This window comes from Phyllobates terribilis, unplaced genomic scaffold, assembly GCF_046119375.1.
Source record: "Phyllobates terribilis strain yellow unplaced genomic scaffold, ASM4611937v1 Scaffold_11__3_contigs__length_659146591, whole genome shotgun sequence".
Lineage (NCBI taxonomy): Eukaryota > Metazoa > Chordata > Amphibia > Anura > Dendrobatidae > Phyllobates > Phyllobates terribilis.
The window spans coordinates 544576074-544713615 of NW_027362771.1; the positions used below are offsets into that span (position 1 = coordinate 544576074).

Consider the following 137542-nt stretch of genomic DNA (forward strand, 5'->3'; position numbering starts at 1 on the left):
CATCAGGAGCACTAGGGGTCAAATACCAGCTCGCTGGAGAATCTAAATGCCAAGTATATATCTGCCTGTATATTGCAAATGTTTAATGTTTGTTGCCTGGTTACTAATTATGTTTTTCTAGTTACCCGACAGGGTTCATGGACTAACAGGTTATGGACAATGAATAGCCAAACTGTATCTTGTACATAGTTGCACTTCCTAAGGTGCCCTCTTTTGAAGATGACCACAGAACACAAAACCCGTGGAGGTGGCTGAAGACGTGGTCCAACTCCGGATCCTCAACACCCTGTAGCCACCCCAGGGCCTACGTGGAGGGTTTAGGACGGGTCCCTCAAAGTGCATCATGGGAGACAAGGACACCTGGTTACGGGAGCGCCGTGACCTAAAAAGACTAAACGTCTTGTATATATGTTACTGTATTGTTATTGCCTGTTGTGTTTTTGCAAAATGTGTTTAGTCCCGGAGTACTAAATTTCACTAGGGGGGAATGTGGCACCCCAGGTCTGGTCGCCACAGTGGCAGCAATGTCATGTCTGAGAGCAGGTGGGAGGTTCCCTGGTTGGGGACAATTAGCATGCAGCACCTCCTGCCTCAGTCCAGGGAGGGGAGAAACCTGCCCTTTATAAACTGGATCTGGGGTGGGGTTAGGGAGTCTAGTTCCAGAGACAGGGACAGGTCAGCAGCAGGCTGAGGAGTCCTTGTAGGCAGAGGAGGAACACGAGGCCAGGAGGGGAGCTAGAAGAGCTCATCCTGACTAGAGACTTGAAAAGCTGGACACTGGAGTCCGAGGCTGTGAAGGTTATAAGCCCAGCAGCAGAAAACCACCACACAGGGGACTTCAAGTCCTCTGGCCCAAGGAAGCCCGGAGGCTCAGCCACACGAGAGGGACCACTACTGCCCTGGAGGGGTGAGAAGCACGGAAGGCCCGAGTCACCAGTCATACAGGTGAGAACAACACAGTACACTCAGAGACGTGGGCTACCACTACACTTCAGCGGGATAGCTAAGAAAGAGTGAAGTCAGCACGGTAGGCCTACAAACTCCCCCTGACCAGCTGGATTTCCCAGTTGCTCTCAGACTGACCAGGCCTCCATTGTTAACCTGTATTCCGGACAGGTCCTTTAATACCACCAACAGTAAAGACCCTGAATTGCATGACAGACTTCGTGTGGTTACGGGGAGTTATACTATCCTCTGCTGCACCCACAACACCAGCCTCAGCGGTCTGCCCTGCAGCGGCGGTTCACTCTGACCGCAATCCACGGGTGGCGTAGTCAGACATTCAGCATATAGGCTGCCACTTGGTTTGACCACCCTGAGCCACGGGACCGGGTCCCCGCCACACAAGGACTACAATCCCCAGCATCCACAAAGGGTCCGGTTCCGAGTATCCCCACACTCACACGGCCCAGGGGGCGCGTCATGTGCAGCCTCAAAGAAGCAGGAAGCCACAGCAGGAAACGGAGACACCACTGTGCGGCCAGGGCGGTGAGTATGTCGGCGTCCCTGCCGGGAGGAGGTTGAGGGACATACAGGAATGCTAGCATCAGCATTACAGTTTTCCTGCCCTGACTATGACTACACTTCTGTACCTCATATTTGTGCCATATACAAAGTCATCAGTGGTTGATATTGGAGGCTGCCCTGGGGACACAACCTAGGAGACCCCAATCCGGAGCAGGTGCTGCTGTGGGTTCACTTCCGGTCCCAAGAATAGAACAGAACAAAGCTTTAAAAAAATCTATCTTTACATCTTGGTGAGCAGTGGGTGACACACAGATATAATGAACGTAACAGAAGATCTAATCTCCGCACATAACCACTTACACTGTCCACTCCACAGGGAATTCCCTACAAATGAGTTTCTTTCTCAGACAGATGGAGAAGTTGAGCATATGAACAAGGTCTGTGGATGATTCTGCACATTTTATAGGGGGTTTTTACATTCTTGGCTCTTTTCACTTTCTATTCTTTCCCCAAAAGTTTTGATAGTTTGGAAATTGTTTCCTGTGCTGGGAAACGCATCATTTATCAAACACTGGGACTCCAGTCCTGGCTCCCGACAACCTCTCAGAGATGATGTACAGTACTGCGGCAAATAGAAAATGCTCCTAAGTAATCATCTTATAAACAGCAAAGTTACCAAGTGGTGGACACCTAATAAATCACAAGTATAGGACTCTGCGCGGTGGGAAGCCACGTGTGCACCAGGCTGCAGGGAATGTACTAAACAGATGGAGTGGAAGTTTGTCAATGTCTGTTGTAGTCAATATTTGTATTAGCCAAGATTGGAACATCTTTTCTTAGATGTCTTCTTCGTGATGCAAATGAGGGTGCTTCAGTGCACCCTTGGATTGGCCTATGCCTTGGTGCACCATTATACCCCCTAGTTGCATAATAAAGCAGATACCTTATAGTGATTGACATGTCTCCAAATCTGAGAGCGAATGTGTCTCCTGTCTGCGCCTGCACACTAACACTGGGTGAACCCGGCGGCACTCATACAATGTGTCTGTGGACGCGCTTTGACATCTGGTCGCTGCCTGTTGTGGTGTAAGAAAGTCCTTGCTGAAAGCTGGAAGAACCAAGAAGATAATGTAGACAATTCTCATTTTGAAGTGGAGGCTGAAGTTTATTCAGAGGTAGGAGACAGAACAGTTCACAGAATGCAGGCAGGCGAAGTATGCTGACACGCGCAGGTGTACATATAAGCAAAGCTACGTTGGGATATCTGGCCTTGATCTGGCGATGGTCTGGCCTTGGTCTGGCCTTGGTCTGGTTATGGTCTGGCCTTGGTCTGGTGATGGTCTGGCCTTGGTCTGGTGATGGTTTGGGCTTGGTCTGGAGATGGTCTGGCCTTGGTCTGTTAATGGTCCGGTGATGGTCTGGCCTTGGTCTGGTGATGGTCTGGCCTTGGTCTGGCCTTGGTCTGATGATGGTCTGGCCTTGGCCTGTTGATTTTCTGGCATTGGTCTGGCGATGGTCTGGCCTTGGTCTGGTGATGGTCTGTCCTAGGTCTGGTGATGGTTTGGCCTTGGTCTGGTGATGATCTGGTGATGGTCTGGCCTTGATCTGGTGATTTTCTGGCCTTAGTCTGGTGATGGTTTGGCCTTGGTCTGGTGATGGTCTGGCCTTGGTCTGGTGATGGTTTGGGCTTGGTCTGGTGATAGTCTGGCCTTGGTCAGGTCTTGGTCTGATGGTGGTCTGGCCTTGGCCTAGTGATGATCTGGCCTTGGCCTGGTGATGGTCTAGCCTTGGTCTGGTGATGGTCTGGCCTTGGTCTGGTGATGGTCTGACCTTGGTCTGGTGATGGTCTGGTGATTTTCTGGCCTTAGTCTGGTGATGGTCTGGTGATGGTCTGGCCTTGGTCTGGTGATTTTCTGGCCTTAGTCTGGTGATGGTCTGGCCTTGGTCTGGTGATGGTCTGGTGATGGTTTGGCGATAGTGTGGTGATGAATAGTATCAGACGCTTTTTATACAGACAAAAGGAAACTACAGACTGCGGAAAAGGTTGTATACATGATAACCTCATACTGCGGAAGAAAACGTGCAATTAAGAACAAAGCATACGACGACACAATATGACAACATTAATGAACATTTCCCCAAACTACATTACAAACCCATGAATCTCCATGTTCCTCTTAGCTAATGTTGTTACTCATATCCCTGCTTTTATCCAACTCACATACACGGACAGCTCCTGATTCTGGTTTCACTACCATATAACACCACTTATTAACGATCACAGTACCCTGCACCTGTTCCAATTAGTCTCTCTAGACTCCATCCATGCTTACTAATGGCACTGAGGTCATTTTATACATCCATTCTGGGGAGAGCCTCAGCTCTTTTAGCAAAGTTAGTTGACTAGAGATTGACCAAGATGGCTGCTGGCCACAACATGGCTGTTCAGCATATTAGGACTTATCGTTCTCTTACAGTGGTCGACTCTTGCTGCACCCAAAAGAGTAGCAAGCGGCGGCCACAGACAGGCAGGAGCCAGAAGTCAGAGCTCCCCTGCAGCCACATTGACACTACGAGGGCGCCACAAGATCATCCAGTGTTCGTGCGCAGGTGCAGACAGGAGATGCAGTGTTCGCTCTCGGACTTGGATTATTATCTGTTGATTTGTTGTTTCCTGAAATGTCCTGGCCAAATAAGATACATCATAAATGTCTGGACAAACCCTCAGGACCACTAGTGATCACAAGAATGAAGGTCTTACTCGCTCACTACAGAACCCTCCAGTGCTTGCAGTGATGCAATAAAATGTCCTATTCTCTAAAAAGTGAAGTGCTGTTAGTGATCGCTGTGAACGATGGAAAGAGATAGAGATGCAGGACAAAAATTTAATTTTCATACCCTGAAGTAAAGCCCCCATCCAAGTTTCGTTATAGGGCCCTATAGTTTCACCCCTGGCTTCCTTCATCTGTAAAGTCTGAAAGCATACCTCCGGACCATCCTGAAACAAGAGGGGCTATCCCAAACATGGGGAGCTATCCCGGGAGGTCAGGGTTATGTGCCAAGTTCAATTGAATTAGTGTCTACTGGATACAGATATAGCTGAACATAGTGGTGGAGCAGGGAACTGTCAACCCCCCTCCTCCACCATTCTGTCTAGGTAAAGTGTAATGCACACGCCCGGGCTGAGCGGCGTGTGAGTGTGATTCCACTGGACCGTGCCGGAGAGTGAATGCCTGGAGGGGCGTAACTAGGTATTCACCCGATCCGACCAGGGTCGCACGACGGCATACGACGCCAGTGCACCAAGGAGGAACCGAGCAGAGGGACCAGGTGCTACTCCAGGACAGACCCCGGACACGGCTGTTGACCCACACAGGGGAATACAGGAACAGACAGGTTAGGCTGGCACACAGACTGGTGGGTATAGGCAGGCACGACTGGTATGCAGGCAGGCGGGTATGCAGGCAGGCGGGTACAGGCAAGCACGGCTAGAGTGCAGACAGGGAGGCACTAGCAGGTAGGATCAGCAGAGTAAGACCGCCCAGAGAGGTGAGTGAGAGCAGGGCAAGACGAGACCGCCCAGAGCAGTGAGCGTGAGTAGAGCAGGACGAGGCCGCCTGGAGCGGTGAGCGAGAGTAGAGCAGGACGAGGCCGCCTGGAGCGATGAGCGAGAGTAGAACAGGACGAGGCCGCCTGGAGCGGTGAGCGAGAGTAGAGCAGGACGAGGCCGCCTGGAGCGGTGAGCAAGAGTAGAGCAGGACGAGGCCGCCTGGAGCGGTGAGCAAGAGTAGAGCAGGACGAGGCCGCCTGGAGCGGTGAGCAAGAGTAGAGCAGGATGAGGCCGCCTGGAGCGGTGAGCAAGAGTAGTCAGAGCAGAGCGAGACTGCCGGAGCAGTGAGCAAAGGGTCAGAGCAGAGCGAGACTGCCGGAGCAGTGAGCAACGGGTCAGAGCGGAGCGAGACAGCCGGAACAGTGAGCAAAGGGTCAGAGCGGAGCGAGACTGCCGGAGCAGTGAGCAAAGGGTCAGAGCGGAGCGAGACTGCCGGAGCAGTGAGCAAAGGGTCAGAGCGGAGCGAGACTGCCGGAGCAGTGAGCAAAGGGTAGAGCAGGCTAGAACCGCCGGAGCGGTGAGCAAGGCAGAGCAGGCTAGAACCGCCGGAGCGGTGAGCAAGGCAGAGCAGGCTAGAACCGCCAGAGCGGTGAGCAAGGCAGAGCAGGCTAGAACCGCCGGAGCGGTGAGCAAGGCAGAGCAGGGGGGACAGGGCTCTGTACACACGGAACAGGCAGGAAGGGAAAGGCAGAACTAGATACCCACAGGGTACTTACAGCGAAGTAGCGAGTGGACCACTAACTCACAAACGGAAGTACAGTGACAACGAGCAGGAGTTAGGTACGAGTTCAGACTCTGCAGAAAAAGGAAAGGTACGGACATAGAGAAACACAGGAAACAGGCTAGAAGAGAATACAGACAAGAACAGACACAGTAGCAAGATACAGGAGCAGGTCTAGGTATGCGGTCCCTAGAAGGCGGGAGGAACAGGCTAGGAGCGTGTTCAGACAGGACAGACAAGATACAGGAGCGGGTCTAGGTATACGGCCCCTAGAAGGCGGAACGAACAGGCAAGGAGCGTGTTCAGACAGGCCTGGAAATACAGCCTCCAGGAAGGGCAGGCAAGCAAACACAGAAGGGGACCTGGCACATTCAGAGTGAAAGAGCACACTGAATAAAACACAATGCTCAGGCAGGGATTCATTGGAGCAGCTGGGTTAAATACCAGATGACAGACAGCAATAGGCTGAGGACGCACAAGGGGTGTGTCCGCAGCAGGTACAAGAAACAGGAAGTGATCGGGCGCCGCCCTTAAGCAGCAGAAACAGAGGCAAGCAGACAGCATGGAGGGAAGCCAGGCTAGCAGACTGGACTGGAGATCAAGTGCGCGCTCTTGCACAGTGGGAGATGGACCACTATGCAAGGACGCCGCCAGGTATGTTACATAAAGACTGAAGAACCTGTAATTACCTTCACGTTATATGACATTCTCAGGTCACATCAATGGGCGAAATAGACCAGCAGGGATGTAACTGGACACACAAGCGAGCAGGATGCTTGTGTACGAGTAATTACAGGGTGGTCATCATACTGTGGGAGTGTGGGGACATTGGAGGTGCATCGTACTGTGTGGGGGGCACTGTGGGCCATCATACTGTGTGGAAGGGACTATGGGGGCATCATACTGTGTGGGGGAATCATACTATGTAAGGGGGGCAATATGGGGGCATCATGCTATGTGGTTGGCACTGTGGGAGTGTCATACTGTGATTGGGGGCAATTTCACAGGATCATACTGTGTGTGGGGGTTGTGGTAACATCATACTGTGTTGGGGGCACTGTGGGGGCATCATACTGTGTGAGTTGGTCAATGTGGGGGCATCATACTGCGTGTAGGGGAATTTAGGGCATTGTACTGTGTGTGGGGCACCATACTGTGCATGGGGGGCATTACAGGGGCCATTAAAGGGGAACACTAGTGAGGGAGAACATATAAAGGACTGGGCGAGGCTAGGAAAATGGCTTAGCATAAAATAAAGATTGCTTCTGCGTTCTATAGGCGCTGCCGTATGTTTTCCCCTTTCCTATTTTTCAAAGTTGGGAGGTATACTAAAAGCAATACCTAAACTTAAGGTCTACATTGTCTCTGTGGTGCATTAATACAATAATTAAAAACACACTTGAACTCAATTCCACCCAACTTTACAGAAAGCGCTTCTTGCAAAAACCACATGGACATCGCTTTAAAAATGTTACTTTTAATGGGGTGTATGAGGCTCAACTGCAATACCAGACACAACCTACAGACAGGAGTGGCAGTGTTTCTAGGGGGGGAATAAAAAGGAATTGCATAAATAATAATTCCCTAATGTTATTATTGAAGGAGAAATGTAATAATAAACTGCAAGGATGAGGGATTTCATATTCTGCGTTCTCAGGATCGGTGGGGGTCCCAGCGATGAGATAGAGGATACCTTTCAAACTTGAGAATACCCCTTTAACAACGTTTTACTATATCTCATCTCAGAACTGTATTTTGCATTCTGGATGGATTTAATATTTAGATCAGTAAATCTATAAAACCACTCTGACATTTTTAAGACTTTAGTAATTAGTGATTTACAGGGAAGTTAATTCTGCGCAGAATGACTCATCTGAAAGTTCTGTCGGAGGGGGAAATCCAGTCATGTAATCTTAAGATGTCTAGAAATCAATGAATTTACAGAAAATTCCTATAATAGAACATCTGGAATTATTTCTTTTTTCTTTTTCAGGAAAAATAGAATTGACGGCCTATGCATTTTCACCAATTTTCCCCAGGATCTATCTTTAATTTTTAGTTGTCTCTGAGCTAGTGGATGGAGGCTAGCTGCTATTATAGCTCCAATACACAGCTTACAGATAGAGATTCCTGCATCTATGTATCACATCTTCAGAAGCAGCAGCAGCATGGAGGATATTATAGAGCATTACTGAGCAGTGTAGCTGTGAATCTAGCTTTGGGGTGAGATAAACACTTACTAGAAATCTACAACACCACAAGTCTGTATATCTCTCTGCATCTCCCTCCTCATAGACTTCAATAAGCAGCTGTAATCAGATACCTCAGTGAGCTGGCAGACCAAGATAGAGTTTAGCTGTTTTTCAGAGTGAATGATGACTTTAGGCGGCAATGAGGAAGAAAAGAAGTGGCTCATAAATGGAGACAGAAGCAAATATTTGTGATAAGATATATTACAAAGTTTCTTATATTCATTTGTACTATTGATTGATGCAACGTTTACAGTACCAGCCCCAGGAGTACATTTGGCTGTAAGATGTGCCTGGATAAATATTGCGGGGTCTCTGAGCAGTCCTATTGTGCTGCTGATTGGTGGGGGGTCCTGGTCTATTTTTTTTCCAAACAGCAGAAGGTTCTGAACAAGCCATTGACCTTCTCAGAGTAGGGGCAGACTTGGCCATAATGGACTCTACAAATTGTCCTTGGGTTTGGGGATAGTGAAGAGCATCACTGGTTTGGGGCGCTGCCATTCTTTTCCTCTGTAATGTCATAATTTGGTTCCATACTCCAGGGTCCATATACTAACCATTTCTCTAGCAATCAGATGGATAGATGTATAGAACAAGGCCTGTGACTTGTAGTGCAACCAATATGTGTAGCAGAGCCATTGATGCAATTATAGATTACAATGGTGGGAATTAAAACTAAAAAATTGGCCTTCGCTGCCTTGTTTTTCCCTTGTCAGAATCTTCCTGATATTGAATCTTAAAGTAAATCTGTCAGCAGGTTTAAATCTGAGAGCAGCATAATCTAATTCCAGGGAGGTGACATTTATTAGGCTGTGTGCTGTATTTTCAATACAATCAGTGTTTTATCAGCAGAAGATTATCACTGCAGGACTAAGTTTCAGTGGAAGCTAGTCCAGCTAATCTGTGTAACCCCGCCCCCACCATTGATTAACAACTTTCTGACAATGTACACATGAAGCAGCCAATCAGAGATGTGGGCGGGGTTATACAGAGCTCACCATTCTGAGCTCTGCTAGATCTGCAGCAGAGAACACAGGGATTATATCAAAACTGGACCAAGCAGTCCAATAAGTGATATATTGCTGGAATCAGAGTCTCTGCCCCTACACCATGCTGTTCTCAGATTCCAAAGGAAAAACCTTCTGACAGATTCCCTTTAAAGATTGGCACATGTGGTGCAATGTATGCTTACATGCTGCCAACAACACTGCTGCTAGGTTACAGTACTGTGCAAAAGTTTAGGCAGTTGTGGAAAAAATGCTTGAAAATAAGAATGCTTTCAAAAATAGAGGCGTTAATAGTTTATTTTTATCAATTAACAAAACGCAAAGTGAATAAAAAAAAACAAGAGAAATCTAAATCACATCAATATTTGCTGTGACCGCCCTATGCCTTCAAAACAGCATCAATTCTTGTTGTACAAAGTCAGGGATTCTGTATGATTATAGTCAGGTGTATTAGTAACCAATTATACCAAACAGGTGATAATGATCATTATTTTCACATGTGAAGCAGCTGTGTAGGAGGCTTAAAACTGGGTGAAGCACGGTGGATGGTCCGGGCAAGTTTAAGGCTGCAGTAGAGCAAATGGAGTTTGGTCAGGAATAATGTAGATACAATATGAAGGGGTTAAAAGAAGTAACATTCCTTCTTCAACCAAAATCTGCTTTCTTGACAGTAAAAATTCTGCGTTTTTTATTGTTGTGAATTATGTTTGATTTGTCTACTGTACATGTTTAATAAAGTTATTTTTCTTTGCAAAAAATGCAGCAAAAATGCAGCAAATTGGCTGGGCTTTTTGCAGCATTTTTTCACTGTCCCTTTTCTATAAAAAAACTCTGATAGAACTGATCGTGGAGGATGAAGTACCACAGTGTTGTACAGCATTTGTAACCAGAGATTGACACCTAATGTCTAAACTGAACCCAGCGGAACCAAAGGATAGAAGAAGTGTTTCGGGAAGGACGGGTCTGAAGAAAGCACCGGGTCAGGTGACACCTGTGGCGTAGTTACCCGATATAAAAAGCCAGAGTGACAAGGCGGGAATTCAGTTGGCGCCAACAAGTGAAATCAGCGGGATGTCTGCGCAAAGGAATGCCGCAGCTGAGTTACCGGGATGCGCTTGGAGAACGAGACAGATGGGATATCATGAGCCAGTTAGTGAGATCCAGACTACGCCAGTCAAGGCCTGGGATCCAAAGTACTCCGGTCAAGAACAGAGGCCCATCAAGGCCTGATAGTCGGCCGTCGCAGGTCAAGCACCGAAGACCAAGTGTGGGCTGCCATCCAGAAGTGGACGTCTGCTGTGGTGATCAAGTGAACCGAGCCGTTACTTCCAACGCTGACATATGGTACAGGGTTTGGTCTGAGGCTGTGCAGAGGATGGGACGGGGGCCGGCCCGGCTGAGGAGGGCCCATAGAGCATTATTTGACTTTGTCAGGAGGACTTGTGGCCTACCAGGAGATACCGGTGATCCACTTTAGCGCCTATAATCTAAGTGTAAATGTGCTGAAGGCTACAGCCCCACTATCAGTATTTGGTCAGTATTTTTTCTCAGCAGTGGGATCCAAAACCAGGTGAGGAACTGTGGCGCCCCTGAGGGTTCAGTCGCCAAAGAGGTACTGCACCTCACCCAGAGGTGTGGTATCTCCTTCTCTCAGGTAAGGAGGGAGTGCTGCCCGGAACCCCAACACCTGCATCCAACACTACACTACTCCAGGCCGGCTGGAAGAGCAAGATGCACTGTGTTTCCTGCTGAGCCTTGTCCCTGGCTGGAGTGGGGGGAACCCAAAGGTAGGGGGAACCAGTAGTGGGTGTGGGTGGAGGAAGTAGATTAGGGTAGCACCATAGTAGGAGGTATATAAAGGGAAACCATCTTAGGGTGGCAGGTCAGTCAGATCAGAAGAGAGTGTTAGTCAGTCAGGAAGCAGAGTCTCTTTAGGAGCTCTGCTCCATAGTAGGGCCCAGTGCTAGAGGCCCAGGAGGGAAGCAGAGGAGAAAGGCTCCGTTCTATTGAAGGGATCCCAGGGGGTACGGCGAGTGCAGGACGGCACCCGTACGCCCCGAATCTGTCAGAAGACAGAGGGATCAGGCCGCAAGAAGGGGACCGGCCCCTGGACCAGCCGTGTTACTCCAGGTCTCGGCTGGAAAAAACGGAGGCTTCTGACTTTTATAGTGCAGTTGCCACAGCCTCATCCTAGTCACCGTGAGGGTCAAGTAGGTCCGGGAACTCCAGGTTGCCCAGAGGGACTTCAGAGCACCCGAGCGGGACTGTGAGTGGGGAAGCGCAGGGCAGGAGGGAGAAGACCCAGCGTGAAGTCGGTCTAGTGAGGAACATAAGAAAGCGGGGTTCCGTCAGGTGCTCCTAACCTACCTGAAGAAGAGCTGAACCCCCGGTCTGGTGAACGCAGCGCGACGTGGGAGGCTGGCACCCGCGCAGTGTATCAGTGGAAGTACATGAGAACTGTGAGTAAAGACTCGGATGACTGCACTGCATTGCCTCCGTCCATTATTTCAGCTGCGCCATCTTTCCCTCTGCACTACAACGCCCAGCACAACCTGCAGCATCATCTGCACTGCCCTGGAGCTAGCTCTTCCTGTGGAGAGCCACACCATCCCTGCTGCAGTAACATCAGCTCCAGAGGACTGCTCCGCAGCGGCGGCTCCCTTTAGCCGCACTCCACAGGTGGCGTCACAAACTCTATAAAAACTCTATAAATCTCCTATAAATAAAAGAACCCCCCCCCTTTTTATTGACCGCCCTGGGCAATGGACCGGGCTAGCCACCGTGATATCCCCCACCAGCATCCATAGGCCCAGCTGCCGATTACCCCACAGCCCTGGGGGCGCGTCAGAACAATCAGAGAAAAGGTATAATAGAAACAAGTCACCAATTCTGCATTTATCACCCACTCCTGGTTTTGGCTCCCACTCCTGAGAAAAAATACTGACCGAATACTGATAGTGGGGCTGTGGCCTTAAAGTGTATTTATTGTCATTTGTATTACTTAATATCCTGTATTTGAATAACTGACTCCTTGCAAATTTAACCCCTTCATTTCTGTGTTAAGAGAATAAATAGTTTAGTTGGTTACTTGTCCTTGTCTGCGTGTTGAATCCTTGTAACCTGTTCACACTGGCATGATGCAGATTTAGTAAACGCTGCAGTTTTTCAATTCAGTCAGGGAAAAAAAAACAAGTGGAAATATATTAGCTTTTGCTGGTGCTGCAAAAATATTTTTTTTTTACTTGCATAACAAAAAACACTGCAAAAATGCTACACGTGAACATTTGACGCGCCCCCTGGGCCGTGGGGTACTCGGTGCCGGGCCGGTCGTTGCTAGGGGAGATGTCACAGTGGCAGTGACCCGGTCCATGACCCGGGGCGGTCAATAAAAGGGGTTTTAAAGAAAAGGGAATTATAGTTTTTATAGATAATGTTCGTGACGCCACCTGTGGTATGCGGCTATATGGAGCCGCCGCTGCGGAGCAGGTCCTCTGGAGCTGATGTTAATGCAGCAGAGTTGGTTTAGCTCTCCACAGGTAGAGCTAAGCTCCAGGGCAGAGTAGTGATGGTGAATGATGAAGTAGATGTTGCTGTAACAGTGGTTGTGCAGTGTAGTGCAGGGGATGATGGCGCAGCAATAATTCACAGAGGCAGTGGGGTGCAGTCTTCAGGGTTTTATTCACGATTATCACGTTGCTCCTGGTTACAACTGCAGATTATAACCACCCACGTCGTCCGGTGTTTACTCAGGGAGGGGTTCAGCAATCCCTCAGGTAATTCCAGAGCACTTAGCGGGACCCCTTTCTGTGTGTCCCTCCTGGTCGTCTTCCTGCGCTGGCTCTCACCCTCCTGCCCTGCACCTCACAATCAGTGTCCCAAACCGGTAACCTCAGATCTTGGCGGGCAACCTGGAGTTCCCTGGATCTTGTGTGGCTACTTTTTTGGCAATTAACTGCGGCTGTGGCAACTACACCCTGGAAATGTAGAAGCTTCCGGTTTCTAGTTAAATATTGCAATTCTCACTAGTTAGGGGCCGGTCCCCTTTGCGGCCTGATCCTTCCACTCCCGGTAGATTCGGGCGTACGGGTAGCCTCCAGCACTCCCCGTACCCCTAGGATCCACTCTTTCCTTCTGGAGCCTTTCTCCCTCCTGAGCAGAACTCCTGCAGAGCTCCTGCTCCTTTAACTCTCCTCCTCTGACTGAACTCTCAGACTGTTCTCTCCGACTGACAAGATGGCTTCTCTTTTTATATCCTCCTTCTCAAGTGCTCCCCTGATCTGCTTCCTCCACCCACACCCACTACATGGTTCCCCCTCTCTTGGTTCCCCCCACTCCAGCCAGGGACAGGGCTCAGCAGCGAAGCAATGCATCTTGCCCCAGCTGCTGGTCTGGAGTGGTGTAGTGTTGGATGCAGGTGTTTGGGTCCCGGGCAGTACTCCATTTCTACCTGAGAGTGAGATACCACACCTCTGGGTGAGATGCAGTAACCTCTGTGGCGACTGAACCTGCAGGGGCGCCACACATTCAGCAGCTTTATTTTGCTTTTTTCGTACAGAAGTAAAGGTGATTGAAGTTATTATACTCCGAATGTTTAATGCAATAAATGATAATCCCAAATGAGGATCTGAACCCAATCACTGAAAAAATATTTAGGAGAAATTTTATTTTTGCATTCAGTATTGGAGTTTAATATAATTTTGTTGTGTGCATAATGCTGAAATAATGTGAGATGCAGGCTGTGCCTGTGAATCACGACTCCAGGGAAATCAAGACTTATAGACCACAGATATATCAGATACATTAGTCATGTGTGACTTCTCCCTGGAAAATCTGCACCCCATCTCGTCATTCGATGGACCAGCTCTGCATGGCACGAACCAATTTAACCATTTGACCAGGTTTAAGTATAAAGTAAATCCCATTTTTAACAGCACAGAGGTTATGACCTGACCCCGGGGGTATTCCGTATGTTTTCTGAGAAATCCAGTAAAATACACCCAAAAACAGAGGATATACACTACATATTGGTGTTCCGGTGTAACAGGCCAAATTAACTCCTGTCCAGATTAAACCCGGTGGACTCGGGGTATACTATGGTCAGATTACAACGCAAGACTGCAGTGCCTGACACTACCATTTGTAACATACCTGGTGGCGTCCTTGCATAGTGGTCCATCTCCCACTGCGCAAGAGCTCGCACTTGATCTCCAGTCCAGACTATCACTCTGGCTTCCCTCCATGCTGTCTGCTTGCCTCTGTTTCTGCTGCTTAAGGGCGGCGCCCGATCACTTCCTGCTTTTTGTACCTGCTGCAGGCACACCCCTTGTGCGTCCTCAGCCTATTGCTGTCTGTCACCTGGCATTTAACCCAGCTCCTCCCTGGAATCCCTGCCTGAGCATTGTGTTCTGTCAGTTGGCTTCTGTCACTGATATGCCAGGTTCTGTCTATGTTTCCTGCCTTGCTGTATCAGTTCCCATGTCTGAACTGTGTCCTGTCTGAACTATCTTCTAGCCTGTTGTCTTCTGCCTTTCCTGGAGGCTGTATTTCCAGGCCAGTGTGAACATGCTCCTAGCCTGTTCTTTCCGCCTTCTAGGGGCCGCATACCTAGACCCGTTCCTGTATCTTGCCTGTTCCTGTCTGAACACGCTCCTAGCCTGTTCGTTCCGCCTTCTAGGGGCCGCATACCTAGACCCGCTCCTGTATCTTGCTGCTGTGTCTGTTATTGTCTGAATACTCTCCTAGCCTGTTTCCTGTTTTTCTCTATGTCCGTACCTTCCCTTTTTCTGCAGAGTCTGAACTCGTACCTAACTCCTGCTCGTTGTCACTGTACTTCCGTTTGTGAGTTTGTGGTCCACTCGCTACTTCACTGCAAGTACCCTGTGGGTATCTGGTTCTGCCTTTCCCTTCCTGTCTGTTCCGTGTGTACAGAGCCCTGTCCCCCCTGCTCTGCCTTGCTCACCGCTCCGGTGGTTCTAGCCTGCTCTGCCTTGCTCACCGCTCCGGTGGTTCTAGCCTGCTCTGCCTTGCTCACCGCTCCGGCGGTTCTAGCCTGCTCTGCCTTGCTCACCGCTCCGGCGGTTCTAGCCTGCTCTGCCTTGCTCACCGCTCCGGCGATTCTAGCCTGCTCTGCCTTGCTCACCGCTCCGGCGGTTCTAGCCTGCTCTGCCTTGCTCACCGCTCCGGCGGTTCTAGCCTGCTCTGCCTTGCTCACCGCTCCGGCGGTTCTAGCCTGCTCTGCCTTGCTCACCGCTCCGGCGGTTCTAGCCCGCTCTGACCCTTTGCTCACTGCTCCGGCAGTCTTGCTCCGCTCTGACCCTTTGCTCACTGCTTCGGCAGTCTCGCTCTGCTCTGACCCTTTGCTCACTGCTCTGGCAGTCTCGCTCTGCTCTGACCCTTCGCTCACTGCTCCGGCAGTCTCGCTCTGCTCTGACCCTTTGCTCACTGCTCCGGCAGTCTCGCTCTGCTCTGACCCTTTGCTCCCTGCTCCAGGTGGCCTTGTCCTGCTCTACTCTCGCTCACCGCTACTGGCGGTCTCGTCTTGCTCTGCTTTTGCTCGCCGCTCCAGGCGGTCTCACTCTGCTGTGTTTGTCCACTGCATCTGCGGTTCTGTTCCTGAGTCCCAGTCTGAACTGGGTCCTATCCACTCTGTGCTCCAACCTGTCATACCAGCCAGTACCTCCCTGCCTGCATACCAGTCGTGCTCGCCAGCATCCTCCCGTCTGTATTCCAGCCGTGTCTGCCTATACCCACCAGTCTGTGTGCCAGCCTAACCTGCCTGTTCCAGTATTCCCCTGTGTGGGTCAACAGCCGTGTCCGGGGTCTGACCTGGAGTAGCACCTGGTCCCTCTGCCCGGTTCCTCCCTGGTGCATTGGCGTCGTATGCCGTCGTGCGATCTTGGATCGGGCAGATACTTAGTTACGCCCCTCTAGGCACTCTCCGGTTCATGGCACAGTGGAATCACTACATACACACGCACACGCCACTCAGCCCGGGCGTGTGCATTACACCATTATTGTGCGATAAAGGGTATTTTTCCACTTTTAGACTCTGTGTCCTTAAAGGGGTTGTCCAGCAATGGTCTACAAGTCTGCAGTCATTCTATGTGACTTCAGCCTTGTGAATCCTCACATCGCACACACTGTATGCTGTAAGGATTCTCCAGTACCGGCACCGGGAGCAGGCAAGAACGTGACTACATGACTGCAATTATGTAATATGTATACATGCGGTCACGTGCCGGCTAGACATGTGCGAGGCCAGATACAGTCTAGTCTGGATGTGGCTGGAAGGAGGCAAATCACATATTTTGGGTGACATGGCTGCCTGCACATGACGCGGGCACCGAGGAATCCTCACTGAGCGCCCTGTGTGGATTCAGAAGTCAACAGTCACATAGATTGACTACAGATTTGTACCCCAAGGCCGGACAACCTCTTTAAAGGGAATCTGTCACCACTTTGAAATTATCAGACCTCTACTATGGCCATACAGGGTATAGAAAAGTAAATCTATACATACCTGTATGGCCCATAGTAGAGGTCTGAATGCAGAGAAATGTAGTTTTATCTTCTTGGTTTTTCACAGGCTTGGCGTCCCCCGGATGCCAAGCTATCCCCGCCCATCTGCTTATCATTCCACCAAATCCCCGCCTATGTCCACGTTTACCATATTTCCCCCCCTCCCCGCATGTCACAGGTCCCTGTGACGTGCACTTTTTTCCCTCAACTCCCGGCGCATGCGCAAATCGCAGCTCACAGGGTGCGCGCTTTGTTTCTTCCTGGGCCCGTTTGGCTGAGCACAGTGCCTTTATTGCGCAGCATCTGAGAAATAACATGACAGGCATGGGGGCCCCCGACTTTCTTGGCAACCTATTAGCGCCACACGATTGCCTAGCGGGAGGGTTGACAGGCACCTAAACAAACGCCCAGGCCGGATGAGTAATATTGCCAGCATCTTCTTTGCATGGAGCGGGATTAGCTCCTGAGCCTGCTCCATTAAGTAGTAGTACATCATGGAGTGTTAAGGAGTTAAAGAGGATTTTGGAGCTGATCCGCTCCAAAACACTTCCCCAAAATACTCTGCGTGAACACAGCTTAGGGTTCCCAGATACACTAAGATATGGATTTTGTATGGTACTTGCGCAAACATTTGATTTTATTCTTATTTTTTGGGGGGGCTGCTTGGATGTACGACCTCAACATTCATTCTACATTCCATAGTGCAAATCTGACAGTAATACGACCCATGTGTATACAGCGTGCACGCCCTTGTTCTCCGCAACCTCCTCCAGAAAACAGCAGCACACCCATGTGTGGGAGACACGGAGGAATTAGAAGAGCTGATCAGGACAAAACATGAATCCAACAAAAAGTGGTGTTTTTTTTTCATTTCTCTGAGGTTTGGGCCGACCCCTGAATGTCATAGTCAAGTATCTAACTTCTTTTTTTTTTAATGTGCTGTTGATCATTGGTGGCGATCAGCTGAAAAAAAGAGCAAATGCACAATTATGAGCTGATGATGTTTTTGGCAGCACATCTCCCCAAAAATCTGCAAATTGTATAGCGACAGCATGATTTTATTAGCAATCGTTCTTCCCATTAAAAGAACTTTTAATCAATCGCCGATTAATTTGTGTCATGAATTGGCGCCATTAATGGGCATATATGCCCGTGTAAATGTGCTAGTGACTTCTGCAATTCTCATACTTCCTATTGGTGAGATTATCCTACTCCGAGCTACTGAGGACCTTCCTGTAGACCATACATGTCAAACTCTGGCCCGTGGGCCAAATCTAGCCCACAGGATGGTTATATTTGGCCCCCGACACAAGAACCACCAGCCCCTATATGGGCCCATTATACTGTATGGAGGACTATGTGGGGCACATTATACTGTATGGAGGACTATGTGGGGCCCATTATACTGTATGGAGAACTGTGTGGGACCATTATACTGTATGGAGAACTATGTGGTGCCATTATACTGTATGGAGGACTATGTGGGGCCATTATACTGTATGGAGGACTATATGGGGCCATTATACTGTATGGAGGACTATGTGGGGCACATTATACTGTATGGAGGACTATGTGGGGCCCATTATTCTGTATGGAGGACTATGTGGGGCCATTATACTGTATGGAAGACTATGTGAGGCCATTATACTGTATGGAGGACTATGTGGGGCCATTATACTGTATGGAGGACTATGTGGGGACCCATTATACTGTATGGACGACTGTGTGGGGCCATTATACTGCATGGAGGACTATGTGGGGCCATTATACTGTATGGAGGACTGTGTGGGCCCATTATACTGTATGGAGGACTGTGTGGGCCCATTATACTGTATGGAGGACTATGTGGGCCCATTATTCTGTATGGAGGACTATGTGGGGACCCATTATACTGTATGGACGATTATGTGGGGCCATTATACTGTATGGAGGACTATGTGGGGCCATTATACTGTATGGAGGACTGTGTGGGCCCATTATACTGTATGGAGGACTATGTGGGGCCCATTATCCTGTATGCACGACTTTGTGGGGCCCATTATTCTGTATGGAGGACTATGTGGGGCCCATTATTCTGTATGGAACACTATGTGGGGCCCATTATTCTGTACAGAGGACTATATGGGGCCCATTATACTGTATACTGTTCAGGTTTTTCATTTTGGCCCTCTCTGTGTTTAAGTTTGACATCCCTGCTGTAGACTGTACAACAATACCAAGGATTAAGATGGGTCCGTGTAGATGTGTAGTTAAAGACCATAAAAATTTCCCCTAAAAAGGAACCTCGGTATGCTACAAAAAATAAGCTACATCGGTATGCTATAGAGAACACAAACATCATCTTGGTAAATCAGCTCCATTAAAGGGGTTGTATTATGGTTGGTGGCATGGAGAATAATGGCCAAATATGGGGCTCCCTGGTAAAAAAGGAGCTGGTAGAGGGCAAAGAGCGTGGTGCCTACCTAATGCCAAGTGCTCTTTGTCACTCTACACATGATTGCAGACTTGGGAATGCTCACAGTGCACACTGTCAAGATTCTCCGGCCGGAGTGGGCAGGTGTATGGCCAAAAGTATGTATTTGCATACATGTGGTCACATTCCAACTAGACTTGTGCAACCTCATTCAATACAAGTGAAATGACCGCGGCCAAATACGTCTAGTCGGAATATGGCTGTAAGTGCAAATCTCATACTTGTGGTCACATGACCACCCACTCTCGGCGCTGACACCGCACACTGTGAGGATTCACAAGTCTGCAGTCTTATAGAGTGACTGTAGACTTGTACCCCAAGGCCGGACAACCCCTTTAAATAAAATATTTTCCAACAATAATGCACAGAAGTCATCCCCCATTGCTTCTGGTCAGTCTTTTCTTTAGGCCATATTCACGCGTTCAGTATTTGGTCAGTATTTTACCTCAGTATTTGTAAGCCAAAACCAGGAATGCAAATGATAAATCGGGGCCTTAAAATGATATTTTAGCTGAAAGAAATGCAAATTGTGTTTCAGTTTTCACAACTTTAAAGATCTCTGCTTGCTATCAATGAATACTGATGTAAAATACTGACCAAATACTGAACGTGTGAACGTGGCCAAAGGATAAGTCATTGATTGGTGGGGTCTGACTGCTGGGACCTGCACCGATCTGCAGAATGTGAAACTTTTATCCCCATTAGTAGGGAACGGCATGAAAAACACAGATAGAACTCGTACGAGAAAAACTGATGTCTGAATGAGTGCTTTGTTCGTGACTCGCCCTCCCTGAGCGATGGGGTACCCGGAGCCGGGCCAATGCAGGGTGGCAGAGTGGGATGTCGTCGTGGCCGTGACCCGGTCCGTGCCCAGGGCTGTCACATGAAAAATAATGGGCTTGTTGATGAGTGGTTATTCGACTAAGCCACCTGTGGTTTCTGGTGAAGGCCACCAGGGCTGCGACAGTCCTCTGAGGCTGATATTCTGGCAGCTTGGTTGGAACTACTCCCCACAGGCGGAGTAGGCCTCAGGGCAGTGTCAGATGGACTGAGTGGAGGGTTGGTGGGTGCAGTGCCGCGCGGGAATAACCAAGCGGAGACGGTAAATGAAGTCATCCAGGTTTTACTCACTTTAGTGAAGTAGCCACTGCAAAGCTTCTCTCTGCCTCCCGCGGCGCGCTGCGGCCACCAGGAAGGGAGTTCAGCACTTCCCAGGTAAATCAGGAGCACCTGTCAAGACCCCGTCGGTGTGTTCCTCTCCTTCTCTCTCTCTCTTTCTCCTCCCGCTTGTGTCCCTCCCTGGGATCCACTAAGCCGCCGGGCTTTTCCAACAGTGACGTGAAGTACTCAGTCAGATATCGGGGGCCGGTCATCCCTCTTGCAGCAGGAATCCCTCTGGCTTGGCCAGAGTGAGGAATACAGGTGGCGACTCCGCTCTGTCCGTATCCCCCTGGGATCCTTTTGCCTGTGGAGCCTATGTCCTCTGCTCCCCTCCAAGGCCTTCTTAGAACGGGACCCTGACCGGGCAGAGACGGTGGTTAACTCTGACCCGCTCCTCGTCTCAAGGCCTGAGAACGAGGACCGTGAATCCTCAGCCAGCTACAGACTCTTGCTGGACCCTGACAGAAGACCACAACCAAAGGACCTTCAACTTAAGATGGCCGAAGATTATATATGTTGTATAATTGCTTCCTGTAAGTATATCCTCCACCCTCACCCACTACATGGTTCCCCCTATCTTTGGTTCCCCCCATCTCCTCTATCCCGGAACGGGGCAGCACCCTGGTGCATTTAGGCCCCCTGCAGGACAGGAGTGGTGTAGTGTTGAGTGTGAAGTGGGGTCCTGGGTGATGCTCCATCCTTACCTGGAAGAGGAGATACCACACCTCTATCTGAGGTGCAGTACCCCTGTGGCGACTGAACCCTCAGGGGCGCCACATTCCCCCCTGGTGAAACACAGCACGTCCGAGGGCTGTAATAGAGCAAAGTGTTGGTACAGACATTCAGAATTTTAAATGCTTTTTGTAAACAATAAAACAATCTTCCCTTTATGGGAGGTTTTGACACTTTTAACATTGCAAGATATATAGTATAAATATATAAAACATTAAAGAGACATTATGTATGTAGAAAATACTGTAGGAAAGTGCAGTTCAGCAGCATGAGGGATCTGTCCAAAACCCTTAACGTAGGCCCTGGGGTGGCTGCAGGGCATGGAGATCCTGAGTTGGACCTCCAGTAGGGCCACACCAGAAAGGTTTTACTTCTGAGGTCAGAGGTAGTAGTAGAAGTGGTTTTTGCATAAAACCAATAGGGGGCACCTAAATAGGTGCAAACTATTTACAAAGTGAGTCTGTCCCCTACTCAGCGTCCGCAGGGACAAATGTCTATTTCAAGAGATCCGGGTGCAAAAGAAAAACATGAAAACAAAAGTTTAAACAACAAGGAGGTGCATCCTCCGGGGCTGCTTAAAAGTGGTATCCCCACCCGGGGAAAGGCTCATTCTTGCCAACAGAGCCTGACCGGTCCCCTGTAGGTAGGTGCGTGGGGGCATCCTCTCTGAATACCCTGTGGACATCCAGGGCATACCACCCACGCTCCCCGTGGTGGCGGGTGTAAGATACTAAATCACCCGGGTAGAGGTTCCGGCTTGGGTGGCACTGCTCCAGCCGTGGCTCGACGTCCCGCCGGTTGACAAAGACGTCCCGCATGAACTGTGGGCTCCGAATGAAGCCCCATCCTGCCTCCTGGTGGAAGCGCACAATAAGGCCTTCTTCCCGGGGGCTTGGACGGGTGGCCTCCGCCTGGCGGGCCTGTGTTTTCGCAGCCTTGGTGCACACCTCCAGGCGCTCGCAGCGGATCCTCCTCCCTCGCCGCTCCTTGTCGAGCTGGAGGAGCTCCTTTCTGCAGAACTCCTCCCGCCTCTGCGCTTTGGACCGGGTCTCCTGGGGGAAGCCCATCAGGTCGCCCCCCTGGTTGTCCCAGGCATACTCTTCTGCCGCCGAGCAGGTGTGGGGAGCGGCAATAGCGGGGGCTGCTGCGGGCCCTCTACTGGTGCGGACCAGTCCGGGTTGGGGCAGGTGGACACCCAGGTTAGTGCAGGCATTTCCGGATCGGGGGTCGGGAAGCAAAGCAGGCCTCCGGGTGTGGCGGTGGCTTGGGCCTTGGCCTCCGGAGCCAAGAGCTGCTCCCATACGATGGCACCCGGGGATAGGGGTGCCGGCAAGAGGTCTCGGAGGGCTTCGGTGCGTCTCGCGCCCGGGATAGGGGTTTCAGCCTTACCCGCACTTGGGCTGCACAGGGCCTCCTGGGCTTCCTCCGCCTGGGCTGGGGCCGCAATCGTCAGGCGCGACGAGCTCTGGCGGCGGGCCTTGATTCTCCGCAGCACGTCCTCTCTCCACTCGGCAGCGGCCAATCGTTGGGCCTCTTCGACCCTCCGGGTAAGGTCCTGCGTTTCACCGCGGAGGAACTCGGCCTCCTCCGCGGTCAGGTGGATTCCCTCCATATTGAGGGAGGTAGCAGCTGGTGGGCCAGCGACGGAGGGCATCTCCCTTGCTGCGCCCATCTCTGCTGCAGGGTGCGGTTTGTTTCTCCTCCCCTTTTCGGGGCGGCCCCAGGGCGGCTGGCTGACGGGCACTCCTTGGGACGTCCCATCCGTCTTGACGGACACTACTATGCGGACAGTCTCTGCTGGAGGGGGCGGTCGGCACTTTTGGCGCCATTGGGGAGCCAGGCCCACGATGGGAGGTCTTAGGTTGCTGTTGTTTTTGCACATAATGACGTTCATTCTTCTTGGGCGGGCGCCACATTGAGTGTGTAACGATAGTCTTTTGTGAAAGGCGCGCAGTACCCGGCGGCAATGGGGATTATCTTCTTCCGTTGCTGCGGGCACGCAACCCTGCCGACTATGCCAAGTTTGTGACTCGCCCTCCCTGAGCGATGGGGTACCCGGAGCCGGGCCAATGCAGGGTGGCAGAGTGGGATGCCGTCGTGGCCGTGACCCGGTCCGTGGCCAGGGCTGTCACATGAAAAATAATGGGCTTGTTGATGAGTGGTTATTCGACTACGCCACCTGCGGTTTCTGGTGAAGGCCACCAGGGCTGCGACAGTCCTTTGAGGCTGATATTCTGGCAGCTTGGTTGGAACTACTCCCCACAGGCGGAGTAGGCCTCAGGGCAGTGTCAGATGGACTGAGTGGAGGGATGGTGGGTGCAGTGCCGCGCAGGAATAACCAAGCGGAGACGGTAAATGAAGTCATCCAGGTTTTACTCACTTTAGTGAAGTAGCCGCTGCAAAGCTTCTCTCTGTCTCCCGCGGTGCACTTCGGCCACCAGGAAGGGGGTTCAGCACTTCCCAGGTAAATCAGGAGCACCTGTCAAGACCCGTCGGTGTGTTCCTCTCCTTCTCTCTCTCTTTCTCCTTCTCCTCCCGCTTGTGTCCCTCCCTGGGATCCACTAAGCCGCCGGGCTTTTCCAACAGTGACGTGAAGTACACAGTCAGATATCGGGGGCCGGTCACCACTCTTGCAGCAGGAATCCCTCTGGCTTGGCCAGAGTGAGGAATACAGGTGGAGACTCCGCTCCGTCCGTATCCCCCTGGGATCCGTTTGCCTGTGGAGCCTATCTCCTCTGCTCCCCTCCAAGGCCTTCTTAGAATGGGACCCTGACCGGGCAGAGACGGTGGTTAACTCTGACCCGCTCCTCGTCTCAAGGCCTGAGAACGAGGACTGTGAATCTTCAGCCAGCTGCAGACTCTTGCTGGACCCTGACAGAAGACCACAACCAAAGGACCTTGAACTTTATATGGCTGAAGATTATATATGTTGCTATAAGTGCTTCCTGTAAGTGTGTCCTCCACCCTCACCCACTACATGGTTCCCCCTATCTTTGGTTCCCCCCATCTCTTCTATCCCGGAACGGGGCAGCACCCTGGTGCATTTAGGCCCCCTGCAGGACAGGAGTGGTGTAGTGTTGAGTGTGAAGTGGGGTCCTGGGTGATGCTCCATCCTTACCTGGAAGAGGAGATACCACACCTCTATCTGAGGTGCAGTACCCCTGTGGCGACTGAACCCTCAGGGGCGCCACATTCACGCGTTGCGTTTTTGCTGTGTTTTTTTTCTGCAACCAAACCTGCTCTCTTGGCAGTAAAGAAGCTGCTTACAAAAAGCAGGTTTTGCTGCGTTTGTGTTGCTTTTTTGTTATGTTTTTTGCTGCATTTTCGCTGCATTTTTGCCAGGGTACATTTGTCTCTTGTGCATGCTGATAGTTTGATGCATACAAAAAAAACATGATGCAACTTCCTCAGGTTTTTGCATTAAAAACGCAGCAAAACCTGATACCTGCGTTTTTTGCGGTATTTTTGCACTTAGGCTATGTTCACACATCTTGTTTTTTTCAGCGTTTTTTTGATGCGTTTTTTATGCACATTTTCAGCTGCGTTTTGCAGTTCCAGCAAAGTCTATGAGATTTCAGAAATCTCATGCACACATCGTGGTTTTTTTTTTATCAGGATTTTGTGCTTTGCATGTTTTTTTGCAAAATAGAGCATGTCACTTCTTTCAGCGTTTTTTCACCCATTGGAAGTAATGGGTGGTGAAAAAAAACCACTGAAAAGGTGTCAGGTTTTTCAGAATTTTTTGTGCCAAAACCAGAATGAGATTTTTTTTCATTGAACTTTATGTACATGAATAAAAGTAAAAAAAAAGCTGAAAAAACGCACCAAAAAACAAGCAAAAAAGGAAGAAAAATCCTGGCAAGAGATCAGGTTTTGCTGCAGGAAAAAAAACGCAACAAAAACACAATGTGTGTGAACATAGCCTTTCGCATTGCTTTCTATGGGTGAAAAAAAAACGCTGAAAGAAGTGACATGCTGCAGTTTTCTAAAACATAGCAGTTTTCCAACTCAGTCAGGAAAAAAACAGTGTGCGCATGAGATTTCTGAAATCTCATAGCTTTTGCTGGTACTGTAAAATGCAGCAGAAAATTTGCATAAAAAAAGTAGCAAAAACGCAACGTGGATGATCGATTACTCATCTGTATTGTCATCCGTATGACGTCTGTTTTTATACATCAGCAAAGAATAAAATTGACAAGACTAAATACAGTTAATAATTCCAATTTTCCCGTAAAATTCGGATGTTATGGGGTTGACTTTTTTTGCCGTAGACGTGAATAGGCGCGTCTCTTATAGAGAAGACTGGTGCACGATGCGATTTTTTTTTCAGCCATCTGACCCACCCTGTTGAATTACATTGGTCGGTGTTAGGTCACTTTTTTCCACTCGGACCGAAAATACGGTGGTGTGAACGCAGCCTTATCCTGATAGTGAGTAGACGTAGATTGTCGACGTTTTTTTGCACGTTCCCCAATTAGCAGGTGTACGATTGACCGTTAAGAGAAAAACTTTTTGCAAGTCTCAAAAGTTTCCGAAACTTGTGCGGTGACAGCGAGCGACGTGAGCCACGGAGTGTTAATGTGTTGTGGGCATTTGTCTTCTCCTCCAGCTTCCTGCTTCACTTCACCATAACCCGGCCCACACTTGTGAGTGTGTCTTTTGTGTGTGGACGGGGTGTGCAGCGTGAGGCGTGCCTGTCACACTGATTGTCAGGGGAAGACTCAGTGATTAGGAAGGAGACAAACAAACACACAAGGAGGGGAAGTGGCACAGAGATGATTCTGAGGAGTAGGACTCTGAGGACTTGACTCTTCACTTGCTCTAGGAATATATTGTCAGGAGGCTGAAGACTTTCCGAGACACTTGAGGCTTCACGTCAAGGATTCTGGACTTAGATAAAGCTGAAATTCCAGATCTTCTGCCTTATGTTATCCGAACGACTTGGAAGACGCAAGTAAGACAATCGGAGAAGCTCCACCAGATGGGATCCGCTGCCCGAAAAATGGGAAAATCTAAGCACAATCAAGACGAGTGTTAAAGGTAGGTCATGATGGGATCTTCATGAGATCATACAGTCACGAGGCTAGATTATCAATCTGGCCGGAATCCCGGCTTCTCTGCGGTATATAATATAGACCCGTAAGGTCACGTGAATTACACTATTAGGGTATATATAATCTGTGAGTGGAATCACCGAACGGTAGGGTTTTTGGAAAGGATCCCAGTTGTTGGGATCGCGATGATATCCAGATTTGGAAACCTCGAAATAAAAAAGGTCACTTACACAGAATCCTCTCCAAATTTGACCAGTCATGTCATAAAGGCTGCAAAAAAAACGTAGCCAAAAAATGCTGTAAGAATCTCTTTTGAAAAAGAAACGCAGCTAAAAAAAAAAAAAAAAAAAGCAGTGATTCCTGAAGTGGATTAGTCTTGAAAAACTTGTAGGATATTGCCGCGTCCAAAAAATATCTGTGTAAACATGTCCTTAGGGTCTAGCGACCACCTGGCGGTGTAGTGTCAGACCAAGACGTGCTCATATGAAGAAAGTAACTAGTAGCCACGTGGGTGTAGGTCAGCGGTCTCCAATGTGTCGCTCTGGTACCAAACTACAACCCCCCCCCCCACCTGGCATCATGTCCACAGCGTCGTCTAATAAATGCCACAGGGATCAGGACAGGAGCACAGTTAGTCACAGTTAGGGTCACTATAATGTATATATATCTAGGGGCGGACATGCTATTGGTGAAGAAAAAAAGATAATTCTAGAAGCGCATCAAAAAATACCATTGGTGTAGTCACACAGGGGCCAAGTGGCAAGGTGGCCCACTGCCAAACAGGTACAAATGCCTTGAAGGACTAAGGCCCCATATATTGTCCTTGTACAGGGACCCTGTTCTGTGTGTGTCCGCCAGTGTCTCTAGCTAATATCCGTCATCTGTCTAACTGTCATCTATCTGTTATCTATCATCTATGTATTATTTATCTATTATCTATCATCTATCTATTATCTATCTATTATCTATCTAGCTATCATCTATGTATCATCTACTGTATCTATTATCTAATATCTATCTATCCAATATCTATCATCTATCTATCTAATATCTATCTATTATCTATCTATCTATCTATCTATCATCTATCTATCTATTATCTATCTATCTATTTAATATCTATGTATGATCTATATATCATCTATTATCTATCTATCTATCATCGATCTATCATTTATATATTATCTATCTATTATCTATCATCTATCTATCCAATATCTATCTACTATCTATCATCTATCTATTATCTATCATCTATTATCTATCTAGTATCTATCTATTTAATATCTATCTATTATCTATCATCTATCTATCTATTATCTATCATCTATCTATCTATTATCTATCATCTATCTATTATCTATCTATCATCTATCTATCTATGTTTCTATGGCATGTGGGTTATATCTGTCAGTGATCACCATATTGTCAGTGCTCTCCTGACTATCGATTATTGCGCGGAGTGAGGGATTATCTCTTTGCTGCAGATTACTGCAGGTTACCAGCGCCCAGTAATACAGGATTATTATGGACATTAGATTAGGAGGGTCGCACAGCGCTTTCCATCTACTGTCCAATGGTTCCCTGTCTGTGTATTATTACATCGGACCATATAGTGCTGCGGGTGCGTTTAATGTCTTGTGGGGTCCTGACTGTACGTTATTACAGATAATATCGCATTACAGTTGTTTATTAAATCCATTGATCACCTGATTGTAGATTATCAGATGAGATGATAATATGGTGGGATAATATATAATATCCAGTGGAAACATGGTGGCGAAGTATGAATGAACTTGTGCCATGTGGTCATCTGGCGGTATATTATCAGATGAAGTCCTTGTCATGGGTTTGCATTAAAAATAAGTGTTGGTTGTCCACTTTTGGGGACATTTTCTTCTAAGTGTAAATGCATGTATTTATGGATATGAATAACTGTTTTTTTTTTATAGCGTCTGTGTTGCACTGTCCATTACCTGCTGTAGAATGAGTTAATTGAGAATCTGTCAGTGAGCTTGGTCTGACTGGAGAGTTTGTAACTCTTATCTGTTTTTTTTTCAAGTTTCTGATAGATTTATGACCATGTAACATGGTGCGGGGTGGTAGCCGCGGTCGAGGTACTTGTCTTTCCCTCCCCGGCACACTACATGAAGATTGGGGTCCTGGCTGGGTGTGTGGGCTTTGTATATAATGAGCTCATTTATTGATAGCTCATTATACCTAATCATACTCTATCAGCGATGGGTACATTTTCAGTTATCAAGCTTTTCTGTAGGGCAGTTTTGGATGAGCAAAATATATAATGATAAAGCCGCTGCCTAGAAACTATTCATCCATGTGTATTAAAGGTCCTGAGCTCAGTTATCGATTTATTTTTTTTTTATATAATTTTACAATTCGCTTTACTGGTGTTTTGGCAATAGGTGCATTTTCTATTATGAAGCCTTTTATAGTACATGTTTTAATGAGCAGAATAAATAATAATAATAAGACCCAACTCAGGCACCATTCATCCATGTGTATTACAGGTACTGAGCTCAGTAATTTGATAGCTCATTATACCTAGTTTTAGAATTGGCTTTACTGATATTTCGGCCATGCATTGATTTTCCCAGATGGAGACTTCTATAGGACTGGATGTTGAAATAGCGCTCTCTATTAAAGTATTTCAGATATTTGCCCACTCACCCATCAATATTCACAGATTTGCTCATCTTTACCTATCATATAACACACAAAAGGACTATACTATTTCTTTATTAATACAGCTTTGAATGAGGATAATAAATAATAATGATAAACCCAGCCCAGTCATCATTCATCCATGTGTATTAAAGGTATTGTGCTCAGTTCATAGCTCATTATACAGTCATGGCCAAAAGTTTTGAGAATGACACCAAAATTATATTTCACATGATCTGCTGACCTCTGGTTTTTATTAGTGTTTGTCTGATGTTTATATCACATACAGAAATATAATTGCAATCATATTATGAGTACCAATAGGTTATATTGACAGTTATTATGAGTTAATGCAGCAAGTCAATATTTGCAGTGTTGCCCCTTCTTCTTCAAGACCTCTGTAATTCTCCCTGGCATGCTCTCAATCAACTTTTGGACCAAATCCTGACTGATAGCAGTCCATTCTTGCATAATCAATGCTTGCATTTTGCCAGAATTTGTTGGTTTTTGTTTGTCCACCCGTCTCTTGATGATTGACCACAAGTTCTCAATGGGATTAAGATCTGGGGAGTTTCCAGGCCATGGACCCAAAATCTCTATGTTTTGTTCCATGAGCCATTTAGTTATCACCTTTGCTTCATGGCAAGGTGCTCCATCATGCTGGAAAAGGCATTGTTGGGCGCCAAACTGCTCTTGGACGGTTGGGAGAAGTTGCTCTTGGAGGACATTCTGGTACCATTCTTTATTCATGGCTGTGTTTTTAGGCAAGACTGTGAGTGAGCCGATTCCCTTGTGTGGGGTTGCTTCTCAGCCATGAATGGTTTCAGGATGCTTTACAGTTGGCATGAGACAAGACTGGTGGTAGCGCTCACCTCTTCTCCGAATAAGCTGTTTTCCAGATGTCCCAAGCAATCGAAAAGGGGATTCATCAGAGAAAATGACTTTGCCCCAGTCCTCAGCAGTCCACTCCCTGTACCTTTTGCAGAATATCAGTCGGTCCCTGATGTTTTTTCTGGAGAGAAGTGGCTTCTTTGCTGCCCTCCTTGAAACCAGCCCTTGCTCAAAGAGTCTCCGCCTCACAGTGCGTGCAGAAGCACTCACACCAGCCTGCTGCCATTCCTGAGCAAGCTCGGCACTGCTGGTAGTCCGATCCCGCAGCTGAAACAGTTTTAAGATACGGTCCTGGCGCTTGCTGGTCTTTCTTGAGCGCCCTGGAGCCTTTTTGACAACAATGGAAGCTCTCTCCTTGAAGTTCTTGATGATGCGATAGATTGTTGACTGAGGTGCAATCTTTGTAGCTGCGATACTCTTCCCTGTTAGGCCATTTTTGTGCAGTGCAATGATGGCTGCACGTGTTTCTTTAGAGATAACCATGGTTAACTGAAGAGAAACAATGATACCAAGAACCAGCCTCCTTTTAAAGTGTCCAGTGATGTCATTCTTACTTAATCATGACTGATTGATCGCCAGCCCTGTCCTCATCAACACCCACACCTGTGTTAATGGATCAATCACTAAAACGATGCTAGCTGCTCCTTTTAAGGCAGGACTGCAATGATGTTGAAATGTGTTTTGGGGGTTAAAGTTCATTTTCTGGGCAAATATTGACTTTGCAAGTACAGTAATTGCTGTTAAGCTGATCACTCTTTGACATTCAGGAGTATATGCAAATTGCCATTACAAAAAATGAAGCAGTAAAGTTTGGAAAAATTACTATTTGTCTCATTCTCAATACTTATGGCCATGAAACTTATTGCAATTATACATGTTTTGTTATACACAGGTTTATTTCCTCTGTGCGTATTGGAATAACACAGAAAAATATAGAAGTTGTAGTATATCAACACAAGGCAAGTGAAAGGTTGGAACGATGGAAGTCAGTTGTCCTGACACTGGGAATGTGGTGACCAATCTTCTTTGAACACTGTTAAAGCCTTAATTACCAGAGATCTGATATAAAAGGCTCCATTATTGCATGTGATCAGACTATCTATGTATTATTAATAAATGTATTGTTATCCTCATTGATGAAATGTATTGTTTTTTTGACGCAGGGTGATGTATGCATGCATTAGGAATGCCTTATGTGGATCGAAAGAACAGAACCTGTGGGTTTCTGGACATTGAAGATGCAGAAAGTGGGAGATTTCTCCGAAGATATTTTATCCTGGATACACAGGCCAATCACCTCATCTGGTATATGGACAATCCTCAGGTGAGCAATACAAAAGAACTACTCTGAACACACAAAACCTAAAGGGAGTATGTCAAGTCTCTGTCTGAGTGCAGCCTAGAATAGAAAGGGAGGCGCTAAGTTCAGGGATATATTACTTTCTATGATTTTAGTGTTTTCATTAAAAAAGCAGTTTAACTGCTGAGAGAAAGCTTGTGAGTCCCACTTCCCTCCCTCCACATAGAGAAAGCCTGTGAGTCCTGTTTCCCTCCCTCCACATAGAGAATGCCTGTGAGTCCTACTTTCCTCTCCACACTTAAAGCAAGTGAGCCCTGCTTCTCTCTCCTCACATAAATAAAGCATGTGAGTTCTGCTTCCCTCCCTCCATATAAAGAAAGCTTTGGAGTCCTGCTTCCCTCCCTCCACATAGGAAAAGTCTGAGAGTCCTGATTTCTCCTCCCACACATAAAGAAAGCCTGTGAGCCCTGCTTCCCTCCCCACACATAGAGAAAGCCTGTGAGCCCTGCTTTCCTCCCTCCCTCCAAATAGAGAAAGCTTGGGAGTCCTGCTTTCCTCTCCTACACCTAAAGTAGGCATGTGAGTCCTGCTTTTCTCCCTCCACATAGGAAAAGTCTGAGAGTCCTGATTTCTCCTCCCACGCACAAAGAAAACCTGTGAATCCTGCTTCCCTTCCCCCACATACAGAAAGCCTGTGAGTCCTGCTTCCCTCCCCACACATAAAGAAAGCCTGTGAGTCCTGCTTCTCTCCTAACACATAGAGAAAACCTGTGAGTCCTGCTTCCTCCCTCCACATAGAAAAATTCTGGAGTCCTGCTTTCCCCTCGTACACCTACAGAAAGCATGTGAGTCCTGCTTCCCTCCCTCCACATAGGAAAAGTCTGAGAGTCCTGATTTCTCCTCCCACACATAAAGAAAGCCTGTGAGCCCTGCTTCCCTCCCCACACATAGAGAAAGCCTGTGAGCCCTGCTTTCCTCCCTCCCTCCAAATAGAGAAAGCTTGGGAGTCCTGCTTTCCTCTCCTACACCTAAAGTAGGCATGTGAGTCCTGCTTTTCTCCCTCCACATAGGAAAAGTCTGAGAGTCCTGATTTCTCCTCCCACGCACAAAGAAAACCTGTGAATCCTGCTTCCCTTCCCCCACATACAGAAAGCCTGTGAGTCCTGCTTCCCTCCCCACACATAAAGAAAGCCTGTGAGTCCTGCTTCTCTCCTAACACATAGAGAAAACCTGTGAGTCCTGCTTCCTCCCTCCACATAGAAAAATTCTGGAGTCCTGCTTTCCCCTCGTACACCTACAGAAAGCATGTGAGTCCTGCTTTCCCCTCGTACACCTACAGAAAGCATGTGAGTCCTGCTTTCCCCTCGTATGCATACAGAAAGCATGTGAGTCCTGCTTTCCCCTCGTACCCATACAGAAAGCATGTGAGTCCTGCTTTTCCTTGTACTCATACAGAAAGCATGTGAGTCCTGCTTTCCCCTCGTACACATACAGAAAGCATGTGAGTCCTGCTTTCCCTCGTATACCTACAGAAAGCATGGGAGTCCTGCTTTCCCCTCGTACGCATACAGAAAGCATGGGAGTCCTGCTTTCCCCTCGTACCCTTACAGAAAGCATGTGAGTCCTGCTTTTCCTCGTACTCATACAGAAAGCATGTGAGTCCTGCTTTCCCCTCGTACACATACAGAAAGCATGTGAGTCCTGCTTTCCCCTCGTTCACATACAGAAAGCATGTGTGTCCTGCTTCCCTTTCTACTCACAGTGAGTGGGCAGTATGTGGAGGTGATTTACTGAGAGAATTTCCCGGCTTTCCTGAGAACTCTGTTTCCACAATGACATACATCCCCTTGCAGGTAGTTATTCTAGAACATCTTTTCTTAGAATTCTGCATTGTACTGTTCCTCTGTTATTCCTCCTGGAAATCTATATGCAAGTTGACAACAGGGTATTACTAATCCTCTTGTGATTAGGGTATGTCCCTACACCGTCTGGCAACATCCAGTTGTTAATGTCTTCCAATAGGAATAACAGAGGGAATAACATAATACAAAGTTCCTGGTAAAACAAATTCTCCAGAATTGATGTTTTATGAGGAATAGAAGTATTTATTAAAAGAGATATGTCATGTTGTAGCATAACACAGGGATGCTCTCTTTAAAGGGGTTATAAAATATAGGGTAGGTGGTAACTTACTGATAGGTGGGTGTCCCATCACTGGGACCCACACCAATCAGCATAACCGGGAATTTTTATCCCTGTTACAAAATAGAGTGGCTGGAGTGGATGCTCCATTCATTTTCTATTGGGATGCCTGAAAAAGCCAAGTGCATAGGGAATCATTGGAGGGTGGTCAAGCATGCCTACCGCCTCTCCATTTTAACATGTATACATTTTTCCCATTCTGCTGATCAGTGTGGGGCCCCAGCGGTCGGACCCCCACCAAGTTATCACCATCCACACTTATTTTCACTGGACAACCCCGTTAAGTCCCTGTGTTTTGTCTGGAGTGCTTCTTTAAATGCTCTGTGTATTGGTCACTGGCAAATCTGACTTACTATGCAGCTATAAAAAAAAACAGAACAAAAAAGTCTTAATTATGGTACATTTATCCTTAAAGGGGTTTTCCCACTAACAAAGTTTATTTTAAAGTTGATTTTAATCAATAGATCTTGGAATAATAATAATTTCCACAATTTGATGTGTTTAAATAAAATGTTCCTGTGCTGAGATAATCTTATAAATGTGCCCCTGCTGTGTACTGTGTAATGGCTGAGTCTGACCGTGCAGGAACATGGTCTGATCATACCACATCTCCTGGGCAGGGGAGGAAGCAAAAGAGTATACAGACATTACAGCAGGGGATCATAGCTGATTCTTTTTGTGAGTTAAAGCATTTCACTGCCTGTTTTTTTTAAAAATGTTTAACCTCAAAGAAAGATTTTTTTTTGCGATCCTGTAAACTCTTTTGCTTCCTCCCCTGCCCAGGAGATGTGGTATGATCAGACCATGTTCCTGTAAGTCAGACACAGCCATTACACAGTACACAGCAGGGGCACATTTATAACATTATCTCAGCACAGGAACATTTTATTTAAACACATCCAATTATGGAAATTATTATTATTCCAAGATCTATTGATTAAAATCAATTTTAAAAATATCTTAGTTAGTGGGGAAAACCCCTTTAAGGATAAATGTACCATAGCTAAGACTTTTTTGCTCTGTTTGATCTATGGATTAAAATTAACTTTTGTTCCTGGGAAAACCCCTTTAAGAACCCTAATATCCCTTGGTCATGAAGGACAGCGATCATTCCCCCAGACTTAAAGAGTATCTAAACTGTCCTGTTTCACCTGCCATGTTCATGCACTTAGAGCAGCTGTTTGGCAAATATCCACATTTCTGTGTGAGCGTCTCTTCTCCCCTTTCCTAATGTGACATGCAGAAGTAGTGCTGTTGCTTTAAAAGCATTAAGCAACTATTAGAAGTAACACAAGCAAAGGAGACAGGAAGTGTTGTGCTCCAGAGGCATCCAGCAATTAGAGGGGTTAACACAGTCACAGGAGAAGGGGAGTGTTTTAGCAGAGCCTCAGGGGGATTGTGGGGGAAGTTGTTTACTGTCTGGCTGGAGCCAAAGAGAAAGGTGGCTTATGATCTGTATCTCACAGAAGGCAAGGGAACAGAATTCAGGTCAGGAGGGAAGCTAAACAAAGGTCAGTTAGACTCCCTGAGCTAACAGTGTGGAGTATTATCGGCCAGGGAGATAAGGACTGGAAGGAATCCTGTCATAGAGATCATCTGCCTCATCACACCCCCCTCCCCCTCCATCTCCATGCAGGATAAAGAATGCTGTGTACTATCGAGTCCTTGTGAAGGAAAAGCCTGTGGTTGTGTATGCATTAAAACTGTGCTGTACTGTGCTACCAGATAATGGACTGTGTACTGCTGTGCTGCAAAGGAGACTGTACTGTTATTACTGGAGCCTGTTGCTCAAAAAGACATTTGCATTGCACTGGCCGTGCCTCATTAAATGTTACTGTTCTACCGTTTATTAAGACTCTTGTCAGATGTGTCTGGTCAGCAACTGAATCTATTGTGTGCCTGAGAGAAGCTGCAGCCTATGGTCGCCCTGAGTAACGGTTCCCCCAGGATTCCAATGAATTCATGTAACCGGTCTCGCCCCTATCTGAACTTAGGCGGCGTGCGTGTAACACTAAGCTCAGACAGGGACAGCGTTTCTAAATGGTGTCTGATCATAGGGGAGGGGAGCAGAGATGATCACACTGGAGAATGATCATTTTCTAGAACTACGGATCAAAACAGCAACTCTAAGTAACAGATGTGGGCAAGATGAAAATCAGAACTAAAGCCAGATAAAAAGGGGAGAAGTTGACTCAATCTTTGCATTGTGTGTCCGTGTGTGCCACACTAAGCATGGAGAACAGAAAGAGGAGAAGAGAACTGTCTGAGGACTTGAGAACCAAAATTGTAGAAAAATATCAAGAATCTCAAGGTTACAAGTTCATTTCCAGAGATCTTGATGTTCGTTTGTCCATGATACGCAACATAATCAAGAAGTTTACAACCCATAGCACTGTAGCTAATCTGCCTGGACGTGGACGGCAGAGACAAATTTATGAAATGTTGCAATACTGGGTAGTCTGGACGGTGGATAAGCAGCCCCAATCACGTTCCAAAGAAATTCAAGCTGTCCTGCAGGCTCAGGGTGCATCAGTGTCAGCGCAAACTATCTGTTGACATTTGAATGAAATGAAACGCTATGACTGGAGAGCCAGGAGGACCCCACTGCTGACACAGAGACATCAAAAAGTTAGACTGCACTTTACGAAAATGTACATGAGTAAGCCAAAATCCTTCTTGTGTATAGATAAGACGAGGATAGAGCTTTTTGGTAAAGCACATCATTCTACTCTTTACCGAAAACGGAATGAGGCTCCAAAGAAAATAACACAATACCTACAGTTAAATATGATGGAGGTTCAAAGATGTTTTGGGGTTGTTCTGCTGCCTCTTATTGATAGATAGATATGTGATAGGTTAGATAATAGATAGATATGAGATAGCTACATAGATTTGAAGAACATGATAGATAGATAGATGGACAGATGTTAATTATTTTATTGTCTTCTCCATTTCAGAACCTGCCTCGAGGAGCAGGAGCGGTGGGATCATTAAAACTGACATATATATCAAAAGTAAGTACCCCCTTACAATTAGGTAACCGCATTGTAATATAAGTACGCGGAGGGGCTCTCGAGGCTCAGGTCTATTCATTTCTTTAAAGTAGTGGTAAGAAATACTCATCTGAACCCCCTTGGCCACTACACGGTGCTGAGTGAGCTCATAGTTCAGGGGGCATTGGGGGGCCAATTGATTTCCCTTTAGGAGAGTCCGGGGACAGACACTCTACAAAGATGTTGCATGAAATTATAAAACCATCTGTTTTCTTCCCAAAACAGCGCCATCCTTCTTAAGTTGGCCGTCTCTGGTATTGCAGCAGAGCCCCATTCACTTAATTCTTGCGATACCAAACAAGACCTACAGACAGGAGTGGCGCTAGGTGCAATGAAACAGTTTTTCAAACTCAATTTAACCCTTTTTTATATAACGGTTAGCTGTAGAGCATGGCTGCTGCTTTCAATCACTTTCTTCTTTTTTTCTGTTGAGCCATGCGGCTGGGTTTCCTGTCTTTGTCTCAGGATATTTTTAGTGCATTAGTTCTTCACTTATTTTTGTCTTTCTTTCAACCACAAGAATGTGAAAGGTTATGACCAGTTCAGACGTCAGTGACCATTGTCTGGAACAAAAAATGCTAAAAACTTCAAGATTATTTTTTTTTAACAAAATGGAATTTTTAGATTTTGTGTACGAGAAAGTCAAATTTTAAAGAAACCTTAAAGTAAAATTTGGGTTGAGGTTTATAACTTTCAGATGCCACTGTGGAGTTGGGGGAGATGCTTTACTACATGCACCAAATATTTGCACCCTATAGGGCTCACTTTAATCCTTAGTAATGTCAAAGTGACCTCAGTGGGTAAAAGAATGGCAACTATTCCTCACACACTAATCCTCTTCACACACTATCTGTACAGTTTCTTCAATGATTTATAGATTTTGTTTCCTATCTTTATAGCTAAACTGTGAGCTGTGATGTCCTCTCACTATCCAGATTCACCATAATACAGCTGCTGCATTCTCTGCCTTGGCTCTTAGAGTGGCTCTGATCGTCCTTCCTGATTGGCTGTGTTATATCATGTGATGCAATAACTGCAAGGTCTTATAATCCTGGTGCTTGATGATTGCCCTTATCTGCCTGATTTGTACCCAGTATATAATGGCTTTGTTTGTGGGATCCTCTTGGTCACTATTGGGTTTTGTGGACTTTTTGGGTGGGTGTTTTTCTTTGGGTGGTGTTTCTCTGAAGCTTGGCACGATGTGGGATTTTCTACACTCTAAACTGCGGCAAAAACTTCAGCTGCCTGTGGAGGAGGGTTTAGGGCATTTGTTGGTGGTTTTGGGGTATTTCATGTAAATTAAATGGGTTCTCCGGGTTTTGGGGGGTTGTCTCATCAATATTATTTATCACCTATCTACAGGAAAGTGCTAAATTCATGATTGTGCTGGTCTGACTGCTGGAACCCTTACCAATTCTGAGTATGTGGGTCCTGTGTGAATGGAGCAGTATTGCGCATGCTTCAGCACTACTCCATTCACTTCTATGGGCCTATGAGAGCAGTATTGTGCATACATGACGACTTCTCCATTCACTTCTATGGGCCTATAAGAGCAGTATTGTGCATACATGACCACTACTCCATTCACTTCTAGGGGCCTATAAGAGCAGTATTGTGCATACATGACCACTACTCCATTCACTTCTAGGGGCCTATAAGGGCAGTATTGTGCATACATGACCAATACGCCATTCATTTCTATGGGCCTATAAGAGCAGTATTGTGCATACATGATCACTACGCCATTCATTTCTATGAGCCTATAAGAGCAGTATTGTGCATACATGACCACTACTCCATTTACTTCTATGGGCCTATAAGAGCAGTATTGTGCATACATGACCGCTACTCCATTCACTTCTATGAACCTATAAAAGCAGTATTGTGCATACATGACCACTACTCCATTCACTTCTATGAGCCTATAAGAGCAGTATTGTGCATACATGACCGCTACTCCATTCACTTCTATGAGCCTATAAGAGCAGTATTGTGCATACATGACCGCTACTCCATTCACTTTTATGGGCCTATGAGCAGTATTGCCCATGCGTGACTATTACTCTTTTCAATTCTATGGGCTTATGACTGTAGTGTTGCGCATACATGACCACTACTCTATTCACTTCTATGGGCGTATGAGTGGAGTATTGGGCATGCGTGGCTACTACTCCATTCACTTCTATGGGCCTATGAGAATAGTATTGCGCATGTGTCAGCACTACTCCATTCACCTCTATGACTGCAGTATTGTGCATACATGACCACTACTCCATTCACTTCTATTGGCCTATGAGAGAAGTATTGCCCATGCGTGACTATTACTCTATTCAATGCTATGGGCCTATGAGAACAGTATTGCCCATGCGTCAGCACTACTCCATTCACTTCTATGGGCCTATAAGTGCACTATTGCGCATGCATAATCACCACACCTACCTTAGTTGAGGGTTTCAATAATTCTCAACACGGAAATGACACTACTGCCCCTTGTGGCCAAAGACTGCATACCAAATAGAAGATTTTCCAGCCGACTCTTGTTTAAATTATTTCAAAAAACTTTTATTCCATATAATAAAAATTGGCACTCATAATAAATCCAAGTATTATGTAGTTTCCTACGCGTTTCAGGCAGAAAAATAAGTCCTTGATTTTCTCTGTTCTCTTCCACTGATTATTTATTATAACCAATGATGTTGAGATGTTGATTAGCTACCCTTAGGATAGGACATCAGTATTGGATCAGTGGGTATCTACCATCAGCGGATTGGCAATCAGCGCCATGCATTGTGTAGTGGCCATGAGTGGTACTGCAAGCGCCTTCTTATTCGATGTATGGCGGATAGCTTGGAGGACCCTTTACAGGCACAATACAATATATGAAGTTTTACCACTTCTGATGACCCCTTCAATCAGTTCATCACCGAGGATGTTAGGAATCAGACCCCATAATCTGAAATTGATGATTTATCCTGAGGATACTGCACACACCTAGTGCTCCCATCAGGATATAACATTGAAAAAAAAAGTAAAAATAAAGAAGTTCTTTTATCCCAAATTGCAGGGGGTCCAAGGATCCCAAGATTGCTTCAGCCCTGTCGCGAATAAAGTGGAGGTGTGTCATGATTCCTCCGCTCAGTGTGTCTTGGACGTAGTGACTGACAGCTCAGTTGTCCAATCTAGTGCAGGGATGTGCTGAGCTGTCAGTATTTCGATTCACAGCTCAGCCGTCCAATCTGAGACTGGGAGGTGCTGAGCTTCCTTCAGGTGTTCCCTGTTCCAAGTGATTACCTTTCTACTTAGCAAAGCTGTCAGTCCCAGATTTCTGCCAAAGGTAGCATTTTTGCTCGGTGGTGCTGTTTGCCTTGTATTCCTGTGCTCTGTTTGTTGATCTATTGCTGTCTGACCTTGGACCTCGTTCTGACCATCCATTTGCCTAGCCTCTTTGCTCTGATCCTCTATCTTTCTGGTATTCTGACCTCGGACCGTGACCTGACTATGCCTTTGTCTTTCCCCTTTAGTTTACTATGTGCTCTCTTGGTATCTGAATGTTTGAATACTATGCCTTACGGCTGCCTCCATTCATTGTCTATGAGACTGCCAGAAATAGTCGAGCGCTGTACTCGGCATTCCTATAGACAATGAATGGAGTGGAGGCCGTACATATGCACCTACACTCCATTCCTGATGGGCTTGATGTTCTCTGGGTGTCCCAGTGTTTGGACCACCAGCAATCAGTGAATTATTCAGATTCCTGTTGGATAGGAAATAACTTGATTTTTTTGGGAATATCCCTTTAATTCCAATTACAAGTCTCCTACTTCAGTCCTATTAGAAGCAATGGCATTAATCAATCAATCAATAAATTAATCATACATTTTTTTAATCAAATGTTTTTGACAAGTGAATAGGACGACAGACATTAGAGCGTTATACACACGTGCAGTCCAGAGAAGGGATCAGGTCATTCCAGGCCATTCCTACCAAGCCAAAGGACACATATGTCTGTCAGATGCTATCAACATGGAGGTCTGGAGAAGATTTCAAAGTCTCGAGGGTTTCTATGGATTTACTCAAAATAACCAGATTCCAGCTTCTAGTTTTTAATATTTTTTACAGTGCAAATTAGAAAATAAATCAACCAACCTGGAACTTCTCCACTTTATCATGTGAAAAAGAGACAAAAGAGGCAAATAGCCCAAGAAACCCACCATGTAACTGCCTCAATATCACAGACCTGGGCACTTAAAGCTGGAGCTCAGGGCTTGTGCTGGTTACACAAGAGCCAGGGCCCACTGCGCCTGTGGGGCCCTCTAGGACCTCTGTGCACTGCATGTATGGAGCATGCTCAGGCGCTGTGTTGTACAGCCAGCATCCCAGTCCAACTGCAGCAAGCGGAGCAAGCTCCAATCACTGCTGTTTAATCCCTAAGATGCTGCTGTCAATTGTGACTTACTGAAGGCCCCAATGTCTGCCGTCTTTGTAAACCTATGAACAGTGTCGGAATGGGGTGGCAAGGGCCCACCAGTAACATTGACTTGAGGGGCCCACCAGTAACATTGACTTGAGGGGTCCACCAGTAACATTGACTTGAGGGGCCCACCAGTAACATTGACTTGAGGGGCCCACCAGTAACATTGACTTGAGGGGCCCACTGTTCAGCTTCATGCAAATATTACATTACCCTCTTTCACAAATTTACTTCTGCTTCTATATAAAATATACTAGGTAGTTTGTTGAATGAATGATAAGATCCTGCTTTTGTCTATATATAGTGAATTAATGTATTGGCCAACTATTGCTCATGTTGGGGGTAAGTGACTTACTCTTGCATAGGGGGGCCCACCGGAGGATTCTCCTGTTCTCTAGTGGGCCAGTCCGAGACTGCCTATGAAGTCCAGCCAGTCACAGTGTATTATACAATCTATTGCAGTTTCTAGTCTCCCAGATGTGACTAATAAAAAATTCTAAGAAAGCAATGAAATATAGAAAAAAAAAATAAATTACATGAAAAAAAAATCTACATATTTGTCATCGTATTTTATATAACTAATAAAATATTATAATATTTATCCCATATAGTAAATGGAAAAATGTCTGTTTTTGACCCTCCGATCTCCCTTCCCCCCCCCAAAAAAAGAAAAAAAAAATCAAAAAGCCATATGGACCCCAAAATGGTATAAAACAACCCTCAAGTTCAAACTGCAAAAAACAAAGTTACATAACTCCAGCGAAAATAAAAAAAAAAGTTATATGTCATTGAAGGTGGAAAGAAAAAAGTTGAAAGTGAAGAGGGGCCCACTGGGTCTCTGTCACCCAAGGGCCTACTTAATCCTGAGTTATTCAGGGCACTGTTCGGTGGTACAATCTAGGCCCTGTGTAGAGCTGTAAAGTCTAGTCTGCCTGTGTGGGCACAGAGCTATGTGGGTGCATTATAGCCATATTATCTGGGAGTATGTTAAAGGGCTTTTCCTATTATTTCCTATTATTTAAAATCCCCCCCCCCCCACATCCACCGGAGATAGCCGACCATAGCGCATGACTACGTCCAGTAGTCCCATAGCAAAAGACCAGAGCAGTGGTGAGCATGCTCGGCCACCTTTCAGTTCGGATGGGGAATCTCAGACCCTCTTTTTGGTTGGACCACCACTGTTCTACAACTTATCTCCTATGCTTTAGATTGCTGATAACTTGAAATGTTGGGAATTAGCCTCCAGTTGTGTTATCTGTATGGCGGCATTATTTCAGATCTGTATCGTGACGTGATTTCAGCATTGTATGGCTGTATTATTTTTAGCACCAGTGTCTTGTGACACTTGTACAACTTCTTCTGAATCTTTACTGATAGACATAGGATACATTATCTTTATAATGGTTGTATCAGGCATGTATGGTGCAAAAACATGGTAACTGTAATGCAATATTATATGGCGGTTGTATTACTTGGATACCATATGCTATATTTTTTTTTTTTACTTTTTTAGTATCGATAGTAGTCAGGTCCCTCAGTAATAATCCAAATGACCCAACTCTGGACATAACTATTTAGGATGTCCATGTGGGATGTACAGGAGACCCCTCAGGTCTTCATATTGACGTCAACCGAGTCAGCAGAGTTGTGTTGATGTTGGAGATAAGACTCCAATCCTTCCAGCACAGATCATCACAGCAACCACTGGTTTCCTACTTAATGGGAAAGCTGAAAGAATTGAAGAAGTATCTGAAATATCTGATGTGGTTTTAACTATCTTTTGAGCTTCGTAATCAGAGGGTTTCATTCTGAACTCATCTTTTATCTGCAATTCTTATATCACTCATGTAGCAGAGTTGAGTTATTAATTTGGCGATATCATGATGTGCTATTTGTGGTTTTGCATAGGACTGCATGTAAAGTTTCTGTATATGTAATGTCATGATGACTGGGTGCCCAGGTGTAACCAGAGAGTGGGAAATATATGGCGGTTTTATGTGTGGACTCTGTGTAGTATTAGTTAAAGTATATATTCTGTAATTCGCTATTATTTATGGGGTCATCCCCATCACAGCAAGCTATCCTCTATCTGAAGGACATAGCATAACTTGCTGATGGCAATTCTTTCCATCGTGACTGCCAACGATCCCAAGATCGGGGCTCTGAATAAGGGGCATGGTCGACATCCGCTCTATTCATTATCTATTGCCTTCAGTGAAAGCGAGCACAGCACCTCCGCTATTTCACCCAGTCCCCTAAAAAATAAATGGAGTGGAGGTCAATCAATCAGCTCTATACAATGCCTCATTATTTAGGCATTGTATAGTGGTATTATTTGTGCACTGAATGGTAGCATTGTTTGGGAAATATATGGCAGTGTTATGTAGGCAGTATATGGTAGAATTATGCAAAGAATATGATCCAATTATTTAGGCATTAGTTATTTGGGCACTGAATGGTAATTATTTTGCAGTGTATGGCAGTATTTAATTACGGTATATATTTGTTTAAAAAGTGCATGTGTACCTGTGTTTATACTGTATATACAGTACATTGCACATACTTACAAGGGTCTTTTTTGCTTGTTGCCAGAGTCCCATTTTCATACTATGTAACTTCATTGAGATGGCTGTATATTAAATGTACAGTATATGGAGAGAAGTATTGGACATATGTCTTTATCATTTAATTCAATCATTTAATTCAGTCCCATTGCCGGATGTGGCCCCTCACCCCCGTTGTATAACATCCGGCCCCTGATCCCCCAGTGTATAACATCTGACCCCTCACCCCTGGTGTATAACATCCGGCCCCTTACCCCCGGTGTATAACATCCGGCCCCTGGTGTATAACATCCGGCCCCTCACCCCCGGTGTATAACATCCAGCCCCTCAACCCCTGATGTATAACATCCGGTCCCCCACTCCTGGAGTAAAACATCCAGCACCCCCTCCCCCCAGTGAATAACATCCGGCCCCTGGCCTTCCCCCAGGTGTATAACATCCGGCCCCTCACCCCGGGTGTATAACATCCGGCCCCTCACCCCGGGTGTATAACATCCGGCCCCTCGACCCCCGGTGTATAACTTCCAGCCCCTTGTCCCCCCCGGTGTATAACATCCAGCCACTCACCCTCTGATATATAACATTCGATCCCTCACTCTCGGAATATAACATCTGGCTCCCTGGTGTATTACATCCGGTCTCTCGCCCCCGGTGTATAACCTCCGGCCCCTCACCATGCCATCTGCATCTACTAACATGTGACAGAACGGCTTGTGTTAAAGAGTTAACTGATACCAGCGCGGTCATGTAATAGGAGCCACTGGTGTAATAAGTCAGTTCGTGACATTTCTTTCTCCTAAATCTTCCCCCATCACCTGTGAGTGATATAACTGAGAAGTGGAAGGAACCGCAGCAACTCAGCCACGAAGTGGAGACCCCGTAACGTTACAGAGCGGAGGCCCGAGTGCTGAGGAGCAGATGGCAGAAAAGTCACCAACACTCTGCTGACTCCATAACTGCAAAGTCCATACCTCCTCTGTTATTAACATCAGCACAAGCAATGCGCCCCCATCAGGAGCTTCATAGCTGAGCAGCTGCATACAGCCTTACATCACCAAGCACAGTGCCAAGTGATGGATGGAGTGGTCTAAAGCCGCCACCACTGGACTCTGTGTTCTGTGCAGTGTCGGATCACACTTCTCTATCTGGTGTCTGATGGACGAGTCTTGGTTTGGTGAATGCCAATTGAACGTTACCCACCTGACTGCATTGTGCCAACTTTGGTAGAGGAGGGCTAATGCTATGGGAAGAGAGGTTTCAGGGATCGGCTGAGGCCCTTTTGTTCCAGTGAAGAAAAGTCATAATTCTTCAGCACAAATATTTTGGACTTTCGGGTAACAGTTTGGGGAAGGCCCTTTTCTGTTCCTCATGACTGTGCTTAGTCAAGAAGGTCCATGCAGACATGATTGGAGGAATTTGGTGGAAGAACCTGACCGGCCGCACAGATCCCGGACCTCAGCCTCATCCAACACCTTTGGGATGACCTAGATTGGAGATTATGAGCCTGGCATCACCTCAACATCAGCGTCTGACCTCACAAATGCTCCTCTGGATGAAGGGGCAAAAATTCCCACAGACAACGACTCCATGTTAATGTTTATGGAGTATAGGAGGTCATAAAGCCCCCGTAGGTGTAATATGTAGGTGGCACATAGTTTTGTCCATATAGTGTATGAATAAAGGGTTTTCAAGAGTCTTTGAGAGCTGACTAAAATGCCTGAGGGTGAAACACCCGCGAGTCACATCCATGTGGTGGACATTCAGTGTCTGAGGCTTCTACATCAGCAAAAGAAAATCATCTGCGCCGGGAAGAAAAAGGGGAAGCGGCCATGAGGAAGTGAGAGTTTATGAGCCAGCACGTCGGTGTTGGGCAATAAGGCTGAGGCCTGTCTCAACTTGTATGACTGACTACTGAGATAACGATTAGTGCAGCCGGCACACAACAAGGCCTGGATTATAAGGGTTGTGTCACCATGATGATGGGCATGTGGACATAATAGAGGGTCTGCTGCACGGTACCCCTCTTGGAGCCAGAGAGCCGCCAGCAGACATCATTCTGGTAGACCACTCATATCTACTATCATGGTCGGCCAATTATATGAATGGCCTCCTATAAAACGACACTTTCTGGCAGTGAAGCCTCGCGTACGGCTGTGCAGGGGCTGTGACTTGTGTATGGTCTCCGATAACAAACTGTATATGATATTTATTATATCAGCCTTTATGGGGTCCACAACTGAAATAACCCTTATGATTATTTCTTTTTCTTCAGGTCAGCATAGCTGCTGCAAAACAGAAGTCAAAGCTGACGCATTGCTTTGGTAAGGAAATCTGCCATTTCTATATGTCAGTAACCCATTGCTTCCTGTGACATTGCTTATATCGGAAATACAGCCGTCCTAATGCTGCCCTCATCATCCTCACTGGGCTTCCTATACTGCTCTGCTATGGAGAAATGACGTCAGGAGGACACCATGGGTGGCACGCCATATTATCAGACATATGGACGGCCCCCCAATTACAGAATACAGCCAACGTGCCCTCAACTCACGCACCTGAATCATCACCACTGCACGACTGCTGCTCCCTACAAAACACATCCGAGTGACAGTGCCCCCAGAACATGAAAAGCGACAGTGCCCCCAGAATATGAAAGGCGACAGTGCCCCCAGAATATGAAAAACGACAGTGCCCCCAGAATATGAAAAGCGACAGTGCCCCCAGAATATGAAAAGCGACAGTGCCCCCAGAATATGAAAAGCGACAGTGCCCCCAGAATATGAAAAACGACAGTGCCCCCAGAATATGAAAAGCGACAGTGCCCTCAGAATATGAAAAGCGACAGTGCCCCCAGAATATGAAAAGCGACAGTGCCCTCAGAATATGAAAAGCGACAGTGCCCCCAGAATATGAAAAGCGACAGTGCCCTCAGAATATGAAAAGCGACAGTGCCCCCAGAATATGAAAAGCGACAGTGCCCTCAGAATATGAAAAGCGACAGTGCCCCCAGAATATGAAAAGCGACAGTGCCCTCAGAATATGAAAAGCGACAGTGCCCCCAGAATATGAAAAGCGACAGTGCCCCCAGAATATGAAAAGCGACAGTGCCCCCAGAATATGAAAAGCGACAGTGCCCCCAGAATATGAAAAGCGACAGTGCCCTCAGAATATGAAAAGCGACAGTGCCCCCAGAATATGAAAAGCGACAGTGCCCCCAGAATATGAAAAGCGACACTGCCCCCAGAATATGAAAAGCGACACTGCCCCCAGAATATGTAAAAGGACAGTGCCCCCAGAATAGGAAAATTCACAGTATCCCCACTATATGAAAAGCCACAGTGCCCCCGAATATGAAAAATTACAGTGCCTCCAGAATATGAAAGTCACAGTTCCCTCTCAATCTGAAAAGCTACCGTGCCCCCAAAAAATAAAAGAGCCACAGAGTTCCCACAATTTGAAGTCACAGTACCCCACAATATGAGAAGCCACAGTGACCCCATAATATGAAAAGCTACTGTGCCCGACAATATGATAAGTCACAGTGCCCACACAATATGAAAAGCCATTTTGTCACTAAAAACTCTGCCTTCCTGTTTTGGAATCTATCTATCCATCCATCTATCTATCTATCTATCTATCTCATATCTATCTGATATCTGTCTATCTATGTCGAAAAAAATAGTAACAGCAGTTCTGGGAAATAATGGGTGAAGTATTTTCAGACTCCTGGTCCATGGACACATTGTTTGTTCGTGGCCGCCGCATCGGCGAACCTCTTCTTATTAGACAGTCCAGCGTCACACCACAACAGCGATGTTGCTCCAGGCCTACTAATCAGAAGAGCAGTCAGGAAAGCCGACAAGTAGGAGGAACTGAACCAGGATCCTGCACATCTTTTTGCTGAGCTTTACTGTCTGTCTATCTATTGTAATATTTGCACCATTTTTACTAAAATTCCTTTATATTTCCACCAGTTATCAATGCGTTATCTCAAAGATATTTTTTTCAAGCCAGTGACCAAAAGGATCTTCAGGGATGGGTTGATGCCTTAAACGCAGCAAGTAAAATCACAGTAAGTAACAGTAGCGACTTCTTAATGACTTGTACTGTATGTCTACCTGGTGCCAGTCTGCAGCAGTAAAGCTGCATCAAATATGTGTTTGTGAATTTATGTTTGGAAAATTGATGCTATACTATGGCATTTCTGAGGACTAGATTATTATTGTATCTCATTATCTATTATCTATTTTGCGAATCTCTGAGATAATTTGCTAAACTGCATTCCAGGGTGTAATTAAAGCAAGATGCCTCATGATAAGCATTTTCTTTTCAGTATAGAAATTTCTACATCTGTAGCTCTTATTATTTCATTGTGTCGGCATTGTGTGTGGCCAATCTTTAATGTTAAAGGGAATGTGTTATCAGAAAATGACCTATTCTTTAAATCAGACATTTATGTTACATGTATTTTTTAAAGAATAAATAAAATGGAAATGGTGTTTTTTTAATACATATCACAATCTTTATTAAAAACAAAATTAGTAATCTTTCAATTTTCATGCTGGGCATAATTAGGCTCAATTTTGACTTTTCAAATAGGGTTTTCAGCAGGCTCATTATCATAAGAGGTAGGATTAGAATGACAGGTAACACCTGCATACACTGCTGATAGCACAGGATCCACCATTCGCAATAGGCAGTATCACAGCTAATCCCGTGTGCTGACCTTTGCACACGCTCATTAGGTGCTTTAATACAAAAGATAAGGTCGGGTTCTGACCATGGCAGCTAATGTACATGTGTTGTTTCCTGAAACAACAGGATGTTAGACTCTAAAGAAGCCCCAGTGGGCAGTGTGAAAATTACAAAAATTGTAATTTTTAATACAGATTGTGATATGGAAAAAATATGTTGCCAATTTTTTAAAACATGCATTTACTGCACAGGCGGTAAGCACCGCCCTACTCACTGCGGTCACGGCTCTGCTCCTCCTAGTCTCGGGTCATCTCGCTGAGCTGCCTCTTGCAGCATTTCCAGCTCTGCTGCCTCCTACTGCTGCTAGTGAGTCGCCACCTGGCTATAGGGAGGCGTGGCAAGACTTTGCAGGAACTTAACTACTTGTGACCTGCAGAGTTTGGTTTCCCTAGCCAATGCCTAGGCAGCAGGGGGTTTATCAGGGAGCTCCTCCCACCACTCCTTGCCTGAACGTAGGTTCCTAATTGCTTGTCTCTAGTTCCTGTTTGTGCATATTTGTTCTGTCCCTCCTGTTATTGACCCGGCTCCTTTACAGTTTATCCTGATTTCATAGAATCATAGAATCATAGAATGGTAGAGTTGGAAGGGACCTCCTGGGTCATCTGGTCCAACCCCCTGCTCAAAGCAGGATTCACTAGATCATCTCAGACAGATGTCTGTCCAGCCTCTGTTTGAAGACGTCCATTGAAGGGGAACTCACCACCTCTCGTGGCAGCCTGTTCCACTCATTAATCACCCTAACTGTCAAAAAGTTTTTTCTAATATCTAATCTGTGTCTCCTCCCATTTCTCCGCTCCTGACCTTGGCTTCGTATACTGAACCTGTGCTGCCTGCCCCGACCTCGGATTGTCTGACTACGTCTTTGCCTTTGTCCCTCTGTGTCTCGTACCTGCGCCTCTGACCCTCTGGTCAGCTGCTGCAGACCCGGGGACTGGCCTGGAGTGGTACCTGGTGACTGCCTGCAGCCAAGACTATCCTCACCATCAGAGGCTCTAGTGAATACCAGGTAGTCACTTAGTTATGCCCCTCTAGGGTAAACCTGGCCCGTGGCCTAGTGGGTCCACGTCCACCAGTAAACAGTTCTCAAGAACTGAAACTGGTCATAGCTGGACTCATGGGTTTTAGACAAAGTAAAGTCTTGGGAAAAATTAAAAGTGGGGCAAAAGCGGATATCAGACTGCTAAACAATTCTATACAAGTCATTCAGCGCTCGTGTACCGGCCTCTTCACGCAAACTGACGAAGAATGATGGGGGCAGAATGATAGCTAGCGCCATAGTTCTGTCCCCATACATATTATGGCCTACTTACACCAGGCAATGTGCTGCCAACATTCAGCATTTTTATTCCCATATAAATGACCCAATTACCTAATGAATGGGCGTTTTTGCTCGTTTATTTTGTGATTGCCTAGTGCTGCCAGCATTTTTAAATGTAGGTGAAACACACACTGTATGTTATACAGACGCACACACTGTATGATACACACAGTATAATACATACACACTATATGATACACACACTGTATGTTATACATACACATACTGTATGATACACAAACTTACTGTATGATACACACACACACTGTATGATACACACACTGTATGTTATACATACACATACTGTATGATACACACACTCACTGTATGATACACACACTGTATGTTATACATACACATACTGTATGATACACACACTCACTGTATGATACACACACTGTATGTTATACATACACATACTGTATGATACACACACTGTATGTTATACATACACATACTGTATGATACACAAACTTACAGTATGATACACACACACACTGTATGATACACACACTGTATGTTATACATACACATACTGTATGATACACACACTCACTGTATGATACACACACTGTATGTTATACATACACATACTGTTTGATACACAAACTTACTGTATGATACACACACACACTGTATGATACACACACTGTTATACATACACATACTGTATGATACACACACTCACTGTATGATACAAACACTGTTATACATACACATACTGTATGATACAAACACTGTATGTTATACATACACATACTGTATGATACCCACACTCACTGTGTTATACATGCACATACTGTATGATACACACACTCACTGTATGATACACACACACTGTATGTTATACATACACATACTGTATGATACACACACTCACTGTATGATACACACACTGTGTGTTATACATGCACATACTGTATGATACACACACTCACTGTATGATACACACACTCTGTATGTTATACATGCACATAATGTATGATACACACTCACTGTATGATACACACACTGTATGTTATACATACACATACTGTATGATACACACACTCACTGTATGATACACACACTCTATGTTATACATACACATACTGTATGATACACACACACACTGTATATTATACATACACATAATGTATGATACACACACTCACTGTATGATACTCACACTGTATGTTATACATACACATACTGTATGATACACACACTCACTGTATGATACACACACATTGTATGTTATACATACACATACTGTATGATACACACACTCACTGTATGATACACACACACTGTATGTTATACATACACATACTGTATGATACACACACACACTGTATATTATACATACACATAATGTATGATACACACACTCACTGTATGATACTCACACTGTATGTTATACATACACATACTGTATGATACACACACACTGTATGATACTCACTGTATGATACACACACACTGTATGATACACACACACACTGTATGTTATACATACACATAACACATACTGATAGGGAATGTAGATTGTGAGCCCCAATGGGGACAGTGATGATAATGTCTGTAAATTGTCTGAATTGTGGAATATGTTAGAGCTATATAAATAAAAAGATTATTATTATTATTATAATGTATGATACCCTGTATGTTATAAACACACATATACTGTTTGTTACACATATACACATTCTATGCTACACACACACACACTGTATGTTATACATCCGCGCAATCTATGCAACACACGCACACTGTATGATACACTCACTGTATCATTACACACACTCACTGTATGATACACTCACTGTATCATTACACACACTCACTGTATAATACACACACACAGACACTGTATATGATAGGGGTCCCATACACAATTCTGTGCTACACACACACACTGTAAGTTACACTATTTATACATACACACAGTCTATGCAACACACACATGCACACTGATACAGACACACACTATGTGTTAGGGATCCCATACACAATAGATAGCTGTCGGCTGAACAGTGCTTCTGGTGGCAGCTATCTCTTCTGACTGCCCCATACACAGGAGCATTCGCTCTGCCAATCACCTGAGTTCTCTAAGAGAAAGCCACTGCCAGACTCCTCTGGCGGCAGCTTATTTCACCAAGATAAAAAGGAACGGCAGTCCGTAATTGGATATGCCAGATACTTATCTCCTCTGAGATGATCTGTTGCGGGAGAATGAAGAGTAATAAGTAATAGGACTGGGCAAACAAAGATGCGCATACGACTACAACTCCGTTAAGTTAGGTGTCAATCATCATTAAAGGGGTTGTCCAGCCTTAAATGGGTATTCCAATCTCCAAGATCCTATCTCAATATATAGTAGGTACAATAATAATATTAGAAATACCTCCAATTAGAAATGTAGTATAGTTCTACCGATTAGTAGTAGCTTAGGTATCCATGGTTACGACCACTAACAACTAACTAACTGTCATTATATGAGTGGTTGTTACCATTGATACCTAAGCTACTGCAATGTTCTGCACATGGGGTAAGCGACATTATTAATCAGAACTATACTACATTTATAATTGGAGGCATTTCCTAATATTATTATTATTATACCTACTACATATTGGGATAGGATTTTGGTGATCGGAATACCCCTTTAGGCCACAAGTGTTCAGTCACTCTATGGGACTGCAGACTTTAGAATTCCCGAAATGTGAGGATTCTTCCATGTTGGCTCCAGGAACAGGCGGTTATGTGATCACAAGTATGCAATATGCATACTCCCGGCCACAGTCTGCCTAATGGGAGCAGACTCCCTCTATACAAGTGTATTGAGCGAAGCCGGAAACAGTCTAGTAGGAATGTGGCCGGAAAGATGCATACACTGTGTGCAGAATTATTAGGCAAGTTGTATTTTAGAGGATTATTTTTATTATTAATCAACAACTATGTTCTCAATCAACCCAAAAGACTCAAGCTTAATATTTTTGGAAGTTGGAGTGTTTTTTTTTTTGATTTGGCTATCTTAGGAGGATATCTGTTTGTGCAGGTAACTATAACTGTGCAGAATTATTAGGCAACTTAATAAAAACCAAATATAATCCCATCTCACTTGTTTATTTTCACCAGGTAAACCAATATCCGTGCACAAAATTTAGAAATAAACATTTCTGACATGCAACAACAAAAACCCAAAAAATTAGTGATCAGTATAGCCACCTTTCTTTATGATGACACTCAACAGTAGTGTTGAGCCACCCCCGTAGTGTTTGAGTTCGGTTCGGTTCGTCGAACACCCGTGTGTTCGCCGAACTGTTCGTCGAACTGTTCGTCGAACACCGTTAAAACCAATGGCAGGCAAACAAAAACACATAGAAACACATAGAAAACACCTTCAAAGGTGTCCAAAAGCTGACAAACTGCTCAGAAGACATAACTAACACATGGAAAAGTGACAAGTACATATAGTCATGCGAAAAGAAAAGAGGTGGAGGAGTAAAAGGAGGGGGAGACACAGATATAGGCATGTCATGCCCTTCTAAAATCCAAAAAGTGAGAAGCCGACACGTTCAGTCCGCTCCTGCCCGTGCCACCTCCGTGTCGCCGGGTTTGTGCCAGAGCCGCGGTGAACCCTGACGGCCAGCCCCCCTCTCCCAATACTGGTGCCTGTCCGCTGGTGGGTCGAGAGAGCCCCCCTGTGGTGGAGGCAGCTCTAAGCTTTTTAATTTAAATTGTCCCTCTAATTTGAATGAATACACTTTAAATCCATTTACAAGGATCTATTGGAGGGCAAGTCTCATGCCAGCAGCCGCGTAATTCCAGCTCCAGTAGCGTCCACTAAAGCTGCTGCAGTTAAAAAGCTTTTATAAGGATCGAGCTCGGCTGTCCACCGCAAGGCATCCTACTGCCAGTCCCAGCCCCTATACCTTGTGGTGCCTCCTGATGCTCTTCACTGAGTATCCCGTGGTCCCGAAGCATTTCATTTGAAAAAATTAAGTGTCCAAGCTACAGGTGGTGTAGCTTGCTTAACAGCCGGGATAATCCGCTGACTAGCAGACACTGCTACTAGGCACAAAGTATTTCCTGGGCTAGATGCAGTTAAAAATTTGTAATTAGATACTCTTGTTGGATGCTGAGAAAGCATTCCATAGAGTCTCCTGGCACGCCATATATGATTCTCTTAAAAAGCTTGGGGTAGGGGTCTAGGGGACCCTTTTATAGCCAAAATCACGGCCCTGTATCACAATACGTCACCTAGGCTGAAGATAAATGGAACTGTAGCACCCTGAGGGCTCGGTTGCTACAGAGGTATTGCACCTCACCCAGAGGTGTGATATCTCACTCTCAGGTAAGGATGGAGTGTGGATCAGGACCCGATACCTGCATGCATTACACCACATTGCCGTGGGGCAGGGCGACCAATATGCCTCTGAGATGGGCACGACAGTCCCTGTCCCTGGCTGGAGTGGGGGGAGGGAACACTGAGGAAGGGGAACCCTGTAGTGCAGGAGCAGGGAGGAAGCAGTTCCTGGGTGCATTGAGAAGGGAGTATAAAAGGTGGGCACCATCTTAGTTCAGTGCAGAGAAGTCTGAGCAGAAGTGGCAGGGAGCAGGGGCTCTGCATGAGCTCTGCTCCGAAGGCGGGCCTAGTAACAGAGGCCCAGGCCTGGAAGAGGGAGAAGGAAGGAAGAGGAGCGGAGAAGGCTCCAGGATCGAGGAATGAAGGGATCCCAGGGGTGCGGACGGGCGAGTCGCCACCGCACGCCCGAATCCACCTGCGTGGAGGGGTCAGGCCAAAGGGGGAGACCGGTCCCCGAAACTAGTGGAGGCAGGAAATGACCCTCAGCTAGAAACCGGAGGCTGTGACATTTTATGTGGCGCAGCCCCTCGCTACACCCGCTAGGAAGGCACCACATAGGGTCAGGGAAACTGGCGCCAAGTTTACCAAGAGGAGGCCCGAGGCAGCCGGACAGAAGGGTTGGTAAGAAAGGCCAGACAAAGGACACACAAAGGGGGTCCTGTGAAGCGCTCCAAAGTTATCTGGGAGTTGTCTGAGCCCCTCACCTGGTGAGCACAGTACGACGTGGGCAGCCGTTACCTGCAGACGTGGTCTGGATAATAAGAACTGTGATCTTATCACATTGTCCGCTAAAAGAAGTAGACATTTTAGTTTGGCTGGAAGATGGTCTTTCTTCTGCAGATGTTACTGTTGCTTTAACACCTACCCCACGGACACAACCTTTTTTCCCCTTCCCAACACGCCTATTCCCCTTTCCACCAGCAGCAGGCCTTTTTCCACTCATTTTGGTGGTTAACTAATTCACAACTCCGGAGTTGTTTGCACAAAATAACAATGGATGGGAACCGAGCAGAGCTGAGTGGCCAAACTGTGGTATTAGGCCAAAACTATTGGCTGGGTTAGATGCAGAAAAAAATTATATTCAATTTGCAACCTGATGCAGGTCAGTATAGATGGACTAATAGAGAAAGTCCCACACACTGCTAGAAGGCCAAATATTTTTTCAGAGCTAGATGCAGATATAAATTATTTTTAATTTGCAACCTGATGGAGGTCAGTATAGATGAACTAATAGAACAAGTCCCACACACAGCTAGAAGGCCAAATATTTTTTCAGAGGTAGATGCAGATAAAAATTATTTTTAATTTGCAGCCTGATGGAGGTCAGTATAGATGGACTAATAGAGAAAGTCCCACACACTGCTAGAAGGCCAAATATTTTTTCAGAGCTAGATGCAGACAAAAAATTATTTTGAATTTGCAACCTGATGGAGGTCAGTATAGATGGACTAATAGAGAAAGTCCCACACACTGCTAGAAGGCCAAATATTTTTTCAGAGCTAGATGCAGACAAAAAATTATTTTTAATTTGCAACCTGATGGAGGTCAGTATAGATGGACTAATAGAGAAAGTCCCACATACTGCTAGAAGGCCAAATATTTTTTCAGAGCTAGATGCAGATAAAAATTATTTTTAATTTGCAACCTGATGGAGGTCAGTATAGATGGACTAATAGAACAAGTCCCACACACTGCTAGAAGGCCAAATATTTTTTCAGAGGTAGATGCAGAAAAAAATTATATTCAGTTTGCAACCTGATGGAGGTCTGTATAGATGGATTAATAGAACAAGTCCTACACACAGCTAGAAGTCCAATATTTTTTCAGAGGTAGATGCAGAAAAAAAATATATTCAGTTTGCAACCTGATGGAGGTCAGTATAGATGGACTAATAGAGAAAGTCCCACACACTGCTAGAAGGCCCAATATTTTTTCAGAGCTAGATGCAGACAAAAAATATATTCAGTTTGCAACCTGATGGAGGTCAGTATAGATGGACTAATAGAGAAAGTCCCACACACTGCTAGAAGGCCAAATATTTTTTCAGAGCTAGATGCAGACAAAAAATTATTTTTAATTTGCAACCTGATGGAGGTCAGTATAGATGGACTAATAGAGAAAGTCCCACACACTGCTAGAAGGCCAAATATTTTTTCAGAGCTAGATGCAGATATAAATTATTTTTAATTTGCAACCTGATGGAGGTCAGTATAGATGGACTAATAGAGAAAGTCCCACACACTGCTAGAAGCCCAAATATTTTTTTCAGAGCTAGATGCAGAAAAAAAATATATTCAGTTTGCAACCTGATGGAGGTCAGTATAGATGGACTAATAGAGAAAGTCCCACACACAGCTAGAAGGCCAAACATTTTTTCAGAGCTAGATGCAGACAAAAAATTATTTTTAATTTGCAACCTGATGGAGGTCAGTATAGATGGACTAATAGAGAAAGTCCCACACACTGCTAGAAGGCCAAATATTTTTTCAGAGGTAGATGCAGAAAAAAATTATATTCAGTTTGCAACCTGATGGAGGTCTGTATAGATGGATTAATAGAACAAGTCCCACACACAGCTAGAAGCCCAAATATTTTTTCAGAGGTAGATGCAGAAAAAAATTATATTCAGTTTGCAACCTGATGGAGGTCAGTATAGATGGACTAATAGAACAAGTCCCACACACAGCTAGAAGCCCAATATTTTTTCAGAGGTAGATGCAGAAAAAAAATATATTCAGTTTGCAAACTGATGGAGGTCAGTATAGATGGACTAATAGAACAAGTCCCACACACTGCTAGAAGGCCAAATATTTTTTCAGAGGTAGATGCAGAAAAAAATTATATTCAGTTTGCAACCTGATGGAGGTCTGTATAGATGGATTAATAGAACAAGTCCCACACACAGCTAGAAGCCCAAATATTTTTTCAGAGGTAGATGCAGAAAAAAATTATATTCAGTTTGCAACCTGATGGAGGTCAGTATAGATGGACTAATAGAGAAAGTCCCACACACTGCTAGAAGGCCAAATATTGTTTCAGAGCTAGATGCAGATATAAATTATTTTTAATTTGCAACCTGATGGAGGTCAGTATAGATCAGGGGTGGGCAATTAATTTTCCCGAGGGGCCACATGAGAGACTGTGACTGTTGGGGAGGGCCGAACCAATAGGCTGAAATTAATTCTGCTCAATATTAATATTAACATATTAATTCTAATTATTATTATTAATGATTACATAAATATGAATTGTGTAACTTAATATTGAGCAGAATTAAGTGTGCTGACATCCCCCTATATACAGCTTGAGCCCCCACACAGCCTCTCTATATACAGCATGAGCCCTACACAGCCCCCCATGTCCATTATGAGTCCCACACAGCCCCACAAGGCCAGCATGAGCCCCACACAGCCCCCCCATGTTCAGCATGAGCCCCACACAGCCCTCCCATGTCCAGCATGTGCACCACCCACCCCCCCCATGTCCAGTATGAGAGCTCGAGAGCCTCCTAATGTCCAGCATGACAGCCCTTCCAAGTGTCCAGCATGACAGCCCCCCATGTTCAGCATGAGCCCCACACAGCCAACCCGTGTCCTGCATGATCCCCACACAGCCCCACTGTGTCCAGCATGAGCCCCACACAGCCCCCCCATGTCCAGCATGAGCCCCACACAGCCCCCCCGTGGCCAGCATGAGCCCCACACAGCCCCCCCGTGGCCAGCATGAGCCCCACACAGCCCCCTCATGTCCAGCATGAGCCTCACACAGCCCCCTCATGTCCAGTATGAGAGCCCAAGAGCCTCCCCAGTGTCCAGCATGACAGCCCTCCCCAGTGTCCAGCATGACAGCCCTCCCCAGTGTCCAGCATGACAGCCCTCCCCAGTGTCCAGCATGACAGCCCTCCCCAGTGTCCAGCATGACAGCCCTCCCCAGTGTCCAGCATGACAGCCCTCCCCAGTGTCCAGCATGACAGCCCTCCCTAGTTTCCAGCATTAAAGCCTCCCAGTGCCCAGCATTAAAGCCCCCCAGTTTCCAGTATGAGAGCACCCCTGTGTCCAGCATGACAGCCCTCCTTATTGTCCAGCATGAGAGCCCCCCAGTGTCTCCAGCATGACAGCCCTCCCCAGTGTCCAGCCTGACAGCCCTCCCCTGTGTCCAGCATGACAGCCCCCCCTGTGTCCAGCATGACAGCCCCCCCTGTGTCCAGCATGACAGCCCCTCCTGTGTCCAGCATGAGAGCCCCTCTGTGTCCAGCATGAGAGCCCCCCCCTGTGTCCAGCATGAGAGCCCCCCTGTGTTCAGCCTGAGAGTACCCCCCCTGTGTCCAGCATTAAAGCCCCCCCTTCGTCCAGCCTGAGAGTGCCCCCCCTGTGTCCATCATTAAAGCCCCCCCTATGTCCAGCATATACTTACCTCACTCCCTGTTCCCCTGGCGCTTCTGTCTGAGAAGCACTGACTCTCCGCAGTGCACAGGCTGACGCCATCGCGTCAGCTGTTTCTAATGCTGATTGATGGAAGAGCGAGGTAGCGGCCCCTCCTCCACCAATGCATTCACAGCGGATTGAGACCGCGGATTGAGACAGCGGTGACGGCGAGTGGGCGGGCAGTGACGGCGGGCAGTGACGGCATGTGTGTGAGCTGGGAAGGGCATAGTGCGGCCCGTGGGCCACTGTTATCAGCCCCTTGGCAGTCTTGGTCCACGGGCCGGACTGGAACAGCCAGAGGGCCGAATGTGGCCCGCGGGCCGCACTTTGCCCAAGTCTGGTATAGATGGACTAATAGAGAAAGTCCCACACACTGCTAGAAGGCCAAATATTTTTTCAGAGCTAGATGCAGATATAAATTATTTTTAATTTGCAACCTGATGGAGGTCAGTATAGATGGACTAATAGAGAAAGTCCCACACACTGCTAGAAGGCCAAATATTTTTTTCAGAGCTAGATGCAGAAAAAAAATATATTCAGTTTGCAACCTGATGGAGGTCAGTATAGATGGACTAATAGAGAAAGTCCCACACACTGCTAGAAGGCCAAATATTTTTTCAGAGCTAGATGCAGACAAAAAATTATTTTTAATTTGCAACCTGATGGAGGTCAGTATAGATGGACTAATAGAGAAAGTCCCACACACTGCTAGAAGGCCAAATATTTTTTCAGAGGTAGATGCAGAAAAAAATTATATTCAGTTTGCAACCTGATGGAGGTCTGTATAGATGGATTAATAGAACAAGACCCACACACCGCTAGAAGCCCAATATTTTTTCAGAGGTAGATGCAGAAAAAAAATATATTCAGTTTGCAACCTGATGGAGGTCAGTATAGATGGACTAATAGAGAAAGTCCCACACACTGCTAGAAGGCCAAATATTTTTTCAGAGGTAGATGCAGAAAAAAATTATATTCAGTTTGCAACCTGATGGAGGTCTGTATAGATGGATTAATAGAACAAGTCCCACACACAGCTAGAAGCCCAATATTTTTTCAGAGGTAGATGCAGAAAAAAAATATATTCAGTTTGCAACCTGATGGAGGTCAGTATAGATGGACTAATAGAGAAAGTCCCACACACTGCTAGAAGGCCAAATATTTTTTCAGAGCTAGATGCAGACAAAAAATTATTTTGAATTTGCAGCGTGATGGAGGTCAGTATAGATGGACTAATAGAACAAGTCCCACACACTGCTAGAAGCCCAATATTTTTTCAGAGCTAGATGCAGAAAAAAATTATATTCAGTTTGCAACCTGATGGAGGTCAGTATAGATGGACTAATAGAATGATGCTATGCCCAAAAGATTTTACTTCACTAGGTGCAGTAAAAAAATTGGTATTCTATACACAGGTGGTATATCTTGCAACACAGATAGGCTACTCCACTGACTAACACACTCTGCAATAGGCCAAAAAGGATTAGCTGTGCTAGATTCAGCCAAATGCTGTGAAAAAAACTTGCACAGCACTGGCACAGACCTGCCTGGCAAAAACTGATAGGAACTGATGTAACCTAGTCCTGAAAAGGACTCCAATTACAATTAGTCTTTACTCCCACAATCTATCTATTTAAGAGCACAGACCTGCCTGATAAAAGTCGTAGGAAATGCTGTAACCTAGTCCTTAAAAGGACTGCAATCACAACTATTCCCTACTCCAAAGCTATCTGTAGATTTGTGCGAAAATTGGCTTGAAATTAACAAGGTATAGCGCACACAGCAACAGCGGTGCCGTCTAACACGCAGCTGCAGCAGTGAGAAAATGGTGGCGACGGGGAAAATGGCTTGGTCTTATAGGGCAAGGACATGTGACATACACTGCCAATGACACATGCCCTTGCTTGTGTGAAAAAAAGCACTTCGCTCCGTGTGTGCGCTGCTGATAGGCTGACAGATTGCACCTCCCCACTGTAAATGCGGGAAAGAGAAAAAAAAATGGAGATCTTCATTATTCCTGCAGAGATCCATCCCCTGCCCCTCCCCCCACCCCGCTGTACACTCAAACTGCGTATTAACATTAATTTTCATCATTACTGAGAAAAAATTCAGTTATGATTTTGGTGCACGAACAGTTATCGAACATAACCTCGAACAGCCGAATTTTTCTCAAATCGTTTGTGTTCGCCGAACGGCTCGAACACCGCCCAAAACAGCTCGAATTTGAGATTGGCGAACAGTTCGAGTTGAACAACGCTCATCTCTACTCAACAGCCTTCCATCCATAGATTCTGTCAGTTGCTTGATCTGTTTTCAATCAACATTGCGTGCAGCAGCCACCACAGCCTCCCAGACACTGTTCCGAGAGGTGTACTGTTTTCCCTCCCTGTAGATCTCACATTTTATGATGGACCACAGGTTCTCTATGGAGTTCTGATCAGGTGAACAAGGGGGCCATGTCATTATTTTTTCTTCTTTTAGACCTTTACTGGCCAGCCACGCTGTGGAGTAGTTGGATGCATGTGATGGAGCATTGTCCTGCATGAAAATCATGTTTTTCTTGAGCAATACCGACTTCTTCCTGTACCACTGTTTGAAGAAGTTGTCTTCCAGAAACTGGCAGTAGGTCTGGGAGTTGAGCTTCACTCCATTCTCAACCCAAAAAGGTCCCACAAGTTCATCTTTGATGATACCAGCCCATACCAGTAGCCCACCTCCATCTTGCTGACGTCTGAGTCGGAGTGGAGCTCTCTGCCCTTTATTGATCCAGCCTCTGGCCCATCCATCTGGCCCATCACGAGTCACTCTCATTTCATCAGTCCATAAAACCTTTGAAAAATCAGTCTTAAGATATTTCTTGGCCCATTCTTGACGTTTTATCTTATGGTTCTTGTTCAAAGGTGGTCGTTTTTCAGCCTTCCTTACCTTGGCCATGTCCCTGAGTATTGCACACCTTGTGCTTTTTGATACTCCAGTAACGTTGCAGCTCTGAAATATGGCAAAACTGGTGGCGAATGGCATCTTGGCAGCGTCATGCTTGATTTTCCTCAATTCATAGGCAGTTATTTTGCTCCTTTTTTGGCCAACACGCTTCTTGCGACCCTGTTGGCTATTTGCCATGAAACGCTTGATTGTTCAGTGATCACGCTTCAAAAGTTTGGAAATTTCAAGACTGCTGCATCCCTCTGCAAGACAGCTCACAATTTTGGACTTTTCAGACCCTGTCAAATCTCTCTTCTGACCCATTTTGCCAAAATAAAGGAAGTTGCCTAATAATTAAGCACACCTTATATAGGGTGTTGATGTCATTAGTCAACACCCCTCCTCATTACAGAGATGCACATCACCAGATTTACTTAATTGGTAGTTGGTTCTCAAGCCTATGCAGCTTAGAGTAGGACAACATGTATAAAAAGTATCATGTGATCAAAATACTAATTTGCCTAATAATTCTGCACGCGGTGTATTGCATACTTGCAATCACATGACCACCGACTCCTGGCATCAGCACCAGAGAATCCTCACAGTGTGCATTGTGCGCATGATGTGAGGATTCACAAGTTTGCAGTCATATTGAGTGTCTGAGTGTCTGCAGACTTGTAGTTTAAGACTGGACAACCCCTTTACCCCCAATTGCTTTTAGAAACCCCTCCAAAATAAGAGTTAGGAATTAGTCAGCCTTAGTCCAGTGCCTCACAGTTGTATTGAGCCAAACCCAGGACACCATACAGTTGTATTTATACTTGGCAAACTTAAAGACTTTATTTTAATTTTTATTTCATAAATGAATAGTACACAAGAAAATAAGCAACTGTATAATATATATACAATCAGAGAAATCCACTTTCTTCTCCTCCTGGACTGATATTTCTCTCTCAATTCATGAGTAAAATCTGTATTCGGTAAAGATAGTTTCCCATTAATGAGATAAGAGATGACAGTTGGTGCTTTTAAAATTCTATGGATGAGGAGGAGCTAGAGGAACACAGACATTCCGCTGCAAGTTCTACTGAAACGGTTCTCTAGAGAACTTTATAAGCTCCAACTGCCATTCCCTATCTCAGTAATGGGAAAGTTTGTACTCACTGGAGACAAAATTTGCCCATGAATTAAAAATTTGAGAATAAATGATCAGTCCAGGAGGAAAAAGAAACAGATTTTCTAATAAAATATATTACAAAGTTTCTTATTTTCACATGTACTATTGATATATGAAAAAAATAAAGTAAAATAAAACGACGGTTACGCTTGTCTGGGGGGAATACTTTGTGCGCCACAAAATATGTTTTCACTCTATCGCACCCTTTTTAGACCACACCACTTCCACTTCATCCACAGGAGAAACCTTCCCGGAAACACTGCATTCTAATATGTCATGGGAGGATTTCAGTGGGCCGAGGAGATTTGCCAACTCTTCAGGGAGTCCAGATGTACTTTTTTTTTTCCCGAGACCCTCCCAGACATTCCAGAGCAATTGACTTATATGATTATGACGCGCCCCCTGGGCCGTGGGGTACTCGGTGCCGGGTCGGTTGTTGTTAGGGGAGATGTCACAGTGGCGGTGACCCGGTGCGTGACCCAGGGCGGTCAATAAAAAGGGGAATAATTACAGGGGAATTAAAGTTCTTTTTATATAGAGTTCGTGACGCCACCTGTGGTATGCGGCTATATGGAACCGCCGCTGCGGAGCAGGTCCTCTGGAGCTGGTGTGAATGCAGCAGAGTTGGTTTAGCTCTCCACAGGTAGAGCCTAACTCCAGGGCAGTGTAGGTGTTAAAGATGTTGCGGGGTAGCAGTTGTAGTGCAGGGGGTGATGGCGCAGCAATAATTTCGCAGAGACAGTGGGGTGCAGTCTTCAGGGTTTACTCACAGTTGTTAAGTTCCTCAGGTTGCACTTTCCGGATTACGACCTCCCACGTCGTGCTGCATTCATCAGGCAGGGTTTCAGCAAACTCCCAGGTGTTTCAAGAGTGCCTGACAGGACCCCGTTCTATATGCCCTTCTCAGCCGTCTTCCTGCGCTGACTCTCACCCAGGAGTTCCCTGGATCCTATGTGGTTACCTTTTTGGCGGCTTGAGTGCGGATGTGGCAACTGCACCCTGAAAGTACAGAAGCCTCCGGTTCCTAGTTGAACTTTGTAATTCTCACTAGTTAGGGGCTGGTTCCCTCTGCAGCTCAATCCCTCCACCGCCTGGCAGATTCGGGCGTACGGGTGGCCTCCAGCAATGCCCGTACCCCTGGGATCCCTTCTTCGTTCCTGGAGCCTTTCTCCTGCTCCTCTGTCTCTCTCTTCAGTCTTGGGACTCTCTGGCTAGGCCCTCCTCCTGAGCAGAGCTCCTACAGAGCTCCTGCTCCTAACTCTTCCTCTCACTGAAGACCCCTTCTAGATTGTTCCACCCTCTTTTTATATCACTTCTTACTGAGCTCCCCTGATTTACTTCCTCCACCCACACCCACTACATGGTTCCACCTACTTTGGTTCCCCCCCTACTCCAGCCAGGGACAGGGCTCAGCAGGAGAGCGACGCATCTTGTCCCTCCTGCTGGTCTGGAGTAGTGTAGTGTTGGATGCAGGTGTTAGGGTCCCGGGCAGTACTCCATCCTTACCTGAGAGTGAGATACCACACCTCTGGGTGAGATGCTGTACCTCTGTGGCGACTGAACCCGCAGGGGCGCCACTATTACATAGCACCCGAGTTCATATCAGTGGTGTAACCTTGTCATGGTGTTTCCATGTGGGATCACAATTGTTCATTTAGATGGGACAATATTGGCCCCTTAACGAGCACTGATCAACTGTATACAAGGCAATCGGCACTCGTTTACTGCTCGATACTCATTTACTGGAGACTGGAGAATTTGGGAACAGAGTTACCCATTAATACGATCGTTCGGTCCCTATACAGTATCATGGTATCGACAGCAAATGTCCATGTGGATGTTCTGCCGAGAATGATGATTTGTATGCCAATTGCCTCTTCAGAGCGGAAGAGGACTAGAACCATATAGCGCCACCTGTTGGAAGCAGCAATCCTACAAGTCACTATCGACCCTTTAACGAGCCTCGCAACATGACTTAGGATAAAAGCCAAATAAGAATCTCAATTTGCAGACACTGTTTCGGGGCATTGCCCTTCATCAGTGCAAAGTATGAGATCTGATTTGGCTAGGTGAGAGGCTCTGGACTGAGGTCTAACGGGTAATATTTGACATACCAGCCCTGGCATGCCAATGTAAGGAGGCTTATTCGCCATGCAGTGCTCCTCTGGGAAATTAAATATGCAAATTGCCTCTTCAGTGAGGAAGAGGACTAGAACGCTATAGCGCCACCTGTTGGAAGCAGCAATCCTACAAGTCACTATCGACCCTTTAATGAGTCTTGCCATATGACTTAGGATAAAAGCCAAATCAGAATCTCAATTTGCAGACAGTGTTTCAGGGTATTGCCCCTCGTCAGTGCAAAGCATGAGATCTGATTTGGCTGTGTCGGCATAAACGAGCCGATCACGGGATCTTTGCCATGTTTTGGAACTAGTGTTCTTGCAATGCTTCTTTGTCGATTATCAGCTCATCAAAATGGACCCTATACCATATATACATATTTTTGCCTCACGCTATAAGACAGGGCACACTACTAACCAGGTATAGAAAGGTATCTTAGTAAGGTCAAGTCCTGCACATGACAAGACAAGAAATGTCATAGGAAGGGGGAAAAGTTTTGAAGACTAGTTTATATATATCGGATGGATTGAAGTTCCCAGCAGCACAGAGAATTTCAGGAAATCCCCTTGTTGATCACGTAGGAGGTAATAACCAAAACAAATTTGGATTCTGTCCAAAATGTCAAGAAATGTGAGAGAATTCCAGACTGATGTGTCCAGTAGAAGAATCACAGTTCATCAGCAGCACAGAGAATTTCAGGAAATCCCCTTACTGATCATGCGGGAGGCAGAGACCAGTCCACTCATGTGATTCCGGTTCAGAGGACAGTCCTTCATGTGACAGGGACAGTCGTGATGTGCTGAGGAAACACAGAAAAGTGGAAGCAGCGGCGTGGAGGGAAAGCTTCACATTTACAACTATTTACCCTTGTGTGTAATGTCCCACGAGCCGGTACACTCCGAATTATCAAGGAGGACTCCGCTCATAAAGCCAGGCTAGAAGTGATGTTTAACGAGAGCACAGGATTACTACATGTCACATATATTACCATAAACACGTAACGATGTGCCCTGAACCTGTGCGGGGTGCCGACGGACCCAGGAGAGGACCAACCACACATTTCCTCAAAAATCTGATTAATAAGGCCAAGAGGCAGAAAAACATTCTGCCTGACTGCCCCATGTAATAATATATAAGTATAGGTGCCAAAGGTTTTTTCACACATTATGTCCTATATAATAAGCCGTGCTTACTGAGAGTGAGCCCCTAGCTCAAAGGACTCGGAGCTGAGCGGCCATTGTGCTGACTGCAGCAGCCGCACCGTGCTATCCCCTCACTTATATCCAGTATTAATCGGATTTTTCTAATAGTATATTTAAAGGGTTATTCCCATCTTCAAGATCCTCTACCAATATGTAGTAGGTGTATGTAATAATAATAATATTAGCAAATACCTCCAATTAGAAATGTCACATGTCACTTACCCCATGTGCAGGGCATTGCAGTAACTTAGGTATCCATGGTTACGACCATTCATATAGTGACAGTTAGTTGTTAGTGGTCGTAACCATGGATACCTAAGCTACTGCAATGCCCTTTACATGGGGTAAGTGACATGTGACATTTCTAATTGGAGGTATTTGCTAATATTATTATTATTATTATTACACCTACTACATATTGGGATAAGATGTGGGAGATGAGAAGACCCCTTTAATTGGAAAATCACTCAGGAGAGGAGGGAAATCTACAGGCTGTATTTCTAAAAGGCCCATTTTACACAGGACAATCATCTGCAAAAGTGTCCATAAAAACCCTCATGGCTGATGAACGAACAACTGGCCATTAAAGAGTCACCATCGTTTTAATTTGTATTTAATAAACCATAAATTTTGTAATATATCTTATCAGAGAAATCTGCTTCTTTCTCCTCCTGGACTGATCATTCACTTTCAATTCAAGGGCAAAATCTGAGTCAGTGAAGACCGACTTTCCCATTAGTGAGATAGGAGATGGCAGTTGGTGCTTTTAAAATTCTATGGAGAGGAGGGGGAGGAGCTAGAAGCTAACAAGACATTCCGCAGCAAGTTCTCCATAGAACTTTATGAGCACCAACTGTCATCTCCTATCTCAGTAATGGGAAAATCTATATTCACTGAAACACATTTTACCCAAGAATTTTAAGAATGAAGGATTAGTCCAGGAGGAGAAAGAAGCAGTTTTCTCTGCTAAGATATATTATAAAATTTCTTATTGTCACCTGTACCATCGATTTATGAAAAAAAAAAAATGAAGACAACAGTCACTCTATAAATCATCGTTGTCTACAGCACATCTTCCTTTGTAAACATGGCCGACATCATGCATGTTGAAAGAGGGCAGTAATGCAGTTTATTGAAAATGGACCCTTGGCTTTCTGGCATTAAAGTGGTATTCCCATCTCCAAGATCCTATCCCAATATGTAGTAGGTGTAGTAATAATAATATTAGCAAATACCTCCAATTAGAAATGTGGTATAGTTCTTCTATTTCTATTATATCCACCACTGATATAATCACAGTAAGGCTGAGTTCACACGATGCGTTTTTCATGCGTTTCCGCGGCGTTTTTGCAGTTGCGTAAACGCCGCGGAAACGCATGAAAAACGCATGGTAGAAGGGCAGCAATGTTCCCCAATGGAAATCCGCATGTGCTGTGCCCATGATGCGGATTTTTCCGCAAAAATCCGCAGCATGTCAATTAATTTTGCGGAAACGCTGCTCTTTTGCCGCCATTGACTTGCATTAGACCGCATGGAATCCGCATCACTGTATATGTTGATGCGCTTTTCATGCGGTCTAATGTGCGGATGGTACCCGGGTGTGGATGAGAGGACTCTCATCCAGACCCAGGTACCATTAAAAAAAAAAGAATAAAATAAAAAATATATATATTCTCACCTTCTGACGGCCCGTGCTGCGTCCTGCCGGCTTCCCGCGCACTTCGCGGTTGAATGAAGGACCTTCGCTGACGTCAGAGTCATGTGACGGGTCACGTGACGCTGACGTCGGAAGGTCCTAAAGTCTTCACTGCCGGCAGCCGGGACCGATGAAGCAGGACACCGGGGGCCATCAGATGGTAACGTATAGATTTATTTTTTATTTTTTGACATCACACACTATATAAATCCATGCCGGTTGCATGGATTTATATAGTGTGAAGTTGACAAGCACTTTCCAAGTGATGCTAAAATCGCTTGGGAAGCGCTTGTCAACCCGCATGCGGAAATGAAAGTGAAGACCGCTTCATTTCCGCATGTCCCTGGCAGGAAACCGCATGTACAATCCGCATGCGTTTTTTCCTGCCAGAGAGATGCAGAAACGCTCAGGAAAAAATCCTGAGCATTTCTGCATCGTGTGCACATACCCTTAGTTGGCTAGTTGCTAGTGGTCGGTAACAATGGATACCTAAGGTCCTGCAATGCCTGCACATGAGGAAAGAGACATGGCGAATCAGAAAAACTATACTACATTTCTACCATTACCATTCTAGAAGCCCCTCAGCGGACCCTGTTGTGATGACCTTGGGGCTGTGCTTCTATGGCGGCAGCCTGGCTCTCACCTCTATGGGGCATTGAGGCCGATACTGTTATGGAGGCATTGTATCCATCTCTGTTAATAGGACAAGAGCCTAATTTAGACCTCAGCCCCATCTGTGGCAGGGTCTTCATCTGCTCTGTGCCAAGTACAACCCCGGCGCCTTTGGTCTCAGAGGTGACTGATATCTCGGCACCCACTATGCTGCTGGCTGCGGCTTGCTGTGTACCTGTTATGTGACACCATGTCTGTGTGGTCTGTTCTCTGCGTACGCCTGACCCACTTTGTCATACTAGTCTCAGAAACTAAACTAAAACTAAATTGTGTGGCTAAGTGCAGTAGACTTATTCTTATTTTAAGTCCGTGTTTCACTGACCAGTTTGCTGTATGTGACAAGATAGTGTCACGCAAGGTGAGGGAAAGACTTAGTGCAGCACAAAGGAAAGAGGGACAGGGAGCCCAGACTCTAGGGAAAGGGGGGAGTGGAGACCTCCTAGGCTGATCTAACATCACCCTGTCTCCACTAACGTCCCTACATTGGCTCTTCACCAATTGCCGCACGCGAACCTCGCCCTGTCTTTCCCTGGCGTTTGGCCCTGGCTAGGGAAGGGAGGGGGATGAGCGCTAGTTGATCCCCACTGACCACTACAGACAACAAGGGGGAACAAACAGGAGAAGATAGCTTAGCTTTTATTTGACTTCAAAGAGATGAACACCTGTCCTCATAGCTCCAAAGAGGATGAAGTAATGCACTTTCTCCAAGCCTTCAGACAGGGTAATGTGAGTATCGCCGGCACCTCCCTCTAGCAGACAGCAGGTATTTATACACCCAGGCCAGGGTGTTAATTAGCCAGAGTAAGGTAGCCGCTGGGTCATAGAGAGACAGCCTCTAAGAAGGTGTCTGCAATGTCAAACATAGAGCTCTCCTGCAACCAACCCAACTGCAGGGTTACTGTCTGTCACTTCTGACACACCCGTGACAGATAGCCCCTACAGCTGGGATGTCAAATACACAGAGGGCCAAAATGAAAAACTTGTACAAAGTCACGGGCCAACAAGTATACAGTATAATCGGCCCCACAAAGTCCTTCATACAGAATAATGGGCCCCACATAGTCCTGCATACAATATAATGGGCCCCACATAGCCCTCCATACTGAATAATGGGCCCCACATAGCCCTCCATACTGAATAATGGGCCCACATAGTCCTCCATACAGTATAATGGGCTCCATATAGTCCTCCATACAGAATAATGGACCCCACATAGTCCTCCATACAGAATAATGGGCCCACATAGTCCCCCATGCAGAATAATGGCCCCACATAGTCCTCCATACAGAATAATGGGCACCACATAGTCCTCCATACAGTATAATGGGCACCACATAGTCCTCCATACAGTATAATGGGCCCCACATAGTCCTCCATACAGTATAATGGGCACCACATAGTCCTCCATACAGAATAATGGGTCCACATAGTCCTCCATACAGAATAATGGGCACCACATAGTCCTCCATACAGTATAATGGGCACCACATAGTCCTCCATACAGAATAGTGGCCCACATAGTCCATACAGAATAATGGCCCCACATAGTCCTCCATATAGAATAATGGCCCCAAATTGTCCTCCATACAGAATAATGGGCTCCACATAGTCCTCCATACAGAATAATGGCCCACATAGTCCTCCATACAGAATAATGGCCCCACATAGTCCTCCATACAGAATAATAGGCCCCACATAGTCCTCCATACAGAATAATGGCCCCACATAGTCCTCCATACAGAATAATGGGCACCACATAGTCCTCCATACAGTATAATGGGCACCACATAGTCCTCCATACAGTATAATGGGCCCCACATAGTCCTCCATACAGTATAATGGGCACCACATAGTCCTCCATACAGAATAATGGGTCCCACATAGTCCTCCATACAGTATAATGGCCCCACATAGTCCTCCATACAGAATAATGGGTCCCACATAGTCCTCCATACAGTATAATGGCCCCACATAGTCCTCCATACAGTATAATGGCCCCACATAGTCCTCCATACAGTATAATGGGCCCCACATAGTCCTCCATACAGTATAATGGGCACCACATAGTCCTCCATACAGAATAATGGGTCCCACATAGTCCTCCATACAGAATAATGGGTCCCACATAGTCCTCCATACAGTATAATGGCCCCACATAGTCCTCCATACGGAATAATGGGCACCACATAGTGCTCCATACAGTATAATGGCCCCACATAGGGGTATTGGTTCTGGTGTCGCAAGCCAAATAAAGCCACCCTGCGGGCCAGATTTGGTCCACGGGCCAGAGTTTGACATGTATGTCCTGCAGCATAGGACAAGTGGGCACATAGGCTCCCGGTCACCCGACAGAGGCCAAAAGAGTGTCTTTTTGAGCTTGGTCAGGCAGTATGTGTCCAGGATGCTGACTTTTGCTATTCCATTCCAAAGAAACTCCATGAAAAAAGGTATTCTGAGCGGTATAGGGATTTTGGACATGGGATCCTCTATACTTGATGGATGGCTACGAGGAAGACGGATTCTGATCCCTGTGTGTTTTGTAAGCGGCCGCACACTGACAGATGAATGTTCTTCTCGCGGTGTAGCATTATTATACATTAGTTTATATGGATTATTAGACGCCTAATGAGCCTCCATTATCCTGATATCACTAAATCCTCATCTGCATTGTGCTCGGGTGTCAGGTGTTTGGGAGCGGCACTGACTCCCTAAGCTTCTCTAGGAGGTGGATTGTCCTGCCCGTGACATGTACGTACCTGTGCGCTGCTTACAGTGTATATATCTTACAATCCATAACACTTCATACGGAATTGCTATAATGGAAAGGATTCTGCCATCACATTGGGAATATCCTCAAACAGCCGAGTGCGGGGTAACAGGGCAGTGCCAACAAGCCACGCCGCCTTGGTCACAATATTTAGATAAAACGGCTAGGACAGCTAACAAAACAGGTTTATGGTGAAAAATTATTTTGATTATTAATTAAAGGGGATATGTCACTTGCCATAAATATGTAATTTCCTTACCTGGTGTAAATGCCGCTGTTCTCCTGAATCCGGCGTTGTTCTTCTTTTATTCCTGCGCCTCTCCGTTCCTGAGATATGGCCTCCTTTTCCCTGTGTATAAATGTTGTCTTGTTGGCCAAGGGGGCATGGTCCTCAAGAAGAGAAGTTGAGGACCAAGCCCACTTGGCTAAAATTACTAGATTTATATACTGGAGAAAGAAGGTCATATCTCAGGAGCGGAGAGGCGCAGGAGTAAAAGAAAAACAACGCCGGATTCAGGAGAACAGCGGCATTTACATCACCTAAAAACGAACATATTTATGGCAAGTGACATATCTTCTTTAATATGGAAAAAAAATGGTTGCCATTGAGCATTTTAAGCCCTGATTTTTAGGCTCTTGCCCTACCAAATGATGTAGCTACAGGGGGCTCAGAACTTGAAGCCATTTCGAGGAAATCAGAGGGTCCAAAGGTCCCTTTGTCACCATGGAGTAGGTCCACACACCAACAATTGTGCAATTTTTGTTATGGATTTATTTGGGAAAATGCAGAATTCATCCTATTCACCACATACGATGATGTTCATTGTGAAATTCAACGGCATAAATGGACAAACTACAGATTGAAAATCCACATCAATTAAGGTTTTATTCACACATGATAAATACGGACTGTAGTGCGATACTCCACTTGTTATCCGTTTGCATTCCATGAAAACTATGTTTTCCATCCATGTGGACACCAAAAAAAAAATCTGGTGGAGGTTAGCAACTAGACCTTGAAAAATAGACAGAACATGGATGTCACCCATATGATATTTCACTCATTGTTCTGTGGGTGTTGTTAATTACGAAAATAAGGTTTAAGCCAGATTTATGAGTTACCATTGCAAATTTGCCCAATGGGTGGAAATCATGGACGCATATTGGAGAACATTGTTAATTATTTTGTTTCATGGAAGCCTTACAAAGCCTCATCAAATATGCAAAATTGAGATTGCCTACAGCCAGAAGGACCATCAGTGGAAAAATAGTTTTGGAAGACATTTAAAACCATAATATTCATGACCTATATCCTGTCCACCCTGTCCTGACCTCTCAGCCCTCTGACCTTGTATACAACATCCACACATATCGCTATCACCACCAAAGTATAATCCCGGGAGTAGGACCAGTGTGTTGTTCCCTCGTGAAGACCTCTTGATGGCGTTGCCAACATGGTCTCCAGCCCAATCTCCAGTTATCATTAAGTACAAGTCAAAAGTGGGACTCATCGCTGAAGAGGATGGTCCTCAATTCCAGCATGCATTGCTCCATTTCAGCCTCTAGTCTCGATTTGGAGGCAAGATGGGCAACGCCATGAAGAAGCCTTCACGAGGGAACGTCACACCGATCCTACTCGCAGAATTATGGTGTGGGGTGGAATAATATATAGTAGCCAGACCCCTCTAGTCTTTATTCCTGGTTTAGTAACGCTCGGTGTAACACTGATTTAATCGTGGAACCAGTGGTACGGCCATTTTTCTCAAGTTTCCAATGAGCCATTTTTCAACAGCAGCTTGAAGTACTGTGAGCAACCGGCATGGCCAGAGTCCCTGGACTTGTCTCCCTCATCGAGTATATCTGGGACATTATTAGTCGGCAATATAAAGAATCTGCCAGCAGCGGATCTTGATGATTTGTTCAAGTGAATTCAGTGGGGCAAAACATTCCTCAGACATCCAATAATAACCTCATTGATAGAAGACAAGTGATTTCCAGAATGCCATGACTTTTCCTTCTTGGTGTTGCAATTTCAATGCTGAGGAGTGTACACATATAATTATATTATTGAATTACTCATTACGGGAAATTACTTTCTATTTTTCAATCAGAATAACCATACAACCCAAATAAAAAGAAAAAATACATTCAGTTTCTATATGATGCACCAAATCTTGACTGGTTAAGACACCTGGCAGCCCAAAAAAATGTTTGAGGGTAACGGTTTTATGATGGAGATGGAGGTCGCATTGCTCCATTGAGCACCATTTCCTCTAACACCACCCATAACCGTATCGCCATGTCTGCTCTGCCCACCCCAGCTGCTGTTTTTGTCATGTTCATGCTCTGCTTCAGTGAACGCCAAAAATAAATGGTCAGACATCAGTGACTAATGTTATTTACTGCGGTTACTATGAATATATTATAATATCCTACTAATAGAGGAATAAGGCCGCATAATGTAAGCAATTATATATTTTCTACCTAAAATTTAAAAAGTTATCAATGAATATAATTTTTTGGGGTGAAATTTCATATCTGTTACCAGATGATATTACACAAAATCTAAATCTGTCATTATATACTACGTATACCCCATGAATCCAATATACTGATGAGTGGACGGTCTCGATTATAGCTTTGTACCAGGGCCTTATTTCTGCTCCCACAGGTACTGTTACTACAAAAATCTGAGGGTTGATGAGTTGTCTTGTATCACGCAGGATGAAGCGTTCTTTAGGTATTGTAGGGGACACCACTACATATAGTACCGAGCAAAGACATTATAGGAATTGATGGCCGCAGTTATAACTTTTGTGTTTGACGTCAGGGACTTTGAGGCTTATCTGTAGTCCCACAGTATGATGCCTCGCAATGCAGAATGACGGCTCAATGATGCCCCCCCCAGAGTATAATTCTTCCTAATAGTGCAGTATGACATCCCAGTGATACTCCCCACACAGTATGATGCCTCCCAATGCTGTACGACGGCCCAATAATGCCCATGACGCGCCCCCTGGGCCGTGGGGTACTCAGCAGCCGGGCCTCTAGTTGCTGGGGGGTATCACGGTAGCTGGCCCGGTCCGGGACCCAGGGTGGTCAGTAAAAGGGGGAATAGTTTATAGGGGATTTGGGAAAGTTCGTGACGCCACCTGTGGAATGCGGCTAAGGGGAGTCGCCGCTGCGGAGCAGTCCTCTGGAGCTGGTGATACGGCAGCAGGGATGGCGTGGCTCTCAACAGGTAGAGCTAGCTCCAGGGCAGCGTGGGGTGTAATGGATGGTGGTGCAAGGAAGAGACGGCAGGACGGTCCCGGAGGAAAGACGAACACTCACACAGGGGTAAGCTTCAGTACCTTTACTGGTGATGCTGCAGGCACGGTCCAGGGTACTCCGGGCGAAGGGCGCACTTTTGGACTCTCCCCAGTGAGCGGGTATAGGGCCTCCTGATCCGTGGCTTTTCTCTCTGAGCTTCTGACCTGCCTGGAGCTAGGCCTAGCTTGTTTACTGTCTCTCTTTGCACCTGCTGACCTGGTGGTTAGGGCCTTCGCTTTGGAGATCACTCTCCCTGGACGCTGGGACCTCCATGACTCCTAGCCCTGGTACTGCAATCAGCATTTGGTGATCCTGGGACCTGTAGTCCTCCAGGGGTTCTGGTGGTTCCTACTGGGTGTAAAGAGTCCCTGTAGGCGTGGACCCGGTGTCCGGTATATATCTCAAGGTGAGCCTGGTATGCTCCTCTGCCCCCTCGCTACTTCTTCCTTCTCCTCTTGCCTGGCCACACTCAGGGCCCTCACTAGGCCTTCACACGTGCTGTAGGCCTTGGCTCGCCTAAGCACTGAAGCCAGCTTGCTGCCTCTTCACTGCTCTCTGAGCGTCAGCACGCTCTCTGCTCAACTCTGAGCTCTGTCAGACTCCAACTCAAACTGAACACTGACACTAGACTGAGCTGCCTGGCTCCACCCTCCCTATATATATCCCTAACGGGCTCCCTCTGCTGGTCTGAGGTGGTAGGGTGGAGGTGTGTGAATGTGTGAGGGCCTCTTGTGGAGAAGTCCATCCATGCACCCTTCTGGGATCTGTGGCACCAGTGCGCAGCAGGGCGCCACACCCCCCACACAGTATGATGCCTCCCAATACAATACAATGGCCCAATAATGCCCCTTCACATTGTATGATGCCCCCCAAAACAATACGATGACCCAATAATGCCCCTTCACACAGTATGATGCCTCCCCATGGAGTATGACAACTCGATGATGCCCTACACAGCATGATGCTTCCCTATGCAGTATGACGATCTATTGATGCCCTCCACACAGTATGATGCCTCACTATGGAGTATCATGGCTCAGTGATGCCCACCACACAGTATAATGCCTCCCAAAGACTGCCACAATGCCACCCAATACAGTATGAGGCCGCTATTGTGAATGTATTGTGATGCCCCCACAGTTCCCCCCAATAAAGTATACCACCTGAGTGCCCTTAATAGATTATGATGCCCCCACAGTGCACCCAACACACTCTGTGACTGCCACAGCCCCCTCAATACCATATGGTGCCCCAAATATATTATGATGCCCCAACAGTGCCCTCAATACACTATGTGGCAGCCACAGAGCCTCCAATATCATATGGTGCCCCAAATACAGTATGATGCCCCCAAAGTTCCCCCAATACAGTATGTAGCTGTCACAGAGACCCCATTATCATATTGTTACTCCAATACAGAACTATGCCGCCACAGTGCCTCCAATACAGTACTATGCCCCCACAGTGCTCCCCAATACAGTACTATGCTCCCACAATGCCCCCAATACAGTACTATGCCCCCACAATGCCCCCAATACAGTACTATGCCCCCACAATGCCCCCAATACAGTACTATGCCCCCACAGTGCTCCCCAATGACTCATACACATTAGATTATTGCCAATTTTGATAAGACTGGCCCCTGCTCTAAAGTGCACAGATGGTGAACTGACTATTACCCAATGGCATTTGTTTCGGAAAGAAAGATGGGGCTGTTGGATTTGAGCATGCCCGATCCTACTGTTCTCAGTGGAGATGAGCTGCGTCCAGAGGCTTTTGCCAGCGGCTTCCTCTCTTTTCCCCATTTAGATAAACACACTAGGCCAACTGAGATATTAGAAGTAATGTCAGCAGTATTCTACATACTGAAATCTCTGATATAAAGTCTCCTGTCAGCCTCACGTACAGTACACCTGGCAAAATTGTACGAGGGGAAGCAAAGGGGATAAAATGGGGGCTTTGATCTGAATGAATAGAGAATCAGACAAGCTGCAGGGCATGTGGTCTCCTCCGCACTACACTTGTAGAGCTAATGATACTATGAGAAATGGGCCGCGCTCCAGGATTGTGTAACTGCCGCTGCCTGGTCGTGATTAACACTTCTTTTGTTTAAATGGCGGTGAAGAAGCACGCTGGTGTGCCAAAGGCAAAGTCACTCCTAGGTCTCCAACAATGCCAGCAGGTATAGGAACTTTTCACCCCAGGGTCTTTCTCTGGCTGCTGTTTTGCACACAATGCAACAAGTCACGCAGGGTCGGACTGGGTTGGCAAAGGCCCACCAGTAACATTTATTCTTGGGGCCCACTGTTCAGCTACATGCAAAAATAACCTGACCCTAGAACACTAATTTATTTTTGCTTCTATATAATATTAATTTGGCTAGCTTGTTTAATGAATGAACACAGATTATACCTTTTTCTACAAATTGTGAATCAAGTGTAACAGCACTACTCATTAGCATGACTTCACGGGGGCGGCCTACCGGAGGATTCTCCGCTTCTCCTGTGGGCCAGTCCGAGCCTGTACAAGTGAGTCCTATAGAATCTGATAAGACAAGGCCTGTCTTGTCCACATGAAGGACTCTTCTGAACTGGACAGAACCTGGTGATGTTGCCCCTTTGGCTAGGGCAGATTTTATAATAATAAAAAAATAAAACGTAGGGGTCACATACTTCCCATTTTAGATTTTTTTTTCAGAATTTCAGCTCCTATAATACCGCTATACAAATAATGTCAAGATAATACCGACATATACAGTCCACATAAAATTATCCATAATAACACGCAGGATTGTACTTTATAAAACAATATAGCACTGGATAGTTTTAGTTTTCTCCTGTGATTCCTTTACTTAGGGGCAACCTAGAAAAAGACATCTTGCACAATTAGGGTATGTGCACACAGCATCATTTGGGACAAGGCGTCTTTTTCAAGTGGATTCCACCTTCAACACTGCGTATTTTTCAGTCAGATTCCATGTGGAACAAAGCTTTTTGTCTGACAGATTCCGCATGGAACACAGCCCTTTTTTTTCAGACTAATTCTGCCTTGAACACGGCATCTTTTTCAGCCGGATTCTGCCTGGAACACGGCGTCTTTTTCAGCCGGATTCTGCCTGGAACACGGCGTCTTTTCCTGGCGTATTCTACCTGGAACATGGCGTCTTTTCCCGGCGGATTCTGCCTGGAACATGGCGTCTTTTCCCGGCGGATTCTGCCTGGAACATAGCGTCTTTTCCTGGCGGATTCTGCCTGGAACATGGCGTCTTTTCCCGGCGGATTCTGCCTGGAACACGACGTCTTTTCCCGGCGGATTCTGCCTGGAACACGACGTCTTTTCCTGGTGGATTCTGCCTGGAACATGGCGTCTTTTCCCGGCGGATTCTGCCTGGAACACGACGTCTTTTCCTGGTGGATTCTGCCTGGAACATGACGTCTTTTCCCGGTGGATTCTGCCTGGAACATGGCGTCTTTTCCTGGTGGATTCTGCCTGGAACATGACGTCTTTTCCCGGTGGATTCTGCCTGGAACATGGCGTCTTTTCCTGGTGGATTCTGCCTGGAACACGGCGTCTTTTCCCGGTGGATTCTGCCTGGAACATGGCGTCTTTTCCTGGCGGAGTTTGCCTGGAACACGGCGTCTTTTCCCGGCGGATTCTGCCTGGAACATGGCGTCTTACCCCGGCGGATTCTGCCTGGAACACGACGTCTTTTCCCGGTGGATTCTGCCTGGAACACGGCATCTTTTTCAGCCGGATTCTGCCTGGAACACGGCATCTTTTTCAGGCGGATTCTGCCTGGAACACGACGTCTTTTCCCGGTGGATTCTGCCTGGAACACGGCATCTTTTTCAGCCGGATTCTGCCTGGAACACGGCATCTTTTTCAGGCGGATTCTGCCTGGAACACGGCATCTTTTTCAGGCGGATTCTGCCTGGAACACGGCATCTTTTTCAGGCGGATTCTGCCTGGAACACGGCATCTTTTTCAGCCGGATTCTGCCTGGAACACGGCGTCTTTTCCCGGTGGATTCTGCCTGGAACACGGCATCTTTTTCAGCCGGATTCTGCCTGGAACACGGCATCTTTTTCAGGCGGATTCTGCCTGGAACACGACGTCTTTTCCCGGCGGATTCTGCCTGGAACACGGAGTCATTTTCAGGCGGATTCTGCCTGGAACACGGCATCTTTTTCAGGCGGATTCTGCCTGGAACACGACGTCTTTTCCCGGCCAATTCTGCGTGGAACACTGAGTCATTTTCAGGCGGATTCTGCCTGGAACACGGCATCTTTTTCAGGTGGATTCTGCCTTGAACCCGTCTGAATAAGCTAAAAGTTAAAAAGAATGAACATATGCACATCAATGTCAGAACGACTCTCTGTGCACACGTTCCATCTTTTGGAGCTTCTTAAACCACTTCAGGCTTCGAAAGCCGAGAGGCGGCTAAAATAAGTGACCTGACCTTTCTTCAGGCGGCTTTCGCTTAGTAGCTGCCACTATTTTCCATAAGAAATTAATTTAAAAAAAGACACCGTAAAAAATTCAAAAAAACAATAAAGAAGTCACTTCAGGAAAAACATCGCCGGCGTTTTCCAGAAGCATCTTCTGCTTCCAAAACTATGGTGGTACTCCACCGTCTGCACGTACAGTTTTCCTTCCTCTGAAGCTGGCCCACCCCCCAGACCCCATACTCAGATATCACCCAAGCTTCCTATAAAATGTTTATGTAGCCAAGGTTTTGATGAGAAGGTACAACCTGTCCGGGCACATATTGGGCGGCCGACCTGGTAGTCAACGTACAATTGATTTATTTTTCGTCCGTCTCATCTAAGTTGTTGTTCTACAGGTACCCAGACCAGAATCGGCACAGACATCTGAATTAGGATCCACTGGATCTGGATCCCAGGAGAAAAAGACACAAACCGCATACGAGACCAAGATCGTTGGCGGAGTAGTGGTGCAGACTCCCATTAGCCAGGTGAATTTTTATTCCTTTAATCTGGAATCTACTTTCCTGAAAAGTTTGATCCTCCTTTCCTGAGTTCCTCAGGGTCCACCTAGGGTTGGACTGGCCCACCAGAGAACCGGAGAATCCTCCGGTGGGCCTTGGCTTCTCCTTCAGGAGAGTACATGGTGCAAACCTTGCAGCTGCTATTGGGCTCTTGAGTGGGGGAGAAAGGTGGGCCCTCAGAATCACATCCTCTGGTGGGCCCAATGTTCTTCAGTCTGACACTGGGTCCACCCCATAGGGAGCTGCTCCTTCCACTAGCTCTCTGGGGGTCCTGAGGACTCAAGGACCCTTGCTTCTCACAATGGCGTTTTTTTTCTGTTATTGGCCTGTATTCACATTGCTATTCTTTGTTCTTTTAGAATGGAAGCGAATGCCACGAGGTTATCCACCATGAAGTGTCCTCCCACCCCTCGCTCCGCCGCAGTCATAGCCTCATACCCCAGCTGGCTTACAAGCCTCCATCTTCCATTTGTGTTTTGAAGAGTGGATTTTGTGTCAAGCAAGGACATATGGTAACGACATCTGATGCCATCGATATATATGTGGCAGCTCATACTGTACAGCTTGTCTCACACTTACACTATGTGGGCCTACAGCACTGTCTGGGCACTATATTGCACTGCTATTTTTTATACTATATACAGCTTTGTAATAGTGTTATGTATGCACTATATGGCAGTATTATGTAGGCACCAGATAAACAAATGTGTGCATTGTTTTGTAGGCAGTGTATAACACAATATTGTAATAACTTTGAGAGCACTGTGCAATATTACTATTCAGCACTGTATGGCAGCATTACGAAACTGAAACTTAAGGACTGTATGGTATTATTACTTTATTTTGGTCCTGGACACTCTGCTACTGTTTGCATTGTATGACAGATTAATTGAAGCACTTTACAATACTGCCATTTAGCGCTGTATGACAGCATTATGTTAGCACTGTAAAGCAGTATAATATGGTGCTCTTTAGCTCAGTATTGTGATATTATTTTGGCACTATGGGGTAGAATAAAATGGTACTATTTAGCTCTGTATTGTGGCATTATTTTTTAAACCGTATGGCAGTATAATATGGTGCTATTTTGAAAACGTAAGATGGTAAAATGTTCTACTTAGCTCTGTATAGTGATATTATTAGGGCAATTTAAGGGGATATAATATGCTACTATGTAGCACTATGTTTTTATTATTTTGGCACTATAAGGTAGTATAATATGGTAATTTTTAAGTCAAAATGGTGGTAACCTTTTGGCACTTTGAGGCGACATAATGTACTGTGTATGCCTTTATAATTTTGCCACTATAACGCAATATAACAAGGTACTATTTAGCTTTGTATGGTGGTATTATTTTGGCACTGTGAAGCATTACAATATTATACTATTTAGCTGTGTGTGGCAGTATTATTTTGGCACTGTGAAGCAGTATAATATTATACTATTTAGCTGTGTATGGTGGTATTATTTTGGCACTGTGAAGCATTACAATATTATACTATTTAGCTGTGTGTGGCGGTATTATTTTGGCACTGTGAAGCATTACAATATTATACTATTTAGCTGTGTGTGGTGGTATTATTTTGGCACTGTGAAGCATTACAATATTATACTATTTAGCTGTGTGTGGCGGTATTATTTTGGCACTGTGAAGCAGTATAATGTTACACTATTTAGCTGTGTGTGGTTGGTATTATTTTGGCACTATGAAGCATTACAATATTATACTATTTAGCTGTGTGTGGCAGTATTATTTTGGCACTGTGAAGCAGTGTAATATTATAATATTTAGCGGTGTATGGTGGTATTGGCACTGTGAAGCAGTATAATATTATACTATTTAGCTGTGTGTGGCGGTATTATTTTGGCACTGTGAAGCAGTATAATATTATACTATTTAGCTGTGTATGGTGGTATTATTTTGACACTGTGAAGCATTATAATATTATACTATTTAGCTGTGTGTGGCAGTATTATTTTGACACTGTGAAGCATTATAATATTATACTATTTAGCTGTGTATGGTGGTATTATTTTGGCACTGTGAAGCATTATTATATTATATACTATTTAGCTGTGTGTGGCAGTATTATTTTGGCACTGTGAAGCAGTATAATATTATACTATTTAGCTGTGTATGGCGGTATTATTTTGGCACTGTGAAGCAGTATAATATTATACTATTTAGCTGTGTGTGGCAGTATTATTTTGGCACTGTGAAGCAGTATAATATTATACTAATTAGCTGTGTATGGTGGTATTATTTTGGCACTGTGAAGCATTATAATATTATACTATTTAGCTGTGTATGGCAGTATTATTTTGGCACTGTGAAGCAGTATAATATACTATTTAGCTGTGTGTGGTGGTATTATTTTGGCACTGTTAAGCATTATAATATTATACTATTTAACTGTGTATGGTGGTATTATTTTGGCACTGTGAAGCATTATAATATTATACTATTTAGCTGTGTATGGCAGTATTATTTTGGCACTGTGAAGCAGTATAATATACTATTTAGCTGTGTGTGGTGGTATTATTTTGGCACTGTGAAGCATTATAATATTATACTATTTAGCTGTGTATGGTGGTATTATTTTGGCACTGTGAAGCATTACTATATTATATACTATTTAGCTGTGTGTGGCAGTATTATTTTGGCACTGTGAAGCAGTATAATATTATACTATTTAGCTGTGTATGGCGGTATTATTTTGGCACTGTGAAGCATTATAATATTATACTATTTAGCTGTGTATGGTGGTATTATTTTGGCACTGTGAAGCATTATAATATTATACTATTTAGCTGTGTATGGCAGTATTATTTTGGCACTGTGAAGCAGTATAATATTATACTATTTAGCTGTGTGTGGTGGCATTGGCACTGTGAAGCAGTATAATATTATACTATTTAGCTGTGTATGGTGGTATTATTTTGGCACTGTGAAGCATTATAATATTATACTATTTAGCTGTGTATGGCGGTATTATTTTGGCACTGTGAAGCAGTTTAATATTATACTATTTAGCTGTGTGTGGTGGTATTGGCACTGTGAAGCAGTATAATATTATACTATTTAGCTGTGTATGGTGGTATTATTTTGGCACTGTGAAGCATTATAATATTATACTATTTAGCTGTGTATGGCGGTATTATTTTGGCACTATGAAGCATTACAATATTATACTATTTAGCTGTGTGTGGCAGTATTATTTTGGCACTGTGAAGCAGTGTAATATTATACTATTTAGCGGTGTATGGTGGTATTGGCACTGTGAAGCAGTATAATATTATACTATTTAGCTGTGTGTGGCGGTATTATTTTGGCACTGTGAAGCAGTATAATATTATACTATTTAGCTGTGTATGGTGGTATTATTTTGACACTGTGAAGCATTATAATATTATACTATTTAGCTGTGTGTGGCAGTATTATTTTGACACTGTGAAGCATTATAATATTATACTATTTAGCTGTGTATGGTGGTATTATTTTGGCACTGTGAAGCATTATTATATTATATACTATTTAGCTGTGTGTGGCAGTATTATTTTGGCACTGTGAAGCAGTATAATATTATACTATTTAGCTGTGTATGGCGGTATTATTTTGGCACTGTGAAGCATTATAATATTATACTATTTAGCTGTGTGTGGCAGTATTATTTTGGCACTGTGAAGCAGTATAATATTATACTATTTAGCTGTGTATGGTGGTATTATTTTGGCACTGTGAAGCATTATAATATTATACTATTTAGCTGTGTATGGCAGTATTATTTTGGCACTGTGAAGCAGTATAATATACTATTTAGCTGTGTGTGGTGGTATTATTTTGGCACTGTGAAGCAGTATAATATTATACTATTTAGCTGTGTGTGGCAGTATTATTTTGGCACTGTGAAGCAGTATAATATTATACTATTTAGCTGTGTATGGTGGTATTATTTTGGCACTGTGAAGCATTATAATATTATACTATTTAGCTGTGTATGGCAGTATTATTTTGACACTGTGAAGCATTATAATATTATACTATTTAGCTGTGTATGGTGGTATTATTTTGGCACTGTGAAGCATTATTATATTATATACTATTTAGCTGTGTGTGGCAGTATTATTTTGGCACTGTGAAGCAGTATAATATTATACTATTTAGCTGTGTATGGCGGTATTATTTTGGCACTGTGAAGCAGTATAATATTATACTATTTAGCTGTGTGTGGCAGTATTATTTTGGCACTGTGAAGCAGTATAATATTATACTATTTAGCTGTGTATGGTGGTATTATTTTTGGCACTGTGAAGCATTATAATATTATACTATTTAGCTGTGTATGGCAGTATTATTTTGGCACTGTGAAGCAGTATAATATACTATTTAGCTGTGTGTGGTGGTATTATTTTGGCACTGTTAAGCATTATAATATTATACTATTTAACTGTGTATGGTGGTATTATTTTGGCACTGTGAAGCATTATAATATTATACTATTTAGCTGTGTATGGCAGTATTATTTTGGCACTGTGAAGCAGTATAATATACTATTTAGCTGTGTGTGGTGGTATTATTTTGGCACTGTGAAGCATTATAATATTATACTATTTAGCTGTGTATGGTGGTATTATTTTGGCACTGTGAAGCATTACTATATTATATACTATTTAGCTGTGTGTGGCAGTATTATTTTGGCACTGTGAAGCAGTATAATATTATACTATTTAGCTGTGTATGGCGGTATTATTTTGGCACTGTGAAGCATTATAATATTATACTATTTAGCTGTGTATGGTGGTATTATTTTGGCACTGTGAAGCATTATAATATTATACTATTTAGCTGTGTATGGCAGTATTATTTTGGCACTGTGAAGCAGTATAATATTATACTATTTAGCTGTGTGTGGTGGCATTGGCACTGTGAAGCAGTATAATATTATACTATTTAGCTGTGTATGGTGGTATTATTTTGGCACTGTGAAGCATTATAATATTATACTATTTAGCTGTGTATGGCGGTATTATTTTGGCACTGTGAAGCAGTTTAATATTATACTATTTAGCTGTGTGTGGTGGTATTGGCACTGTGAAGCAGTATAATATTATACTATTTAGCTGTGTATGGTGGTATTATTTTGGCACTGTGAAGCATTATAATATTATACTATTTAGCTGTGTATGGCGGTATTATTTTGGCACTATGAAGCATTACAATATTATACTATTTAGCTGTGTGTGGCAGTATTATTTTGGCACTGTGAAGCAGTGTAATATTATACTATTTAGCGGTGTATGGTGGTATTGGCACTGTGAAGCAGTATAATATTATACTATTTAGCTGTGTGTGGCGGTATTATTTTGGCACTGTGAAGCAGTATAATATTATACTATTTAGCTGTGTATGGTGGTATTATTTTGACACTGTGAAGCATTATAATATTATACTATTTAGCTGTGTGTGGCAGTATTATTTTGACACTGTGAAGCATTATAATATTATACTATTTAGCTGTGTATGGTGGTATTATTTTGGCACTGTGAAGCATTATTATATTATATACTATTTAGCTGTGTGTGGCAGTATTATTTTGGCACTGTGAAGCAGTATAATATTATACTATTTAGCTGTGTATGGCGGTATTATTTTGGCACTGTGAAGCATTATAATATTATACTATTTAGCTGTGTGTGGCAGTATTATTTTGGCACTGTGAAGCAGTATAATATTATACTATTTAGCTGTGTATGGTGGTATTATTTTGGCACTGTGAAGCATTATAATATTATACTATTTAGCTGTGTATGGCAGTATTATTTTGGCACTGTGAAGCAGTATAATATACTATTTAGCTGTGTGTGGTGGTATTATTTTGGCACTGTGAAGCATTATAATATTATACTATTTAACTGTGTATGGTGGTATTATTTTGGCACTGTGAAGCATTATAATATTATACTATTTAGCTGTGTATGGCAGTATTATTTTGGCACTGTGAAGCAGTATAATATACTATTTAGCTGTGTGTGGTGGTATTATTTTGGCACTGTGAAGCATTATAATATTATACTATTTAGCTGTGTATGGTGGTATTATTTTGGCACTGTGAAGCATTACTATATTATATACTATTTAGCTGTGTGTGGCAGTATTATTTTGGCACTGTGAAGCAGTATAATATTATACTATTTAGCTGTGTATGGCGGTATTATTTTGGCACTGTGAAGCATTATAATATTATACTATTTAGCTGTGTATGGCAGTATTATTTTGGCACTGTGAAGCAGTATAATATTATACTATTTAGCTGTGTATGGCGGTATTATTTTGGCACTGTGAAGCATTATAATATTATACTATTTAGCTGTGTATGGCAGTATTATTTTGGCACTGTGAAGCAGTATAATATTATACTATTTAGCTGTGTATGGTGGTATTATTTTGGCACTGTGAAGCATTATAATATTATACTATTTAGCTGTGTATGGCGGTATTATTTTGGCACTGTGAAGCAGTTTAATATTATACTATTTAGCTGTGTGTGGCGGTATTATTTTGGCACTGTGAAGCAGTATAATATTATACTATTTAGCTGTGTGTGGTGGTATTGGCACTGTGAAGCAGTATAATATTATACTATTTAGCTGTGTATGGTGGTATTATTTTGGCACTGTGAAGCATTATAATATTATACTATTTAGCTGTGTATGGCGGTATTATTTTGGCACTGTGAAGCATTACAATATTAAACTATTTAGCTGTGTATGGCGGTATTATTTTGGCACTGTGAAGCAGTATAATATTATACTATTTAGCTGTGTGTGGTGGTATTGGCACTGTGACGCATTACAATATTATACTATTTAGCTGTGTATGGTGGTATTATTTTGGCACTGTGTAGCAGTATAATATTATACTATTTAGCTGTGTATGGCGGTATTATTTTGGCACTGTGAAGCATTACTATATTATATACTATTTAGCTGTGTGTGGCGGTATTATTTTGGCACTGTGAAGCAGTATAATATTATACTATTTAGCTGTGTATGGCGGTATTATTTTGGCACTGTGAAGCAGTATAATATTATACTATTTAGCTGTGTATGGCGGTATTATTTTGGCACTGTGAAGCATTACAATATTATACTATTTAGCTGTGTATGGCGGTATTATTTTGGCACTGTGAAGCATTACTATATTATATACTATTTAGCTGTGTATGGCGGTATTATTTTGGCACTATAAGGTGTGATAATATGGGCGCTGTACGGCTGTATGTGGCGAGGTAAGCCGTAACTAGAGCATCTTTTTTTTTTTTTTCGAAGCAGACATTGAATTCCAGTGAACAGCAGGTTTATACCAGTGAAAGTGAGAACGCCGGGTACATTCATTATCAGTGATAAACCTTGTACTCACGCCTGTTGATTAATGTCGTTAATGTAAATTAATGAATGTTAAACGATGGTTGACGTTTAAAAGGCCACATTCCTTCCTGACTGCTTCTCTCCCATTACTAGCGTGTTATTAGGCTGGAGAATACATCATTATATACATTTAAGTCTGAATGATAACATTTGGTCCCGTATGAGTCGCCATAACCTTGTGAGATTCCTGCACCCTTATAGGGGTCATCTCATCAGAGACATCCCCTTCCATAATGCATCCTCCTGGGTGATCAGTTGATCGCCCCAGATCCTGCTCTTGGCCAGACAAGCATTTTCCCTGCAGTGGCCTCTACAGGGAAAAAGTGGCATTGCATGGTAGACTTTCAGATGACTTGAAGTCCTTGTAATACAAAGACGACTCTAGTTTGCCAGAAGAAGAACAGATCATACAAAGCGGCACCCCTTTCAGGTTGATAGAGGGGGTTAGGGGTCCTAATAGGACATATAGATACACAGAAGGATTTATTCTTGAGACAACCCCTCTCAGAATGCATTCTTTGAGGCAATCAGGTGATCGCCCCAGCAGACTGGGCATTTTTCTTGCAGTGGCCACTACAGGGGTACTGTGGTACTACATCGCAACTGTTCTGATATTGGATGACCTTTTAATGCAAGAGTGGCTCAAGTAAACCAGAAATTTTTGTTCAAGTGGTTCCCCATTCTGGCTAATAAAGGTAATAGATATAGATCATGGTGATAAAGAAACCCCTTTCATAGGGCATGGTTGGAAGCGATCAACTGAGCGCACCAGATTTTGCACCTGGCCAGCAAGATATTTTTTTTGCAGTGGCCACTACAGGTACAATGTGGTATTACATAGTGGCTATTCAGATTAATAGCCATCTTTGTAATACAAGGACGGCTTGAGTCCTCCAGAATAAGAACAGCTCATACACAGCAGCTGCCCATTCTGGTTGATAGAGGGGGTCCCTTATGGTACATGTAGATAGGGGTTACCCTTATGAGACCACTGTTTACATTTTTCGAATCAATGATATTGATAAACTCTTACCTGAATAGGTGTAATAGGAAAAGCAGTGTAGGGGAAAGGAGACATATGTATAAAAATGTTCAGCCAATATTGGATGTTGTGGTCACCTGCGCCAATTTATCAGTTCTCAGCTCTATGGCTCAGTGCTGGTCCCTGTTTGTACAATTTCACTATATGCTGATGAGCAGCTTCATCTGGGACCTAATTAGATGACAACTGTAATTAAAAAATAAAAAAGGAGTCATTTACATTGGAATGTTAATGACACCCTATGGGTAATTATAGCTGCTCAAATATTCCATTCATTAGTTCTGGTGCTGAGGGCGAGCGGCCAGGTATTTCAGTGACACCGCCCTAAAGCTCAGGTGCGTGTGCGGTCATGGGATCAGATAGAAAGGAGCTATGTGGTTCTTCAAAGCTTGACTGTATGACACTGACAAAATGCTTCATGGGTGGCATTTATCTGCAGCCCAAACTGTGGGAAACTTAAAGGATCTTTCACTTGCCATGAATATAACATTTTTTTTAACCTGATGTAAATGCCGCTGTTCTCCTGAATCTGGGGCTGTTTTTCCTTTGTTCCTGCGACTCTCCGTTCCTGAGATATGGCCTCCTGTTCCTTGTATTATAATCTAGTCTAGTTGGCTAAGTGGGCGTGACGCGCCCAGGGGATGGGGAGGACTCGGCGCCCGGGCCTTGTTGTTAGTTTTGGGGGATGTCGCGGTAGTCAGCTCCCGTACCCTGTGCCTCTCTTTAAAAGGGTGGATAATTATGTGAAAGTTCATGACGCCACCTGTGGTGTCTGGTGAGGTTCACCAGCGCTGCAGCAGCCCACTGAGGCCGGTGTTAAGGCAGCTTAGGTGGTATATCTCCCCACAGGTGGAGCTGGGCCTCGGGGCAGCGGGGATGTAGGAATGCAAGACGGGGGGGGGGGGACCCAGCCGGGTCTGAAGAAGGATAGGCAAACACACAGTTCACTTCAGTACCTTTTACTGATGGAATTCCAGGCACATTCCTGAGCACTGTAGGGTGAAGGGTGCATATCAGGATTCTCCCCAGTGAGCGGGTATAGGGCCTCCTGTTTCTTGCCTTTGTGTGGTAAGTTTCTGACCTGCCTGGAGCTAGGCCTAACTGTGTCTCTGTCCTGCACTGGCTGACTTTGTGGTAGGGCCTTCTTTTGGAGTACGCGCTCCCAGCTTGCGGGGCCTCCTTGACTCCTGGCTATGTATCAGCTCTTGGGTGATCCTGGGACCTAAAGTCTTCCAGGGGTCTCCGGTTGCCTCTACAGGGGAATATACGGCCCTGTAGACGCGGACCCGGCGTCCGGTATATGTTTTCCGGGGTGAGCTTGTACAGCTCCTCTGCCCCCAACGCTACTCACTCCTCTAGCCTTCGGCCGTGCTTGAGGCCCTCACTAGGCTATACATACTAGCGGCAGCTTTCCGCCCTTCACCGCTCTTATGGCGTCGGCACGCCTTGGGCTCTAACTGAGCTCCCTGAGTCTAGCTTGCAGGAGCCTCGTGCTCCACTGCTGAACTGTTAGCTGTGTTCTCCAGACTAGACTGAGCTCCACTGCAGGCTGACCTCTCTCAGGCTTCTCTACTGCAGGAACTACTGACTGCCTAGCTCCACCTTCCCTATTTATATCCCTATCTGGGCTCCCTCTGGTGGTCTGAGGTGGAAGGTGGAGGTGTATGTATGCTGTGGGGGCCTCTTATGGAGAAATCCATTCATTCACCCTTCTAGGATCTGTGGCACTCATGCGCAGCAGGGGCGCCACAGGCGTGTCCTCCATTCTTCTCTTCTTGAAGACCATGCCCAGTTGGTAACTAAACTACATTTACATAAATTAAAGAGTGGGCCATATTTCAGGAATGGAGAGGCTCAGGAACAAATGAAAAACAACGTCGGATTCAGGAGAACAGCGCTATTTACACCAGGTTAAAAAAATTACCTATTTATGCCAAGTGATTGGTTCTCATTAAAGAGAATATACATGCTCATAAAGGGTAATGGCCACATTATGGAGATAGCACTACACCCTTTTCATAGCAGGTGTATATTTCATCTTTGCCTTTTCCCATCTCCAGCTTATGTATTGCGCTTATTTAACCATTTGCCCTAGATAACTATTACATGGCAGCATTTTGGTTCTGGATTACATAGGCAGTAAATAGACTAGACGTACCCCTGCTAACAGGACCAAGTACACCTCTAACTCGAAAAGGGCGCTTCTGAGTGGGTACCCCTACTATGTTTCGTGCCACGTACTAGTGTCATGACGTGCAGAAATAATCTTGTTATACACTTAAATATTACAGAATTATGTGCTACACACATAATACCGCCACATAGTGGCAAAACAGCGCCGCATAATACCCAAGTATCAATGCCTAAATTATACAACTGTCAGATTGTGATGTCTCACCAAGAAGAATGTTTAGAACTGGTTGGCACGAAGGGGGGACAGGGTGGCAAAGTCCATTGCAAGTCCCCTTTTAGCCCATGTTATGATCAGCTATGATACTAGACATCACTTAAACTCACAAACCATAATTATGTCATGTCTGGAGAAGATCTGGTTCTTTCCTTCTGGTTTGGAATTTGAGTCCCACTTTGCACATTAGATGAAAGTTGGCCAAACTCACTGGCCAGCCATCGGATGTGTCTTGGGGGCTTCTCGACTCTCTCCAGACATGAGGAGGAGAAAATAATTGGGGAGTTGGGATTTCAATGTCCAATTCTTTTGTTTTCAAGGGAAATTAGGTGCCACCAGAGAAGTCTGGCAGCAGCTTACTCCTTTCTCCACATCCAACCCAGACGAAAGTTTGGCCGACTAAATCCTTCTTATGCATTGATCTGCTTTGCACCACTAGTCTTGACACAACGTGGACTGAAGTTATAGCATCCATGACCGTCCGACAACCAGGCCTGGCACAATGTGGACTGAAGTTATAGCGTCCATGACCATCTGCCCCCCAGACCTGGCACCACGTAGACTGAAGTTATAGCATCCATGACTGTCTGACCACCAGGCCTGGCACAACGCAAACTGAAGTTATAGCGTCCATGACCGTCTGCCCCCCAGACCTGGCACCACGTAGACTGAAGTTATAGTGTCCATGACTGTCCGACCACCAGACGTGGCACAACGTGGACTGAAATTATAGCATCCATGACTGTCCAACCACCAGGCCTGGCACAACGCAAACTGAAGTTATATCATCCATGACCATCCGACCTCCAGACCTGACACAACATGGACTGAAGTTATAGCGTCCATAACGTCTGAGATGCGTATTAGCTCCCTCCTTATATTGGTGGCTCTCTTGTCACAGACCCTGTGACGTGCCCTGTGCTACCTGACTTCCCGGGCATGCGGACATCGCTGCTTACATAGAGCGCACTTCGCTTCCTCCATGCACTGCGCTGCAGGAATCTATTGCGCAGGCGCTGGGAAGTGACAGTGACTCCCCGGCGCCTGCGCAATAGAAACCTGCGGCGCAGTGCACAGGTAGACGGGGCCGGGATGAAGCAAAGCGCTCTCTATGTGAGCTGTATGTGAGCGGCGCTTTTCGCATGCCCGGAAGTCACGGAGCACAGCGCATGTCACAGGGCCCTGTGATGTGCAGGGGAGGGGGAATATGATAATTAAGCATATAGGCGGGGATTTGGGAGAATAATAAGCACATAGGCGGGGATTGCTTGGCTTCCCCCGGACGCCAAGCCTGTACAAAATAGAATTGATTAAAGTGCTTTTCTCTGCAATCAGACCTCTACTATGGGCCATACAGGTATGTATAGATTTACTTTTCTATACCCTGTATGGCCATAGTAGTGGTCTGATAACTCTAAAGTGGTGACAGATTCCCTTTAAGTTAAAAAAAAATAAAAATTGCCTCGCAAAGGTGGACAACCCTTTTAAAGGTGAGCCAGTTTCTTCCAAAACCCTGACCCAGATGGGAGAAACAACACAATGGCAAAATATTATCCCAGCACTCATAGTAAGAGAAGGCAGAGACGGGGCATGGGGTGTGAATACGTTCCATGGTGAGAGATCAGTTGTGGCTTCTGGAAGGGTGCGTCTCATGTCAAACCTTACTGCCTTCTTTCCTGTGGTTCATTTTCGTGGTTGAAATAGATACAAAGCCGGTACTGTGAATGGGAATAAATGAGAGATCTGCTGCTCGGTCTATCACAGAGAGGAGTGACGGCACCATACGTATCTGGAGAGGTGTGACCGCGCCGTATGTAATGGGAGAGCTCAGGGCCCTTTAAATGGTGAATTGACGCCTCTTCAGAAATAGCCCTCTCTATATATCCACACTACAATGGAAATCAACAGGCGCAGTACTGGGCTATCTCTGTCAGACCCTAGCGCCGTTAAAAGGGTCACACAGGACCGCTGTTCTTGAAAGGGGCACACAGGAGGACCGCTGTTCTTGAAAGGGGCACACAGGACCGCTGTTCTTGAAAGGGGCACACAGGAGGACCGCTGTTCTTGAAAGGGGCACACAGGAGGACCGCTGTTCTTGAAAGGGGCACACAGGACTGCTGTTCTTATGATTGAAGTAGGTCCCAGCGGTGAGATCCCCAGAGGTGATCTATTCATCAGTGATAAATGTGGGGCATAGGCCGAACCCTGCAATATTTTATGAGAGATGCATGAGATGAAGTTTTATGTTCATTGTATAGATTTTCTGGTTAAATTATGTTTTTTTATTATTATTTTACAGAGAAAAAACTGGAAGAGAAGATTCTTTGTCTTGAACGCATTTAATATTAGCTACTACAAATGCGAAACGGTAATTACTTCTTCTTTATGGTTAAACTTACAAAGAAGAGCCCATATAACCATGCACCTAGGGTCAATGCCTGTACCACCGTGGGTTCACTCCTCTCTACCTGCCTGCTTCAACTTTTCAACTTTTTGATTTTCCAGTGCCCATTGGAGTCAACCAAAGCTCTCATGGTCTAAGGAAAACTAATATGGTCTGAGTTGTAGTACCAGGCACTGCCTATGGGCAAGAGTGGCGCTATTTTCTTTTTCTGATTTCATACAAACCCTTTAGTTTACATATTCTCAGCTCTCTTTATGGCTAAGTTCACACGAGGGTATGAAAAATTATCCATTTTTTATCCATGTCTGTTATTTTTTTACATTCGTCCTTTATTAACAATTGCATGAATTAATCTGGGGTGTTTTTGCATCTCCATTGAAAATGTAAAAGTGAGTCTCATCCAAAAAACAGGTCTACGGGGAAACCATTGATTAACATTGTTCTGTGTGCCATCTGTCTTCCACACCTTCCAGAGTGAAAATACAAACCCTATTTCCAATATTGGGTCTCATTCAGACGTTCCTTTTTTTCTTGGACTTGGAAGAAAAAAAAACGGAGCAATTTTCTTCAGTGTTTTGAATCAGATTTTCATTAGTTTTTGGTCCGTTTTTACGAACAGAGCTTCAGTATTTTTTCTCATATGCAAATTAAAACTAATAGATGTTTCTCAATCTTCTCTTAGCGATCAGTGAAAAACGGACAGCGCAAGGATGCAACTAGGATGCAATCAGCGAGTTTTTCAAGGACCTTTAGACTTGCATTGGCGAGTTTGATCCATGACTCAAATAAAAAATGGACATGTCTTCTTTTATGGGGGGCAGGAAACAGCACCATAGACTATAATCGGTTAATGTTGTATCCGTTCAAAACAGCAATGGAATACGGATGAGAAAATCGGACGTCTGAACGAGGTCTTAGACTTTCTGTGGATTTGCTGCTAAAAGAAAAAAAAGCTAATGCAAAGTGGGAAAAAAGAGCGTAACCTTCAGCGTCAGTGAAATAGACTCAGATTTAGAGCACAAAGTTAATATTTGACTCCGGGTTGACTTCTCTCCTGGGCTCGTTCTCACCCTCTTCTGAGTAAAACATTTTTTAAGAGTGACAACTTCAAGATAAAACTACATTTAGTTCTTGTATTCATGCAATATATCCAGGAATTAACACAATTCTCATGGTCTCTAACTTGCCAATCCCTCTTGTTGAGCCTCTATCAACATTCTGCCAGCACAATAGGTGCTGTATCTGCCTTTCTTCATTTCCCAGGGTGCACTGCTCCTGCCATGGTAATTTAAACTACTATACAGTCCTACAGACAACTTAGCCCCTATAAAACTCATACTTTCCAAATAGATTTTGCTTCTTTAGTTGGACAGAATAACGGTTTTATTCGATGTGTAAATGAGGGCTCCTCGGTGCACCCTTGGTGTGACCAAGGTCTCAGTGCATTGTTTTACGCTCGGTTCCTGCAGTGTCAGTGTGGATGTGGATTCAGGCAGCGCTCGCTCTGGGCATGCGAGCACTATCAATCAACATAATGGGGGTTGCGCGGCATGTTTGAGGGGGTGAAGCAGTGCACTGAGCCATTGGCCACGACAAGGGTACACCAACAAGTCATCATTTATATATGAAATAAAATAAAGACGATATGAGTTTTATAGGGGCTAAATCCCCTATAGCAGGGTTCCCCAACTCCAGTCCTCAAGGCCCACCAACAGGTCATGTTTTCAGGATTTCCTTAGTATTGCACAGGTGATGGAATTATTGCCTGTGCAGGTGATGCAATTATCACCTGTGTAATACTAAGGAAATCCTGAAAACATGACCTGTTGGTGGGCCTTGAGGACTGGAGTTGGGGAACCCTGCCCTATAGGACTCTATAAATACTTTAAATCACCTTTTCAGTGGTGACAGATTGCCTTTAAAGTAAATGTCTACTTGTTAACATCATTTAATTTTTAGGTTAACATTTTCATAAAAAAAGGGATGAAATTTTGGCAGCCTGTGGCCACCACTAGGGGGAGCATAGGAGCTTACCGTTTACTGCACTGTACAGGTTGGGACACAGTAAGCTTACCCCGAGGTGGCTGCAGGCAATCAGTATTTAATTATTCAGTTATGGCCATCTGCATGGGATATAGCGCTTCAACCCGGGTCACGATATAATATAAAGTCATTTTAATATATATATATATATATATATATATATATATATATATATATATATATACATTTTTTTTTTAAATTGAACGTTCCATTTGAAGACTCCCTGGGTTCGCTCCCGGGGTTTTATAAATATCTATATTCCAAAGGCCAGTTCTGAATTCTTTATCTTTTCTTTTCTCATTAGGATCGGGAGCCCCTGCGCTGCATACATCTTAGAGATATTTTGAAGACACATGAATGTCTTGTTAAATCTGGGTAAGTAATGAATATCTGATCATCCCAAAATCAGTAAACCTCCTGGCCGACATAGAGGGACAGGTTTAATGTGCCCAGTCTCCATAGAAGACTGAAGAGGTGTATTAGGTGATTTTTCTACGCTGCTGGTGGAATCCTGCAGGAAGGATCCAGGACACACAAGGATGGAAGTACTGCGGTTTTATTATCAACGCGCTTCAAAGTTATCAAAGATCTTCTTCAGGATAAAACCATCATTGTGGTTATATCCTGAAGAAGTTTGATAACTCCAAAACGCGTCGATAATAAAACTGCAGTACTTCCATCCTTGTGGTTATAGCCTGAAGAAGAAGTTTGATAACTTTGAAACCCGTCGATAATAAAACAGCAGTACTTCTATCCTTGTGGTTATAGCCTGAAGAAGAAGTTTGATAACTTTGAAACCCGTCGATAATAAAACAGCAGTTCTTCCATCCTTGTGGTTTTATCCTGAAGAAGACGTTTGATAACTTCGAAATGCGTCGATAAGACAACCGCAGTTCTTCCATCCTTGTGGTTATATCCTGAAGAATAAGTTTGATAACTTCGAAACGCGTTGATAACAAAACCGCAGTACTTCCATCCTTGTGTGTTCTGGATCCTTCCTGCTGGATTCCACCAGCAGTGCAGAAAAAACACCTAATATTTTTCTACAGTTATCTCGTGGTTTTGCGACCCATAATGCTCTGTAATTTCTTTCTTGCTCCCCAGTCTCCATGGAAGGCAGAGTCCTGTCTTTTCCCTAAATCTTGTTTCACGTGCACTGGGCACTGGAAGGGTTGTGGGGGGCAATAATATTCCTCCTTAGACATATATTGACCTTTTTTTATCGCTGTAGGACATACTCAGGAAAAATAGTTATATATTAACCGACAGCATCGAGTTCTGTGGCTCACAGATATATCTTTAATATTGTGTTTGCTTTAAAAAATGTTTTTTAAAAAAGGTGTATACTCCTCCTGGCTGGTGAGGACAATTCCTTGCAAATTTTTCCAAAAATCCAAAAGTGTCAAAGTTGTGCCTTTTTTTTATTTTATTTTCCCAATAGTAATAGGTTTTGATTACAAATATTGTATGTGTTTCCATGGTAACAGACTACAAACAAGCTCTGTGTAGTCGGAACCTGCAGTTAGACCTTTTTTTTCCTAGTTCTTAGTTATGGACATTAGTTGCAGGAGGGTAGCCATAGAGAATGCAATGGTAGCAATTGTTGCAGCCTGGTCCTGGTGTCCCGGGGAGGGGGGGATCCTACGGACCCTCAGTCACATAAGAATACGCCAAAACTTGGGGCCCTGTTACAGATTTTGCTTTGGGCTCTGCCTTGGTCGGTGTGCACATTACAGGCTTATCTCTAGTTGCACATTGTAGATATTAACTAAAGTCAGAGATTCATTAAGATTAGAGAGTAACGCTCCCCTGCCGAGAGCGCAGAACAGCTGTGACAGCGGAGGAAACCGCAGCACACAGGATGTCTCTATCTGAGTTTCATCACTTTTCTGCATCACACTCCTAACCATCGGCTATGTGATAGACCGCCGAGACACACCTAACGTCCAAACCGTGACACCCCCCCCCCCCACATTATCAGTGTTATCACACCGTGTCACCAAGTATTTATCAGCTTATCTGCATATTGGGCAGCAAATATGTCATCCTCATTATATTTTTCTTTCAGTGTTTCCTTTTTCTGTGCTAGGTGGAAAATTTGCAGTTATCTGGAAACCATCAACAAGCAGGTTATCTGCTGTTGATGGATCTTAATACGCCAATAATCCCAGCTCTTTCATGCAGATTCGCCCCACGGGACCGCCTTTTTCCGAGTTGGACCCCCAGCTATCCTCTGAATAGGTGATAAATGTATTTAAAGGGACAAACGCTTTAATAGTTAAAGGGTTATTTCCAAAATCACAAGTTATCCCCTATTCATAAAATAGGGGATAACTTTCTTAAAGCTGGGTATCGGACCAGCAATCCTGAGATTTGGGCTCTGGAACCCCTCTGGGGCGGAGGGATGCATGCTCATTGTCATTCATTGTCTATTCATCGACTATGGAACTGTTTGGAAATAGCGGAGCTCTGCATTTGGATTTTCCCATTGACAATGAGTGGGGGCCAAGTATGTGCACCCCTTCTCCGTTCAAGAGCCCCATTCTCGGGGGTCCCAGATCCCCGATCTCTGGAGTTCCAGCAGTCCAATCAACATAATAGGGGGTAACTTGTAATTTTGGGGACAACCCTTTAATACCTACAGCTGCTATTTATAAACAGTATGGCAAGGTTTAAAGAGGCTTTCCTATCTCAGTAAGTGATACCATATCCTTAAAATTGACCATTACTTAATTATCGCTGGGGGGGGGGGTTCTAAACCCAGCATGACGGGGTTGCAGCATTACTTCCGCACTGTCAGCTTTTAGTTTTTTACTTAAAAAATCAGCTCCCCCTGGTGGCAAATTTTGCAAATTACATGTTGAATTCACTTAACCTTTTTTCAAGTGTGAAATATTCTGTTATTAATTAACTCCAATATCCGGAGAACAGGGAGTTCTCATCATTTGTTCTTGAATTTTTAGACAGGATTCACAAACAGCTTTTTTGTGTTAAAAAATAGCAGTTTTTCTTATAAATTTTCATGGCTTTTTGAGATTTTTTTTTTTGTCGACAGATGTTGCTTTCCAGCCTGTAGTACCATATAAATTGTACTACCTATAATTTGGTGATGTTTATGGGGTCAGTGGTGTCTCTGGCTATGACGTTTTATCGTAGTTTATATCCCATAGGTTTTTCTATAGGGCCTGAAAATTGGCAGAAGTAAAGCATGTAACAAAATGCAAAAGTATAAAAAAAAATCCCCAAAAATGTAAAAGGGAATTTAAAAAAAAATCAGCGTGAAGGAGTCCTTACAGAATACACTCCGATTTTTTCAACATTTGCTCTTCTACTTCCTTTGTTGCTAGCAAGAAGGCTAGTTGTTTGTTTGATTATCCAGGATAGCTTCATTATATTTTGCTAATTGACACTTCCACATCCCCATATAGGAAAGCAACAATATTCCCCTCCAAAGAACTATGTAGAGGAAAAGACAAAATCGGATCTGTCAACAGCAGCTTGCTGACAGTTTCCAGGTGAAAACGTTTTTTTTCTCTGAAATTTGCTGAATATATAGACAAATTTAAACAGCCAAGCTCAATTCTTTCTCCTATAGACGATTAATTCAGCTGAGGTCGAGCATGCTTGGGATATCGTCTTTATGACTTTTTATAAACTCTGTAGAGCAGGGGTGTCAAACTCATTTTCACCGAGAGTCACATCAGCATTATGGTTGACTGCAAAGGGCCACTTGTAATTGTAAGGGCTCATGCAGACGTCCGTGCAACATAGTTCAAGCATGGACTGCAACTCACAGACTGACCAGGGGGGCTATAAGACAGCTGTCCCTGTGTAGTAGGGCTAATAGTGCTGTCCCTGTATAGTACGGCTAAGAGCACTGTCCCTGGATAGTAGGGCTATGAGCGCTGATCCTGGGTAGTAGGGCTATGAGCGCTGTCCCTGGGTAGTAGAACTATGAGAGCTGATCCTGGGTAGTAGGGCTAAGAGAGCTGTGCCTGGATACTAGGGTTAGGAGAGCCATTCCTGGGTAGTAGGGCTAAGAGAGCAGTTCCTGGGTAGTAGGGCTAAGAACACTGTCCCTGGTAGTAGGGCTAAGAGAGCTGTCCCTGGATAGTAGGGCTAAGAGAGCTGTCCCTGGGTAGTAGGGCTAAGAGAGCTGTCCCTGGATAGTAGGGCTATGAGAGCTGATCCTGGGTAGTAGGGCTAAGAGAGCTGTTCCTGGGTAGTAGGGCTAAGAGAGCTGTGCCTGGATACTAGGGTTAGGAGAGCCGTTCCTGGGTAGTAGGGCTAAGAGAGCAGTTCCTGGGTAGTAGGGCTAAGAACACTGTCCCTGGTAGTAGGGCTAAGAGAGCTGTTCCTGGGTAGTAGGGCTAAGAACACTGTTCCTGGGTAGTAGGGCTAAGAGAGCTGTTCCTGGGTAGTAGGGCTAAGAGAGATTTTCCTGGGTAGTAGGGCTAAAAAGCTGTCCCTGGGTAGTAGGGCTAAAAAGCTGTCCCTGGGTAGTAGGGCTAATAGAGCTGTCCCTGGGTAGTGGGGCTAAGAGAGCTGTCCCTGGGTAGTAGGGCTAGGAGCACTGTCCCTGGGTAGTAGGCCTAGGAGAGCTGTCCCTGGGTAGTAGGCCTAAGAGAGCTGTCCCTGGGTAGTAGGTCTAAGAGAGCTGTCCCTGGGTAGTAGGCCTAAGAGAGCTGTCCCTGGGTAGTAGGCCTAAGAGAGCTGTCCCTGGGTAGTAGGCCTAAGAGAGCTGTCCCTGGGTAGTAGGCCTAAGAGAGCTGTCCCTGGGTAGTAGGGCTAGGAGCAATGTCCCTGGGTAGTAGGCCTAGGAGAGCTGTCCCTGGGTAGTAGGCCTAAGAGAGCTGTCCCTGGGTAGTAGGCCTAAGAGAGCTGTCCCTGGTTGTAGGGCTAAGAGAGCTGTCCCTGGTTGTAGGGCTAATGTGTCACCCAGGGGGAATATAGGGGACTCTGTAGCCGGGCTTTTTACCTTGTTTATGAGGTCACGGCAGTCGGCTCCCGGGCCCGTACTCTGGGTCTCTCTTTAAAAAGGGGTTTTAGTGTACAGTTTGTCTCGTGACGCCACCTGTGGTTTCCGGTAATGGTTACCGGCGCTGCTGCAGACCTCCGGGGGTGATGGGATGGCAGCTGGAATGTTCTTGCTCCCCACAGGCGTAGCGGGCCCCCGGGGGAGTGTAGGTGCAAATGGTGGTGATGCTGGGACGTATGGTGCAGGAGAGATGGCGCAGCGGAAATAACTGACAGAGGCAGTGCAGTGCAGTCATCCGAGTTTTACTCACCGTTCTTGTTCAAGGTTCTCAGGTACACTGTACGGGTGTCAGCCTCCCGCGTCGCGCTGCGTCTACCAGATAAGGGGTTCAGCCCTTTCTCAAATTGATCAGGAGCGCTTGACGGAACCCCACTTTCTTTATGTTCCTTACTAGATCGACTTCTCGCACTGGGTCTTCTCCCTCCTGCCCTGCGCTTCCCACACACAGTCCCGATCGGGTGTTCTGAAGTCCCTCTGGGCAACCTAGAGTTCCCGGACCTACTTGGCCCTCACGGTGACTAGGGTGAGACTGTGGCGACTGCACCATGGAAGTGCAGAAGCCTCCGGTTTTTCCAGCCGAGACCTGGAGTAACACGGCTGGGCCAGGAACCGGTCCCTTCTTGATGCCTGATCCCTCTGACACCTGGCAGATTCGGGGCGTACGGGTGCCATCCTGCACTCACCGTATCCCCTGGGATCCCTTCTATAAAACGGAGCCTTTCTCCTCTGCTCCCCTCCTGGGCTTTTATTACTAGGCCCCACACATGGAGCAGAGCTCCTGAAGAGACTTTGCTCCCCTCCTCTCCTTACTACTCACTGACTGTTCTGTTCTCTCCTGTTCTGCCACCCTAAGATGGCTTCCCTTTTTATACCTCCTACCATGGTGCTCCCCTACTCTACATCCTCCACCCACACCCACTACTGGTTCCCCCTCTCTTTGGTTCCCCCCACTCCAGCCAGGGACAGAGCTCAGCAGAACACAGTGCATCTTGCCCTTCCAGCCGGCCTGGAGCAGTGTAGTGTTGGATGCAGGTGTTGGGGTTCTGGGAAGCACTCCCTCCTTACCTGAGAGAAGGAGGCATCACACCTCTGGGTGAGGTGCAGTACCTCTGTGGCGACTGAACCCTCAGGGGCGCCACACTAACAGAGCTGTCCCTGGGTAGTAGAGCTAACAGAGCTGTCCCTGGGTAGTAGAGCTAACAGAGCTGTGCCTGGGTAGTAGGGCTAACAGAGCTGTCCCTGGGTAGTAGGCCTAAGAGAGCTGTCCCTGGGTAGTAGGGCTAAGAGTGCTGTTCCTGGGTAGTAGGGCTAAGAGAGCTTTTCTTGGGTAGCAGGCCTAGCATTGCTGTTCCTGGGTAGTAGGGCTAAACAGCTGTTCCTGGGTAGTAGGGCTATGAGCGCTGTCCCTGGGTAGTGGGGCTAGGAGCACTGTCCATGGGTAGTAGGCCTAAGAGAGCTGTCCCTGGGAAGTAGGCCTAAGAGAGCTGTCCCTGGAAAGTAGGCCTAAGAGAGCTGTCCCTGTGTAGTAGGGCTAAGAGAGCTGTCCCTGTGTAGTAGGGCTAAGAGAGCTGTCCCTGTGTAGTAGGGCTAAGAGAGCTGTCCCTGTGTAGTAGGGCTAAGAGAGCTGTCCCTGGGTAGTAGGGCTAAGAGAGCTGTCCCTGGGTAGTAGGGCTAAGAGAGCTGCCGCAGGATAGTAGGGCTAAGAGACCTGCCCCTGGGTAGTAGGGCTAAGAGAGCTGTCCCTGGGTAGTAGGGCTAAGAACACTGTCCCCGGTAGTAGGGCTAAGAGAGCTGTTCCTGGGTAGTAGGGCTAAGAACACTGTCCCTGGTAGTAGGGCTAAGAGAGCTGTTCCTGGATAGTAGGGCTAAGAGAGATTTTCCTGGGTAGTAGGGCTAAACAGCTGTTCCTGGATAGTAGGGCTAAAAAGCTGTTCCTGGGTAGTAGGGCTATGAGCGCTGTCCCTAGGTAGTGGGGCTAGGGGCACTGTCCCTGCGTAGTAGGGCTAAGAGAGCTGTGCCTGGGTAGTAGGCATAAGAGAGCTATCCCTGGGTAGTAGGGCTAAGAGAGCTGTCCCTGGGTAGTAGGCCTAAGAGAGCTGTCCCTGGGTAGTAGGCCTAAGAGAGCTGTCCCTGGGTAGTAGGGCTAAGAGAGCTGTCCCTGGGTAGTAGGGCTAAGAGAGCTGTCCCTGGGTAGTAGGGCTAAGAGAGCTGTCACTGGGTAGTAGGGCTAAGAGAGCTGTCCCTGGGTAGTAGGGCCTAAGAGAGCTGTCCCTGGGTAGTAGGGCTAAGAGAGCTGTCCCTGGGTAGTAGGGCTAAGAGAGCTGTCCCTGGGTAGTAGGGCTAAGAGAGCTGTCCCTGGGTAGTAGGGCTAAGAGAGCTGTCCCTGGGTAGTAGGGCTAAGAGTGCTGTCCCTGGGTAGTAGGGCTAAGAGAGCTGTCCCTGGGTAGTAGGGCTAAGAGAGCTGTCCCTGGGTAGTAGGGCTAAGAGAGCTTTCCCTGGGTAGTAGGGCTAAGAGAGCTGTCCCTGGGTAGTAGGGCTAAGAGAGGTGTCCCTGGGTAGTAGGGCTAAGAGAGGTGTCCCTGGGTAGTAGGGCTAAGAGAGGTGTCCCTGGGTAGTAGGGCTAAGAGAGGTGTCCCTGGGTAGTAGGGCTAAGAGAGGTGTCCCTGGGTAGTAGGGCTAAGAGCTTTTCCTGGGTAATAGGGCTAAGAGAGCTGTGCCTGGGTAGTAGGGCTGAGAGAGGTGTCCGTGGGTAGTAGGGCTAAGAGAGGTGTCCCTGGGTAGTAGGGCTAAGAGAGCTGTCCCTGGGTAGTAGGGCTAAGAGAGCTGCCCCAGGGTAGTAGGACTAAGAGAGCTGCCCCAGGGTAGTAGGGCTAAGAGAGCTGCCCCTGGGTAGTAGGGCTAAGAACACTGTCCCTGGGTAGTAGGGCTAACAGAGCTGTTCCTGGGTAGTAGGGCTAAGAGAGCTGTTCCTGGGTAGTAGGGCTAAGAGAGCTGTTCCTGGATAGTAGGGCTAAGAGCTTTTCCTGGGTAGTAGGGCTAAGAGAGCTTTCCCTGGGTAGTAGGACTACGTTCACGGTGTACACTGTTCACTCACAAAGATGGCGCTTGCTCTCTGTGCTGGCGCTGCCACCTCTGCCAAGCACTGGCTATTTCGACATAGAAGGCAGCCAGTATTTAATAGAGGGGGTGGCGCCAGCACAGGGAGGGACTGCCATCTTAGATTTTGAGCTGCAGCGCACACTTCAACACTGCTCCAGCCGGCTCTCCACTTCCTCGTACGGAGATCTGGTCGGAGCAATGTTGATCTCGCGGGCCACATAAATGACATGGTGGACCGAATTCAGCCCTTGGGCCTCAACTTTTACACCTTTGCTAGAGAGTAAAGATAAAAACTCTGGCATAGAAAACCATTTCAGCTAGCAGACATTAAGCTGTGTCTGTGCTGCCCAGTCACTACCATTCCAACGTTAGGTGTGGATGTGGATGGTGGAAATGTGTGCATGGCACATACAGAACCGGACACTGTCTGATCCCTAACCTCCCCCTCTCATCCCACCATGCAGTCTTATACAGCTCGCCCCAACAGCTGGACAGCCATCACGTATCAGCTGGTAAACATAATTACTGGAACATCATAATTGCTTCCCTTCCTCATGAGGTCACGTCTAGCAGAGCATGGATGAAAACTGGTACAGGGAGAAATAATGTATTTATGTGCATAGATAATGCATATTTTACTTACACTGTGTTACGGTATAAAATCTGTAGATATATCCATACATAAGATTTCATTAGGATTGCAAATTATTCAGAATGTCATTTGTTAGGTTCATTGATTCAATTATCTATAGGTAGCGTGTATACACATCCAAATAGATACAGTCCATGCCTTTATGATAACACACTGTGCAAATAATTAATGCTTCTATGTAATACACCTATTAATGTCACCATACAGTACGCATAATTAATTCTTAAATAATGTTGCCATACTTCAAACATAATTGATGCTAGTACAAAATTTGGACCTGGGCCCCCACCTGCATGTCAGTCAGATGAATGGGACCTTGTAGCGTTCTAGATCCTATAAAGACATACGTGTTTACTCCCTATTTAATAATGTCCACCCCATCCTGACTCCTTCTTGTAATAACTTCCACCATCCTGGGCCCCATGCTATACCATTTTCCCCCATCCTGGGTCCCTTTCTGGTATATCCACCATCCTGGTAAAATGTCCCCCTTTCTCATATAATGTCCCCCATTCTGGTATAATGCCCCCCATCCTGGGCCCCTCCCGCTCTTCTCTAGCACATTTTAAAAAGAAACAAAAGATTCTACTCGTCTTCCCTTGCTCACACCCCACCCGGCGTCCTCTTCTGTAGCCGGCGCAGAAGCAGGCAGCTGACTTCCGCATGATATTATTGCCATGCGCCATTCATCACTGGCATGTCGACATCTGCTGCTGGTCTCTGATTGGCCAGCGGCGTGTATTGCAGCACAGGGACCTGTCGGGTCTCTGCGCCACAGTACATTCCACCTGAATGTGTGTCTGAGGAAGCACATTCAGGTAAAACTGGTGTCGGCGGACCTTTCCCGCATGGGTCAGGCCGCAGTTACACCTTCTGCGACCACAATCGTTTGTGAGAAAAGATTCAGTATAATCTGTGTTTCATTCATTAACACTTCTGCTCTTTCTGGGATTTTCAGTCCAGTTGGGCTGGCTTATCAGTGACTATGTACAAGTGTGCATATAGTGATAGCTGTCAGTCACTGATAGGACTGTTCACTGGACCAAAAATTCCAGAAAGAGCAGAAATTTTAATAAATAAAACACAAGTTATACTGCATCTTTTCTCACAAAACTACATATTAATATATTCAACTCTCCTTGCTCTATGACACGGTGCCTGCTGATTGGATGGGATTTTCATGGTGACAGGTTCACTTTAATACTCATATATAGTACACATAAATAATGCTGTCATACTGTAAAAATACTTAATGCTAGTAATTGCAAATAAGTAATGCTACTATACTGTAAATGTGTTTATTGCTGGCAAATAGAACACCAATAGCGTTACCAAACCGTATACATAATTAGTGCTAGTATGTAGTGCTTGTAAATAATGCTGCTATACTGCAAACATAATTGATGCTAGTATATATTACACATGAATTATGCTACCATACTATAAACAAAAGTATTGCCAGTATAAATACACAAAAATAATACTGTGATACTGTACTCAGAATTAATGCTGGTATAGTATACATAAATAATGCTGCCATACTGAACACATAATTAATACTTGTATATATTTTGTAGATTTTGTTTTATTTATTTACATAGATCCACAATTATTTGCTTAGAATTTTAAAATATATAACGTCTTGTAGCAGGTGTACGCAGCCCACGTTGAACTTTATCATAGTATAATCTTCATTACGCCCCTAGCTCCCCCTAGTGGTGACTGATGCCAGCCAGAATATTATTATTTATTTATATGGTGGTGGGCACAGCTGGCTGCTCCCCAAAGTACAGTCCTGAGGATGGTCCTGGGTAATGGCGCAGGACCTAGTAGGATTATAATTGACAACATGTGTAGCATTAATGTTTTTAACACCTAGTATTAATATTATGTACACATTATGTTGATATTATTACAGAGATTTGCTGATGAGGGACAATTTATTTGAAGTTATCACTCCCCCCAGAACATTTTACATCCAGGTAAATATTATTAATTTTTTTAAATTTATTGAATATCATGTGTTTTATTTGCAATAAGGAATGGCTCAGATTTGAAGCCGCGTCACTCTTAGGCTCTGTCAACAAAGGTCCAAAAAAATGCCAAAATCTCATTAAATTGACATCTGCATTGTGCTTGGTAAAGTTTTTCCACTCCGTCAGAATGGATGAAGAAGTTTTGGATCTTAAATATCGGGATTGTAGCAAAGAGAAATGATGGAAATCATAGCATGACGTGAAATCAGAGGTCATTGCTGGACACCACAAGTCAGCACAGGGCCTGGACAGTGTGGTGGTCGGGGTGGGGGGATGTAGGCAGCCTCACCAGAGTCCTGGTGCATCAGAGGGATACATGACTCCCTGTCACATAATTAGACACTGCATTATAAATGTCACATTGAAGGAAGGGGTCCTGTTACAGATTTTGCATTGGGGTCCGGGAGCATTAAAGGGTCATTGCCACCTCAACCTTTCATGGCGTAAACCAGAATAATTGCTTCCAGCCTCCAACCACCGGAAACACAGACTGTGGCTGATATACATTTTTGTGGGAAAGTTTCAGTAAATCTTGCACTTTGCTCACTGATATCTCTGGTGTTTGTAGGTATAGGAGTCCAGTGGGCGGTCCTACTAGTGATTTACATTCTTTCCTGTATGACTGTGCATGTAGAGTTAGCTGTCAATCACTAATAGGTCCACTAGATTCATATTTTATTCACCAAAATCCCTGGTGACCATCCAGTGGGCGGTCTTACTAGTGATTGACAGCTAACTCTGCATGCACAGTCATACAGGAAAGACTGTCAATCACTAGTAGGACCGCCCTCTGGACACATATGTATATAAACAACAGAGATTATAATGAATAAAATATGAGTCCAGTGGGCAGTCCTAGTGATGATTGACAGTCTTTCCTTCATGACTATGCATGTAGAGTCCAGTGGGCAGTCATACTAGTGATTGACAGTCTTTCCTGTATGACTGTGCATGCAGAGTCTAGTGGGCGGTCTTACTAGTGATTGACAGCTAACTCTGCATGCACAGTCATACAGGAAAGACTGTCAACCACCTGTAGGACCGCCCACTGGACTCATTTGTATATAAACAACAGAGATTACAATGAATAAAATATGAGTCCAGTGGGCAGTCCTAGTGATGATTAACAGTCTTTCCTGTATGACTGTGCATGTAGAGTCCAGTGGGCGGTCCTACTAGTTATTGACAGTCTTTCCTGTATGACTGCATGTAGAGTTAGCTGTCAATCACCAGTAGGACCGCCCACTGGACTCTACATGCACAGTCATACAGGAAAAACTGTTAATCATCACTAGGACTGCCCACTGGACTCATATTTTATTCATTGTAATCTCTGTTGTTTATATACATATGAGTCCAGTGGGCAGTCCTATAGGCAGTTGACAGTCTTTCCTGTATGACTGTGCATGTAGAGTCCAGTGGGCGGTCTTACTAGTGATTGACAGTCTTTCCTGTATGACTGCATGTAGAGTCCAGTGGGCGGTCTTACTAATGATTGACAACTAGTTCTGCATGCTCAGTCATACAGGACAGACTGTCATCCAACTGTAGGCCCGCCCACTGGACTCATATGTATATAAACAACAGAAATTACAATGAATAAAATACGAGTCCAGTGGGCAGTCCTACTAGTTATTGACAGTCTTTCCTGTATGAGTGCATGCAGAGTTAGCTGTCAATCACCAGTATGACCGCCCACTGGACTCACATGTATATAAACACCATAGATTACAATGAATAAAATACGAGTCCAGTGGGCAGTCCAACTGATGATTGACAGTCTTTCCTGTATGACTTTGCATGTAGAGTCTGGTGGTCGATCCTACTAATGATTGACAGTCTTTCCTGTATAACTGCATAGAGTTAGCTGTCAATCACTAGTAGGACTGCCCACTAGACTCTGCATGCACAGTCATACAGGACAGACTGTCAATCACTAGTAGGACCGCCCACTGGACTCGTGTGTAAAACATCAGGGATTACCATGAATAAAGTACAAGTTATGCTGAATCTTTTCCCATGACCCATATGTTATTCTGCTCAGCTTCTCCTTCCCAATACCGTGCTGTCCACAGCGTGACTTAAAATTAGGGCAACCAAGAAGTTATTCCCACCAAAACGTATAAGGTAGGAGATTGTGTGTCCTCCATGATACTGAGGCATTTTTGGGTTGGTAATGCCACCATTCAGTGAGTTTTTGGAGTCACTTTTTAGACATTTTCTATGCCATTCATAGTCATAAGTGGAGCGAGACCGGAGTATATGATTATGATAGATGGTGGGATTGGGTCTGTGTCCCCGAGATGGGATGAGGTCCCAAACAATTTTTTGAGATGTAGGAACACAAGCCAAGGTCAATGCATGATTACCGATACAACATGTACGGTATATTTGGGAGGTAGGATGAAAGAATTGAAAAATGAAAATAATTCAGCTCAACGAACCATGAATAGGCTTTTATTCACACAGCGTGCATGATAGAGGACATGGTCAGCAATACAGCTAAAAGAAATGCAACATCAACGCGTTTTGGGTGACAACCCACCCTTAGTCATGTCACCCGAAACGCGCTGATGTCGCATTTCTTTATCTTCATTTTTCAATTTTTCCACGCCTTGACGCGTCGTTTACGGACTCCGAACAGCTTCAAGATGTCTTTTGCTGTGAACTGGATCTAATCTTGCATCTGTTAGGATGAAGGAATGCCCCATTTTGGTTTTATCTGGCAGGACGAATATATAGTCGATCATTTCTGTCTTGTCTGATTCCATGAAATTATAAGATTTCCAGAAATAGCTGGCACATTAAGCTCGGCCAGGCAGAGGAGTTTTCAGAAGTCACATCGGCCATTTATGTTGGCCGCACCTCACATTTTTATTGGACGGGATGCCATTCCCAAAAATGAACTGTTCAATGGAAAGATGGATTATTCAGCTTCATTTTGACACATTACTTGATTATTTTCGGGAAGACTGTGATGACAGAATGTGACGGCTGTAAGGAGACCTTTCTGTAGATCGGGATGACATCAGACCTGGCTCGATGCCCTCACAAATACCTTCTTCTTGGACTCTCGCCTGGATTGCTCCTCTATCTTTGTTGAAGATCAGTAGAGACGACTGCTAGCCGGGCATGGATGGTGATTCGTATGACATGTAAAAATAAATTAGCAAATCATCCAGACTTCTTTAAAATGAATAGTCTCTACTCTCTCCCTCCCTCATCCCCTCCCCAAGGGGTTGTCTAATAGGAGATGGTGGATGTCAAAGGGGGAAACTATCTAGAAGGATAATTTCCATTCATCTAAACTTTATAACACGTTGAGCAATGACAAACTTTCTGATTTTGCATCTAAAGTAAAAAATTCAACGACTTTGCAACTTTTTTTTTATGTATACAGCTCTGATGCAGACATATGTGACTCTATGGTTACAGACTACAAACAAAGCATTAGAAAAACAAGGAGCGGGCCAGGCACCACCCATGTAGTATGGGAAAAATAGGTGCTACAAACCCAACTAGCAAAGAAAGCAAATATACAACACACAATAAAAAGAAAAAAGGTAACTATATAAAAGTGGGACATGCACACTGAATAACAATTATAGGGAGATATTTGCTATGTAATCTGACAGCAGTATAATATAGGGGCTGAGACCCTGATTCCAGCGATGTATCACTTACTTTACTGGGCGCAAGAGTTGTGATACAATTACAATTTTCTCTAGCAGAGCTCGGAATGCTGAGCCCAGTATAGCCCTGCCCACACCACTGATTGGCTGCTTTCTGTGTACACACATAGTGGTGGGGGCGTGGTTGGACCCGGAGGAATGAGACACCTAGTCCTGTAGTGATAATCTCCTGTTGATAAAACACTAATTGCATTGAAAAAGCAAAACACATCCCAGTATGTAATGCATTGCTGGAATCAAGGTTTGTGCCCCTACATCATGGCGTGCTCAGACTAAATAGCAAAAACTTGCTGACAGATTCTCTCTATTATTGTTTATTATTATGTGAATCGGTACTAATAATCCATATAGCAAAAAATCCACTAAAAACATTTAAAAAAGTGCATAACAGCACAAAACTAAAAACACCATGATAAGTACTGGTATAAAAAATACCCCTTATCTCATAATATAAGAAGGCAAACCCACTAGCATAGAAAATACTACATATCACATACTGTATAAAGTGCAAAGAAAATCTGTGCAAAATATGAAGGTACAAAATAATAGACACATTAAACAGAGTATACCGTTATATCAATAAATATCTTAGTAAAAAATAAATATTACCAGAGTGAATACTACAAAAAACAAAGGAGGGGGTATCATCCCCTGCGGAAGTCACATTTGTGGCGAAACTAATGAGGTTACCATATACCTCCTTATTCTCCTTCGTCATCTATCCTTGGCTTTTTTGTAGTATTAGTAATATTTATGATTATATACTGTATATATTTATTGTTATATTATTTATTGGTATACTCAATGTAGTTTGTTTCTTATCTTGGATCTTCATATTTTGCACACATTTACTTTGCACTTTGCCCAGCATGTGATAAGTTGTATTTTCTATTTTGGCGGATTTGCCCTTTTATCCTGGTGATGTGATGGGTCTTGTTTTTAGTTTTGTGCTGTTCTGCACTATTTACATGTCTTTAATACAATTTTTTGCCTGATAGATTATTTGTACTGATTTGCCCAATGAAGTATATTGTTATTCAATGGGGATGACCCATTTTTACATTGCAACTTTTTTTTTTCTTTTTTCTGTGTTGCTACACTACAAGCAAAGCCTATGTATAGTCTGAGCTGACTTTTCTTTGTATTTCTATCCTGTGTTCTTGTTCCTTACAGACTGACAGTCCTCAGGAGATGCACAGCTGGATAAAGGCAATCAATGCCGCCATTCAAACCTTAAGGACCCGCTGTCGGGTATGTACTGCCTGCCATAGTCTACCGTATTCACCATGTAGGGCTTCACCTCCCTATGGGATAAGTAATTAATGTATGATCGCTGGGAGTCTGATTACTGGGCCCTTGTGTGAATGGAGTGGTAGTACCCATGCATGACCACTACTCTTTTCACATCTATGGGTGACTACCTCTCCGATAGACAGGTGGTCACGTATGCACGCTACCCTCCCATTCACATGGAGGACCCCCATTCTTTGGATCTGTGGGAGTCTTGCCAATAAGGCTTCCAGCAAAGCACCAAATGTTTACGGACCCTCCTGGCACTCCACTTAAAGGGAATCTGTCAGCAGGTTTTTGCTATGTAATCTGAAGACAGCAGGAGATAGAGGCTGAAACACAGAATTCAGGGATGTGTCACTTGTCAAAATATGCGCCGTTGTTTATTAACTGTGAAGGAGTTATCACTAAGATATTAACATTGTTGGACTACATTAGTCCGGCAACGCCCCCTCCTGTGATAAGCGCTTCTCTGTCTATGGACTTTGTTCACAGAGAGCCTGGTGTGGGCAGGGCTAGCTTTCTCAGCTCTGCTTCATTCTAAATCTAAAAGCTCTGATTGTGTGAGAACAGCTGCACCGAGTAAACTAAGGGACACATCGTTGGATTCAACTTCTCTTTGACTACATTATGCTGCTCTCAGGCGAGGTAGCAAAAACCTGCTGACAGATTCCCTTTAAGAATGATGCTAGGGCGATTAGAATTTAATGACCCATCCTTTTCTCCTTTTTGGTCTCCCTTCTTCCAATTAAAAACACCTAAATACTGGTCTGAGTCATGTGTATGGTGGATTCACGATGAATAGCTGTTGGCCGAATTAGTTTTCGACTGACACCTAAACAAGGTGTATAGCCTAGCGTCAGATCAATTTAGGATGCTTTAGCATCCACAGGTCCATAACACCCTGACCAATTGCTGTTCTACAAAACAGCATCATCTCCTAAGAGTCTCCGTTATACAGATTGAGAATATTGTAGATTTACGGCTCTAATATCGCGCACACCTAAAACATTCCAAATTTTAAGTAAAAAATTAAATTCAAATTTATTTATTTTTTCTTACATTTGTCATGGACATTTAAGGTCCTTCAACTTTCTTCCTTCACACTCACAAATAAGTCGGAGATTTCACAAGAAACTATATTTAGCCTCTACATGTAGGAAAACAAGATTTTGCAATTTCATGTTTGGAATGTAAAACAGATTAAGATCGTGTCATCATATGAAGTAGTAATAAATCTGCCCTATATGTGGGTGGCACAGCCTGGATGCCTATAAAAGTCTGTAAAAGTTTTGCCTTATCCCTTTAAAATCCCATATAACTCAAATGAAAATTGTCACGATATGTTATTATTTTATATACCGTATATTCCGGCGTATAAGACGACCTGGTGTATAAGACGACCCCCCTACTTTCCTGTTAAAATATAGAGTTTAGGATATATTCACCGTATAAGACTACCCCTTTTCCAACGCATACCAAACACCGGTAAAAATTAAAAAAAAACAGATTTGAATTTAACATGGTCCTTTTTTAATTTAAATTCTTATGACATGCAGGTATATAGCAGGAAAACTGTCACTCATAAACATATTAAAATAGGGGGGACCCCACGTCATTTTTTGGGGGGGTCCCCCATTCTAATAGCTAGTAAAGGCTAGGTATTCAGCTGGGGGCTGATATTAGTAGCCTGGGAAGCTCCGTGGGTATTACCCCCTTCCCAGGCTTCAAACATCTGCCCCAGCCGTCTGCTTAACCTCCGCTAGAGACTATAATGATGGTGGATCCCACGCCAATTTTCTTTTTAAAAAATCCTTTATTTTAACACTAAATGACAATTGAGGGGTTAATAAAGATGCAGTCCCTAAATTATTATTAATTTTGTAATTAATTTTTCCCAAAAATGTTGACATGGGCTTCGCCATATTTTTGTGTCCAGCCAGGTACAGCAGGCAGGAACGGGCTGCCCCCAACCACCAGCTGCCTATTTGTACCTAGCCGGACACAACAATATAGGGAAGCCCTTTTTTTTTTAATTATTTCATGAAATAATTTAAAAAAAAAGACGTGGGGCTTCGCCCTATTTTTGTGTCCAGCCAGGTACAACTAGGCAGCTGGGGGCTGGAATCTGCAGCGCAGGGAGACCCAAGCTTTCTGGGCCCCCCCCGCTGCAAATTGCAGTCCGCAGCCACCCCGGAAAATGGCGCGTTCATAGAAGCGCCATCTTCTGGCGCTGTACCCAACTCATCCAGGGCCCTGGTGCGGTGGCTCACTGGGTAATAAAGGGGTTAGGGCCAGCTTGGCATTATCAGCTGGCCCTAAGCCCGAAATTCATGGGGTCACGCCAATATTAGACATGACCGCCATGAATTTCTAGTAAAGTAATTAAAAAAAACACAACACCCAGAATAAAGTCCTTTAATTGAAATAAAGACACAATTTTTTAATGTTCTAAATTAAACCATACTTACCGTCACGCCCATTCCAGCTGAAGCCAACGATCTCCTGCAATAAAAGTAAAATAATAAAGCAACCTCATCCTTACCTTTCCATGGTTCCCAGGACAGCTTCAGCTCTGCTACATCGAGATGACAGGCTGGACCGCAGCAGAACGCTGCCATCCAGCCTGTCATCCCGCAGACACTGAGAAGCGCAGGCATGCTTGTGCTCCTCAGTGTCTGACTGTGACGGCATCCAGATGAGCCGAGGTCATGTCCAATGAACTCGGCTCACCTCATGCACGTCACTGACAGCGTGGGAAAATTCTCCTGCTCCCCGCATGCGCAGTAGAAGTTTCCCACGCTGTCAGTGACGGACGTCCAGGAGGTGAGCTGAGTTCATTGTCGGCTCATCTGGATGCCGTCACAGCCAGACACTGCAGAGCGCAAGCATGCCTGCGCTTCTCAGTGTCTGCGGGATGACAGGCTGGATGGCGGCGTTCTGCTGCGGTCCAGCCTGTCATCTCGATGTAGCAGAGCTGGAGCTGTCCTGGGAACCATGGAGAGGTAAGGATGAGGTTGGTTTATTATTTTTCTTTTATTGCAGGAGATCGTTGGCTTCAGCTGGAATGGGCGTGATGGTAAGTATGGTTTAATTTAGAACAATAAAGAATTGTGTCTTTATTTCAATTAAAGGACTTTATTCTGGGTGTTTGTGTTTTTTTTAACTTTTACTATGGGGTTAGTAATGGGGGTGTCTTATAGACGCCTCTCCATTACTAACCTGGGCTTGATGTCAGCTGGCATTATAAGCTGACATCAACCCCAACCCTATTACCCCCTGCCACCGCACCAGGGCAGCGTGGAAGAGCGAGGCTAAGTGCCAGAATTGGCGCATCCTATGGATGCGCCATTTCTGGGGCAGCTGACGGCTGGTGTTTCTAGCCTGGGAGGGGGCCAATATTCATGGCTCCCTTCCTGGGCTATTAATATCAGCCCCCAGCTGTCTGCCTAGCCTTTGCTAGCTATTAAATTAGGGGGGACCCCACGTCATTTTTTTGGGGGGGTCCCCCATTTTAATAGCTAGTAAAGGCTAGGTATTCAGCTGGGGGCTGATATTAGTAGCCTGGGAAGCTCCGTGGGTATTACCCCCTTCCCAGGCTTCAAACATCTGCCCCAGCTGTCTGCTTAACCTCCGCTAGAGCCTAAAATTAAGGGGAACCCCATGCCAATTTTTTTTTAAATAAATCCTTTATTTTAACACTAGATGACAAGTACAGTAACCAACACTATCACTGTACTTCATATATATGTGACTGACATGTTTCTATCTATCTAATCTATGTGTGAAGCTCTATTCTGTCTGTTATAAATTGTCGGGTACCGCTGCTGAATTGCCGGCCGGCTTTTTTAAAGAGACGGTGCATGAAAACACTATTATTTGTTTTAATAAATCCTTTACACTAAATGACAAGTACAGTAAGCAATACTGTCACTGTACTTATTATATATGTGACTGACATGTTTCTATCTATCTAATCTATGTGTGAAGCTCTATTCTTTCTATTCTAAATTGTCGGGTGCCGGCTTATGCCGCTGCTGAATTGCCGGCTTTTCATATATTGTCACAGAAGCGATGCGAACTTCCCTGCTCCGGACACAGCGCAGCGCTTCTGTGACAAGTGAAAGCTGTCGGCACAGAAGCCCTGCGCTGTGTCCGGAGCTGGGAATACGCAGCGATGTGTCAGTTTCAGCACAGAAGCGCTGACTGTCTGGACCTACCGCCGCCGTATTTTAACTCCCTCCACCTTATATTAACTCCGACATGGCAGGGATACGGCCACGGCAGCTTATTAACACCCCCAGAGTATCTCCGCATGTCAATTTCTGAAAGTTCAAAAGCATTACCGGCGTATAAGACGACCCCAGACTAGACAGAAGATTTTTCAGTCTTCAAAAGTCATCTTATACGCCGGAATATACGGTATTTATTATTTTACATAGTATTATAGCGTTATTTTATATGTGTAATTTCATTTATTAATATAGTAATAATATATTTTTATATTTGTATAGCATTATAATATTTCATATATATTAATCTATATAGTATTATGGTATTATATACAGGGTGGTCCAAAAGTAGGTGGACAGAAAATAATAACATTTATTTTGATTTATATATAAAATTATATTTACTAACACAAGCATAACATTGACAATTACATTTTATTCTGAACAATAATACAAAAGCCCTTACATTTTATCAACGCAGGTGCTCAAACTGTTTTCCATTACAATTTGCACAGCTTTGAAGTCGCCTCTTACGCTTCGACAAACTTTTTTGCACAAGTCTCTTTGGGTATTAATTTCTTGAAATGCATCTCTTATGTAATTTTTCAAATCACTGACACTTTTTGGTTTTCGACTATAAACTTTGTGAGAAATGAAAAGTGGAATCTGATTGGTTGCTAAGGGCAACTGAGCCAGTTTCACTTTACACCATGTTTGATAAATCTCCCCCTTCATAACCTTATTACACTTTCTGTCCACCTACTTTTGGACAACCCTGTATATCTATATCTAATATATATATATATATATAATTGTCTTATCCCGTCTGTCTTTCTGTCTGTCTTTCTGTCTGTCTGTCCAGGAAATCCCGCGTCGCTCATTGGTCCGGCCGCTGTCTGTCCAGGAAATCCCGCGTCTCTCATTGGTCCGGCCGCGGCCAATCAGCGACGTGGGATTTCAGAAAAAAGATGGCGGCCGTTAGCGGCTCATCTGCCGCACAGAGGTCAGCGGCGAGGCAGCCGGGAGATGAGCGGCGCTAGCAGCAGAACTACCTGACCGGCGGCGCCGCTGACCTCCATGCGGCTAACGTCGGGAGATCAGCGGCTTGGCCCGCTGATCTCCCGACGGCAAGTGTGAACGGAGGACCAGGGAGCGGCGCAGCCGGTCGGGATGCTTCTGCTGCGAGCAGCCGCTCATCTCCCAGCTGTTCGCAGCGGAAGTACCCGCACAGGCAGCGCCGCTCCCCGATCCTCGCTAGTACGATGCTGATTGGTCGCAGCCGCCGGATGCGACCAATCAGCGATATGGCCGGCAAATTTAAACGCCGCTCTGCTTGATTGGTCGTGGCCGCCGCCCGCGTCCAATCAGCGATATGGGCGCCAAATTTAAACTCGCTCTCCAGTACTCACTAATACGGTTCGCTGATTGGTCGCGGCCGCCGATCGCGACCAATGAGCGAGATTGGCGCCAAATTTAAACAACGCTCTGCAGATAGGCCGCATACATATTCTAGAATACTCGATGCGTTAGAATCGGGCCACCATCTAGTGTATATATATATATATATATATATATATATATATATATATATATATATATATATATATATATATATATATATGTGTGTAAAATTTATATAGCATTACATTATTTCATGTATTTTATATAGTATTATTTCCTATATATTTGTCATAGCAATATAGTGTACTTATATATACGTATATATGTATATATAGTATTTTTTATATATATTATTTTCAATAGTATTATTTTATATACTATTTTACATATTGTATTGTATATAGCTTTATAGTATTAATTTCTATATATTATTTTCTATATATTTGATATAGTATTATACTATTACTTTTAGTATTATTTTTTTAGATATATAATAATAATATAATATAGCTATATATTGTATTAAATAGATATTTTATTATGTTTTTCACTCTTGGTGTATTATATAAAATTCTGTAAGGTTATAAATTACAGTATATAGTCACAGGTTGACCAGAAAATAAAAAGTTATAGCTCCTGGAAGGTGAGGAGGAAAAGTCAAAAGCAAAAACTGGCCCAAGTGCCAACATAAACCTGGTGCCGGCCCTGTTGGCAATAGCATGGGTTGTATTAAAGTCAGTCCCATAAACAGAAAATTGCATAATAGTTTGGGATATTCAGGGTGACAGAAATTAAATGTCAAGAGTTTTTTTGAAGGTCTCTGACAAATTAGATTCTCCAGCATCTCTCTATGTTCTGGACCTGTAGTGATCACAAATGACCGATCTCCATCTTCCTTTTTCTCCGTAGGAGTCTTTTGGCCGTACCATGTCATTACACCGTTCCTCTATACCAGCCTCTTCCTCGGCCTCCGTCCACTCTCTACCACCGCGTGATGTCCGAAGACCCCTGGGAAAATCAGTGTCAATCAAATCATCATGGCAACCTTGGACACCAGTACCCAAATGTGAAACAGAGTCAATTGCAGAAGTGACATTGGGGGGTTCTATTGACGGTGAATTTGGGGTACGAGCCAGACACATGTCTGAACCTCAGCGGTTAACAGATGACCCGTTTCCATATGATCTAGATAACATAAAAATCCGTACTTCAGATGTATAACCAAGCCTTAGCTTCCAAAGCTGGCCTACAAGAGAGACAAGATGGCTGCCGCATCTACAGACTCTTATATTACATACCGGGTGAACTATTATACAGTATTTTTTACAAGATACTACCTAAATTGCTTCATTGCTTTGTTACTGCCATGGTCTTGGCATTTGACTGTGAAATTTTCTGATCTTCTTGTTTCAACTCAGTACAATAAATAATTAGTGTTCAGTTTATCTAGCCGATGCTCTAGGCATGTACAAAATGACTTCTGTCTGTAGCTGGTGTGAATATCCCGATGCGTTCTGTCAAGATGATTACAGTAGGTCTTCTCTCATGATGATTACAGTAGGTTTTCTCTCATGAAGATTACAGTAGGTCTTCTCTCATGAAGATTACAGTAGGTTTTCTCTCATGAAGATTACAGTAGGTCTTCTCTCATGATGATTACAGTAGGTCTTCTCTCATGATGATTACAGTAGGTTTTCTCTCATGAAGATTACAGTAGGTCTTCTCTCATGATTATTATAGTAGGTCTTCTCTCATGAAGATTACAGTAGGTTTTCTCTCATGAAGATTACAGTAGGTTTTCTCATGAAGATTACAGTAGGTTTTCTCTCATGATGATTACAGTAGGTCTTCTCTCATGATGATTACAGTAAGTCTTTTCTCATGAAGATTACAGTAGATCTTCTCTGATGATGATTACGGTAGGTCTTCTCTCATGAAGATTACAGTAGGTTTTCTCTCATGAAGATTACAGTAGGTTTTCTCATGAAGATTACAGTAGGTCTTCTCTCATGAGGATTACAGTAGGTCTTCTCTCATGAGGATTACAGTAGGTCTTCTCTCATGAAGATTACAGTAGGTCTACTCTGCCTTGAAATTAATGTTACATCATGGACTGTACAAAAAATGGGAACCCAAATAATTCAAAACTAATTTGTTGTGTTAATGTTATGCATCCAATACCTGGAAATTTGTGGTATATTTAATGCCTGATCCCTGGTGGTCTAGTGTTAGGAGGGGAGTTGTAATCATTAGTGGTCCTGCAGAGAAGGTGTCCTGTGGGGAAATGGGAAGAATTTATGGTCATCCAGTGTCGGGAGGTGTGTAGCAAACATAAGTGATTTAATGGTTCTGCAGAGAAAGTGTCTAGTGGAGAAATAGGAAGAATCTCTGGAGGCTGAGCGTTAGGAGAGGAGCTGTAATCATTACTGGTTCTGCACAGAAGGTGTTGAGTGTAGAAATGTAAAAAAAATCCCTGGTGGCCTAGTTTTAGGAGGGGAGTTGTAAACATTAGTTGTCTAGTGGTTCAGCAGAAAAATTGTTCTGTTGGGAAATAGAAAGAATTCATGGCGATCCAGATTCGGGAAGGGTGTTGCAACCATTAATGGTTTAGTGGTCCTCCAGAGAAGATGTTGAGTGGGGGAATGGGAATGATCTGTAGTGATGAGGGAATGGGGATCATGTTCCCTGGGCTTGGAATAGGGAGGAATTAAGAGGTTATATTACTATCAATGGTGGCAGTGATTTCTCCGGGTACTGGTGTAAGGATACCCATGTGTTCATCAAACCTCAAACTTCCTGTGAATCAGAAAGTGATCTGCGTTGTCAGTTTCAGAATGGGAGTCAGCAGCCTGGTGACATGGGCACTACATGGTACTATGCTGCTCTGTGTGACATTTGGAGTAGAAGACATATAAGTTTGCTCTTGGACGAAAAAAAGATGGCTTTCTAGAGCCACAAATTGGAGGTAGCTACAGGATGCCCATCCCTGTAACTAACCTTGTCACATCAGTTTATTTATTATTATAGCGTAATTTATTCCATGGCACTTTACATATGGAAAAGGGGGTATACATACAAAAACAACCGGCATGGATTTATACAGTGTGACCAAGTAATAGTTAAAAAAAAGAATAAGAATGATAAAAAATAAAGATTATACTTGCCTTCCGATGGCCCCCGGTGTTTTCTCCGCTGCGTCCAGTCTGTTGTATGGGTCGCGGTGGAGTGAAAGGACCTGCCATGACGTCATTTAGTCATGTGACAGGTCACGCGACCCCCGACGTCAGCGGTCGCGTGACTTGTCACATGACTAAATGACGTCATGGCAGGTCCTTAAACACCACCGCGACCCATACAACAGACCTGACGCATCGCTGAGGAGGCCGGGCGACATCGGAAGGTAAGTATAATCTTTACATTTTATTTTAAATTCTTTTATTTACAGGTACGATGGTTCCCTAGTCTTGAGGAGAGTCTCCTCTTCTCCAAACCCGGGTACCATCCGCACATTGAACCGTGTGATATCCGCATGTGCAGATGCAGTGATGCGGATGTCACCTGGTCCAATGCAAGTCAATGGCGGCGATTACGCTGCGTGTCCGCAAAATTAATGGACATGCTGCGTATTTTTCCGCAATGATAATCCGCAGCGGAAATTTCCGCAGCATGTGCACAGCACATGCAGATTATCATCGGGGACCATGGGGCACGTATTACAAAGCGTTTTTTAATTGTTTTCGCTGCGGAGATTCCGCAGCAAAAACGCTTGAAAAACGCATAGTGGGCACGCAGCCTTAAGCAATACACTTAAGGCAATGCACTGCAGATACATCTCACTCCTTGCTCACAATATATGGGCTACAGAATGCAGTCAGGTGTGAACCAGAGGGGAGAGGTCTGTGCTCATCTTGATTAGCTGATTAAGGCTAAGCCAGATGCAGAATATTCAAGGGCCAAGTAAACAAGGTCATAAATAAGAGTGAGGGTAGTAGTTGTTAGTTGAAAAACATACCATGTGTATGTAGGAGCAGAGGAAGGAAGAAATCAGCATGGGAAAGTTGGGTCACGTACCATGTGTCCAACTTATCCAAACTATGTTTCACCTAGTGAGGTGGATTCTCAAGGCCTTGGAAGTTGTTGTTCAGCATGGACCAATGACAATGGTGCAGCAAGATAACATGAGGCTGCAGTGGAGGCTGTAATGGCGGGACGGCAACTCGAGGGGTACAGTCCTAGGACACAAGGAAGCCGAAGATTTAGTGAAGGAAGACAGATTAAGCAGAATCATGATAATAGCAGAGAAGCCTCATAGATGTGGCTAAGTGGAGTATGTCACAGAGTTCTGAGTAGCATTGACCAGAGATGTAGCCGAGTTAGGTAGGTCAGGAGACTCACTGAAATGATATATCAGAGTTGAGAAGACCAGGAGACACATTTTGGAGATGCGGCAGAGCCCACAGATACAGCAGTGTTCAGATCATCAGGAGACTCACTGTAGCATTGTAACAGAGTCCAGAAATGAAGAAGATTTGAGATAGTCTGGAGACTTTCTGTAATAATGATCAGCAGAGTGTAACAGCAGTATAATTATCTGAAGTAGTGGCATGTCATCCGCCTGAATACTCATGCATCATGCTACGGCCTGAGCTGGTATATAAGGTCTAGGATAGTGAACCCAGAAATATACTCCAGGTTACTATGATAACCCAATGTGCAGAGGAACCAGCCAGAGCAGGAGACTAGAAGGGAGCCAGTGCTGGAGCCAAGACAGGTGAGTAACACCCACCAGCGACTCTCTGCTACTGATTTTGCCCAATGATGTAATGGAAGACAGCCTTTTTTAACCTCACCTGATTCCAAAATTAATTTACTCAACAACTATCAGTATCCTTAACGATTTGTATTGTAGTATATGATTTCTGGTTGCAAACTTTCTTTATGATCTAACCAATGCTCCTTCCAATTTACACACCTTGAATGTTGGTCTGATATTGTTCGAAGTTCCATCTTTTGATAAAATCTTAGTTGTTTGCTGACATTACTGATCAACTCTGATTCTTCCTGGTACTGACCCTTGGCTATCCTGTAAGCTTCATGTGTATCCCTCTCCACATATTTTCCTAACATCTTCAGCAGCTCTTCCACTACCAACTGGACAAAAAGTTAAAGGACATTGGAGATATCTAATCTTCATCAGAAGAATCTCTTTCAAATGAGTAAGCCTTGAAACAAGCGTCTAGTTGACTCGCCCAGGGGGATATGGGGGACTCGGTACCTGGGCCTTTACCTTCTTGGGATGTCACGGCAGTCGGCTCCCGGGCCCGTACCCTGGGGTCACTCCTTAAAAAGGGGTTTGTTACTTGGAGGGATGAATAACAGTTTTGTCTCGTGACGCCACCTGTGGTAATGGGTACCGGCGCTGCTGCAGACCTCTGGGGCAGATGTTAGGGCAGCTGAGTTGGTGCGGCTCTCCACAGGCAGAGCACAGCTCCAGGGCAGTGTAGGTGCAGAAGGTGATGCTGGGCGTTGTAGTGCAGGAGCGATAGCGTGGTAGAAATAACTGACAGAAGCAGTAGGGTGAAGTCATCCGAGTTTACTCACAGTTATTTAGGTTCCTCAGGTAGCACTAGATAGCTGACAGTCTCCCACGTCGCGCTGCGTTCACCAGGCAGGGGTTCAGCACTCCCTCAAGTATCTCAAGAGCACTTAGCGGTACCACTCTCTGTATGTTCCTTTCTTAGCCGACTTCCCGCGCTGGGTATCTCCCTCCTGCCCTGCGCCCCGCCACAAAAAGTCCCGATCGGGTACCTTGAGATTCCTCTGGGCAACTTGAAGTTCCCGGACCTGGCTTGGTGCCCTTTTCGGCGGCTTAGGTGCTGATGTGGCAAATGCACCTTGAAAGTGCAGAAGCCTCCAGTTTTCTAGCTGAGACTTAAAGTAATTCGGCTAGTCCAGGAACCGGTTCCCTTCTTGCGGCCTGATCCCTCTGACGCTTGGCAGATTCGGTTGTACGGGTGCCGTCCTGCACTCACCGTACCCACTGGGATCCCTTCTGTTACTGGAGCCTTTCTCCTCCGCTCCCCTCTCACTCTTGGGCCTCTCTTACTAGGCCCCACTCTGGAGCAGAGCTCCTGAAGAGACTCTGCTCCTCAGACTGCTCCTCTCCTCTTCTCTCTCACTGAATCCACTGATTGACCTGCTACTCTAAGATGACTTCCCTATATATATATCTATATTCAAGTGCTCCCCTGATCTACGTCCTCCACCCACACCCACTACTGGTTCCCTCTCACTTTTGGTTCCCCCCACTCCAGCCAGGGACGGGGCAGCAGAAGAAGTGCATAATGCCCTTCCAGCCGGCCTGGAGTAGTGTAGTGTTGAGTGCAGGTGTTGGGGTCCCAGGCAGTACTCCATCCTTACCTGAGAGATGCCCCACCTCTGGGTGAGGTGCAGTACCTCTGTGGTGATTGAACCCTCACGGGCGCCACATTCCCCCCGGTAAAACACAGCACGTCCGCGGGCTGGAACAGAGTAAAACACGGTATATCACAGACATGCAATTTTTAGATGCATCACATATAAGATTATAAACAAACGCTTTTTTCCCTTTATGGGAGGCACTTTTTCTTAAACGTTACTGGTTACTTTTATCAAAAACATTATAAAACTTTCTTCAAGTATATAAAACAATTTTCCATATAAGACATTCTTCTTAAAGTTACAGTGAGTCCCATAACCAGGTGTCCATGAGGGACCCGTCCGAAAACCCTCAACGTAGGCCCTGAGCGTGGCTACAGGGCATAAGTGATCCAGGTGTTGGACCACGTCTTCGGCCACGCCAAACGGGTTTTTGTTCAGTAGTCTTTTAATATAAAACCAATAGGGGGCACTTTAATAAGTGCAACTATTTACAACGGACAGTTCTTCGGTTATTCACCGTCTATAACCTACAGTCTCTATAGCTTCACGGTAACTAAATGCACATATTATTTGTAGTTCACACAAAAACAAATTTTTGTACCCTCAGGGGTAACTATTTTACATAGTGTCCACTCACTCTTACTCAATAGTGGTGTCCCCGCCGGGGATATGCCTGGTTTTTGCCGACTGACCCAGCCGGGTCATCAGCCTCAGGCTGCAGGGGCATGTCCTCTTCCTCCTCAACCATATGATGCACTTGGAGGGCATACCACCGGCGGTCCCCGTGGTGCCTGGTGTAGGTGACACGGTCACCGGGGTAGAGATTTCGGTCGGAATGGCCCTGTTCCAGGTGGGGCTCGACATCCCGCCAATTAACAAAAATGTCTCTATCGAATTGCGGATCACGGATAAAGCCCCATCCGGCTTCCAGATCGAACTTTACTATTAGTCCCCCCGCACGGGGACAAGGCCGGACGGATTCTGTTTGGCGGACGTGGACTTTGGCGGCCTTGTTCCTGGCCTCCATTTGTTCCCGGCGCACCCGCCGGGTGCGCCGTTCCTTTGCCAGCTGCAGGAGCTCCTGTCTGCAGAACTCCTCCCTCTGCAGAGCTTGGGCCTGGGTCTCCTGCGGGAACCCCATCAGGTTCCCACCCCCCGGTTGTCCCACCTAAATTCTTCTCCTCCTTGGCGGGCAGCCGGGGGTGCTGGTGCGGGGACTAGAGGGAGTTGTTGCTGGTCCTCATACTTTGCAGACCAGTCAAAAGAGGGCGCTCCGTACACCCACTCAGGTGCCGGGGCTGGCGGTTCTGGGAGGGAGCCGAGCAGCAGGTCCGCGGAGTCGACGCCCAGGGTTGGAGGTTCTGGGCTCAGGAGTTGCTCCAGGGCGTACGCGGCCAGGGACGGAGGGTTCTGTAGGAGGCCCAGGAGCAGGTCGGCGCTTTCAGCGCCTGGGACAGGGAAACTTCTCCTACCTGCTCCTGTGCTGCACTTGGCCTCCTGACGCTCATCAGGCTCCGCCGGGGCTGGGGTGCCGCAGGTGGCGCGCCGCGTTGGCTGCCGCCGGGCTGCGATCTTCACCAGGAGCTCCTCCTTCCATCTTGCGAGTGTGTAAAGCAGTCATCAAAGCAAAAGGTGGCTACTTTGAAGAACCTAGAATATAAGACATATTTTCAGTTGTTTCACACTTTTTTGTTAAGTATATAATTCCACATGTGTTAATTCATAGTTTTGATGCCTTCAGTGTGAATGTACAATTTTCATAGTCATGAAAATACAGAAAAATCTTTAAATGAGAAGGTGTGCCCAAACTTTTGGTCTGTACTGCATATCTATATTCAAGTGCTCCCCTGATCTACGTCCTCCACCCACACCCACTACTGGTTCCCCTTCACTTTTGGTTCCCCCCCACTCCAGCCAGGGACGGGGCAGCAGAAGAAGTGCATAATGGCCTTCCAGCTGGCCTGGAGTAGTGTAGTGTTGAGTGCAGGTGTTGGGGTCCCGGGCAGTACTCCATCCTTACCTGAGAGAAGGAGATGCCACACCTCTGGGTGAGGTGCAGTACCTCTGTGGCGACTGAACCCTCAGGGGCGCCACATAGTCTCTTAAGGCCCCCATACAAATTAGACTAATGTCATCTGAAGCTGCCATTATCGATGTGACGCGCCCAGGGGATGGGGATGACTCGGCGCCCGGGCCTTGTTGTTGGTTTTGGGGATGCCGCGGTGGCCGGCTCTCGAGGCCGTACACTGGGGTCACTATTAAAAGCAAGGAATAATGGGGGAAAGGTGTATGGGAAAGAAATTGTTCGTGATGCCACCCGTGGTGTCTGGTGAGGATCACCAGCGCTGCTACAGTCCTCTGAGGCCGGTGATCAGGCAGCTTAGTTGGTGCGGCTCCCCACAGGTGAAGCGGGGCCTCAGGGCTGCATAGGAGAAGGGATGCAGGACAGAGGGGACCCAGCCGGGTCAGAGGAAGGATAGAAGAATAGGCACGCACACAACAGTTCACTTCAGTACCTTTACTGGTGGTGTTTCTGGCACAGTCCAGGGTACTTCAGGGTGAAGGGTGCATATCAGGACTCTCCCCAGTTAATGGGTGTGGGGCCTTCTGTTTCTTGCCTTTCCTCGATAAGTTTCTGACCTGCCTGGAGCTAGGCCTAACTTGGTCTCTGTCTTGTACCTGCTGAACTGGTGGTAGGGCCTTCTGTTGGAGATCACACTCCCTGGTCTCTTGGGCCTCCGTGACTCCTGACCCTGGTATAACAGTCAGCTTTTTGGTGTTCCTGGGACATATAGTTCGCCAGGGGTTCCGGTTGTTTCTGCTGGGCCTTAGGGATCTTAGGGTGTCCGGTAAATGGTTTTGGGGTGAGCTGGTTAAGCTCCTCTGCCCCCTATGTAGCTCGCTTACTCCACTAGCCTTCAGCCACGCTCGGGGCCCTCACTAGGCTTCACACTGGCAGTAGGCCTCGCTACTCTTCACCTCTCTTTCGGCGTCAGCACGCCTTAGACTCACTAACTGAGCTCACTGAGCCTGTACTGACCTGACAGCGTCTCTGGCTGCAGCAGACTTCACACAGACTTCACTCTCTGTAGACTCCAGACTAGACTAACTGCCTAGCTCCACCTTCCCTTTTTATATCCCTAACGGGCTCCCTCTGCTGGTCTGAGGTGGAAGGTGGAAGTGTGTGAATGCTACGAGGGCCTCTTGTGGAGGAATCTGTCCATGCACCCCTCTGGGATCTGTGGCACGAATGCTCAGCAGGGCGCCACATTCCCCCCCTAGCAAAGCTCAGTACTCCTGGACTCAAGTAATTTTTATAACAACAATAACTCTTCCCTTTATGGGAGGCACTTTGCTTAAACATTACATATAAAACATTAGAGATAATAAATAAATATGTACAATTCAATAAGCAACCCCAGAATTCAAGTCTCTTCCGGTGAGGTTCCCCGACAGGATGTCCATCTCACAGGTTAGAGTACTTGGTAGCTTGAGGGACCTGTCCAAAGCAAACCCTCCACGTAGGCCCTGGGGTGGCTGCAGGGCATGGTGATCCTGAGTTGGACCTCCGTTTGTGCCACCCAGACAGGTTTTTGTTCTGAGGTCACCTAAAGTGGCACTCCAGGGAGTGCAATTATTTACAGCAACAGTTTTTGGGCTGCACACAGTCCTCAGCCACAAAGTTCTGTATGTACCCTTACGGGTAGTTAGAGGTAAACAAGAAAAGTGTCAATTTCACTTAAATTGTCCATTATAAAGCAAAGCACAGGTTAATAAATACATATACAGGAAAATACACAAGACAATACCCCAGGGGCAACTATCTACACTATCAGAGTTTCCTTCTTTACTCTCTGTATCTGACAGGGGTCTGACCTCGTGTACTACGTGTCGACCTACGTGGTACTGGGATGCGTGAGGCACTAGTGTTTGCACTACCTCCCATTCTGTCATTTCTAAGTGTTGGGGGACTGCAGGGTTGCCTTAACCTCTCTACAGGACTGGCAAGTATACCATTGGCTGGGCCTTCTTGCTCTGCTCCAACCGGGGATCCTTCTTCCGGGGATTCTTCTTGAGCAGGCTCTTCTGAAGCACTTACAGGTTCTACTTGCTGTGGAGGGTATTCTGGCTGTTGAAAGAAGTGGATCACAGGTATTATTACTGCTCCTCATAGTTGAGGCCAATCTGCCGGGAAATCTCCTAAGTCAGTATGGAGTACTGCTTCTTTAGGCTCCTCCGATACGGTGAGAGGCAATTCTTCTTGGGGCTTTAGCAGGTCTGGACACAACTTCAGATGGTCTCTAGATACCGTCGCAGTCGTTATTCCTCCGTCTTTGCTAATCAAACAGGTCTTCTTGTTATCAAATCTTGAATTTAACACAGTGTAGGGTTCTCTCTCCCACTGGTCATCAAGTTTGTTGTTTCTCCTTTTCCTCTTTAACACCACTTCTCCTGGTGTGAAGGGTTCTGCGGGCGCACTTTTATTGTAGTGGGCTTCCTGCTTGTCCATTACCCGAGTGAGACTGTCTTCGACACAGGCCTGTACTCTTCTGTACTGCTCCTGTCTGGTCGTGTCCCAGTCCTCAGTGGACATATCTGCTTCTGGTTCTACTACACCAAGCTCCAGGTCCATGGGCAACTTCCCGGGTCTTGCTCGCATGAGATATGCTGGAGTACAATTGGTGGAACTCACAGGTATGTGGTTGTACAGATCTACCAGGTCAGGTAGTAGGTCTGGCTACTGATTTCTCTCCTCTAGTGGTAAGGTCTTAAGCAGGTAGATGACGATGTTATTCATCTTTTCACAGAGACCGTTGGTTTGGGGGTGGTACGGTGTAGTCCGGATCTTTTTACACCCGTACAGATGGCAGAACTCCTTGAGGAATTCGGCTTCAAAGGCTGAGCCTTGATCTGTCAGCACCTGCTCCGGGTATCCATGGGGCCTGCAGAAGTACGCCTGGAATGTCTTCGCCGCAGTTTCTGCCGTCAGATCCTTGATGTCTGTCTTGGGCACCACTATCTGCCATACCATCTCATGGGTTTTAGGGTTGACGTACCTCCGGCACAGTTTCCCTCTATAGATGAACAACCGGCTTCTCTCATTCCACAGCTGCTTGGCTTGTAGAGACGCGTCCTTCTCCAGGGAGGAACCTTCCTGGGTTATCAGCTCTTTGATACGGCTGACAACCGGGTCGCTGTCCTGGATCTCCTTCCAGCTGTGGTGAGGCAGGGGGTTTAACGTCTTACCGCGATGCCTCCTGGAGGCTCGTTGCTCGTGGACCATTCCATTCCGATGAAAGGCAGGTAGTTCAATCTCCTCTAGGTCATCCACTTCTTCAGTGTCCGACTGGTGAGGCATCCTGGACAGGGCATTGGCGTTGGCGTTCTTGCGGCCCGCCCGGTACTTAATAGTGAATTGGTAGTTTGACAGCCGAGCCATCCATCGTTGTTCCATGGCTCCTAGCTTGGTTGATCCAGATGAGTCAAGGGCTTATCAGTGAAGGCAGTGAATTTACTGGAGGCTAGATAGTGCTTGAACCGCTTGGTGATGGCCCAGACCAGGGCCAGGAACTCCAACTTGAAGCTGCTATAGTTCTCTGGGTTCCTCTCGGTCGGGCGGAGCTTCCTGCTTGCATAGGCGATCACCTTCTCTTTGCCATTCTGTGTCTGACTCAGTACAGCTCCTAATCCTTCCTTGCTGGCATCAGTGTACAGCAGGAACGGTTGGCTGTAGTCAGGGTAGGCTAGAATCTCTTCGTCGGTCAGGATCTCCTTCATCACATTAATGGATTCAGCTTGCTCCTTACCCCACTGGAACGGGGGGTTTCTGCCTCTGGGGGACTGTCCTACCAGGAGGTCTTGCAGAGGCGCTGCTTTCTTGGTATAGTCCTTCACAAACCTCCGGTAATACCCGAGTAGTCCCAGGAACTGACGTACCTCCTTGAGGCTCTTCGGCTCCGGCCATTTCTGGATGGCGGTGACCTTCTCCGGGTCTGGTGCTACTCCCTCTGGACTAATGAAGGGCCCCAGGTACTGTACCTTTCGCTTGAGCAGGTGGCACTTTGAGGGCTTCAGCTTCATACCATACCGGGACAACGACTCAACTACTTAGGCCAGGTGCTTCAAGTGGTCCTCATACGTTTTGGAGTACACTATCACGTCGTCCAGGTATAGTAGTACAGTCTCGAAGTTGCGGTGTCCCAGGCAGCACTCCATCAATCTCTGGAACGTTCCAGGGGCGTTGCAGAGTCCAAACGGCATACTATTGAACTCACAGAGTCCCATCGGGGTGGTGAAGGCCGTCTTCTCCCGATCCTCCTCAGCAACAGCTACTTGCCAGTACCCACTAGTGAGGTTAAGGGTGGAGAAGTAATTTGCAGACTTCAAGGCAGCCAGGGATTCCTCTATACGTGGTAAAGGGTATGCATCTTTATGTGTAATGCGATTTACTTGTCTGTAATCTACACACATTCTCATGCTTCCGTCCTTTTTCCTGACTAGAACTAGGGGAGCTGCCCAGGGACTATAACTATCCCTTACTACCCCTGCCTTCTTCATGTCGTGCAACATTTCCTTTGCCTTCTGGTAGTGTGCTGGTGGTATAGGCCTGTAACGTTCTTTGATGGGTGGATGGTCACTTGTGGGGATATGGTGTTGAACCCCCTAAATCCTCCCAAAGTCAAGTGGGTGCTTACTGAATACCTGCTCGTATTCCTGAACCACCCGATGTACACCCTGCTTCTGATGGGCAGGAGTGGTGTCTGTCCCAACATGGAGCTGTTGACACCAATCCTCCACCTGGGTTGCCGGGTCATTATCCTCTACTTCGTCTGGTGAGGTTAAGGTCTCCGCCGTGTGTATGGAGTTGTTATTTACTGTGTACAGTTTGGCAACAGTGGCGTAGCGTGGTAATCTAACCTCATCCTTCCCATAGTTTAGGAGGCATACGGGCACCCTCCCATTGCGTACATCCACCACCCCTCTGGCAGTCAAGAGTATAGGCCTATGTTCCGAGCTAAGGGGCTCTACTACCGCCTGGTAGCTCCGTCCTTTGAGAACTATTGCTGCTCTACACCAAATCAGCATTTCACTCATAAGGGGAATCACAATGGGTATCGGGTCTGTCACCCGTACATTACCAATTTCACCGCCTGTTAGCTTTACCTGTTGCTGGTACATAAGGGCTCGGATCTCTTACTGGAGCACCCTCCTCTGCCCTGGTCTGGCAGTGTCGGCTATCTGTTGGAGCAAGAACACCACTTCTCCCAAACAGTTACTAACAACATTTGTGCCAAGTACCATATAGAAGTCTGTATCATCAGGATTAGTCTCTACTACAATTAGTCCCTGGTCCTTCAGTTCCACTCTTCCCACCTTTACTGCCACATCCTTAACCCCGACTAGGTTAAGGGGGAGGCCGTTTGAGGCATACACGGAAAGATTGGGATCTGGCAGGCGAAGTTCGTCTATCGACCAGAACCTTTTGTAGAGGACATCAGGCATGATGGTTACCTGAGTGTCCAGCAGAGCGGGTGTCGCGATGCCGTCCAGCACGATGGACAGGAAAGGTCTTCCTCCCACGAACCTGCGGTACCAGTTTGATGGGCCTGAGGGGTCTACTCCTGGGTGTCGGCCCTCGGCCCCAGGGTTTGCTTGTTTAAAGGACAGCGCTGGATGGCGTGACCTGTCTTGTGGCAGCAGTGGCAGACAGGGTCCTTTGGCAGGCGGCGTAGTCACTGGTCCTCCCAGGGGGTGGCGCTGTCCTCCTCCTCCTTCTCATCCAGGGGACATCCTCAGGGCTGTCGGCTAGCAGGATCCTTCCTTCTGCCTCGGGCTCCGTCCACAGCTGCAGGGCACTCAGTACAGTGGTCAGGGTTTTGCTCAACTGACGCACTTCAGATCACAGGCTGTCCAGCTCACTAGGGGACGTTGCTGGAACCTTGGCTTCAGCAGCCACCGGAGAAAAGGTGGACGCTGCAGGCACTGGGGTGGCCCCACCCTGGTAACATTGGATAGCAGTTGTTTCCAGGGGCTGCAGTCCTTTTATAGCCATGTCCTTAAGAGGCACCAACGCACAGTCCTGCTCTCCTCTTGAGACCTCAGTCCCCGGATTAACTGTTCCTTCAGCATTTTATTTTCATTATCGATGCTGGTTGGACTAACCTGTTTCAGAGCTCGCAGGGCCCCTTGTAAACGCCAGGCATAGACCCGAACACTGTCCTCCGGTTGCTGAGAGCAGTTGTAGAACCTCATCCGGAGGTCTGTCTCAGTATGATTCTCAAAGACAGTCTGTAACTTTTTAAAGATTGCGGAGACTGACTCCTGGTCTGCGGCCGTCCAGGTTTCTACTTCTCGCTCTGCAGCACCAGTTAATTGTCCCAATACAACAGCGGCCCTTTGCTTGCCTGTCATAGAGTACATGTCCAGTATACCGCATATTTTCCTTTTGAATCCAGACAGGGTATCTGGTTTGCCGCTGTACTGGGGGAGCCACTTCACTCCAGGGATGTAAGGTAGGGCCATGGGTATGACAGGGGTTACAAGCCCTGCTGGTGGAGCGGCTGCTTCGGCCAGCTCGGTGCCGAGCGCGGGTTGAACATCAGGGCGGTTAACCGGTACTCTGGCGTGGTGCTGTTCTTGGGACATTCTGGCGCCCCCCTAGCGAACTGTGGCCTACCTTCTTTTCTTTTCTTCCGGTAGGTGACTGTCTTCCTTCAGGACCTTGCGTCCTACATCAGAGCGCTCACCGGGGCTCCTTCCAGGACCTGGTGCTTCCTGGTTTGACGTCGAGGCGTGGGGCGTGTCCGGGGCTTCGCGCGCTTCAGCAGGTACGCCTCTGTTTCCCGTGGTTATGCCCTTCTTCCCGCTCGGCGGCACAACAATGGCGGCGATCTTCGCCACATTTAAATACACAGTTCTGATTAAAGGCGCACAGTACCCGGTGGTGACGGGCACAACACTCCGTCGTTGCAGCGGGCACGGAATCCTGTTCGTGACGCCAGGAAGAGATGACGCGCCCAGGGGATGGGGACGACCCGGTGCCGGGCCTTGTTGTTTACTTTGGGTGGCTGGCTCCCGAAGCCGTACACTGGGGTCACTCTTAAAAGCAAGGAATAATGGGGGAAAGGTGTATGGGAAAGGGGAAATTGTTCGTGACGCCACCCGTGGTGTCTGGTGAGGATCACCAGCACTGCTACAGTCCTCTGAGGCCGGTGATCAGGCAGCTAGGTTGGTGCGGCTCCCCACAGGTGGAGCGGGGCCTCAGGGCAGCATAGGAGAAGGGATACAGGACAGAGGGGACCCAGCCGGGTCAGAGGAAGGATAGAAGAATAGGCACACACACAACAGCTCACTTCAGTATCTTTACTGGTGGTGTTTCTGGCACGGTCCAGGGTACTTCAGGGTGAAGGGTGCATATCAGGACTCTCCCCAGTGAGCGGGTGTGGGGCCTCCTGTTTCTTGCCTTTCCTCGATAAGTTTCTGACCTGCCTGGAGCTAGGCCTAACTTGGTAGGGCCTTCTGTTGGAGATCACACTCTCTGGTCTCTTGGGCCTACATAACTCCTGACCCTGGTATAACAGTCAGCTTTTTGGTGTTCCTGGGACATATAGTTCGCCATGGGTTCCGGTTGTTTCTGCTGGGCCTTAGGGATCCCTGCAGACGCGGACCCGGTGTCCGGTAAATGGTTTTGGGGTGAGCTGGTTAAGCTCCTCTGCCCCCTATGTAGCTCGTTTACTCCACTTGCCTTCGGCCACGCTCGGGGCCCTCACTAGGCTTTACACTGGCAGTAGGCCTCGCTACTCTTTACCGCTCTTATGGCGTCGGCATGCCTTAGGCTCACTAACTGAGCTCACTGAGTCTGTACTGACCTGACAGCTTCTCTGGCTGCAGCAGACTTCACACAGACTTCACTCTCTGTAGACTCCAGACTAGACTAACTGCCTAGCTCCACCGTCCCTTTTTATATCCCTAACGGGCTCCCTCTGCTGGTCTGAGGTGGAAGGTGGAGGTGTGTGAATGCTACGAGGGCCTCTTGTGGAGGAATCCGTCCATACACCCATCTGGGATCTGTGGCATCAATGCGCAGCAGGGCGCCACAGATGGGTTCGACCAACAGTCTAATACAGTATATATGGGGGCGCCTGAAGGCTGGGGAAGATATCGATCGCGTATGTCCGATTTCAAACTGCCACTAGCATTGCTCTCCCGGAGACAAGTCAGTCGGTGGCTTTCTCACAGAGAACATAGGAACACTTGGCCGAACAAAAGTCCTGTGTATGGGATAGTCGCCAGAGATGGCTATTGGTCAAACAGTCGGCCAAAGCAACGTTCAGCTGACAGCCATCTAATGTGTATGACCAGCCTTGGGGACAAGAGGATGTCCAAGTCAGAGAAGCCGAAGGTCAGAAGGAGCACAGCTCTATATTTGACTTTGAGCTGCTCTTCTGCCAATTCCAACAGAACAGCACTGACTGATAAACCATAAACCCTTGGCATCCATTTTTGTGTTCTTTCGTTCACTCAAGCTAGCCAGCGCCAACAAACTGGAGGTTCCCTTTTGCCGTAGAAAAAGTTATTGGTGCAAGGCCAACAATATATGCAGTCCTTTTAGAAAGGACAACACAACAATGAAGAATCGTCTTCTTGTCCTGCACACGCTCATACTACTGGTACAATACAAGTATCATTGTCTGGTTCATTATAAACACTGATGGAACATCTTAAGTTCTTCCACTTGTTATATTTACTAGCCAGAGGAGCTATCTCTTTCATTTTCATGAGTACAATTATATTGGCCAATAATCATACAAAGAAATCCTTCTTGCTTTGGCAGCCATCAAAGGAGATTTCCAAAAGTGAATTGCCTGCAGCCCTGGCAGCAGTAGAGCTAAACTCCATAGGTTGTTTTGGGTTAATGTTCTTGGGTGAGTCTGCGTGGCCTTCTCATCTTGGCAGTGGTTTTATACTAAAAAACATTTGATCCTTTCCGACATATAAAAATTAATTACATCACAGTGAAATTATGTCACCTCCTTAATCCTGGCATCTGAGAAGATGAAATCTAAGCCTTCCTACAGATATTTGTCACCTCCGACGTGTGGACAGTGGACAAACAGTGAAGAATTTGGACTTTGCTGGTTATTAATGGCTTTGGGCAGTAATGCCCATTTAATTTGCTGGGTCACATCCCACTGAGGAATAATAAAATGTAATTTGTTATAATGATGTGGTAAGGTTTGAATGACATCACAGACATGTTGTCGGGCTGCACGCTGTGACATTTAAAGCGGAAAATTAATTATTCTACCAGATTTTGGAACATCAGGGACTCAATTTTACCCTGCATTTTGTATTTGCCCAATACAAGATGAGGGCAACTATAGATGGAAATCTGATGGTATCTGTTATGATGGGGTGTGCGAAGGCGTCCTGCAAGAGTGGAATTGATCCACTGTACTCCAATTCCCTCTCCTGCATGATAGCAATGTATTTAGATGTGAACTATAAATTGAGGAGAAAGAAAAAAACATTTTAAAGGGAATCTGCAAGAAGGTTTTTTCTTATGTAATCTGAGAGCACCATGATGTAGGAGCCGAGACCCTGATTCCAGTGATGTGTCACTTACTAGGCTGCTTGCTGTGGGTCAATAAAATCAGTGTTTTATGAGCAGGAGATTATCACTATAGGACTAGTTCGGTGTCTCGTGCCTACTGGTCCAACCACGCCCCCACCACTGATTGGCTGCTTTCTGTGTATGACGCGCCCCTGGGCCTGTGTCGCACTGCGTTGCGCACGCGGGAGCTTACCCGGAGCCGGATCTCTTGAGGGTTGTAGTCTCGTGGCGGTGACCCGGTCCGTGCCCAGGGAGTCAAACTGAGCGGCGATGTAACAGCGGTAGATGCAGGACGACTACGCCACCCGTTGAATGCAGCTATGGAGCTGCCGCTGCAGGACAGTCCGCTGAGGCCGGTGGATGGATGGTGCAGCGTAGATGGTATAACCCCCAACGGGAGGGGTATGGCCTCAGGGCAGCAGATGTGGATGATGGGGGTAGCAGGAACCACTCAGAGACGGTGCGGTGTAATTCAGGGTCTTTACTGGTAACAACGATAGACCCTCCCGGAGTACTTGCTAGTGAACGGGGCCTGGTCAGTCCTTGAGCAGATGGGATCTCCCCTGGCCAGGCGGAGTTGTAGGCCCCCCAAACTGACTGTACTCTTCTGGCTACCTTGCTAGAAGCGGATATAAGTAGCCCACGTCCCTGAGTGTACCGTGTGGTGCTCACCCGTATGGCCGGTGACTTGGGGCCTTCTAATGGCTTCCGCTCCACGATGGCGGTGCTGGTCCCACGCGTGTGACCGTGCCTTCGGGTTTCTGGGCCTGAGGACCTGAAATCCCCTGCCGGTCGGCTTCTGCTGCTGGGTAAGAGTTAGTCCCCACAGCCTCGGACGCCGGGTCCGGTAAGAAAGCTTCTCAGTCAGGGCGAGCTCTGCAGCTGCCAGCCCCTGACTCGTAGTATTATTGCTTCTGCTGTTTCTTGTCTCTACTCTCCTTGACTGACTAACCCTGCTTCAGCCCCGGGTTTATATAGGGGAAGGTCTTCCCCTCCCAAGACTGGGCAGGAGGTGTGGCATGCACAGGATCCCTGACCAAAGGACCTCCCACCTACTCTCAGACATAACATTACATTACTGTGGGAAACCAGACCCCTGGGGTGCCACATTCCCCCCTAGTAAAATTTAGTACTCCGGGACTAAACACATTTTAGAAAAACATAACAAGATATAACAATAACAATACAATAAGAAACACATAAAGGTGGTCACGGCATGTCCGTAACCGGGTGCAGTCTTTGAAGAAAGCAAGGTGTCCATTTCACCAAAACAGGGAGACGTAACCAGGTAGGGGTCTGTCCTACCCCGAGTCCTTAACAGTCTCTAGTCCATCCTGGGTTACGCTCCAACTATGTACAAGGATTCCCGGTAAATCCACCAAGGACTCCTAAAAATAACTGGAAACACAAAATTATACACAAGCAACAATACACAGATAAACATAAATAAAACAATTTATACACTTCAAATCCTCCAGCGTGCGGGTAACTGGCCTCTAGTGGCCCTAGTGGACCTACGGAGCTGACTGTCTGGCCCTGAACTACAGGGTGTAGGAGCTGTCAAGGGTAAACTGGGCAGCTGTTTACCGGCTCTTTGTCTCACTAGGGGTACGGCAGGCTCACTATAAGCAGAGGGTTGATCCTCCTGTTCTGCTTGTGTGGAGTCTTCTGCCTCCTGGACCGGCTGTTCTTCCAGCTCTACCTGTTGCTCCGTAGGTGCTTGGGATGCTGGTTGGAGGAAGGTGAGTACGGGTACCACAACTGCACCATTGACTTGAGTCCAAGACCGAGGGAAGTCCCCGAGCACAGTACTAACCATATCTTCCCTTTCCTCTACGGGTCGATGGTCTTCTTGTTCCTCTTCAGGGTTCCTCAGTTGTTCGGGACACTTCTTCAGGTGGTCCCGGGATACAATGGCTGTGGTTTCCCCTCCGTCTTTACTGATGGTACAAACCTTCGGGTTCTCGTGGCTTGAGGGCAGTACGGTGTACGGGTCCTTCTCCCACTGGTCATCCAACTTGTGGAGCCGTCTCTTCCTCTTCAAGACCTGCTCTCCGGGTACCAGGGGAACAGCGGGAGCATACTGGTTGTAAGTTTTCTCTTGTCTTTCCCTAGCCTGACAGAGACTTCGCTCCACGCTCTCCTGTACTCTCCGGTACTGCTGCTGCCTCTCTGTGTCCCAGTCTGTTTCTGGTGAAGTGTCCTCGGGTGTCAGGACTCCCATTTCCAGGTCAACAGGTAACTTACCAGGTCTTGCCCTCATTAGGTAAGCCGGGGTACAGTTGGTGGAACCTACCGGGATGTGGTTGTATAGGTCCACCAGATCGGGCAACTTCTCAGGCCACAGACTGCGTTCTTCCAGGGGCAACGTTTTTAGAAGATCCATTACCACCTGGTTCATTTTCTCACAAAGTCCATTAGTTTGCGGATGGTAGGGTGTCGTCCTTATCTTCCGGCAGCCATACAGATTGCAGAATTCCTGGAAGACCTCCGCTTCAAAGGCAGGTCCCTGGTCCGTCAGCACTTGGTCCGGGTACCCGTGTGGACGGCAAAAGTGCTGCTGGAAGGCTCTAGCTGCTGTTTGAGCCATTAAGTCCTTGACGGGGACGACAACCAGAAACCGGGAGTAATGATCCACGATGGTTAACGCGTAGACGTAGCCACTTCTGCTTGGGGTCAGTTTTACATGATCCAAGGCTACCAGTTCCAACGGTTGCCGGGTGACGATGGACTGCAGGGGAGTCTTCTGGCTGGCACGGTCCTTCCTTCTCAGGTTGCACGGGCCACAGTCTCTGCACCACTTCTCGATGGTTCCCCTCATGCCTACCCAGTGGAACCGCTCGCGCAGCAGGAACTCCAGCTTCTTCCACCCGAAGTGTCCAGCTCCGTCGTGGTATGCCTCCATCACCATGGCTGCGTCTCTTCGTGGCACCACTACTTGCCAGAGTAATTCATGCGTCCGGGAGTTAACCATTCTGCGGCACAACTTCCCTTTGTAAAGGAACAGTCGACTCTTCTCTGCCCATAGTTGTTTGGCTTCCTCCGGAGCGTCTGGTTCAAGGCGAGCCTCCGGCCGAGTCAGCATCTCCTTCACCAGTCGGACGGCAGGGTCGCTGTCTTGCGTTTCCGCCCAGTTGTAGTGGGGTAAGGGGTTCAACGTAGCAGCCTGCTTACTCCTTACCCGGTGGGAATACTGGATAGTCCCATGACGGTGGAACGCAGGGAGTTCAACTTCTTCCAGTCCCTCCGGATCTTCTCCTCCGTCCGGCAGGTTGGGCATCCTGGACAGGGCGTCCGCGTTGGTATTGGAGCGTCCTGCCCGGTATTTGATTGTGAACTCGTAGTTGGACAGACGGGCCATCCACCTCTGCTCCAGGGCACCGAGTCTTGCCGTGTCCAGGTGTGTCAACGGGTTGTTATCCGTGTACACGGTGAACCGGGAAGAAGCGAGGTAATGCTTAAAGCGCTCGGTGACTGCCCATACTACGGCCAGGAACTCTAACTTAAATGAGCTGTAATTCTCGGGGTTCCTTTCGGTGGGTCGCAGTTTTCGGCTGGCGTAGGCGATTACTCGTTCCTTCCCCTGCTGGATCTGGGACAGTACGGCTCCTAGCCCGATGTTACTGGCGTCGGTGTAGAGGATAAAGGGCTGGCTATAATCCGGGTACGCCAGGATTTCGTCCCCCGTGAGGGCCATCTTCAGCTGGCGGAAGGACTCTTCTTCCAGCTCCTCCCATTTGAAGGGCGGCTTCTGGTTCTTGGCCTTCCGGGACTGGCCTATCAGGAGGTCTTGCATAGGTGCTGCCTTTTTGGTGAAACCGGGAATAAACCTTCGGTAGTAGCCTACCAACCCGAGGAACTGC

At 45.7% G+C, this 137542-nt stretch overlaps 1 protein-coding gene across 1 annotated transcript; it reads left to right on the forward strand.

Moving 5' to 3' along the window:
* Positions 1-25566: 25566 nt before the first annotated feature.
* PLEKHA2 (pleckstrin homology domain containing A2) lies at positions 25567-117090 on the forward strand. Its single transcript, XM_073650913.1, has 12 exons — positions 25567-25978; positions 30729-30889; positions 36025-36081; positions 45428-45476; positions 47130-47227; positions 78716-78847; positions 79240-79392; positions 92058-92126; positions 94510-94580; positions 104913-104976; positions 109896-109973; positions 116555-117090. Exons 2-12 carry the CDS (start codon positions 30737-30739, stop codon positions 116864-116866), a joined length of 1236 nt encoding a protein of 411 aa, XP_073507014.1. The 5' UTR covers positions 25567-25978; positions 30729-30736; the 3' UTR covers positions 116867-117090.
* The last annotated feature ends 20452 nt before the right edge of the window (positions 117091-137542 follow it).

What these genes read in the sequence shown, in the direction of transcription:
- PLEKHA2 (XM_073650913.1), top strand. Translation starts at nt 30,737, where the DNA reads ATGCATGCATTAGGAATGCCTTATGTGGATCGAAAGAACAGAACCTGT. An exon ending in ACGCAGCAAGTAAAATCACA is followed by an intron (nt 47,228 to 78,715) that starts GTAAGTAACAGT and finishes GTTGTTCTACAG; the next exon opens with GTACCCAGACCAGAATCGGC. An exon ending in CCAGAACATTTTACATCCAG is followed by an intron (nt 104,977 to 109,895) that starts GTAAATATTATT and finishes TGTTCCTTACAG; the next exon opens with ACTGACAGTCCTCAGGAGAT.